The sequence below is a fragment of the Musa acuminata genome, chromosome BXJ1-9 (genome assembly GCF_036884655.1).
Source record: "Musa acuminata AAA Group cultivar baxijiao chromosome BXJ1-9, Cavendish_Baxijiao_AAA, whole genome shotgun sequence".
Lineage (NCBI taxonomy): Eukaryota > Viridiplantae > Streptophyta > Magnoliopsida > Zingiberales > Musaceae > Musa > Musa acuminata.
In genome coordinates this window covers 45256089-45397378 of record NC_088335.1, presented here as the reverse complement: position 1 = coordinate 45397378, position 141290 = coordinate 45256089, and the positions used below count along the sequence as shown (strand labels likewise).

General features: G+C 36.9%; 14 protein-coding genes, 1 long non-coding RNA gene and 1 pseudogene across 32 annotated transcripts; 5 read left to right on the top strand and 11 right to left on the bottom strand.

The window, feature by feature from the left end:
* Positions 1-20: 20 nt before the first annotated feature.
* Positions 21-15539, bottom strand: LOC135585933 (phosphatidate cytidylyltransferase 1-like). Of its 8 annotated transcripts, none has more exons than XM_065084039.1 (15): positions 12398-12522; positions 12135-12207; positions 11547-11777; positions 9134-9237; positions 8445-8698; positions 8147-8298; positions 6994-7135; positions 5256-5412; positions 2840-2887; positions 2658-2744; positions 1844-1972; positions 1714-1770; positions 765-848; positions 591-689; positions 21-379 (listed from the first exon to the last, which is right to left on the bottom strand). In XM_065084039.1, the coding sequence occupies exons 4-14, from the start codon at positions 9206-9208 to the stop codon at positions 600-602; spliced, it is 1275 nt and encodes a 424-aa protein (XP_064940111.1). In that variant the 5' UTR covers positions 9209-9237; positions 11547-11777; positions 12135-12207; positions 12398-12522; the 3' UTR covers positions 21-379; positions 591-599. The 8 variants fall into 8 exon arrangements, with proteins under 8 accessions (XP_064940111.1, XP_064940112.1, XP_064940117.1 ...); XM_065084040.1 differs by having other exon boundaries at positions 21-370; XM_065084038.1 differs by lacking the exon at positions 21-379 and having other exon boundaries at positions 447-689.
* On the bottom strand, positions 13259-13666 carry LOC135593775 (small ribosomal subunit protein eS28-like; annotated as a pseudogene).
* Positions 13259-23575, bottom strand: LOC135585261 (probable serine/threonine-protein kinase WNK1). Of its 6 annotated transcripts, none has more exons than XR_010479815.1 (9): positions 23212-23575; positions 22986-23096; positions 22718-22896; positions 22402-22622; positions 22126-22283; positions 21601-22036; positions 20406-21508; positions 15405-19240; positions 13259-13667 (listed from the first exon to the last, which is right to left on the bottom strand). XR_010479815.1 is itself a non-coding variant. In XM_009420533.3 (7 exons), the coding sequence occupies exons 2-7, from the start codon at positions 23004-23006 to the stop codon at positions 21054-21056; spliced, it is 1470 nt and encodes a 489-aa protein (XP_009418808.2). In that variant the 5' UTR covers positions 23007-23096; positions 23212-23575; the 3' UTR covers positions 20293-21053. The 6 variants fall into 6 exon arrangements, 2 of the variants coding, with proteins under 2 accessions (XP_009418808.2, XP_064940109.1); XR_010479814.1 differs by having other exon boundaries at positions 22718-22945; positions 23059-23096; XR_010479812.1 differs by lacking the exons at positions 22986-23096; positions 23212-23575 and having other exon boundaries at positions 15405-15456; positions 15559-19240; positions 22718-22955.
* Positions 23576-40834: 17259 nt separating this feature from the next.
* Positions 40835-43171, top strand: LOC135593772 (mavicyanin-like). The gene is made up of 2 exons (XM_065084036.1): positions 40835-41052; positions 42165-43171. Exons 1-2 carry the CDS (start codon positions 40884-40886, stop codon positions 42596-42598), a joined length of 603 nt encoding a protein of 200 aa, XP_064940108.1. The 5' UTR covers positions 40835-40883; the 3' UTR covers positions 42599-43171.
* A 12-nt stretch (positions 43172-43183) lies between these two features.
* On the bottom strand, positions 43184-48812 carry LOC135593771 (uncharacterized). Of its 3 annotated transcripts, XM_065084034.1 has the most exons (5): positions 48126-48812; positions 45453-45524; positions 44817-44909; positions 44662-44751; positions 43184-43720 (listed from the first exon to the last, which is right to left on the bottom strand). In XM_065084034.1, the coding sequence occupies exons 1-3, from the start codon at positions 48774-48776 to the stop codon at positions 44871-44873; spliced, it is 762 nt and encodes a 253-aa protein (XP_064940106.1). In that variant the 5' UTR covers positions 48777-48812; the 3' UTR covers positions 43184-43720; positions 44662-44751; positions 44817-44870. The 3 variants fall into 3 exon arrangements, with proteins under 3 accessions (XP_064940106.1, XP_064940105.1, XP_064940107.1); XM_065084033.1 differs by having other exon boundaries at positions 43184-44751; XM_065084035.1 differs by lacking the exons at positions 43184-43720; positions 44662-44751; positions 44817-44909 and adding an exon at positions 45118-45351 and having other exon boundaries at positions 48126-48811.
* A 1627-nt stretch (positions 48813-50439) lies between these two features.
* Positions 50440-52086, top strand: LOC135593770 (protein TEEBE-like). Its single transcript, XM_065084032.1, has 4 exons — positions 50440-50491; positions 50622-50708; positions 50781-51278; positions 51455-52086. The coding sequence occupies exons 1-4, from the start codon at positions 50455-50457 to the stop codon at positions 51976-51978; spliced, it is 1146 nt and encodes a 381-aa protein (XP_064940104.1). The 5' UTR covers positions 50440-50454; the 3' UTR covers positions 51979-52086.
* Positions 52087-52806: 720 nt separating this feature from the next.
* LOC103998919 (probable isoaspartyl peptidase/L-asparaginase 2) lies at positions 52807-54113 on the bottom strand. Its single transcript, XM_009420529.3, has 3 exons — positions 53655-54113; positions 53488-53574; positions 52807-53411 (listed from the first exon to the last, which is right to left on the bottom strand). The coding sequence occupies exons 1-3, from the start codon at positions 54078-54080 to the stop codon at positions 52896-52898; spliced, it is 1029 nt and encodes a 342-aa protein (XP_009418804.3). The 5' UTR covers positions 54081-54113; the 3' UTR covers positions 52807-52895.
* A 1820-nt stretch (positions 54114-55933) lies between these two features.
* On the top strand, positions 55934-60622 carry LOC103998918 (uncharacterized). Its single transcript, XR_672756.3, has 3 exons — positions 55934-56219; positions 57181-57397; positions 58331-60622. It is a non-coding gene; the product is annotated as an uncharacterized LOC103998918 (long non-coding RNA).
* Positions 60623-61291: 669 nt separating this feature from the next.
* Positions 61292-62578, bottom strand: LOC135593769 (protein IRX15-LIKE-like). Its single transcript, XM_065084031.1, has one exon. It carries the CDS (start codon positions 62461-62463, stop codon positions 61477-61479), a length of 987 nt encoding a protein of 328 aa, XP_064940103.1. The 5' UTR covers positions 62464-62578; the 3' UTR covers positions 61292-61476.
* An 8969-nt stretch (positions 62579-71547) lies between these two features.
* On the bottom strand, positions 71548-76516 carry LOC135593767 (probable inactive receptor kinase At5g67200). The gene is made up of 2 exons (XM_065084030.1): positions 74905-76516; positions 71548-72422 (listed from the first exon to the last, which is right to left on the bottom strand). Exons 1-2 carry the CDS (start codon positions 76439-76441, stop codon positions 71872-71874), a joined length of 2088 nt encoding a protein of 695 aa, XP_064940102.1. The 5' UTR covers positions 76442-76516; the 3' UTR covers positions 71548-71871.
* A 1391-nt stretch (positions 76517-77907) lies between these two features.
* LOC135585251 (filament-like plant protein 7) lies at positions 77908-90773 on the bottom strand. Of its 2 annotated transcripts, XM_065084029.1 has the most exons (7): positions 90334-90728; positions 90014-90087; positions 86556-86624; positions 84168-84300; positions 81619-84058; positions 81478-81535; positions 77908-78842 (listed from the first exon to the last, which is right to left on the bottom strand). In XM_065084029.1, the coding sequence occupies exons 3-7, from the start codon at positions 86607-86609 to the stop codon at positions 78246-78248; spliced, it is 3282 nt and encodes a 1093-aa protein (XP_064940101.1). In that variant the 5' UTR covers positions 86610-86624; positions 90014-90087; positions 90334-90728; the 3' UTR covers positions 77908-78245. The 2 variants fall into 2 exon arrangements, with proteins under 2 accessions (XP_064940101.1, XP_064940100.1); XM_065084028.1 differs by lacking the exon at positions 90014-90087 and having other exon boundaries at positions 90334-90773.
* Positions 90774-94445: 3672 nt separating this feature from the next.
* On the top strand, positions 94446-101453 carry LOC103998913 (caffeoyl-CoA O-methyltransferase 5). The gene is made up of 6 exons (XM_065084027.1): positions 94446-94735; positions 99877-100367; positions 100439-100518; positions 100603-100747; positions 100818-100949; positions 101027-101453. The coding sequence occupies exons 2-6, from the start codon at positions 100287-100289 to the stop codon at positions 101318-101320; spliced, it is 732 nt and encodes a 243-aa protein (XP_064940099.1). The 5' UTR covers positions 94446-94735; positions 99877-100286; the 3' UTR covers positions 101321-101453.
* A 7090-nt stretch (positions 101454-108543) lies between these two features.
* Positions 108544-124884, top strand: LOC135593765 (protein MICRORCHIDIA 6-like). Of its 3 annotated transcripts, none has more exons than XM_065084025.1 (21): positions 108544-108800; positions 113772-113853; positions 113988-114119; positions 114202-114276; positions 114373-114407; positions 114666-114744; positions 114880-114969; positions 115055-115130; positions 116185-116263; positions 116397-116531; positions 117655-117753; positions 118049-118150; positions 118229-118375; positions 119077-119169; positions 119390-119441; positions 119610-119721; positions 122022-122281; positions 122360-122493; positions 123042-123118; positions 123258-123300; positions 124553-124884. In XM_065084025.1, the coding sequence occupies exons 2-21, from the start codon at positions 113772-113774 to the stop codon at positions 124592-124594; spliced, it is 1944 nt and encodes a 647-aa protein (XP_064940097.1). In that variant the 5' UTR covers positions 108544-108800; the 3' UTR covers positions 124595-124884. The 3 variants fall into 3 exon arrangements, with proteins under 3 accessions (XP_064940097.1, XP_064940096.1, XP_064940095.1); XM_065084024.1 differs by lacking the exon at positions 124553-124884 and adding an exon at positions 123453-123740 and having other exon boundaries at positions 108545-108790; XM_065084023.1 differs by lacking the exon at positions 124553-124884 and adding an exon at positions 123453-123740 and having other exon boundaries at positions 108545-108800.
* Positions 124885-125242: 358 nt separating this feature from the next.
* LOC135593766 (CDT1-like protein a, chloroplastic) lies at positions 125243-128153 on the bottom strand. Its single transcript, XM_065084026.1, has 6 exons — positions 127721-128153; positions 127515-127634; positions 127191-127425; positions 126301-126942; positions 125502-125703; positions 125243-125403 (listed from the first exon to the last, which is right to left on the bottom strand). Exons 1-6 carry the CDS (start codon positions 128002-128004, stop codon positions 125309-125311), a joined length of 1578 nt encoding a protein of 525 aa, XP_064940098.1. The 5' UTR covers positions 128005-128153; the 3' UTR covers positions 125243-125308.
* Positions 128154-130544: 2391 nt separating this feature from the next.
* Positions 130545-133946, bottom strand: LOC103999014 (CDT1-like protein a, chloroplastic). The gene is made up of 8 exons (XM_009420641.3): positions 133612-133946; positions 133410-133529; positions 133102-133336; positions 132598-132764; positions 132123-132489; positions 131352-131553; positions 131164-131254; positions 130545-130602 (listed from the first exon to the last, which is right to left on the bottom strand). The coding sequence occupies exons 1-8, from the start codon at positions 133944-133946 to the stop codon at positions 130545-130547; spliced, it is 1575 nt and encodes a 524-aa protein (XP_009418916.3).
* Positions 133947-139536: 5590 nt separating this feature from the next.
* Positions 139537-140534, bottom strand: LOC135594380 (seed lectin-like). Its single transcript, XM_065084763.1, has one exon. It carries the CDS (start codon positions 140470-140472, stop codon positions 139687-139689), a length of 786 nt encoding a protein of 261 aa, XP_064940835.1. The 5' UTR covers positions 140473-140534; the 3' UTR covers positions 139537-139686.
* Positions 140535-141290: the final 756 nt, after the last annotated feature.

Here is a 141290-nt window from a genome sequence, read left to right as displayed (position 1 = left end):
TCATCAGCAAAAAGTGCTCATCCTCCAGAAAATGACGTTTTAGCATTCAATCCTCATTGTTTTCTAATCATTTCAGTGCATTACCAAAATATACTTCAATGTATGAGATTCTAGATCAATGATTCTCAGTACATCTAATCCTCAACTTTATATAGATGCATGACACCAGCTTACTCCAACCTGGACAAACACATGCAAGAAGATATAGTATGTTTCCGTGGTGCTGGACCTGATCCAGTTGCAGTCATGCTGCAAGCTAATATGGTGCAAAAACTATTTACAAGCAGTTTCAAAGATCAACAGTTTCACGAGTTCCATCCATTCAATGGTGTATCATAAGATGGTGCCAAATATATAATGATTCTGGAGTCTGGCCATCCTAGGTTATCAATTTCAAATAGAATAGTGTTAGTAACATGGAAAGAGAGTGAATAACTTGCAAAGGATGCATGAGAAGCTCAAGACTATATCAAGCTTTTGAGCAGAAGATTGTTAAGATGTAATTTAAAAAGGGCTATGCACGATTCTAAGACAACCTTAAGAAGCAGCAATAGGCAACATAATGTACATAAAACATAGGCAATAATTACACGAAGAAACTAGGCTTGCAACAGTTGCCTGGCTTGAAAGATATTCCCAAGTTGCTCATATAGAAACTGTTGCTCCTCAAAGGTAAGGTTCCTTAATATCTGCATGATGTTCAAAACATTTGGAATAGCATACCAAGGTGTGAGCAAAGGAAGGAATTCATGGAAACACCATACCTGCTCCAAAATCATCTCAACTGACAAACTTTGAGGCATGACAAATGATTGATGGTATATGTATGCAAAAACGGCCATGACCATCTGCAACAAAAGGAAACATAAGAACTTTTTCGTATTATGGCAACCTGGAGTAGTTATAATTACGGGCACCAACTCAGTGTCACAATTCAAGAAAAATTGATGATTCAAGTCACAGGTTGGCACTTCTGCCTACATGAGCATATTAAGTATAGCATGTTCCTTATTAACATTTGAAGAAAGAACTGAAACTCTATTTCTTAGAATCTTATTATTCTCAGCTCCTGAATTTGCCAAGTAACTTAATATTTGATGTCAAATTCTTAAAGCAGTGAAATATATCTTGAGTCAAGAGCATATAAGAGTTCTGCGATGAATAAAAGCCACTAATACTATCTTGAATAAACAATAGAAAACCAAACAAAATAAAATTCAAATGAACCATATCATGCATATTTTTTAAGCACAAAAACTTAATACTTACACATGAGAGTATTGCAAGACAAGAAGGTTAACACCATACTTAATATTTAACTTCAATGTAAATCAAACAGCTTAAATGAGCAAAAACCAGCTTTGCGTGTCCAAACCACTTCATGTTTGGGTCATTGATTGATGGGTTACGTATGGGGCTGGATTATGCTTTGTCATATAAAAACTAGAAGCTTGCATCGTATGACTGGTAAACTTAGCTCAAACTTAATAAAACATATATTTCAAAACTGATGCAACACATAAACGACAGTTGCATCGAATATGACCATCTAATTTGATTGGTTAATATAGTATTTACTTAGGCTGGATTTGAGAAATGCAACATGTGATGTTTGTGTTTAATAGGAATGTAATTTCTCTAGGCACTCCAGGCAGGAGGTTATACTAGCTGGGGTAAGTAGTTGAAGTTTAATGTCAAGGACCAGCAACTTACTTGGCAATCCATTCTGTCAGTAATTCCACCATGTCCAGGAATGCTGTCACCGAAGTCCTAGAAATTGAAAAAAATAAATATTACCAAGAAGTCTTCTGGGTCCTCAAAACGTAAATGTCTAATATATCACCTTAAGTTTGAAGGCACGTTTAAAACCACTTGCAAAGAATCCTCCAAATGGTGCTATGATTGATGCAAACAGACCAAGAGCTAAAGCATGCCACTGCACAGGCAAAATTGCTACTTCTTTCCAAGGAAACTGCAGAAAAGGAAAAGTCAGATATAAATTGAAACAACTCAACAACGAGAAAAATATTACTTCCATGAACAAATCAAATGAAGAAAGACACCGACAAAACAAGTAAATCAACAAGATCAAAATTTAGAAACTATTTCATGTTTCAATTAGATATGACCATTGCATTGATAGTTCTCCAAGATACTAATCAGGAATCTCAAAGATGATTAAAGACACATGTAATTTCTAAAGGTCATCATGACAACTGGTTTGGTCAATTACTCTTTACCACACAATCAACCACATAAATTAGTTTGGATTGAACAAATAAACAAATAAATCAATCATGTACTGGCAAGGGTTATTATAAGAGATGCAACTGGGTATGATTGGTATACGATAATAAATGACCTTATTCTCTGTTATATTCGGAAATTAAATAACTATTTATGTCTAAATCTCTTGATTGTTGAATAAACTATAGCAATTTACAAAGAAAACCAAAGAAGATTGATTTTTTAAGGCCAAGATGATTTTTTTTTCTTTTGCTAAGAAGGCCAAGAATTTGCATGGGCCAACAACAAAAGGGAGCAGAAAAGATAAATAAGGAGCCATAAAATAATTATTTTTCTGCAAAAAAATGAGTGAAATTAAATGCACTAGTTCAAAGATAAAAGCATATCCCAGCAGTTTTGAGTGTTTTTACCCACTGATGCATGCATCTAGGTACTGAAAAATATTCTGGTTTAAACAACGTGCCAGGATCACAATGCAGCCATCCAGTTGATAAGTCCTACAAATAGTCCATTTGGTCAGTAAAGTGGAAAAGCATCATATAGCTCATAATCAAGCTGATAATTGCTTGGATAATTGTATTGGGTTAGTTACCTTTCTAGGACATGTAAGCCATTGGAACTGGCCCATTATATTTGCTAACTGCAAAATAACATTAAGAAAATTAAATGACCAAAAATCAACAGTAGCTTGCTGCAAAAGCTATCCCTGTTGGTTCAGCCTCCATATACACATACGTTGACAACTCACATTCAAATATTACAAATTTAAATAACAAACAACGAAAAATTGTAAGGACAAATACCAACAAGAGAAGACTTGAATCAATGGTCACAATTAGACCCTTGTTAAAAGCTCATACAAATTGTGTTGATCAGACCGGAAAAACATATAACTGATTAGTGTCATCTGAAATATTTTTAAAATGTTACTATTTTGATATTACAAGTCCTAAATATCAATTTTTCTTTGAAAAAAAGGTGTATTTACAAGCATGGTTTCAATGCCGATCATACATATCAATCGGTATTTATCGACCTGAATAAGGGCCGACAAACGGACCATATAACTCTACAGTGGCTAGTACACAATCTGTCAAGGTGCCAAAACTGGTATCAGACTTGGGTTTTAAACCAAATTACATTGCCTCACTAGGCTTCAGGTTCCTAAAAAAGTAATTAGTTGTCCTAAATAATACATATAAACTAAAAACATTCTATGTTTTACTTGAATCCTTGAGTGAAAGTTGTAAATGAGCTTTGAATAACAACAGTGAAAATTTATTACCAGTAGTTTCATATTTTTCTTGATCAATTGATGAAATTTACTTAACCATAGATAGTAAGATTCGTTTCATCATCGACAATCTAATGTTGGAGATAGGAAAAAAAAAAGAAGAGATTTTTCAATAGGACCACTAATAATTCCTCGGAAACATATAATTTGGTATCATAAAATCATAATGCAGTGTGGTAACATATTACTGTTCATGTTCTATAAAAAGCTTTTAGAAAGGCATGGCCAATGCACAAGACTTCCACCAAATGCGAGTTCTAAGAGGGTCAATGTATGTAGTCTTATCTCTGAATATAAAGAGGTTTCCATGACTCAGACCCTGATCTCCCAAGTTGCAAGGAAGCAACTTTATTGTTATACTAAGTCTCAGCCTCTATCACAAAACTTGTCTTCTACCATGCTGAATAAATCATTGCCAAACACAAAGGAATTTCTGAATATGCACTGAAAATGTAACCAACCAGAAAATTAGTTTTTTTCATGGCAAACACTTGATAGAATGTAGTATAGATAAGGTACGTTATGATCATCCTTTGTAGCTAACACATTCAAAGAAAACGAGACTCCAAAAATTTATTTATTCGACTTTAAACAACTGATTATTACAATTGGAAAACAAGGCTTCAATCAAGAAAGAATGGTCCCATGATATCATCCTGATTGAATCTTACCAAATCTTGGTCTTTCTGAAAAAGAAAAAAACTGTATAATTGTTTTAGTTGCAACACATGACATGTTGAAAGTGTGACGTTCCCAACTTCTCAATAGATGAATAAAATGCCCAACATTTGCATCATTCTATGTAAATACTGTTCATGATAAATACAAACAAAGACAGCTGGTCTGTTTATGTGTGCATTGTTACTAACATATCTTCTCTGGCAACAAACCACTAGTTGGAACAAGATCCTATATGCCAGCCATTAAATATACATAGCAAGAGATTCAATGGCTTGATCTCTTACATTACTGAGCTACTTAATAGGTTCAAACATCTAAAAATTCTATTTTTTCTATCACAATATTCCTTCTAAAGTGAGAAAGGTTTAGAGGCCTTTCATGTATATTTATGTGCCAGAAAATATAGTTTCAATTCCAACACCAGACAAGTTTAACTTGGGTTGAAAATATGTTCTTCGCTTATTCATTTGTTATGCCATGTTAGTAGTAGGCAAAATTTTAATGGTTTGAACTTTGAAGTAATTATTTTTTAGTATAATAAGAGACTTAAGAAGAGTGGATGAGTCTTTAATGAAGATGCTTTGCAACAATGAAATCCATCTCATTTTGCTCAAAGCCTATCTATCAACATGAGCATCTTCCCTCTTCTCTTATCTTTTCCTTTCTTTCCATTAGAATATCCTCCCTTATTCTTCAAATTTCTTCTTGCAGGTCCCTCTTGCTATTATCTCTTCTCATCTGTTTTTATTCTTTCATTTATAATTCAGACATCAGTACATCATAAATATATATCACCAAAATGAACATAAGAGAGAGAAAGAAAAAGAAATACATTTAAGAATGTTACTAACAAAGTTCATGACATGAAACCCCATTGTCTGCATATATACATATATGGGTCTCGCATTTCCAACAGTAGCCTAGATGCATTATCTGCCTTATATGAACTAAAAAAACTGCTTATGTAATAAAAAGAAAATAAACAGACTAAAAAGTATAATGCATAGTCAACAAACAAGTTGATGATGCTCACCATGAAGGCAGAGATCAATGTCGTGATTGATGCCCCAATAAAACCCTCCCAAGTTTTCTTTGGAGATAGTTTGATCAATGGTGTTCTCCCAAAAAAGAACCCAAAAAAATATGCAGCAATGTCATTGATAATAATAAGTGATGCTGGTAAGAGAAACCTGTAAAGGGGCAATATTCATCCTTCATAGTTTTACTACAAACATAAAACTTTGAATCACAAGAAATCTGAAAAGCATGCTAGAAATAATAAACGAGGTATTCTAAGCTAAAATTCAAAACATACAATTGAGAACACTACAATTACTCTGTTCCTGGAGCAGTTAAAAAGATACCATTCAAATATATAGATCATATAGTCCACATTGTTCTTTCATATGAATGTATCATGGAGATGAAAAAAGTCCAAAGAAATTGAAACTGAAAATTTTTTGATATTTTCTATCTTGCACTAGAATTCTCTTTTCAGATAAGTGATGCTATACTCATATAAGTGATTTTAATACACTCATTCTATAATCTTAGGACATGATTGTTGTTATAGTTATTCTTTTCTGTACACATAACAGGTGTGTCATATAGCAGCACTTCTCAATACTTCAAATAAGTAACAATGAAGAAATGTGTTTGAATAAGAAAGCAGATATTATCAGGATACTGTATCTTGGAGATACCTGATGGTTCTCTCAGGAGGAATTGATGTTTTTTATGTCATTATTATTAAGCATCAAATTATTGTTAATAGAGTGAAATTGATACATCTTTTATTATCTGCTATCTCCAGAGCACTATGTTCCAAAGATTAACTTCTAGTAAGTACTAGAAGCCTGCACATGTATAGCACATGAGACACTGTCATTACCCAGGATGAGAAGATAATCATTAATCAATCATTTGAATATTCCTAAAGGAGAAGAAAAAATTTATCATTGATGCCTGGGTTGCATAACAGCCCTAGTTGCATGCAAGGCGAACAATGTTACAGAAGCATAGTTCCCATGGTATAACTAAATATTTTTATTGCTGTTTCTAAGGTGCATTTATCCTATATTTTAGAAAAGAATGTCTTTCTAAAGCACTCCCATGCTGATTAATGGCTGGCATAATAGATGCCATTGGCATATATAGGCGCATCTTCATAGTTAGGAAAGAGAACTGATGGAAGTGAAAGGAAAAAGGAAGAGAATATATAAAACAATCTTAAAAGGAACCACAACATCTCCAACAATGGACAAAGAGAAGAAAAGAGGGGAGGGGGAAGTTTTTAACCTTCAGAAATTTGGCAAATTGAGATGCAGGGAGATTTTTAACCTTTTTTTTTTAAATATATAGAGAGAGTTTGAAGGGGCATTGAACAAGGGCCCTTGTTTCAGGGTGCCGATGCTCATCCAGTACAAAGACCATTGGGGTGTAGATGCTAATAAATCTGAAAAAAGACTCTTTTTTCTGTGAAGATTTGATGTACCAAATGATCAAGTGTATTGAGTCATATTAGCATTCTATTCAGTATCCATGGAGTAACAAAATAAACAATAAGTACAATCATCTAAGCTTTTTAAACAATACAGCCAAAAACTTTGATAATGCCAAAAACTTTGATAACGATGTCATACTATTTCAGAGAGAGAGAGAGAGAGAGAGAGAGAGATGCCATGCCTTTGAAAGTAAATTACTCTAGAAGACATTGACAATAGTCAACTTCTCATAAATGGAAAATTGGAATAAGATCAATAGAAGTTTACCAAAATATACCCTCGAATATGTTTGCGACGGTGAAAGCAGATTGCACAAATACCATTAGAAGAATCATGTGTGTCCACGCATATTGGCTGAACTGATACTTATACATCTTCTTCTTAAGTGTAAGAATAAACCACACAAAACCTATGCCACATGAAATGATATTGATCATTCCTCTAATAGTAATTTTGAGTCACAAAACACTCCCATTATAAGAAATAAATTGCATGATAGCATTAATAGGTGATGCTTCTAATTAAGAGAGGCCAGTTGTAGACCAATGAGGTACTAACTGGGTGTACTACATGATTTAAGTTTCATGCAAAATTCCATGCAAAATTGGAAAAAAGAAGAATTTGATGCAAAATCACTGGTTCAAGAATAGAGGAGGAATCCTATCTATGGGAGTTAAAACAGTTTCTCCAACTGAGACCAGAAACAAAATGATAACAAGTTACACTTTCTCATATGGTTTCCAATTACAAAACAAAATTAACCATATCAAACTAGTTATTGTAGGATATAAAATTATTTACATAATTTCAGCAAAAGACCAACTATCAACTCATTGGCAACAGAGATGCTTTGTCTTCTATCGTCCACTCTCAAATTTAAAAAAAGGAACAATTCATTGGAGTAATCTTGAAAGGGTAATAAAATTTAACAAACACTTTCAGTTTCAAATTTTACGTTTTCAGCCTTTTTTACGATCTAGAATTGGCTTCAAAGTCAAAGTCTCATATTGAACTTATTCTTGAAAGATCTGGAATTATCTTTAGAATATATGCATTGGAAAGAAAAGATAAAAATTCTACATCCCTCTCTTCTTGCACATCTTGTTTTTATTTTCACTACAAATGGAATGGATTGTGTTCCTTATCACTCTATTGCTTATGAATTTGTTTACTACTTTTGTAATCATTGTCCACTTGTCCATAAAATAAGATGTCAAATTCTACTGAGGAATAGGAAAAATCTTAGGTCACCATTAGTATGTTTGGGTATGTACTAAATCAAAAGGAAAAAGATAGAAAGACAGCACATAATATTATTAACACAATAAAGCACATAATAAGCAGATGCCATAATAATGTTATTACATGAAAATGCCTTGTTAATATGACAAACATTGTGAAAACTAAAAGAAAATATAACCTGCAATATACAGGAAATAGCAAATAAACATCTGATATTTAATAAGGCCGCTAACAAGCTGATACAACAATTTATCTGAAGTCACAGTGTTGACAAGCTGCCGGCTAAGAAAGCGCCCGTAAGTAAACAACACTGCAGTGAAGAAAAAATGCCTGCAAAGTGAAAAATAAAAAATCATACCACATTAGTGCCAACCTCAAAGTCTCCATTTACCAATGAAGAAAAGTTACAAAAAATTAACAGAAGCTATTCAAACCAATGGAACTGCAAAAATAGCAAAACGAGACCCAAGATATACCAATTTAACAGCCTAAACCCTGGAAGCTGTCTTTCTTCATTGGCTCTTCTGAGTAGATTAAAAAGCTCCTTGGCCATAAAAATTTGGATGACGACGATCAACGCCCATATATAGAGATGGCCCATATAGATTATAAAAGTGAAGCCCCCTATCATCCACACTGATGAATAAGTACGAATAAGCATTGATTTGTATTTATTGCGGTCATTAACAAGCAATTTTGATCCATTTGCTTTATTTGCATCTGCAGAAACCTGAAAAGAAAGATTTACATTCTCTAAATGTTTCATAAAAACTATAATGATATAACATCATACTATGCATCCAGTAAACAAAGAAAATTTGATTAATTGACAAAGACAAAAACAACAGATTGCACCCAACAACAATTTGCTGTGTATCTCTTTACGGAAAATGGTAGTCTCATAGCAATATGCATATCATTCCATCCGACACCTGATTTGCATTAAGTTCACAGCAACCCCACAAATGAAATATAGGAAGACATAAAACAAATTAAATTAAATGCATCAATCATATCAATCCATCAAAACAATGATTGTGATGTACGCTACCAGACATTTCAAAAAATGAAAACCTAAGCTTCTTAACTTGTGTACATCTGAAAACCAAAGAATATTAGTGAATCCACATTTGTTAAACAGAACATCAACAATGCAGCAACCCACCTCACTAGGGCGTTTACGATGTCGAATTCGTCCCAAATAATTTGGAGTGTCACTGGAGCCACTGTCTTTATGCATGGCAACTTGATTCTTCGTAATCCACCAGGCTAACCAAAAATGACAATATAGAAGTTACTAGGAAATTAAAAGGTATGTATCTAAAAGGTATATATCCTAAAGCGATAATTTAGAGAGAATATACCTGAGATAGATCATAATGAAGTTTGTTTTTAAGCACACTTTAATGCAAAAGACACATAAAAGTAACAACAGGAATATAAAGAAATAAAACAGTATACTCCAATGCATACTTTTAGATAATTCTCATAAATTACTTTCATTATAACAGGCTTAAGAATTAAAAGAATCTCTCTTTAGTGAAAACAAAGAGAGGATGCATCATTTAAACTGATTACACAAGTACAGTCTGAAGCACTTATTTTATACATAGTTATATTCCAACATGTAATGAAGTAACAGCTAATGATAACTGAACCATGCGGGCTGATACCTACACTTCTTAAGAAGATATTAAGCCATATGACAAGTCCTAACACAACCACAGGTTTGCGAACAAGAAAAGCATGGGATACCATGCCAAATTGGATCCTGTACAGCCTTTCTCTGCTTACGCATTGACCCTCCTTGATCCAGCACAGGAACCTTGTGTAGTGAGCTGTTGTTTCTTTACACACAATACGCAATCCTTGAAACCAGAAAAAATGGAATGAATTCTTACACATGCAAAGGCACATGTCTAGTGTTGATAGCTTACCAGCATCAAAACCCTCTATTGGAAATGCGAGACACATTAAGCATCTCAACATGCCATAGACAACCTACTGAACCATTCATCGTAAACATTGCATGACATCTATCCAAAAATATATTTGAAGGCAAATGTATTTTATATGCTTGTTGCATGTGCACTAAGTTTATACATGACCTATAAAATTTGGTCACTCTGACACATCTACAAAAGCAGCCACATAAAACACTATTTAAATTTAAACCATATATAATCAATGGCAAAGACATTTAGCACATGTACTCCATGACTTACCACTACTTTTTACACCGTCACTATCTTGTCATCCCCCTCAATTAATGGTCATCAAAAAACTCCCAATTTCTAAAGAAATCTCATCCTAGACAAGTGTTAAAATCAAATAGAAAGACACTCATGTTAATGGTTCATATCACTGAAGATGCAATTCTATCAGAAATCTCCTAGATTATGATTGATGCCTTTTAATTATTCTGTCAACTTTCCTTAACTAATTGTCACTCCAAAACTACAATAATTAAATAGCGTCACCTGGGGGTCAGGTAAATTCAGCATTACAATATTGTTTCTAAGGACATCATACTAATCCCGTACTAGTTGATAGGTAGCAATGTAGTTTTGCAACATCTAATTCGAGTAACCACCGAATGCAAACAATCCAGAGAGAATGGATCTTGATAGGTAGATTCTTCAGAATCTTCTTCATCTCCTATCAGCTCAAAAATCATTGGTGTAAATGTCTGTTAACAACTATGACTCCTCTTAAGTCACAACGACTAGTGAGAAGCCAACCATGCAGTAGATTGAAAAGAAAGGCAAAATTTCTTGAGATTGACACTGCCCAAAAGTGCTGATATACGTCCTAGAATGTGTATAAGAAACTTAAGTGTAGTCAAACATGCTAAACGCCAAAAGGCACCACGGTCCCAAAATGTTCAAAACGCTAGGCACTCGCTCGAGCGAAGCAAGACACTCATGAATATTATAATTTAAAAATTATATATCATGATTAATAAAAACAAAGTAAAACTAAAATAATATATCAAACTTGCATTCATTTAAAATACCAAACCACATTGTTCACTACAGCAGGCAGCTGTTGTTCTCAACTGATCCAGCGCACAATGATGTGCAACTTTCCATGCACTAAGTTGTATGTTATGCATGTACAGTACCTCCTAATGTTGTTCGTACAACATCAGGTGTCCAATGAATTCATACAAACTAAGGCACAGACCGACTTTATGTGGGAATGCTGAAATGCTGTTTCCACTAAAAGCTTTCCAACCAATCAACAAAACGTAACAAACACTCATTGCATGCATACTAGATTCTTGTAAAACCAAATTCCAAACCGCTTACAATTGATCGGGTAGAAAACATAACCTCTAGATATTTCATAGAAAAAAAATCCAAAACTCAAGCATAAAAACATCCAAAGAAACAATTCCAAATACTCAAAATTCGACACATCAAAATTAAGGGAAAACGAGGTTCGTAGGACGGTAGAAGGGCAGCGGTGAACGAAGAAGAGGGGAAGAGGGGGAAAGAGGGGAAGAGTGGGGGAGACGGGGGACTGCGGTGAACGGGGCAGAGGTAGGAGGGAGGAGGAGAAAGAGAGAGATATACCTGGAGGGAGGGGAAGAAGCCGCCGCCGCTGCCGCCGTCGTTCGCCGGTGGGAGGAACTCCGCCGCCGCGAGGAACGCAGTGGGGGAAAGGACTTCGACGTTAGGGCACAGGCGGGTGGTGGTTTCTGCGACAGATACCTGGTTCAATCGAACCAGATGAGTGTTTTGCTTCGACTCACGCTCGAGCTGGCCTAAGTTTAACCAGGCGGGCGCCCGGCCCTCCCAGGGTACCTTCAAGTGACAGAGGCTCGATCTTTAGTTCCGTCTCAGAATAGCTTGATGTTTCGACCAACAAACATCATCAACCCTAGAGTTCTGCTTCCGCAGCAAATTCTAGTAGTGTCGATTTCGAAGAACAAACCATCGTTGTTCTCCTTTTTTTTCCATCTTAAGCATCTATGACCCTTCAAAACAACTCACGGCTACACCCTGTAAGTAACTATAGATCAAAAAGGCGAGCCAGGACACAAAGCACCGAAGCAAAAGGCATCCAGATACCCACCACAGACGACCCTGCGATAGAAAGTTCCCAGCAAGGAAGGGCAAAGACAGCCCGAAAGAGGGAGGAAAAAGCGGCTCCAATCTTACCTTTCCCTGAAGAACTCGCTCTCCGCCGCTGCTCAACAAGAACAACCCTGGTAGCGGAAAAGAGAAATCACACCTATCACAAAGGACAAACAAGATTGGTCTTTGGGTGAATCAATTACTAGCTAAATCAAACCCGCCGCCAACCCTTTCCCAGCAATTCCGGAGCTGTGGGGGAAGGGAAGTCAAACCAACGATGAACAAAAAGATGATTGCCATCTCCGCAAAAGAAATTGGAGTAATAGCACCAAAGATTCGACTTTTACCTCGGGGAAAGCAGGGATGACCGTCTCGGGAGCGGAAGTCGAGCTCTCCTATCTCTTTGGGCTTCCTCCAAATGGATTTGGGGAGCGACGGCCACTGAATGGCAGATTTAACACAGGTGTGATGTGATGGCAGGAGGAACGGTGCCCGTGATATTTAGACGGGTATTTTTGCATAACCACCCTCATGTAAGTAGTTAATTACGTAAAACGAATAATTGCATTACTACTTTTATAACTTAGGTCTATTAAAAAGTTGGAATCATAAAAACACCCCTATAGTATGTGCTATAGTTTATTTCGAAGGGTACTGATGTGATTGCGAACACAAGAATAAGGAATATATATAATATATAAAGGGGAATTTCGAAATTCTATAATTGTGGTGGGTTTATATGCATTAAAGGAATAAGGGTTAGACAATACATATATTTATAATCCATTTGTTTCTCGGAATATATAAAGTGGGAAATTATATGGTGTATAATTTACATCAATATTGTTTTCTGGAAAAAGTGTCGGAATGACAGGATTACCCCTAAACATTGTCGTTGCAAGGCATTGGGAGTGGTAGTGGTGTTAACCATGATAATATAAGGGCATATCCTATGTAATTATATTTTTAGAGGGCTTATATGCATAAAACGAAAAAAAAATTATACTTCTTCATGTGTATATTGTTGATTTCTATATTTAGTTATTCAGTGAATTTTAATAGAACAGAGATTAAATTTGTTTAATGAACCTTTTAATTATTTACTCATCAATGTTAATAGATCAGACTAAAGATCAAATGGAGAGTAAAAATGATGAAATAATAGTTGTTCTAATTCTAGTAACAAAAAAAGAATTAGATGCGAGGGATCAGACACAAGTACCACATTTTCAACTTAATAAGCACCAAACAAAATGATTCCAAGAGTTCAATAAAAGTGATAGTTGTGGCATTTGGTCAAGCTAGCAATGGTATCGCACACCACACCAAAGTGCCATAATAGGGCAAATAACTAATCTACCACAAAACTGCATCATGTTCATGTGCACATCCATGCAGGATTCACCGAGGGAATACGATCAGCGCAATCTCCTCGCTTCCCTTTCGGACTCGAGGAGAGTGAGGATATCACCTTCCCTTACTGGACCTTTCACGTTCCTCATGATGAGACGATTTTGATCATCCAAGAACTTGACCCTGACCTAAGTCACTTGACCTCTGGATCCGGTACGACCCATCACCTTGACGACGACTGCAAGCTTAGCTTGAGTATCCATGCTGCAGAAAGACAAGTTACACAATCTGATCAGATAAGGTATTGGTGGATCCTGCTATTTTTTTATGAAACAAAAGCAACATAACTATGGAAAAGAGACGAAACATAGTAAGCATAGCATGTCCAACGAATTAAATGTTGCAGGTCTTGGTTGAAGAATCACATGGTTCAGGTTTGTAACGTTGATTTAGCACAGAATAGCAGTAGAAGTCATCAAGCATGACCTTGTAAAACAAATAAAGCCTTTAAAAGACAGCATGTATGGTTTCCTCGACAAAAGCTTACAATGAAAACAGCACATGATATCCTGAAACTAATCCATCAATTACAAGTAAAATAAACACAAATATATCAAAAGGGAAAATGAAAATCTATTGAATTCTACCAACAAACCTTAAGATGGTTGGTTCTTAGGATGTACTAATCCTCATATACATTGTCAATAACCAGTTCCTTGTGTCAAATAAGAGGATGAAATTGTACTGAAACGCTCAAACATTGATACACAAGTCTCGACTAAGACTATGATTGAGGTACAAAATATATTGCATGGAGTTTGAAAGTTACATAACAATGCCTCAAAGAGGAACAGAAGGGGAAAAAAACAATACCTAAATTAGTTCAAAAAGTTGAAATTAAAATTAAAATGTCTAAGCAGACATTCCAAAGCATCCTACTATTTTGATTTTGAATATGTACACAAGCTGTATCCTAATAGTAAGAATTTCAATCTTTTCAAAACCATTAGAATACATTTGAACAATCAAGTTCTAAAAATCCATTAATCGTAGGGGCGGCGCAGGTGCAAGAAACTAATTTTTTAGGACAAATTAGCTTGTCAGCAGTATAAATGGCAAAGGCAACACCGTGATGTTAGTGGTGTAGACAGCAGAAGGCTTCCTTCAGAAGATGTTTAAAAACCACAACTTAAAATAACTAAATCTTCCAAAACATTATGAATAATTCTGATAGGTTCTAGGGATTTTGTCACTCATATAAATACATACAGCCATTATGGTATATAATCTTTACGTCTACAAACATATAAACAGCACATACATATGAACATAAAAATAAATGCCAGTATGGATCTCAACATCATATGACAAGGGCTTAAGCAGCAAAAGAAAAAAAAATAACACCAAGAAAAACTCTTTGCTTCTGGCAAAGCCTGAAACTGACATCAAAATAAACTAGATTAACTATTTCAACATCTCTCTTTACTTCGATCAATTGCTGTAGTGTAATAATGACCGGGCAAACTTTGTTAAAAGGGGTCACAGGAACCAACTCATGCCTAGGGAAAAATTAGCAAATTAAATATATTGTTCTTGTTCAGTATTATGTATAACAAGGCATGGTTTGTTGAAGAAAATTAAGACAAATGATTCATGTTGCTTTAGCACATACATCAGTAACATGAAAAATTAAGTCTCTTCTAGCCCAATACGCTACTACTCCAATCAACACTTGAGCTAGAATATATCTAATACAAGAAGAAGTCCGAAAAGGAACAATAGCACCTATGCAAAATGATAGATATGTAAATGCGTCACAGAAAGATCAAGAAGCGCTGAGCTTCAAACCCAAAAAACATTAAAAAAAAAAGTGAACTTTTACAATGATACATATCAATCCCCAAGTCCCTTGAGGAATTTATCGTAAACAGAGTAGCCTAGGGAACAAGTTGAGAGAAATAACAAGAGGACACATCGAAGAAACAAATTCTTCTTCCTAACCTCTCAAGGACCGCCTCCGGAAGAAGCCTAAACCGTCAGCTGAGAGCGCGAACTATGGAGACCGAAGCAAGACTTACTCGTAGTCAGATAACGAAAAGATCGAGTTTGGAGATGACAAACGAGGATCGACAAGGGTGAGCAGGCACGCACGTACCTCGGATGCAGCGTTGGCAGAACCCTAATTCCCGGCTCTCCTTACAGACGGTGATACGACACATTAGCATCCTTGGATTCACAGAATTTACGGTAATACCATCGTCACTCCCCTGCGGGTTGGCGTTATTGACTCGGATCCACATCCCAGATCCGATTGGATCCGACCCGCTCCTGGTCTCTTAACCCACCAATTCTTCCCACTCATTCTTAAACATAGGGAATAATTCATAATTCATTTTCAACAACTTGGAAAAGGTGTAATTAAACATAATTCATTTTAATTTGAGCATTGATTCCTAAACACTCAAGCTTATCATTACCAATTCTCTCAAGATGATTTGGATGAATAGAAATGCCAACCTCAATCTTAGAACCTTTAATTCAGAGTTCTATCCTAAAAATATGTGTCATATTTGAGTATGACATTGAAGATAAGATTACCCTTATAGCCCTTTATCCTTAGCTCCATCGTCTCTCTTTCAATCGTGGCTCTTATCTCCTCGTCGTCACCATTGCCCCTGAATTATGAACGTTAAGTGATAAGAATAAAATTATCTAATCACATCATCACTTAACTAGTCACCCGAGTCCCATCACAAAGTATGTCATCTCTGCAAGGCATATTACCCCTTGGACCCTTAGTCTAGTTTTGACCGAGAGGCCTACCCCCTTCATATGTTCATTGGTTGCCTCACATAACATTCATAGCTCACTTCTAAAAGTATCTCACCTTAGCGACTCTTCTCTTGTCGTCTCCTTCGACGTTCTCAATAACTAGAAGTTCTTTGGTTTTAATTTCTCCCCCTTCCACTGTATGAAAAAATTAAGTAACTATGTTAAAAGAGAGTTCTAGTATCACCACTCAACTTTTACATTAGGGGAACAAAGAAAGAGGGAGGAGGGCTTCTTGTTGTTAGATCGAGGAATGACGGGAGTGAAAAAGAAGATTTCGACAACCAAGAAGGCAAGGAAGTAGGGAGGGGCTTTCTTTGCCTTTGCTTGATGAAGGATGACGGAGGCGATAATGAGGACCACAAGGGTAATCTTATTTTAAAAAAATTAAAAAAATACTTTGTCAAAATAAAGCAGGGGTGCTATGTGAAAAACAAAATAAAAACTTGATTATTTTAGGAAATTTGCTAAAACACAAATCATATCATTATAAACACCATGGAAATGATACAAACCCACCATTTACTATCGTCATACATGCATTATCCTCTTCCCCTCCATCCATTACACACACAAGATCCACCCATGGCAACAGAGGAATGAAGAATGAAGCTACAATACAGAGGATTCGAAGAACATGTCGCTCAGCAGAAAAGATAGCCGAAGGTGAGGGTGAACAAAGCAGCAGCAGCAGCAGCAGTGGCCGAGAACGACGAGGTTGCTGTGCCGGAGGTGGGGCTGGGGGCGGGAGCCTCGGCCGCGGCGGCCTTCTCCACTAAGGAAGAGGCCATCACGACTGCGATCATGGCGACGGCAAAGAGCCTGAGCTTGAGAGCTGCCTCCATTGCTGCTACTAACGGAAGGAGGGAAAAGTAGAGAAGGAGATGGTGGGAATGCAGTTATGGTTGTGGAAGAAGGAGAGCTTTTTATAAGGGAAGGCTGTGTATAGTTTTGGACTGCACAGGCTGGCTTCCTTCTTCTACCATGGATTCACAAGCTGTAGGGTTTTCTTTTCTTTGCTTGAGGAGAAGGGGCTGTCCACAAGTTGGTGCAATACTTTTAGCTGGCATGACAGTTGCATGACCCATATTTTGAGCTGTCTCTCATCTGTATGGAGCAACCACCATTGTTAGATAGATTGATTGATTGATTGATTGATTTCTTTCTTGTTTGCAGCTACTACATGTTCTTTAAAGTACCGTAGAAGCATAACTGCCAAACTAGCGGCAATCCCATTGAGGTCCTCCCTGCAGGAGCTCCTCAAGAATCCAGAGATTTGACAGACTGACTGTAATATTCTGCTGAATCCTTGGCTATTAGAAAAGACCCAAGAACAGAGCACATGAGATACCTTTTGACGGAGCTGGTTCTCTGCACATCATCCCTCTTTGTCCTGTCATGGGAATGGTGGTCTTTAGAATACCGCTACTAGGAAAAAAATATATATGGTTGATCGTATTTACCAATCCGACATGATCCGAATCTATAGGTATAAACTTATCTAAGGTACTTCCAAGATATGTGAGGTGTGGAGGTTAAGAGGACTAATCCCTGTCTCTATCTAAGGTGTGAAGGTTGAAAAGACCAACCCTTACCTTCGTACGTAGAGGTCCCGAAGAGATGGGGAGGTCATAAAACTTCTCGTCCAACCAATGTGTGTCCTTAGTAGAGAGAAAAGTTTCAAATCATCTTTCACCCATTTGCCCGCGTGGATAAGATTTCAAAACATGTCTAAGGCAAATAGTTCATGTCCCCTCTCGTGTTGCGCACGTGGACAAGAGGTCAAAAGGGGATCATTGGAGGTGATTAGAGGTTATCTCCCCCATAAAATATTCTATAAAATATTCTATCACTTTGTGATTAGGTATAATAACTCGTCTTCAACATGATGAGCAGAGGCTTACTTCTTTTGACGACTCAACTCATACATTTCAGGTTATTAACTTGGGTAATACAGGGACCGAGTTGAAAATTCTCTCATAAACTCAGTTTTCATCCCGAAAGCACCTCGAAAGCTTGAAGTTTCTATCTTAAAGACACCTTGGACAATCCTATACATACTAGTTTGAACCATCCTCCTTTGTGATGTCATATCTAATTGTCCTTTCCTATTAGAGAATGATCGAATGAAATAACTGACATATTAATTTTGTTGAAATTATACACTAATTCAAAATGTTTAAGCTCACCTTATTACTAGTATATTTATCAAGTCCTTATTAGCCCTATAATGCCTCTCAGATCAACAGATTTTAGAACTCCTTAATTTATTTCAAACCAAGAATTCTACTCAATTAAGGGTTGTCATGATCCTCCTTGATCAACGAAGACAAGTCTAGGTATCCAAAATATGTCTTGGACCAAAGATCTTACTATATATATATATATATATATATATATGTCTGTCTGTCTGACTCCAGTGTGCTGTTTACCAGCCATTCTGGAAAAGATTTGATCTGGTTTCTGAGCTGCCATGATGTTGAGGACTTGCTATATACTAACATTTGATTCTTGGTTTCTATACCATATGCAGACAGTTTGATAATTTCTTGCTAAAGCCAGTAATAGTTAGGTGTATGTTTTACTCAGTTTCATAGACTGCATTTTTTGCTGTAAGAAGCTTTTGTTTTGGATCTTCAGCATATAAATCTTTTTTGTCCCATGAAATCTGGCAGCTCACATATTATATCATTTCATTCATGTTGCTTTTGCTCATCTGATCTCACAGAGTTTTATGTGAGGTACCTCATGAATAAAAAGATAGCCTGCAATCAAATCTTTTGAAAGAATTAGACTTGAGGGGAAAGCTGGTAGGATTGATGCTATTAGAAAAGAGAATACTGCTAGAAAGAAAAACAATCTTCTTCTACATTAACTGATACCTGACCAAGTCATAAATTGGAAGGAGGAAAAGTGCAAGTAAACCATGTAGGCAACTCAAAACTTCAACCCAATAGATTTTTCCTTCCTGAAATCTTCACTCCAACTCATGATCTCATCATCTCTGACTGGACAGAGAAGACAGACAGTTAGTATGAAGCCTGAGGTTTAAATCTTCAATCAAATTTGTGCATGGACTAATTTTTACTCATCTTTTTGTCAGTAAAAGTTATTTAAAAAAGAAGCAGAACATACTGATTTAGATCCTGATGTGCTTGCCATATTTCTGATGAGTCCTTTGTCATGATTAAAAGGCGATGTATCTAAAGAATATTAATTTGATAACCCATTAACCAGCTTGTGAATAAATGAGCTTCATCATATGAACAAAACCCAGGTCTACTATCAAACAGACACCTTTGGCCAACTCCACTGGTGTCAGTTTTGGCACTTTCATGGAAGTAGATCCCAAAGAGGTGTATGTGCCTGTACATATCATGGTATGTGATCTATAAACAAGATGGACTTGCTTTTGATCAAGCAAAGGAAGTGCTCTTGATTCCTCCTCATCACAAAGATTCTTTCTACCTTGCTATCCACCACAATCTGAGTCGATGCTTTTGACCATATCATAAAGCTGACTTCTAAAAGTTTTTTTGTCATTTTCTCACATTCAACTGCGGACCTTTTTAACTATCAGTTTCCATCCATTTCCTGATCTCTCTACAGTATTACTTTGTTTATGGCTATCTTTATCACCTTTGATTCTTGAGAGCATGTGATGGAAGCCACTGTAGGCCTATTAGCAGCAACTGCAAGGCTGGCTCTGACTTTTCAACCTCTTCAGTGGACACTCATTGTCTGGCTTGTGCCATTCAATGAAGATCAACACCAGCCTCGATATTTCAAAGAAAGAGGCTTAAAGAACACAGACAGCAACTGAAGGAACTAGCAAACAGTTAAAGTACAGGTTTTGATATTTGATTCATTCATTTAATGATTTAGATAGTCAATTACAACCTTTCAGCAAAAATTTTGAAGTTCCAATGACCTACTAGGCTAATTACAGTTATCTTACAGCAGCAGATTCACAGTGAACATGCTGAAGCTGTTAAAGGAACTTAGTAAAGGCTTGCTAAACCCGAAAATGGAAATTAACATAGTGACATGATTAAGCTCATTAAGCAAGTGAAATGTTTCTCATGCTCTTGGGAAAATCTTATAACGTAAAACAAGTTAGTGTTTATTTTAGTACAACAGACCTCATCTATCCGAGTAGGAAAATCAACTTACATGAAACAGCGAAAGAATATGCGAACAACGATACATTTCAGTGCATCTCACTATTGCTGTACAAGAAAGCAGGTGGAGAGATGATATTCAGACTGCCAGTGTATTTGTAAAAAGGCTTCTCCGATGTTAATTATCAACAGGAAGGACTTGGTTCTAGTAAGAGCACGTGGCGCAATGGCTCCAGCATAGAAGTTCCTTCTTGTGAACATTATCTCAGGGGCCACCTGCAGTGTTCAGTTTCTCCGCTGCTACCCAGAATTTACATCAGCAGGAGCCATCTTAAGCATAGAGGCACAGTTTGTATCACTTTGATGTATATGGAAGGAGTTATGATTGCCTGAAAGGGAGGACTCCACTATTCTTTCTATATTGGTAGAGTCTGGGGTTGGATGCAGCATTCTTTTGGATACTGTCATCTGTTGGTTGATCTGTTCTTGTAGCTCAATCTAGCACCTTGCCTTGTCATGACTGATCTCATTTTAATAGCCATTGATTAATTTTTTGGGTGTAGTGAACTGGTAACTCCCCTCTGGTAATTCAAGAGACTGTTACTGGTGAGATTCCGAGATTGACTTAACTAGAGATTTCTCACACACTTCTTTTGCAGTCATCAAATTGTAGAACCTCTTCATCCCCCTACAATAGGTTCTAATCATTTACATTCATTGTTGGAGTGATTAAGCCTTGGCCTGTCGATAGCATAGGTGGTCTCCCAGTCATACGAAGCTCGGATCCCTCAACCGGGTACATTAGCTCTTCACATTGACCAGGCATTTCAGCACCCTCAAGTTGGCAACAGTGAACTGATTTCATGTTACTGCAGCATGGATTTCTCAGTGAGAGAGAGTCTAGAAGTGAACCACATGATAAAACATTGGAGGCACAATTCTGGCAGAAAGTAGCTGCAGGAACCCCTGGAGTTCCTTCTAATCTTGGACCTGGCTTCCTCTCCAGTACCAGTGAAGCTACCTCTCTATCAATCATATCTGCTATTCTAGTCACATCATAATCCAGGATAGCCAACTCTGCTACCATCTCCATGGCAACGCTCAATGAAGTATCAGCTTCAATGTCAAAGAGGAAATATATGTTTCGTACATGGCCTGCAAAAACAATACTTAGGTGTCCGTTATCTCTTTTTTGGATCAAAGAATTAATACAAGAAAATTACATTTTGAACTAAAATCACTTGTACCATCTTTGTCTGAAATCCTTAGCCTCAGGAAGATGTTCCCATCTTCCCTTCTGCTTCCCTTGATAGTAATGTCCATAATAGCAGGATGCTCATCTTCGTGACTATTGAGTAGGTCCATTCCAAGCGCTTCCATTTTTGTCACATCGTAGTCCCAGCCATTCTGCAACTCTGTTTCAGGGTGCAAACTCTTTGAAAACTCATTGGTGATAAAGGAAACATTACTTTGGATGAGACCAAGGGAGGGTTGCCCCAAAATACAGTCGATACTGCTGATGTTTCCTTCGTCATAGCTCGAACCAAGATCATCAACTTGTAGAAAAGGATCCTTAAGCAGCTCCCTAGCGGAAAGCCTTTCAGATGCTGTGGCAAGGCATTTTTCAACAAATTGCCTGACCTCAGGATCCTTAACTCTGTACAAAGCTTTGGGTTTGATCCCCTAGCGGTAAAATGAAAGCTATCTTTACTGACATAATAATCAAAACAAGATGCTAAATTGCAATAGAATTGAAAGTTTACAGTTCTTACAGAGATAACTTTCTTGTATATCTGCACCGGGTGGGTGCATTCATTGTATGGGTATTCAAAGGTGACCATTTCCAAGACACACATCCCAAATGAGTAGATGTCCACTAATTCATTGTATTCCTCCTCATACACCTCTGGAGCCATGAATTCTGGTGTGCCTGCAAAATATTTCAAAGACAACATGAAATTGATACTACTAACGACATAAAGGAAGAATTGTGTCTGAGGAATCGATAGAAATCCTTATAGTTGATTCCTAATGTCTATGGCTCATACCAACACAATGGACAGCATGTGATTTCCAGAGCATAGCAGCATGGCCAAGGTCACCGATCTTGACCTCGCCTTGGTTCCCATTAATGAAGATGTTGTCACACTTGAGGTCCCTGTGGATGATAGGGGGTTCATGACTGTGGAGGTAGAGAAGGCCATTAAGAACCTGCCTACACCAATGCTTCACTGCCCTAATATTGACCCTTCTATGCTGTTGCCTATACCTATCCACACATTATCACATGATCAAAAGAAAATCTATGGTCGACAAAATTGCATGATTTCTTGGATCAAACATCTTCCTAACAAATCCACTTACTGCCTAAGAGTGCCAGAGGTGAACAGCTCAGTGACAAAATTGATGTTCCTCTCAGAGGTGTCAACCCAATAGGTATAAAACTTCATAATGTTCTTGTGCTTCAAAGTCTTGAGAAGATGGATTTCACAATAAAGTCTGTCCAGGTTCTCAGGGCTCTGCAGGAAATCATGGAGCTTCACCTGGTTCCAGGCAACCTCAATCCCTTCATACTCATCAAAAGCCCTATAACTGGCATAAAATTACATCAAAAAAAGAAAACAAAACAAACCCAAGATGAGCAGAACTCCATGGATCAGAAGGAATCAGAGCTTGGGTGGTGCAACAGGTGAGAGTGAACATACACAGTCTTTGAAGCACCCTTGCCAAGGATATCATTGAACTGCAGAAACACAAACAAAAAGATGGAACACATTGGCCAACATGGAAACTCCAAAAGCATTGACCTTGAAAGTGAAAGGAATGAATACAATTGAAGGGTTTGTGAGTGCAGGTACCCTGCCATATCTCCCTGTAGGATCAACCTCCACAAATTCTGAGTAATCTGGGTCTTGGACTTGAACACCCATCATTCTGTTTGCCCTCCTGCAGAAGGACTTTGAATGTAAGAAGTGTGGCCAGACACAGATGGCAGCAATTTGGTGTCTGCCACCTACAAGGAGATTGGAGAGGAGAAGTGGAGAAGGCAGGCCAAGTGGTTGAAAGAAGAGAAGACAAGACAAAGATTGGAACAAGGAAATCCAACTCCTGGTTAAATAAAGTATGGGCTGCAAGTAGTGGTAGGGGGTTTCTTAGGCAAATAGGCTTGGGAAGTTTCACCCACCAAGAACATAGATTTTTTTGGTAACTGAACAAGGCTGTTTCATAATTGTTTCTCAGGAGAAATGCCATCCCACTGGATCAGGGCAGATTTATAGCACAAAATTCATTATATATATATATTTATATTTATATTTATTTATTTATTTATTATGGGTGATTGTCCAAGAAATTTCTTTTTTGGGTTTTTTTTTGGGATGGTATTCCTTTTCAAAAATTTTAAGTAGTGATCCTCTATTTTTAATCTTCCAAAAATTTCCCTTTAAAAAAAACTATCATTTTTTTCGCCAATTGTTTACGATGTTTTGTGGGTTGATTTTTATCCACAAAACACAGTACATTGTTTTTAAAATACTATACAGTGTTTTTAAAATAAAAATATTGTACAATATTTTTAAAATAAAATACTAAATAATTTGGGTGAAAAAATATAAGATATTTTTTAGGATATTTTTAAGATTTTTGAAATCGAATATCACTGTCTTAGAATTTTGAGAAGAGGTATCATTCAAGAAAAACTCAAAAAGATAATTTTTTTCTCATATAATCACCATATATATATATATATATATATGTAATTTTAATTTGATTTTATTTCTAATTTTGATTTCTGACAATTGAATATTAAGTATATATTTTATTTTGAAGCCCAAAGAAAAATTATATTAATTAGTCATTCAAAATATATCAGCAGATCTGTGATATGCCCCATCCCAAGAAAACTAAAAACAAAAAGTCAAAAAGATCTACCAAACCTATCAGCTTTGTCAGCTAATTAGTTGGTTTGTCTATTGACATGCTCTATCTGTATCATGTTTAATGTCTTAAATAGGCTCAAAATGTCAATTAGAATAAAGATTAAGGAATAACAATAGTTTCATTAGATAAAATTAGACACACAGATTGCATCCCATAATATTGAGTATAGAATTATTAAGTCATATAATGATTCTTTAATTTATCAATTCAATTAAAACTTATTTTTTAATTGCAATGAGCACATTGGATCACTTTTATTCCTGCCATTTATGTCAAATTGGTAAATTTTATTCTTAAAAATTTACGGATGAAAATTAATGATCAACTAAACTTTATGGAATTGATTACCATGAATGAAAGTTTATATATGACATTGAAGTTAAAGTTTATGGAATTGCAAGAAATTATTTTTTCTATCAAAAAGTTGTATTCTCTCCACATACCAATTCTTTTTTATCAAATTAAGGAGAAAAATACCAAAGTTTTCTAATGGTTCATTGCATTATTAGCTTTACATCTTCACTTCTGTAATTACAAGAATATTCACTTTCTATAGTAGATAGTGCTATGATAATTTCTGAATTGTTATGAAAATTTAGGTACATATCAGGCTCATAATATATTAATGACTCAAGGGGTTCCTTGTGAATCAAATTAACTTGGCTTGACCATGAGGTTTACTTCTGTCATTATGATGATCCAACTATGTTCTATTCTTGAGATTTTTTTTTCCTGAGGGAATGGGACTATGAATAAATATGTTTGAATCCCTCAACAAAGAAACTTGTTTGGTGACCTGAAGCTCAGCCTGTAATACCATGATGATTCAACAATGTTGAATTCTTGAGATATGTTCTTTTTTCTGAAGATAGTGCCATGAATATGTGATCATTGTTCTGGAAATTTAGGTACATATCAAGCTCACAAAGCAAGAAAAATATTGAGTTGAAGGAGTATATAGATGGAAATACAAACTTCTGACCACTGTGGAAGGAAAAAATGAATAAAAAAGAAGTCAAGTCCACTGGAGGGCTCATAACTCATTATTTATTGGTATTATATGGAAATAAACAAGGATCATTGAATTCTTTTCCACATGTAAGTTGACATACAGTCTATGAATTCAAAAGTTTAGATGTAATTGTTGAGATAAATGTGTGTGCATTGGATTATTCATGCCACTGATGAAGGTTTCCATGTTCAATTTGACACTGCTAAGATTTTGGTCTGGAAGTCAGGGAAGTGCTTGGATTTATTAGATTATAGTGTTTCTCATGGAAGGTCATATATGACTGCATGGAGAATACAGAAAGCCGAGATGAGATGTAGGAGATGAGAGAAGGGATTGAGGTGAACTTTAGACCTTCCTTGAACTGTTGGATTACTGGATCATGGGAAGAAATTTAGTGGATATGAAATAGAGAGAGTTACAGATTGAATTCTGTGTAATTCAAAATGTTTACTGTTGAGTTTGCAAGGTCTGGGAATGGCTTTATGCATGCATATACTACAATCTTGGAAGTTGGATCAATACAATATGGGTTTGATGTCATTTGTCATGATGTTATCTATAGGACAATTGATTCATGTAATTGATAGGCTTGAATCAATAACCAAAATTCTTAGATTGAAGTTAATAGTAGTTACTAATCTGTTCTTACAAATCAACTTAATTGCTCTCCCACTTAAGGTTAGCATTAAATCCTAATCTAGTGCAGCCTCTAGGACTTTGATTCCTATTATGTCAATTATTATCAATTGACTTGTGTGAATATCTACATCTACAATATCCATTTTTATTCATATCTCCTGGAAAGGGATTGTGTGAAGAGTGAGTTGAATTTACTTTTCCTTGTTTCTCCTGGAAAATATGACATGAGAGGACAATATTTTTGTTAGAGATCCTTCATTTTGGATTTGCCTTTTTTTCCCTCATATCTTTGGAAAAGCTAATAGGATGTCCATGGTGGAAAATGTGGTAAAAATATATATTGTTGGAAATATATGTTTATATTCTTTGACCTAAAGTCTCTCTGCAAATAAATTTTTTTATAAAAATTAGTAAATACACACACACACACACACACACACACACACACACACACACACACACACACACACACATATATATATATATATATATCCAAATTCAGTATTTTCTATTTTATATCAAAATTAAATATTATATATATAGATCACTAGCCAATCCAATAGGTTTAAAATATACTAATTATGATGATAAGAATTGTAAGATATTTTATGTTTCAAACATTTCAAATTCAAACTAGTAATTGACATCCATGGTTTGAATTGGTCAACTTGAGTTTTTATAAACAGGACAATTTAATATTTGGATGGATTTGTATGCAACTGGCACTGATAGATGCATGGAGACCTCTAAAAAATAATAGATGAAGTTGTAGGTCATACCACCTTCATAGAAATCAATCAAAACATGACATTTGATCCTCCTATGCTTAATACTGGTACCCTTTCTCTATCTGTCATCGGTGGCAATTGATCTAAAGTTGATCCAACTGCATTATTTGCCTTTCCACAATGCATTATTGGCATTAATTAGTCCCAAAAAATTGGACTGATCAACTTCTTCTCACCATCCTCAAGTCTTCTGGTTGACATCTGATTGCTGAAACTCTTGATCACACAGACTAGTCATGGAAGATTGGATGAAATCTTATTGTGAAGATGAAGATGAAACAGATGAACAATAGAACACTGAAGTGTAGTGCAAAGTGCAGAAATTGCCTTTGATTCTGCTGGTTGATCATCTAACAGAGTATCTTTACAATTTTCTGGTTTTGTTTTCCGAAATATTTCTTCTACATGTTTTTGATTTTTGAAGGAAGTTAAAGTTGGACAAGTCAACCAATTTTGATCCATGGAGGATATGGTGGTGATATAGCTTTGAGCCAAATGTTGTAAAGAGTGCATTTGAGCAGATCATTAAGCAGTATAGCATGATTAGAATTGACTGGTTGATTAGTTTTGGGAGGAAAAAGGACACAATTTTACATGATCTAATTTTACTTTAGAAGTGATAGGACTTCTTTTGTGCTTTATATCTTCGAAGCAACTGGTAATGGTTTTCGACACAACTGTTATTATTTTTTTCGGTAATAATTTAGCCCAACTGATGCTAATGCTGCTAACTCCTTCCTTGTAAATCATAACAAAGATAAAGATTTTATTTTTCACATATTTCCTACAATTTTTTTTCCATGAAATTATACATGGAGAAAACAGATAAAAATGTGCAAAATAGTGACATTATGCATCTAAGATTTATGGTTGTTTCTCAGAATAATATAGAATTGGTAAATACAAGAATGATAAGCAGATTCTATTTAGAGAATCTTAGTCATAATTTATTCAAGGATTTCAATAATCCGAAGAAAAATGCTACTGTGATCAAGACAACCAAAAATGGAAACAATAGTCAAATTAAATGAGAGATCATTAAGCTATGTTGTAAATCATGATTTGGTGGTGGCAGACAATGATTTTTGTGAAGTATGAATAAGCTAGAAGAAATCACAAGATTCATGCTTGGAACACATCATGAAGGAATTTGATGGAGTGAGTGACTTGATAGAACATAAAAGAAAAATGAAAAGAGAAAAGTAGTTTCATGAAGGCAGGTTTCAAAGCAGAAACAAAGCAATTGGAGAAGTGTAAAAAACTGGCTCCACCCTTCAAAAGGAAGAAGAGAGCAAAAGCTTTTGCCCCTCCATTTGCAAGCAAGAGGAATACTGTCCTTTTCTCTTCTTCCTCTGTCCATGTCACTTCCCTGTTGGCACAGGAATCATTCACTCATTCTAGAGCTCATGCAGGAAGAAACACCGTGAAAGTGCCCAACTTGACTTCATACACAATCCACATTAGAAGCATTGACAGAAACACCATGAAAGTGAATTCCCTGCTACACCAAACTAACCACAGTAGACATAGCACTCCTCAGATAAAAGGAGAAACAAGCCATCTACTACACCCTGTTGTTGTTGTTTCTTTTCTTCTGTGTATGTACAGAACATACCATCTATGTTTTCTTTCTCTCTCTCTCTCTCTCTCTCTCTCTCTTTTCTTTCTCACGAATCAAGAAAAAAAAACAAGAATTAGAGTCTCTCATGGGGGTATATGACAGTGTCTTCATATATATACACACACATACACATCAAAACCTCAATCTTCTCTGGTGTTTTTTCATGGATCAATGGGAAGCACCTCACTGCTTCAGTCTCAATGAGGGTGAGTGTGACTCCACCAGGATCGACCAAAGGATCTGAACATCCTCGCATTGGCATGACTTCACATCCTCATACAGGATGTATATCCCTCTCTCTGCCATGAAAAGAAAGCACACAATGAACACAAAAGGATTCTGAGAAGAACACATGAAATGGTCCAATTCTTGCTCATTTTTCTTGGATTTTCTCCACAAAGAACACAAACTTAGTGCATGGAGGAGATTACATGGAGTAGAGGATCATAACATACTCTTTTTGTTAGCAGAATGCCGGCGAAACCAGAGCCTCTTGAGAGGGGAGAAGAGGGAATGAAGCCACCCCATAGGAAGGAGGTGGTAGCTGCACTACTGTTCCATTTTTGGCAGGGTGAATTGGTGTGTGAGTTGGGAGATGAGTTGAAGAAGGAGGATGGAGAGTCAAGTAATAGCCTGGTTTGCTTTTAGGCAGGGGTGAAGTCTCTTTCACAGTGTCTCCTGCACCAAAAGAATTCATGACCACAACGCAATCATGAATCACATATTGTCTTGGTACCATGTCGCTGTCCACCTCCCACTCTTCTCTCTCAAGCTCTCCTTGTCTCACTTCACCAGGAAAGCTATCTCTTGCTTGCTAGACCATGAATCAGCCGAGACCATGTACATGCCTCTGCAATTAGTCTTTAAGATCAAGACAGATGAATAGTCTTCCAACACTAGAGAAGATGGTATCAGCTAATTAGGCCTTTTAGGCATCCCATTATTTTCTTCTTTAAGGCTAACATTGGTGCAGCTGGTCCATCACTCTTAAATTGTCATGACAAGCCAGGGGTCTCTTGCAGGAGAACCCTTTTGAACCTAAAATTCGGATGATATGCGACTGCTATATCGAATAAATCAGAGGGAAAAAAAGAGAAAAAATTACTATTAAAATATGCCATAAGAAGATGTGATTACCAATAGACTACACCTAGAACATTTAATTAAAATGCAATTAAATAGTAGAACATGGTACAAGGATTTGGCACAAACACCTTGTTTTTGCAACTGAATTATCTCTCTGTAAACGTTGATAATTTTTGCCTGACTTTGTCACATTAGCATCATGTTTCAAAACTTGGATTCTTCTTATTTTTTTATCTTTCATGGAGAAGTAATTTTCAGAATCCTCAAAATCCACTCCTGATATGAATGCTGTACCAACCAAGATGGTGAGTGGAATCTTTTCTTATAGACATCTGCACTGAGACTTTGCTTGATTTCTATCAGATCATATCTGAAGGGACACAAGGCAGAGGACTGCAATTCTCTAAATTATATACACCAACATGTGATTGCAGCAATCTTCTTTGGAGATTCAAATCTTGTTTATATCACTTCTTTGGAAATAAAAAAAATATAGTTCACACATGGAAAATGACAATAAAAATTCAAAGAAAAAATAATTGCTGAAAACAAAGAGTGAATTGACAGTGAAGGGACTAGATAAAGGGATTTACTGAGCTTACTTTTGACATGATTTTGCTGCAAGGAAATAAAAAAAAGTAATGCACTTGCAAGCAGGAGAAGATAGTGAAAATACTCAGTAGGAATCAAATGCAATGACCTCATGGTGGTATAAAATAATTGGGCTAAACTTGAGCTGATAGAGGATTCTACTTCAAGATACAATGTCTTCTTTCATTAAACAGATACTTGGAGATGCTGACATCTCCAAGATGATCAGCCTCAACAACAGTGTCTTGTAAAATTAGCCTCAACAGTGTGTCTTGTCACAAGATCATCAAGGTTAATGTTGAGCAAGGTTGAGAACTTCTACAAATATGCCAAGGGATACTATCATGCAACATATGAAGAATGAACCTCAAGATAATGCTAATTGTAACTTGTTATTTGCTATAATGGTAGTCATATAATGGAAATGACTGCCGAGATTTGGCATTTAGTATTTAAATTTAATGCTGATCTTAATTGGTATATTATATAGCTAAATTTCGAGTCATAAATTTATAGATTAGACATCAGGTCTATAAAAATCAAAACCAAACTAGATGTACATCTTATTGTTGGAACTTATTTATCAATTTTCAGCTGTAACTTGAACAATTTAAGTATCATTATCTTAATTGGATAATTGATTTGTCACTTTTATTTTACATAAACCACTAATCATGATACTTAATCTAAATTTATTAACAACCTAGATTTGTCAAAAAAAAGCTATGCCGTTTGAAGGGGAAGAGATTTGGGTTCAAAATTGATGATCACATTTTCTTAAAGTGTCCTCAACCAAGAGAGTCACTAGTCAAAGGAGGAAGTTAACCCCTAGATTTATTAGTCCATTTGAGAGAAGGTTGGACTTGTGACATATAGATTGATATTGCCCCTAGCTTTAGCTGGTAATCATGATGTATTCCATATATCTATGCTTTGAAGATATATTAAGGATTCATCTCATGTCATATCTTATCGGTCTCTGTAGCTAAAAGATGATGCTATCTTCATAGAGTAACATAATTAATTCAGATCTTGAAAAGAAAAGAATATATTTTAAGAAATAAAATTATACTATTGATAAAGATATGTTAGCAATACCATTCATCCAGACCAAAAGATAATTTTAGAAAGAGTAGAAGATGTGAGAGAGCAACATCCTTATTTGTCTCTTGAGGCAAGTTAAATTTAGGGACTAAATTTCTTTTAGGAGAGAAAATATATAATTAAATCTCTCAATTTAATGTATGATTATTTGATTTTATTTTCTGAAAATAAAATTTAGAAATAAATATTTAATTTTCTAAGTTGGGTGACATTATTTTTGTTAATAAATTAAAATTTTAAAAAATATTACCTTACTTGGAGGGCTCACCTCCTCCTATTTAAGGGGAGATATTACTTTACTTCATTATATTGAATCTTAGATTTTGATGATGAAGTTATGATCTAATCAACGTTCGAGTAATATAGGACTAACTTCGATCATGGAAACACAAATCGATTAAAGTAGGAGAATCAAACATTGTGACGGAGAGCATTATGTCAAAAGATTAGATGTCAAGCTGGAGAATTGGTCGATATACCGGAAGATAGACTTTGTGCCATAAGTTTGGGCATTAGGCTAGAAGGATTGTATATTGCGCCAAAAAGATCGCATATTGCGGGAGGTCAATATGCCGGAAGAGAGGATGATGTGCCGAAGGATCGAAAGAAGTGTCGGATGAACTAATGACATGCCGAACAACATGACATTCTTGCTTGTAATCGTATGTGTCTAGATCAAAATAGCTTAGGTCTTAATTGAGTTAATTTCAGGTGTAACCATGCTAACTCAATTAGGGGTCCATTGGGCCTGAATTGAGACTGAGTTGGGCACATTGAGAGGTACATTCAGTCACCCAAAGTTAGGTCAGGTGGTAGCATCGCTAAACCAGGCGGTGGAACCACCTATGAGCTGAAACGTACAAAGTGTACATTTATCGGAAGACCCAGCGATGGTACTACTAGTGTCAAGCGATGGTACCGCCCAGACTGGTGGTGGTACTGCCTAGACTAGTGGTGGTACTTCCAGTACACTATCTCCCATGTGTCAGGTAATGGTATTGCCCAAACTGGGCATTGGTACCACTAGTGGTCAATCAGTCTGGTAAGTAGTGGTACAGCCTAATACCCTGAAAACCTAAGAATTTAAATTTTGGCTCTATTTTTTGAAGTAATTTAGGATCCATAAATACTCTAATTATTTTTGCTTAGGTAAGCAAGAAAAAGAGTGGAAAAGGGAAAAGAATTCTTGTGAAAAATAAGTTGTAATCTCTCTTGAAGTATAGAGTCTCTTCCTCCTAGAGTTAGAAGTCTTCTAAGGAAGGAGTGAGATTTTAGTATAAAAGAGAGAGATATAAAGGTTCTCTCGTGAGCATGTGAAAAGGAGAAAGAGTTGTAAAGATGGTAGTTGGTCTTTGCCCATTAAAAAAGATTATTAGTAAACATCGGTGGCCTTGACGGAAGAGGAATAAGGACTGGACATAGGTCACGATGACTAAACTACTATAAAATCGATTTGCATTTACTTTATGCTTTTCATTCATATTACAAACTGATTAACTTGCTTACTACTCTTATGAACGTTTTTAAGTTAAATGCATTTTCGATACAAGTTTGATCGAACGAGTTTTTAAATCGTCGTAGCTTTATGAAAGCACTAATTTACCCTTCCCCCCCCCCCCTCTTAGTGTTGTTTCAGTCCTAATACATTCCTCTCTAAGCTAAGTCTAATAACAGGAGGAACAAGGAATTGCATTATATTGAGAAGAGGTAAGTTCTTATGCCTTTCTAGAAACATAAATATTTTCTTCTATTTTTTTCAAGTGTTTAAAATTGTATATATTTAGGCTTGAATTAAAACATATTGTAATTATTCATGTATAATTTTCTAAAATTTTTATCTTGTATACATGATGCTAGTTATAATACTTGATTTATGTCAGACTTATATAATAGTTGATTAAAAATATTATTTCCTTCTAATGTAATTTTATCTTTTTAATCTACTACTATTTATTTTATTGTAATGACTTAATATTAATTATTAGATATTTTGATTATAATTTTATTAAGTTATAATTTGGAATTAATTGAATTATTTAGAATTTAGGCTAAAATCAACCTATAGACTAGGCCCAACTAGTAGGCTTGGCCTAATTGATGGACTAGGCCTAACCTGTAGGCTAGGTCATAGCTTACATGCTAACTTGGTCCAACCTAACAAGGATAGTCATGTCTAGTGTACATGATCAATCTATGAGGTTATGGGCTAGCCTAACCTGATATGGTATATGTACAATCATGTGCAGTGCACATGACCAGCACATAGGCTGGCCTAACCCAGCCCAGTGTTATGTAGCCTAACCCATTGTCATTTCTTTGTTTGATTTGGAGTCAAACATTGATCGAATCAAATCAGATTTGATAAGCTTAGATCAATTCAGGATGATTTTAAATTAATTTAACTTATTTAAGTCTTTTTTAACCTAAATTGAACCTAATCTAATTCAAATTATACAAGTTCAAGATGGTTTTAGATCGATTAAATGATGATTAGAGATCAATTCAATTAAGTTCTCGTTAAATCAAACTCAATTGGACCAATCGAGCTCAATTGTACCAATTGAGCTAGAGTTCACATCAATTGAGGGCTAATTGATATTATTTAATATTGATGATATTTAAAAGATAAATTAAGATATTTTAATATTTATTTAATTCTAATATAGATATGACCAGTATGTGATGATTTTATTTCCCTACCCAAGGTATGCAGGGTGATTCCCTTTCGGGGATTAGTAAGTCAGTCAAGCGTGATGGCTTGATGATTTCTTTATATGCTATTAGGAGAAATATGTCTCTACTATGATAGGAGAGAGGCATAACTATATTCGTTATTGTGAGTACAATCTGAGTTTGTCTCTATCTACTATTGAGTGAACATAAACTCATCTTGTAGGATAAGACCTCTCATCTTTTGTTCGAGGAGTGCTCTTTCGAGTATTTAATATATACCAATGCAATGATTAATTTTTATATATATAAATGTTTTATAATTGACTTGTAAGTGTTAATACTCAATGTTGTTGAAATTTCTTCATTTTATTTTTAATTTTCAAAGCAGCCTCATAGTAGCCCCAGATTAGATTCTAGTGGAAAGCATATCTTTCTCTACCACTAGGTAGAGCCAATTAGATTTTATTTTAGAGGTGACATTATTATGTTTCTCAATAATTGCTCTTTTATTGATAAATTAATAAATTATATTAAATATTTATAATTTATGTTTATTAATAAAGTAATTTTTTTGTGTTATTGATGTACCCATGTCTTGTAATCTTGTAAAAAATATTCAAGATATAATATCTTTTTTATTAATTTAGTGCATGCTTTAGGGCTTGTAGATGTTTGAGTCTCCGGATTGATTTTGACTAATGATTGTCTTTTTAACCTATTATATAAGTGATAGAGCCAATTCAAGAAAGTAGTGATCCTACTACTCGGTGTGCTCATGGTTCTAATGTTATTGGCCTATGCATACAAAGAGGTATTTGTGCAAACTCTAACTCGGAAGTTTCATATATTTATAAAGCAAACTTAGTGCTCGCATACACCTATCATTAATTATGTGCTGACTTCTCCGACACCGTAGAATACACCTTATGCTTTACTACCTATCAATATGTCAGATAATGTATACGGAGTCCTTGATGCTATTAGAGGCTATTTTGAGCATCGATAGGAGTGGGATTGAGCACAATGAGGTGGAAATAACTCTTTGAATCACTTTAAGAATTTGAGACTATCTATTTTTTAATGCAAACCAAATCTAATCTTTACTAAACATTGGATATATTAAATAGAAAAAAATATATGAAATTATTAAATGTAGAGATAATCATAATGTTCTTTTAGTTCTTTCATTTAAGAATAGAAGGTATACACTTGGTGGACCTAAAACAAGGAGGATGTTGCAGGCGGGAGGCAATACGATGATTGAGAATAATCTAAAAATACATTATATGAGTAGTTCTTCCTTGATTCAATTAGCTTCATAAAACAACGTGAGTTCCTTAGCATCTACTAAGAAAACAGGACTATGATGGAGTATCATCATTAATTCACTGAGGTGGCTGTTTACATATTATCTTCAATGAACATAAAAAAGCTTATCACTTTGATAAAAGACTTCATCTATCTATTGAAAAATCTATTGTTATATTTATTTTATCAATATATGCTGAAGTACTCAATCAAGCTCCAGCACTAGAAAAATTGGATAGTGAATTGCAATAGACATAGGATCGAAAGTGACCTTTTTAATGTTGCACCATTTTTTACAAGGCATCATGTTCTAGATTTTAAAAGAGGGCAAGAGTAAACAGTTCATGCATTAATAACTAAGAGCTTTAAGTAATCAAATTGTGATAAAATATTATTTTTTAAGGAAGACCGATGATATTTACATCTCATGCCCTATGTGACAGCGTATATATATATTTTGTCAACAATCAGGGCACATGTCAAAGGATTGCCCACGGATGCAATATCAACGTCGAGCTCCACAACGAACATCTAGACAGCAACAACTAGGACCTAGAGGGGAAAGTTAGGTAAGGGTTTATACACTCACCCATCGGGATGCTGAAGTCTCAGGATCAATCATTTAAAGTATAATTATATTCTATGGTACACATACTATTGTCTTTATATATTATTTTATTTCACATTGTTTTACTACGAGACTATATAAAATTTCTAAGATAATGAGTAATACATTAATAGTAGCAACACCAATTAAAAACTCTTTAATAACTAATTAGATATTTATATGTTGTTACTATTAAATGTTATGATTTGTTAGTATATCTTATTCTACTAGAGTTTTAGGACTTTGATGCTAACTTAGGTATGGATTGACTTTCAACATACTATGCAAGTACCATTTATTTCCAAAAGACTATTACTTTCTCACCCCTAGATTAACCACTATTTTAGTTCATTAGGATTTAAAAAAAGCTTTCTCGTATTATTTCATGTCAGGATATTTGGCTTTTATTTCTAGAGAAGAATCTAAGAAGCCAATATTAAAAGATATCCATATTATACGAGATTTTTTAAATATTTTCCTTGAAGAGCTACCTGACTATCACCTAATAGGTAGATTAAATTTATAATTGATCTTCTATCTAACAATGTACTTATTTTAAAATCTTTTTATAGTTACCAAATTGAGTTGGATGAGTTAAAAGAAACAGATTCAAGAGTTTTTGAATAAGGACTTCATTCGTCATAGTGTATCACATTGTAGCGCCTTTGTCCAATTTATGAAGAAGAAAGATCGATTCCTGTGGCTATGCATAAGTAACTCTACCAAGTGATTATAAAGAATAAATATTTATTTTTTTAGATAGATGACCTATTTGATTAACTTCAAGGTACTCAAATATACTCAAGATTTTAGGTTTTTGTATTAACAATTGAAGATAAGAGAAGAAGATGTACAAAAAATTACTTTTAGAATAAAATATAATCATTATAAATTCTTAATAATATCTTTTGGACTTACGTATGCATTAACTATCATCATGGATCTCATGGATAGAGTATTCCATCTTTTTCTTAATAAATTTATAATTGTATTCATTGATTACATTTTGATCTACTTTAAAAGTAGGGCAAAATATTAACACCATCTCACGATAGTTTTGAAAGTCATGAGACAAGAGAAACAGTATATCAAATTAAGCAAATATAATCTTTGGCTCAATAAAGTTATGTTTCTTGGCTATACAATTTTTGATGTTGGTAAATCTATTAACTCCTAAAAGATTAAAGTTATAATGAATTGGAAGCGACGTTAAGATTAAAAGCTTTTTGAGTTTGATTAGATATTATAGAATATTTGTAAATAACTTTTCATAGTAGCACGCCTAATTAGATTGACAATAGAAGAATGTAAAGTTCAATTCAGACAACAAGTGTCGACAAAGTTTTCAAAAACTATAAAAAAAAAAAAAAAATCTGGTGCTCCTATTTTGGCGGTTCCTTCTATAAGAGAAGATTTTGTGATGTACATTAATGCACCAATTTAAAAACTTTATTATATTTTAATACAAAAATAAGACTATAGTTGCTTATGCATCTAGATAATTAAAGCCTTATGAAAATAACTATCATACTAGCTAGCAGCTATCATTTTTGTACTAAAAATTTGGATGTATTATTTCTATGAACGAACTCTTAAAATCTTCACAGATCATGAGAGTCTCAAGTATATCTTTACTCAAAAGGAATTAAATGAGTCAAAGAATATAATTAGGATTTTTAAAATATTATAATTTTAATATTAACTATTATCCTGGGAAGGTTGATGCAGTTGTTAATGCAAAAGTTTTTAAGTCTTATAGCCATAAAAATATTCAATGGATATCTTATGAAAGATTTGATAAAATGAAGCTTGAGTTATTATCTAAGATAAATAAATATTTTTTTTTTACTTTCTTAAACACAATCATTTTTTATAGAAAGTAGAAAGGATTAAAGAAAGTTAAAAAAAGATATATATCTAGTTAAGGAGATAGCTCAAAGATCCAGACTAGAATTCCTTAAAGTCGAGGATGGTCTATTTAAATTCATAATCGACTTTGTATTCCCGAAAGTCATTAAGTAAAGATACAACTATTAGAGGAGGCTCACAGATCAAGATTTAATATCTATCGTAAAACTACTAAGATATATTAGGATTTGTATCAATGGATTTTATGATAGGACTACCCAAAGCTACAAAAGATATAAAGAAATTTGGATAGTAGTGGACAAACTCACTAAATCTGCTAATTTTTTCTCTGTTAATAGGAAGTATTCATTGGATAAACTGATAGACTTATACATTAAGAAAATTATTTGATATATTAGACATTAGTTAGTTATTTATAATAAAGATCGAACGTTCCCTTTAAGTTTTGAAAAAATCTGTAAAAATTCCAGGGCACATAATTAAAGTTTAGTATATCTTTTCATCCCCAAATGGATAGTCAATCTAAGAGGACTTGTCACGATAATGAGTAACCACTAGGTTACACCTCACTTGTACCATGCTAGTGTTTAATCTAGACTATGCTGAATCTTAATGAGGACGTTAACCCTTTAAATAGGGGAGTTTGTAATACCTCGAATAGTCTTCTATCGAAAATGGGTATGACTAAGATTGACTTATAAGAGTCCGATTATTGTATTAATATCAACCTCAATTTAAGCATTTTGGCTAGTGGTTTAGACTAAATAAAGTTGACAAGCCAATTATCCCATCGGGTTGTGTCATAACATTTGGTATCGTCGATCTAGCATTGTGACATGATAAAGAGGCTCATCGAGTTAAGATATTTGGTATTCTCAGGGTTATGCCCCACATGTATTATGTTAGAGTTTGAAGGTTTATATAATTAACTTATAAAAATTTGATAGGTATATAATTATCAACTTAAGTATTCTGATTAAGCAAACTATGTTGACATTACGTATTAGATCTGAATCAGAACATTAAGCATCATATCACGTTACTTGACTGAAACCACTGTATTGATGTTCATATATGTTAGCCTTGATTGCTTCTGATTTCAAATAACTAGGAAGTGAGCCAAAGCTAATGAGAAAGCATCTAAATTAGAAATGATGACTAGTTGAATTCTTATTGTTTTTGCATAAAGGAAGAACTTGTGGTTATCTTCTATCAGTTTACATCTCAGACCAACTCATAGTACATAGTTTGGTGTCCATTTGTAGAAGAGTTAGCATTCTTGATGCTTCTTTTCATTGTGTATCTTTGTTTCCATGCAACTACTGATTCATCACATGATATCAGGCAACAGTACAGGCATAATTTTCATGTAGACCAGTAGCAGTTTCTGTCTCCTTTCACTTCTTGCTGTACTCTATGCTGGAAGTGCTTTATAGTTTTGAGTACACTTCAAGATGTTGCAGGAGACTACTGGGAGGACTGAAGAATCAAAGATTAGATTACAACAGATTTTATGCTTCTTGTCAAAATTTCCTCATTATTTGACAACCTGAATCATACATGAAAATTTTCCTATGTTTTAATCTTACCATTATACACTGAATCAAAATTATTATGTTCTTTTAAGAAAATAAGGCACTGAGTTGATGAGAAATCAATATAGAAGATATAAGCATGAAATAATCCAAAAAAACCATAAAGGGACATCTAATAAAAATATATTCCAAGAAAGATCAAATCAAAAGAGATCAGAGAACTAAATGTAGTCCAAACTTTAGCTGGATCCATCTATGTTTCTTCAACCTCATTACCCTGTTCATATATAGATAAAGCAGGGATCTCCATATATTTATGAACAGTTCTAGGAAGGTTTTCCATCAAGCATTTATGAATGGTAAAACATATATTATTGAAAGTTTCATTGTGATGGAAATAATCTTTAAACTAAAATGTATTTGTAATCTTATCCTTGGTAATGGCAGTGTCTGTGTCTCATATAATGAAAATGTGACTATTATGCTAAAAATCCAGGAATTGGGATTTGCCTTTAATCAGATGAACCTAACAGTGAAAGCCAAAACTGGACCAAATGGCCAGTAATTAGCATCAAATAAAGGATAAAAGCAGGTCCAGACTGAATCCAAGTGCCAAAATGACACACCCAGAAGAATTAAAGCATTAACATGTGGTTGGGGTCTCTAATATGCTGTCAGAAACATTTGCTGGGTGTGACTTGTAAACAGTCTGCACCACTGGACTCTTACTAGAAACAGAAGCACATATTAAATTAGGAAAAAGACTTTCTTGGAAGGATAATTCCATGCCACTGCTGTCATTACTCAAAGGATTGTTGTTTATTCAGACCACTTTCCATCTTTGATTGATAGGTTTTGAACTGAATTCAGGAAGAAACTGGAAGATGACCAGTTCTGACTTCTGTGGTCTTCCTCACTCCTCTCCTACTCAAATCTACATCCTTAAACTAAGTTGACTCACTGCTTTTTTTGTGGCAGGAAGGCCACTGAGAAGAAGAAAAACACCTCAATGGTAGTCAAACAAAGCTGAACCCTTTTGTTTTCCACAACAACAATAAGTCAAAAAAGGGTAGATTGTTTCTCAAACTATATTTTGATTTGAAATCCTTCCATTCAGATCAAAATTTCCAAGTCTAGCAGGAGAAGAGAACTACATTCTGTAAATAATAAATTGTAACACTAAATACATACCATCATATATAAGAATTTCTATCCATATTTGCAATGTTTGAAAATGGCACATCTGCTCTAAATATAAAAAGTTCTTCAAGAGAATTTAGCTCAACTACTAATAATTGTGGATAATCAATGTTATTTTAAATTTAAAAATAAATATTAAAATATCTAGAAAATCTTTAATTTTCTTAAAGAATATATATATATATATATATATATATATATATATATATATATATATATATATATATATATATATATATTCTGTGTTGATATATTTTCAAGATTTGAAGGGATATATGTATGGTAAACTAAAATTTAGAGGAATAAATATGAAAAGTTTGGTGGTCATTAATGGCACAAAAGATTTGGCCATCTCTGCATTTATTGCTTTACATAATTACATTTATGATATTTTACATAATTATATTTATAAATAGGAAGACCACATGGAATGCCAAAAAGGGTCTTTGCATATGAAGCTTTATATAACGACGAGCCACCACTAATTACCAAAGGAGTAACCGAGGAGAGAAGCCATCTCTGTGTCTTGTTCTCTTCCCTCACCAAAGAGAGAAGGGGATGGCAACGGCAATGGCGTTGGTGGTGGTGTTCCTGCTCGCTGCCAGCGTGGGGTTGTCGGAAGGTGCGGTGTACAAGGTGGGAGATTCTGCAGGATGGACCCTCTTGGGGAACCCAAACTACACCGCCTGGGCCTTGTCCAAGAACTTCCAAGTGGGAGACACCATTGGTGAGTCTTATTCGTCTTCCTTCCCCCTAAAGAAGATCGTGTGACAGGTCGCAAGACTTCTCCTTTTTCTTACTTTATTCCTCTGTTTTCCAAACCAAGATTTCCCTATTTTGTTCTTTTTTGTGAGCTTTGTTGACTTTGGTGTAGTTTTGATTTGGCGTTTTCTTGGAAAAGTTGGAACTTTCAACTATGGAAGACTTCCTTCGTGGGACAAACTTTTCTCTTTTCCTTCTCTCCTTCTTCTATATATATTTTTTTTATTTTTCTGTTCAGTTTTGGTGCAGCTTATAACTGAAGTTTGAGTTTGACAATGTTTGTGTTTGTTGTTTTCTCAGTCTTAGAAGTATTAACACATCATAATAGAAATCGTTTTCTCAGTACTAACTCATCAACATTCCTTATAGTCATATACTGTATTTCTATAATTAATCAGAAAAAATATATAATTTTTAGAGACAAAAAAAATAAATTTCTTTAAAATAGCAATATGACTCTGTTCCTCTGATCACCCTTCTCTTGGTTCTTTCTTCCTTCATTGTATGACAGTTTTCTGAACTTTTTTGTTATTCTTATTTCTTTTACCTGATTTTTTTCCTTGTATGTTTTTTGTTTCTTGGGTTCCCAATCTTTGGTGTAGTTTAGCTTTTTCAAAATATTTGAAAGAATTATTCCTGATCTTTTATAAGGACTAGTAAGGAATAGAGTCAAATGAAGAATGTGAAGTAGTCATAGATAATTTAAGTGCAGATAGATCACAAGCTCTGAGATAAAGACTGTAGAATGTGTAGTGCACCAGTTAATGGTCTTCCCTTATTTTCTCTGTGAATTGAATATTGCCAACTATAACATATTCTTTCTGTTTTCATTTGTTCTTTACATGGATATCTTGAATTGAACTTGGCATCTTCTTCTACATATAGAAAGAGTTCTTCCTGATCACAAAAGATGATTGAATGCAGATAAAATTCTCTGAGGTTTTCCCATGCAGACTAAAGTGATTGATGTGTTGATTGTTGGACAAGGAAGGATTACACTGTTTCCACTTCATGCTTAACTGGTTTTAGATCTTCCATTACCTCTCAGTAACTCAATCTTCTCATGTGTGTTGGCAGTGTTCGAGTACAATAAGGAGTATCATAATGTGGTTGAGGTGAAAAAACATGACTACGATTGCTGCAGTGAAAAATCTCCTATTGCCACCTATGCCACCGGCAATGACTCCATCACCCTCAAGACCAAAGGTCACCACTACTTCCTCTGTGGCATCCCTGGGCACTGCACTGCTGGCCAGAAGGTGGACATCAAAGTCTCCTCCTGTGCTGCCCCTGCCACCTCCCCCGCTCCCTCGCCTCCTTCCATCTCTCCTGCTACTCCCCCCTCTTCCGGTGGTGGTGGTGCTGGTGGTGGTGCTGGTGGAGGTGTCTCCACCCCGGGAGCTGCCCCTGGAGCTAGTACTGGTACAAGAGCTGTTCCTGGGGGCATTGCTCTTCTTCTTGCTGTGTTTTCATGCGCGGCTATATATGGTGGCCTTGTTTGGCATTATTAGTTGAGTTATCAGAAGAAATAAGATACGATTGTTTCGACAATAAACGATATGCATGGCATCTGATTAGTAGGAATGAGAACATATCGAGAGTCGCTCTGTTATTTTGCATATCAACCCAAGATTTCAATTGTTGGTGATGGTCAATTAGAATTATGAATCAGTAATGAAGATGACCATGAAGAACAGTCTTGGTAATTAGACTTTTTATTTCTGATTTGCATGGTATCTCAAATTGGTGGTGGATAGTCAGAATTTTGTTGAATATATGTCATCTATTTATTATCTGGTCCCTGCAATATTTTCATGAAAATCTACATCTTTTTGGTTCTTGCCTAGTTGAGCAAGTAGAAATGTATCTACATTTCATGTTTTCTTCTCTGCAATTCATCTTGGGCATGCTTGTTCATACTGTGATATATGCTACTGATTCCTAAATCTTTGTCAGTCATGATGTGCTGAGAATGACTTGTGCAAATTGAGCCAATTGGTGAATCTGAACTTTCTCATGCTGGTTGGATGCTAAGACAAGTTGATTGTTGCTAAGAAGTTGCTACTTTGGTTTCTGCATCCATAAACAAGTGCACAAGAACACAAGTTACTGATTGATCTTTTACATAATTTCTTATCATTTATTCACCAATAAAAACTAACAAGAAATGAGGATGAATTCTCGAAGAAAATTATGCAACTCATACAAGAAACTGGTGGACAAGTGCAGATAACTGTGCTGGTGATGCAGAAGCCAGCCATCTACAAACTGCATTATTGTGTCTCATCCAACCTTCACATTCTCTGGTGGTACAGAGAGCTTTGCAGAAGAGCCTTGTAGTGCCATGCCAAATCTGGTTTTGACCCACCTCCCAGATCAAATCATTTCTAGACATTTCCACTGCCCCATTCAAGTATCATTTTTGGCATTTTTGTGTGATGCAAGCATCAAGAAGGATCTTGAAGAGGAGATAGATGCTCAGCATGCTCTTGTTTCCACTGTCTGCTTTCTCTTTTCCTTTTGTCATTGCACAATTGCATTTGGACCAGCTCCACTTTGAACTCACAAACTTGCAGAGCCAGTGCTCGACATGTGAATCTTTCCAGTAGAAGGGCAAAAGCAGCTTTCTTTTCCTATGCATTCTCATGTGTTTCACTTTTGTTTAGCTGATAGAATCAGAGTTGCATAGAACAGATACCATGATAATTCTTATGCTATAACTACACATACTCTATGGTCAATTGACTAGTTGTTATGTGAAACATTTTACAGTATTAAAGCTTCTGAAGAATGATAAATTAACCACAGCTAAACAAAAAATAGGAAATATATAATGCTAAGATAAATGTGATAAGTTCTAACATGATCCTGCAAATACTAATATTAAAGTAAATATAAGTAAATATGACATGCAGAGCCATAGTATTAGCAGGAGCTATGATTCTCTATCAATTGGCATGATCCAGTATTCCCTTCGTTTATAGCATCACCATCTTTCCTTCCATCTCAACCTCATAACCACCATCCATAAATGTAAGATGAGATGTGACTGAATCCTAATAACTTCATGTTGATTGGAGAATTGAAGGAATGATGTAGAGAAGTTGACTTCAGTGAGTATGCTAACTCATTTAGTTAAGTTGACTTCAGTGATTTTAGTTGTTGGGAGTGAAGTACATGAATAATGCTTTTCCATAGTGTCAGTATAGCAATATCAATCTGGTGATTGATATTCATGTGATTGTACCATGTGCCAGTGGCTTCAGTTTGGTGGAACATATTATGCATATCAATCCTTGACTGAGAGAATGTTGTAATATACATAATCCAACTAAAGTTCCAGCTATTATTGCAAGGCAAACAAGCAATCTCCCATTTCATATCAAAACAAGAAGAAGGATATTCACACATTAAGAACAGATGCATATCAAATACAGGAACAAACTGAAGCTACAGAATCTTCATTACCAAATCTTTAATATGTTGGGGCATGAAGCAAAGTGAGAATGGTGTGTGTCATTTTCAAGCATACCAGGAGGGAGAGGAGGCAAAGAGAAAATGGAGAAGAGGTTACCTGGAAAGACCTAGCTCAACCCCCATGGCCACTACCTGGCAAAGGAAGTCGTTGAATTTGAGATACTTGTAGAAGGATATCTAGTGCAACCTGCAATTGTCAAAATATATAAGCTTCATGTAGTGATCATCGATGAACTTGAGAGTTCAGCTTACCTGTGAGAGCAGCTTCTGAACACAGGCCTCGAGCAGCAACATCCTCCTCCTGCCTCAGTCCAACATGATGACCGAAATCATGGCCTCGGAGCACTGCCATTCAAAACAAGTGATTTCACAGACAAGAATGAAGAGACATAGGATCAACTTTCTCAGTCCTTGTTTTGGCCAGCATACACTGAGGTAGGTGATACTCTGTTTTAGTGAACTGAGTCCATCCTTGCCATGGAATCAACTACCAAAGAGGGCAACCTCCAGAAAATAGTATCAAAGTCACAATCGGCAAAAGACAAAGACACACTCAGCTAGGAATTCTGAGTTCAACATTAGATAATCACCAGTCACAAGAGCCAAATGCACCATTTATTTACAACACTTTTCTTTGTATGTTTTCTGGACAAATATTCATATCTCACATACATGTTTTGTTTTACTTCATATACATTATGATGCATGCAGAAAATCTTTACATGACAAGGAAACAAATTCTTCTGAACCATCCACCTGAATCCTCCACTTCAAGTATCAGAGATCACTGAACAACCGAATAATTGAAAGGATGTAACATCAGAAGCCTATGGTAGGTGAAGACATGAAAACAATAAGATAACTTGATCATACTTGACAAGAACTTACCTCAGAGTAGCAGTCTTGACGAATGACTTCCTGGTTTTCTAGATTGACATTCAATGCACACGAAACATTTCCCTGAGAAAATGTAGAGATAAGTGGGTAATTGATGCTCAGATTAGACAAAAAGTACTAAAGAATGAATAGACAAGAAAACAATTAAATCTTACTTTAACGAAGAAAAGAAACTATGTGAAGATTGTTGTTCATTACTATTTGGCATGACTCTAGCTAACTTACTATGTATCCTTACATAATTTGACTGGCTGAGAATATTTGTTAGCAAGGAAGACGAAGGCCAGAATATACCTAATGAATATTTACAAAAAAAAAAAAACAACCTAAAGCTTGACAACTCTGGGAATATCTTACTAAATATCACTGCAAAACAGCAAAATATCATATTTATCCCTTTTAACTTCAAAATATCATGTATATCCCTGTAGGGATGAAACAACTCTAAATACCTTCATCCCTCAGCCACCATTACTGGAGCTCAGCCAATAACAGGTAAATGATATGGGTTAGGTAACCCAATTTGCAAAATGCCCCCATTGTATCCGCAACTTATCAAACTCAGGCCAGACCAATCTCTCCAAAAGTTGATCTAAACTGACTTTTTTCTCTCACGCCGAATTGCTATCAAACTTGATCCCTCAACCTCCACCTCTCTCAACCTAATGAATACATACATGCAGGGATATGTGTGATGCCTTTTTTTAATTTTCTTCCTTTTAGAATAACTGGATACTTGCATTATTCGAAAAGAAAGGGGTCATTTTGGAACACAATATCCTTGATGGTCAAGTTAGGTGTCATGTTTCGGCATGCCGTTTCCCTCCTCCTTTACCCTTGTGTTTTTCCTTTCCCTCTCTTACATCACTATTCCATGTGCCCTACCATGAATTTTCATATCACTTGGTTGCATTTGCATATTTCTGTATTTGCACTCAATTATATATCATTTTAATAATTAAATTCAAAGCTCATAAGCAGCTGCAGAAAACATCTCTCTTATGCAGTAACCCCACCATCTGCATGGGAAGGCCACCTTTTTATCTTGTTTCTCATGAGGACATTTATCTTTGGATATTTTATACAATAATAGATTGGACATAACAACCTGAAACTATTAGCTTGGATATTTTATGCCTATTAGCTTGAACTGCCGGATTTTAAACTTCTGACATCACATGAAGAAATCTTTCCTTTATCTACTTAAAAAGAAAGCACCAACATGCAAATATTTTCAAGACTTCCTGATTGCAATGAATACTTTAAGTCAGATGCTACAGTTATTACATATATCAAGAAATCATAAGCAAGTTGCTTGGCAAGCCTCTACTGCATTCATGCAGTTTCTAAGGATGCTTCATATATGAGAATTAATCAGCCTAGAAATACTAGTAAAGGATGAACATTATATTTCATCCTTTTATGAGCTGTCATGTACAAAATCTTAGCCATCAACCACTAAATTTTTGGGTAAAGGCTAAGGCTAAAATTTCCTAGAACTAGATGTAAAAATACTAAAAAAAATCACATATACACAATGTTTTCAAGGTTTTTGTAATAAGACGCCTGAAAATTTTCTATTATACTGTACCAAGGCCATCAGTAGAACTATTGGTGTGAGGTCTGCTGGGAGAACAATTACCATAAACCGGAGTAGTTTGCAGTAATCGAGTTGTCTCTAGGTATCCATCTTTTGTATTTGTATTCCAGATTTAGTTTCTTCTTCTTGTGTTCTGTACTTGATAGTTTAACTATAGCATGAACTCTAAATCTAAACATCTAATTTGATCAAAATCATACTTTGTACTTAGTATCCAGCAATAATCCCTTCCAACTACACCCTAACCGGTGTTTTTAGTCCTGATGCTATGAAATAACATGCAGTTCTCATTGAGCCACTAATCTGGTCCTTGAGACCCCAATTCCTGCATCTAGGACAACAGAGAAACCTGCTGTTTCCAAGTTCTGCGCAGGGCAACAATTCCTTTCATCTTTTCCATGACCACCTCTAAGTGACAGATCATCCCTGCTGCCTAAATATTATAATAGCACATGTTATCCACGACTGCTTCGAGTTCACCTTTTAATAATTCTAATCCTAGACTATCTTTTAGTCCTCACATGACCTTTATGGTTGAGAAGGAGCAAAATAACATATTCAATCACATCGCAACACTGGAGAGGCTTCTCGACATGATTTGTATGAGCAAACAATGTTAAGTCAATCATCCATTTTAATCAGTAATAATAGGTTCGCACACTCTATTAAAATAAACGTTCCAAATCTATATCTTAGAAGTCTTAACACAAGGCAATAGTGACATGAAGTATGCAATGTTTTTTGAGAAGTATCTACAGATTACCAGTATAAATCACACAACAGTCAGGGAAATGCTTCTTGAAGCATTTAATTAGATACAATTCTTTTTTTTGGGATTAAGAAAGCTACAACTTTTTTTCAGATTACTATATGTATCCATCAAGATAATAAAAATCCTCATTAGATCAAATTCCTATCCTACAAACCTACAACAAAAATCAGATGTCAAAGGATCATTTTGGCACATCAAATTCATCGATGGGAGAAGATAAAACAAAAGATGCAACCAAGTCAAGGAGCAGCTGAGACATTAATGAACAATAGGAAGCGTTCGTAAATTATACCTGAACGGGGACGTCGAAGAAGAACAGCCGCATCCGACCCTGCACCTCGGTGACGGTGTCCAAAGGCAGTGATCCCCTAAAGAGATCCTCGATCAGATAGATGGCATCATTCAACACGAGGATCCCGTCGAGATCGAGCTTGGTGTGGACGTGCGAGACTCCCCGCGCCCTAACGTGGCCGCCGTCAGCCGTGACGGAGCCGAGCGGCCTCCCGCGGTACCCGATCGAGACCACGATGGAGCGGTAGTCGAGAGAGAAAAAGTCCGGGTTACGGACCATGAGGTCGACGCTAAGGACGACATCAATGGTGGCGAAGGGGGGCGGGGTGACGCGGAGGTCGTCGAACCGGAGGCGGGCGACGGTTAGCTGGGGGTCGGAGGGCCAGAGGAAGAAGGCGGCGGAACATAGGATGACGAGGAGGAAGGCCGATGAGAGGAGGGCGGAGGATGAAAGGAGGGAGCCGCAACAGTGGCAGCGTCCGCGGCGGCGGTGGCGGCGGGGGTAGAAGGGGAGAAGCACGTAGGCCGGGGGTTCCGGGAAGTAGGGTTCCTGGAGGGCAGCTTCTGCGGCTGGGACGCCGTAACACGGCTCCGTCGGCGGCGGATAATGAGGCGGAAGGAGCGGAGCCGCGGGATCTCCCGTTTTCTCCATGCCGAGGAGAAGCAATTGCGGTTGCTCTGCCTCCGCTCCTACTCTTATTATTTGTTCGGATATTTACTTTCAACTACACATCATACCAGCCATGTCATTGGAATTCATTTCTGACCCCGCTAGGTGGGACCACATAATTTGTCAATATCACTACGTGAACTGAGGGTAATTTATCGAGCAACATATAATCAGGTGTGAGAAGTTATTGCCTTAGAGAATGGGTTTTCAAGACCAAACGTGGCCCAATTGGATTCTTTTACTTGGGAGGTACGCGTGATAAGAACAGTGTTGACATCGAATTCAGGTCACCGGATCCACGTAAGAGTAAAAATATGGGTCGGGTCGAAATGGGATTATACGGGCACGAAGGCCTAGCCTAAGCAGATCCGCCAATACCAAATGGATCGGATCGGATCGGATCTGCTCTCTCTCTTTTATTCCTTTAAGCAAATATAATAATAATTTTGACAATATCTAAAACCATAAGATTGTTAAGTGGATCGTAGGAGACATTCTCATTACCACGATCGATCTTTTGATCGTTATGGACGGCAGAGATCATGTTCAATTATATTGCATCAAAAGTAGTGCAGATCAATATTGATTCTATTACCGGTATATCAATGTAAATACCACTGTAATAGCCATGACTAAAGCGACAAAAGGTTCTTTGATCAACGACCGTGCACGAAGCTTGATGACGCCAATAGGATGCCTACATGAATCTCAAGGACTGCATTGACCGCAGTCAAGTCGGTGGCCTGCCACCGCCACCACGTGCGCCTGTTCCTGCTTGCCGAGGCACTGGCGGCGACTCCACGCCCAGCTGCTCTGCAGCATCGCCATCGTCGGCGGCGAGGGAGGCGGACTTAAACTACTCCCTCTCCGCTGTTCTCGTCTTCCGCAGGAAGCTGATTTCTTTTTCGTTGGGTTTTCTTAGTCCCATCCGATCCAATCTGACGTGCTGAAAGAGGAATCCCTCGATGCCCTTCACAACCTTATCCGCTGGGTTCAGTACACGGTAAGGAATAGAGTCAGATAGTACATAGAAGATTACAGCTTGATTTCTCTTTCTCCGAGAGAGAGAGTAGTCTGTAGAAGAGCTTGTTAGCGTAGAGATTCAGATGATTTGATGTTTCATGTGCATTGCATGGAATCTGCTTGTTTCAGATCACTTATAGCAACCTGCAGCTTCCTAAAAGCCCCGATACTTCCAAGATAGTGCCCAAAGTACCAACTTCAATACCTGATCAAGTATCCATAATCTTGTCTTCCTTTCCAAGATTGTGAGGTGAGACTGGAGAGCAGAATTGTCGCACAGAACATGTTTCCACCATTTGTTTGTTCATGTTCTTTGCTGCTAATCTTGGAGTTAAATAAGCCAAGTCATGTACATCCCAATGTCCATAGCAGCTGTACGGGTCTCTGTCGTCTGACTCTGACAGAGCCTTATTTTCTTGTGAGCTTTTGATGTAACCGATGTGTGTGAGCCACTTGCAACCACATGAATTGTATCCAACTATATATATATATATATTTCTGCCATCCTTTTAAGAAGGCAGGTCTCGATGAACTCTGCAGCAATTCGACAGGCTTCTGCCATCGCCAACGTGATTTCTGCAACCCTCTGCTTCCTTTTTACTGCAACAGAGTAGGGTGAATCAATGACGCAGTTGACATGTACCTCCGGATCAAGCATACAACGCAAAGGAAAGGTATGGGCTCGGATGACAAGGCATGAGGGAGTAGTCGTGTAGGTGAGCTTTAGCTTTGTGCTTGAGGGATATCTGAACGCAGGCTTCTGAGATAAATATAGCTCTCACGGTACCTGTAGCACTGTCTCAGCTTTACTGAGGAGGAAAATGGGTTCCCTGCAGCTTCTCCTGCTTCTCTCCTTCTGCATCGGTGTTCTCGGGTCTCTAGAACTTGATGGTAATGACCTTAGCAACATCTCCTTCTTTAAGTTTGTAGCTATTCAAAATTGTCTCCGATGATCTGTTGCAGGGTTCCTTGCCAACGGCAACTTCGAGATCAGCCCAAGGCAGGACAAGCTCAACAAGACGGTCATCCAGGGAAAGCACTCCCTCCCACACTGGACCATCCACGGCCTGGTGGAGTACGTTTCCGGCGGGCCGCAGCCCGGTGGCATGTTCTTCGCGGTGCCTCACGGCGTCCACGCCGTGCGGCTCGGCAACGACGCCTCCATCTCCCAGAACATCACCGTTAAGCCGGGATCCCTCTACGCGCTCACCTTCAGCGCCACCAGAACGTGTGCGCAGGACGAGGTGCTGAGGGTCTCTGTGCCGCCGCTCTCAGGCGACCTCCCCATTCAGACTCTTTACAGCAGCACCGGTGGTGACACCTACGCCTGGGGATTCAGGCCCGGTAACAAGACGGTGCAGGTGATCTTCCACAACACGGGGGTTCAGGAAGATCCGGCGTGCGGGCCGCTCTTGGACGCTGTGGCCATCAAGGAGCTCTTTCCTCCCATGCCGACACATGGTAAGGTTAGCCATTAATGTATGTGAGATCAGTGGATTTGCATGCAAAAATGGCGGATCTAATGAAGGAGGAGAACCCTTCATGCTGCTGTTTTTGTTCAACTGTCGTTCACCTGAGATTGTGATATGTATCCAACAATCCCAATCACCTCTTGCTGCACTGTTCTTCAACTGCAGACAACTTAGTCAAGAATGGTGGCTTTGAAGAGGGCCCTCATGTGTTCAAGAATTCCACGACCGGCGTCCTCCTCCCCCCCAAGCAGGAAGACAGCACATCTCCCCTCCCTGGCTGGATCATCGAATCCCTTAAGGCCGTCAGGTTTATCGACGCCGCACATTACGCCATCCCGTCCGGCCAGTTCGCCATCGAGCTTGTGGCCGGAAGAGAAAGCGCGATCGCCCAAGTTATCAGGACCGCCAGTAACACCACCTACAACCTGAGCTTCGTGGTAGGCGATGCCAAGAACGGTTGCCATGGATCGATGCTGGTGGAAGCCTTTGCCGGCAATGGGACAGCGAAGGTGTCATTCCAGTCGCAGGGAAAGGGTGGATTCAAAGCTGCAAGCTTGAACTTTACGGCAACCGGGAGCAGGACACGGATCACGTTTTACAGTTCATACTACCACACTAGTGTTAGTAATCCGGGTTCCCTTTGCGGGCCTCTGTTGGATCAAGTTAGAGTTTACCCTCTCAAAGCTTGAATCTTTAGATGTCGCTGCTTCGTTTGGAGTGTTCTGTAGTGAAATCTGTAACATCCGAGGAAGAATCTGAAGTTTTTCTAGTAATCTAAAGCATAGATCTTGTCTCCAGGGCACTTTTGCTGATGCTGATGGTGAAGTGTTATTTTTCGTTCGTAGCGTTCTTTACTGTTTGTTATTAGCCCCCTTTATCTTTGACGAAAACCATCGCCCCTTTCTCGTTGCCTTCGTCTCCCGACGGTCGAGGCAGTGGTCTCTCAGGACTAAACTCGACGGTCGAAGTAGGAGCGCGGCAAATGACGGAGGCCCTCTCAAGAGATCGTCCGTCAGCAACAAAAGAGGGATGGAGGGGAGGACACAATGATGGTAGCGACAAAGGTGGGCGCTCGTATATGATGTCTTCTCCCACCTCCTTGAGGAGTGCAAAGTGTACGACAATGGCCCCATCTCCAACAAGATTGTTGTGGTGGCCGTGGTGCAGCAGCTCGCTCATCTTCATGGAGCCCCAGTTGCCCTCCAGCTCTGTGGATGAGCACAGCCTAGATTCGTATCCTTCGTCATTGAGCACAGTCTTCCATCGCTGAGCACAACCCTCCATTGCTAAGCATAACGAAGATATGGATCCTCCGCACAATCGATATCCGAATCTTCATCATTAAGTACAATCGAGATTCTACCCTCATGTCGCTAAGCACAGTTGAGATCCTGCCCTCATTGGATTCTCCATTGTTGAGCAGTTCGAAATCCTATATAAAAGAGGTCTCATATATCTCATTACTACAAGCTTAACTTATTCCTCTTCCATTTCTATAAACAACAACTATTTGAAGCTCATAGAAAGCCACAGTATATATAGAATGAAGATTTATACAATACATTCGCTATAAATTCATAGGCCACGAATAGAAGGAGTATGACGCCTACCATATGGCCACATCCATAAACCCATCCTCCGTTGCACATCCTCTAAACATACCCACGGTATTGAATCCATAGGCCACCTCACCATTCCTCGACACGGCGATGAGCCCGGCCTTGCCCTCGTCCAGCCTCTCTTTGAGAGCGTAGTCCACCGCCTCCTGGAGGCCGAGCCCCTTGTACTCCATCAGCGCTGCCACATCTCTCGCTAGGGTGCTTCGGATGATGGCCTCGCCCTCGCCGGTGCACGACACGGCGCAGGCTCCGCAGGCGTAGGTGCCGGAGCCGATCAAGGGCGAGTCCCCGATGCGGCCACTCATCTTGTTCATGAGCCCTCCGGTGGACGTCGCGGCGGCGCACCACCCACAGCTGTCGACCGCCACGCATCCGACGGTCTCCGGCGCGTAGATGCTGATCGGGAGGCCGTTCATCTGCAGGCCGCCATCTGTCGTTGCGCCCACCAGGCCAGCGCTGGCGCTGCAGGTGTCCGCGCTCGGGACTGGAACTCTGTAATCGTACTGCTCCGAAACAGCTACATGAGTGCACATGATATATGAACGGGGATTGCAATCAAACAGCATCTACTTCACATACCACGATACTGTTTGCTTCCTTTGCCAGCTTCAGCATACGCACATTCTCATCAGTGATGAAGTAGCTATTGTCCACCACTTCAACCCCCTGCAACGGGACTAGCATTGCATCAGGAGCGGAAGAGAGAGAGAGAGAGAGAGAGAGAGAGAGAGAGAGAGAGAGAGGACCTGTTCGCGGGCGAAATCCTCGGCGCCGTGGAAAGCGAGGTAGGAGTGGGGAGACCTGTCCATGACGAGGCGAGCGAGGGAGACGGGGTTCTTGACGGTGGTGAGGCCGGAGACGGAACCGCAGCGCCGTCCCCGGCCGTCCATGATGCTGGCCTCCATCTCCACGGTGCCCTCCTGAGTCAGAGCGGACCCGCGACCGGAGTTAAACACCGGGTCGGTCTCCAGCTCCCGGACCACCATCTCCACCACGTCCACGGCGGGGAGGCCGGCTCGGAGGCCGGCGGCGCCCACACCAAGGCAGCGTCTCAGCACCCGCCGCGCCTCCTCCTGCCGTTCCTCCGGCAATTTGGGGTCCACACCAGCTCCCCCATGCACGGCAATCGCCCAGCCCCCCATCTCTGCCTCTCCCTCTCGCCTCTTCCACATCCCCTTAGTATCTGCTTCGATGTACGTGAGTTGTATTTTGCGTGCCACGACTCCCAGGGCTCTAAATGGAGTGCGCGGACGCGAGAGGATTCCAGAGGTGGAGTTGAGAGAGGGCGGTGGAGTCCGAGTCAAACCGCCGATCCGTGGGGAAAAGATCACGCGAGTGCGGGTCCCACGACACTTCATGGGAAGGCAATCCGAGTCACGTCTTCGCCCGTGTCTTTCCATCGAAATCCAACATTGTCGCACCAAAAATCCCCATTATTTTCTTTTTCTTTGAAATATGTGTTAAAAAATATATTTACTCGTGTATGCAATTGAACCAAATTTACATATATTAAACAATAATAATGATTATATACCATTATTCTTCGAGTATTATTCCACACGAAATATATGTTTGGTGAGCTCGCTTGTGATCACAGCATTGACCAGTTGGATGATGATGATCATCATCCATGTCAAAATCTACGTCTTCTGGGAGACAAAAATTGCTGCTGAAACAAAATACTTCTTTGAATCGGAGGTGGCAGATGAGGCAAGACTTAGTCCAACTCTATCTGCTGCTTAAACTTTGCATCAGCACCGATCTGGCAACTGATAGCCAAACTAATGGTGGACAGAAAGGCAGGTGGTCAAGTCCAAGTGGCCTTTGTTAGTCTCAAAGAGAAATATAGTTCAAACACATCATGCAACCAATGCATGCTTGTTAATATATTGTATATTATGGAGGCCAACTAATTTAGCATGTGGATATACAATACATGCATGAAAAGCATTCTCAAAATTGAGGACTTGAAGCAACCAAGTAAATCATGTCAAAGAGTTACTAAGTATTTTGATTGTAAGATAAACATCTAATGCCAATCACAAGTGATAAGCTATATTTTGGCTGTAGGCAATGTCACGATCGATGTCACGCCACGCTACAGCCAAGTCAGCAAGATGAGTATCCCTGTGTGTCGAGTCAGAATTCGTACCAAAGGTGTTGCTCGGTACGTTCCGTCTCGGAAGCTCGGGACAGTATCGTTTGACGTTGTTTCACGTGTCCCGGGATGGCGACTGCACTAAAGTATCGTCTCATCCCTCGAGGATCGATCGTCACGTCAAACCCGCGTACGATCGATCCTCGTACAGTAGTATAAAAGTTTTCGATCGGCATTTGGCCAAAGGAGGAGAGAGAGGTAAAAACAATTCAACTTACAACTGACTTGCTCATCAAAGGGGCCAAAGTCGGGAATTACCCGACGAAGGCCATTCTTGTAGGAAAACGGACACCCTCGAGCCACAAGCATTCCGACCTGGGAGTTTCCATCCAGTGTACGAAGGTGAGCCGCTAACCAACTTGGAGACTGAGAGACGCTGCTCAATATCACGGTGCTGACACTCATCGCAAAGGCCCGACCGACCTCGACAACCAGCTCAACCGACCTAAGACACCCGATATCGACCCGTGAACCAAACCATACTGACTCATCAGCCATGATACATATGTTCACCAACAACAAGAATGTTAAGTTTATAAAACAATTCAGGTTTTGTTTTCACTTTCAATGTAGGAATAAATGGACATCAACTTCATTGTTGTTTTATTGCCATTAAGATCAGTCATATGATTGCCAATTAGCTAAGAGTTCTATAGTTAATATTTTATGGAAAGAGTATAAGCTGAGTAATTTGTATGAATTTTTGTGATAGAGAATATTTATTTTGATGTAATACATATTTATACCAAAATCATATTATTTGCCTGAATTAATCTTGAGATTTTTCTGGATGCAAGACCTGTTCACGGGCCGGGCTAAATGTCCGAGATGGAAGCCCGGCTCGAAATAGCCCAGACTCCACCCGACCCGTTCCAGGTGCAGGCGAGGCCCCTGCGGAGCATCGACCTTGCCCGGGCCCCAGACTCCGTCTTCTTTCCGGCATCGGAAAGTTCGGCATCGTGCCCACAATCTCGTCCAGAGCCTCGCCTCCCTGTTCTTCGCCTGCGCCACACTTCTCCGCCCCGTCATCCTGTCCAAGGGCCCGTCGGCTCAAGTGGTAGCAATACGCCTGTCGGAAACATCGGGAAAAGCCCATCTTCGCCGTAATCGTTGGATCACATCTCGAAAACTTTGCGTTCGGTTATATTTCTTGGTATTCTTTGACCATATTGTCGGTGAAATAAATTTAATGTTATTTGCCTCTTATGGAGCTCGATCCATTGAGACACACGATTCATGACTCTTTGATGGAGAATCAACAAGATAATATTTAGCACATTCGATAAACATGATAAATTTCTATAGCAAACTTCTGGAGGTCGAGCCTGTTTTGCATTTTACATATTTGCCTTAATTCCTGGTTCTGACTTCCGTGTCAAGAATGAAATCAGTATCTAATGTTTGTGGTATGAAGTGACTAGGAACTAAATTTCTAAATTGCAGATATTTTGCATCATTGTCTGCTGGATTTAGGTTTTACTATGTCAAACATAATTGTGGTATTCCTTAACTTTTTCAAGCTGGCTATGTATCCTCACACACTCCCCCCCTCTTTTTCTCTTTTTTAATTTCAAGGCTATTATAATATCATGTGTTAATCTTTCTACTTCATTATAAAAACTGTGGAGACCAGTTTGCTTTGTGCTGTACAGTCTCATCATCATTTTCTAATTTATTGCCCCATTTTATACAGTTGTCTCAAAGAATCGTACAAATTGTCAGCATTCCACATTGAGATCTTAGTACAGAAACAAGTTGAGAGTTGATCCTAGCAAGGAGCATAGCTTCAGGAGTTAAGAAATAGCTGAGCTTCATTGTTCACTAGTTGATAGCTGTTAAGTTATCGGCAAGCTGAACTGTTCCATGGATATCTTTTGTCAATCTTCCTCACAATTCTAAACATTTATTATACACGTAAAAAATTCCTTTATCTAACATATACATCTTAGAGTCATGGTGAAATAAATAGTTGCAGTGTATTTATGCTCAAAAATATATGAATGATGTAACAATGCAAATATATCATGTGATAATCCGGTGGTGACCTGTGGATGGTTTATCCTTTATATAGATCTTGAGAAGTGGCATTTTCTGATTCAGCCGTTTTTGTGCAGGTGAAGGATGTAATGAAGGAGCTTTCTTTGTGCAAGGAGGGAGACATGATCATACATTAGCTGACAGAGTTGGCTAGCAAAGAATAACTATGTCTGCTTGTTGTTGATGAGAGTTCCCATTTACTTGGGATCTCTACAGATACAATATCTCTGGCACATAATCAATGCCAGTGAGTGCAGCTATCTTCACCCTCACAGTTTGTGAGATGTGCAACAGGTATCCAATTGTTCTTTCTGAGTAGAATTTGTTGGAATAAGTTCTCAATGCAATTTACTGCTAGAGGGGTCTATATTCTCAAATGCCTTTTTTGCACACTTAAAATACTTTTAGGATTTCTTTCACTTTCTGTTTGTAGAAGTGGTTGATCACTGCCTTTTCTTCAGTCCATTCCAATAAGCGACCGATAACACATAATGTGGTCTTCAGATTCTTTCTTTCTTTTTTTCTTTTCAGAATTGTCACTTCTTTTAGTTGCAGACTCTTAGAAAAAATGTTACAATGCTGTTGTTTTTATGTCACATTGTTCTTTTTTAATTTCAATATGCAATAGAAAACTGGATTCTAGATATATTTGCATAGAGGTGAATGGTTTATATAGATTGGTTTATATAAACTGGTTTATGGTGTTTTAGTTCTAGTTTTATGGATTCTTGGAGCCAAGAATTAATTGGTTCTTTAGGTCCATGACTACAATAGGTTCAAGCCTTTGTATCCTAGATTACTATATGGATCGGGCTCATGGGAGTAAGTCTATCTTGACTCAGCAGTCCAAGGCCTTACAACCAAAATCCACCCTTCCCCTCGCCAGCAGGCGAATAACTGATGGTTTAATTTACACTGGTCAGTTGGCTTGGGCTGATAGGTCTAGGTCAGGATTGATAGGCCCAGTCCTGCTGATTGTCTAGTTATGCATTATAAACCAGTGTCAAGTGGTTTTGTCCATATATTAGCAGTACTTACCTCAAAATTAGATCAACTTAAGGCCATATAATCTCTAAGAAATTAGGTCAGAAGTTAGTTATTATCTCTAGATGCCTATACAGAAACTACAATTTGAAGTCTACATGTTTTTTTGCTCTGTACTGGAAAGTGCCAACTATTTTGATTTGAGCTTTTGTCAAACAAGTTATGACACTGGATGTGATGCAGATGGAATTACCCCTGTCAGCAGTGCAATTCTTACCTGTCATCAATGACCACAACATTTTGTTGATATCATCACCTTGCATGGAGTGGTTTCAGCAGGTTTGTGAACTTAACCTTAACCTTAACCTTAGCAGGTTTGTCATCAATGACCCTAAACCTTTTGTTCTTTAACATCCATTAATATCTTCTATGGTGTTGATGTATCTCAGCTTGCCCAGCAGTAGCAAAGGGGTGTATGGACAATATTTACTTCTTTTTTTTTTTCTTTTCTTTCAAAGCAATTTGTTTCACTATCTTTGCTGATGTAATATGGATCTACAAAGGCATTTATTACACTGTAATTTGCACATGCCATGCATGTAAAAATGAATGACTTTTGTGTTTACAAAAGAATAGAGCACATCAAAGAGGTTATGTAATATAAATACATGATAACTGCCTAACTTTTGATTATCTGTGAATATTTAAATATACTGGGCAGAAGGAAAATGGCATAGCATTTTAAAATCCATTAATTGTTTACTATCCACACAGTATATTTAAATGTACTGTGTGGATCATTCTCATTTCTTTTCTGTTTCTTTCTTTTTTAATATATATCTATTTCAAAGTAGGAACTAATTAATAAGAGAAAGAATACCCTCACCATGTAAAATCTTTTTCGGTTCAGGAGGATAGCATATATGAAACGTGGGAAATACATGAGCTAAACTGTTGTATAGAGTGTATACTGGAATCAAGATTCAGCCTAGGCTTTAATCTCTATGTTGGTATCTATATTGGCTTTTTGTTTATAGGACATATATGCATTAGCACATGCATCATGCCATAACACAAAGGACTTTAGATTTGTCGTGTCGAAATGAGTAGGAACAAGATTTGGTCAAATTCTAGTGGTCCACCTAGGATCTGAATCCAATAATCTTTTGGATTCAAACTGATGATATATGACCAATATTTGGATCAAATCATAGTTGGTTATCAGACTCATCCCTTTTGTAAATCTAGATCCACAACAAATCAAATAAATATTAATGTATCTTAAGTGAAAACATGCTGAAAAATTGGTTTGGATTTTGGAATATTATTTCCCATTGTCATCCCTAGAAATGAGGATCAAACTGTTGAGGATGCAAATAAAAGTCAGCTTCAGAGAGCCTACAGGTGGGAGTATAGGAGATAGCTTGGGGGTTGGGGCACTTAGTCATATAAGTTGGACCAACTCCATCCAGTGACTTGGGTTCAAAGGTCTTTTCCATCTTCAGGAAAGGACAGCCACTTGAGGTGATTGCACCAAGAATAAAGAAGAAAATGAAAGGAAGAAATAATTAAAGTCAATCTGTGGTTGCACTTTATATTTTATTATTCATTATAGTGGAAGGTAGGCCAGCTTGCTCAAGTTATTGGTGGAAGCTTAGATCAACAATTGGGAACGCTTTATAAATTTTTTATGCAATTGCCTCTGCCCAGATTTAAGGGAGTGCACATTGACGTTAAGATTCCAGTAAGAAAGGAAATTTCTGGCCCATATTCATAACTTGAATCCTTAAATATTTCATTGTTATTTAGCCACAATATTTTTTACATTTGCTCATGCTTTTTTAAGTTTATGCTTGTTCTTACTTGCTATGTGTAAAGGTCTTGTTCTTAGACTAACCATCCCTTTCTTTATTTTGCAAGTTTACCCTTTGCACAGTAGCTAGGGTTGTTAGTTTCCAGTAATAATATGAACTTTACTCTAAATGAGGGTTGCAACACAAACTTCAAATATTTAGGGGCAGATAATGAAAGAAAAACCATCTCAAGTTTTAGAAGTGTGGATTCCCTTATCTGTAACTGTGTTTCTTTTTAAAATTTTAAATCAAATTGATACTTCATTATATATTATCTTCTTTGGTCTTTGTTCTTTTCTGTATTTGGAGTAAGAAATTATTTCCTTCCCAACAAATGTGAGGTTCTTGGGGTAATTTAGGAACTAATGAATGGAGATTCCTGCATGAATAGGTTTTTAAGACTGATAAACTTCCAATACAAATTCAGGTTTAAAATGAAATAAGAACTTTCCTTAACCAAAAAGCAATGTTTGCCAGATTGCTGAACTAAACTGCTACGAAAAAAAAGATCATTGAGGTGAAATAAAACACAATATTATCATATGACTTCTGAGAGCACAAAGAAGGCACACACCACTATGTTTTTAATAAATATTGTCAGGATATCATTCCGACACAATCATTCACTTCAAAAATCTTGAGCAGCATCACATATTTGTATACATCACATTTTTTGGTGTTTTGCAAGGCATGTGGCAGGTATGATTTCTGCATCAAAGGTTTAAGGTGCTGTCAGATTCTGGTAAGAGACATTGACAACTTACCTACTTGGATTCAGCCCCTGCCCTCTTTAAATCAAACAAGCAATGGGCAAAAGTTCTGATTCTGAGTTTGATGTGAATATAAAATTTTAGCAGATCATGGAAAGCATACCATATCTACTGACATTGTAAATGCTTGAAGGAACAGATCAGGTGTCACATTAATGAACTGTTAGAGCCACAGGTACCCAGAATTCTGAGCAAGTTCTTCAGAGAGGGAACTGGAGACATCATCTGAAACTGTCATCACCCATCATAACGTGTGTTCCTTTATATTAATGCCTATCATTACAAAAATGTAAGCATTCTTTCTTATATAACATTGAAACAATGTCAATACCAAATCAAAGTATTTGGTTTGCATCCGCATACAATTTATGTTGTCTCAAAGTTGTTTTTGGTCTTGTTTACAGCTGTAATCAAAAAGGAAAAGCGAAGAGAAGTTTATGGAGAGATCACCTATCAGCCAATTGCCACGTGGTGGGCCCCACGTCCGCACGTGGTCAAATGAGATCTATAAGCTTCTCTCAAGCAGCAACTGGTCAAAATAAAGATTCTAGCAGAAACGACCAAGTCAACGTCGATCTCGATCAGAGAATTCATGCTCTCATATTATCATATCATGCGATGATGTAACCTAATAAACATTACCGGCTACGAAACTACAGAGAAGGGTGACGGAAACGACGACTGTAATATGTTGTGATGTGTGTTATGTTTCTTGTTCTTATCGTGATAGTTGACCTGATCATGGCGGTGAAGGGGAGAAGTCAAACTACGACGTGGCTATTGCGTCGCCGGCCGTGGAGGTCCGGTTGGAGCAGAACTCGTCGGCGGGGCCGGCGCGGATGAGGAAGTGGGCGAGGTGGTGGGTGGCGGCGACGAGGTTCTCCGGGCAGAGGAACTCCGCGCTGCACACCCTCTCCGCCTCCCGGTCGTGGTCGTGGACGAGCACGTCGGCGTGGCCCCGGCCGCGAGACCTGGCCATGACGGCGGCCGTGAAGATGGCCGACATCCGGCCCGGCGTCGCCGGCGTGTGCCCCTTGGGCCCGTCCACCAGGATGACGTCCCAGGCCACGTCGTAAAGCTGGTTGGGGAGGTCGTTGATGGCGAGGCGGCAGTCAGAGAAGAGCAGGTTCTGCACCGGCCGGCACTCCCCGCGGCGCTGCCGACGCGCGGCGGCCAGGAGGTCTGGCATCTCCCGAACCTTGGTGGTGTAAGCCACGTCGTAGGCTTCCAGCCCCGGGTTGCGCCCCTCGACGCGGGCGACGTAGTACTCGTTCTCGTCCAGGAAGACGGTCCGCCCGCCGTGGTTGAGCGCACGCCACAGCGGCGTCTCGTGCCCGATCCCGAACACGAGCAGGTTACACGGCGCCCGCCGTCGTAGCACGCCCGCGACCGCCCGGAGGTCCTCCTCCCTCATCTTCCCCGTGGAGTTGGAGGACACGGCGTAGTTGACGAGGGCATCGAACACAGGAGCCGGCAGCGGCGATGGCTTCCCGTAAGAGGCCGACCCAGCGGACGCAACAGCAGCGGTGGAGGAGGAGGAAGCCGAGGGGAGGTCACTTGGATCTCTCGCGGTGGTGGTGCTGAGAAGGGTGAGGAGCGAGGCGAAGGTGAAGAAGGAAAGGAGAGCGATGAGCCAAATACGATGGTGGTGGAAGACCGAGATGGAGATGGATGTGTTGACCCCATTGCCACCTTGCTTGTGGTTGGATGATGGCTGCAGAAGGATTAATCTGGTGCTGTTGACTCCTTTCATCTTGAAGTGCAGTGAAAGAAGAGAAGTTTGTTCAACTTAATACTGCCATAAGTCCTTTCTGATCGAGAGAATTGGGAGAAGAGGGATAGCAGGAGGAGGAGGAAGAAGAAGAAGAGGAAGAGGAGAGTGGAGAATGAGTCTAATATATTCAGCCCAACTTTGTTCTGTTCATTCCCCATTTATTATTATCATAAATGGAGAGAGATGAGGAGTTGCTGCTGTTGTTGGAATGTGGAGTGCGACCAGCTATTTTGATTGTGTTGGCTTGAGATATTAGTCTCATTCTTTATATCTAAAACATTGATCTGACAAAACTTTTATGTCCAAAATATTGGTTTGATGATTTGAGGATATTAGTAAAATCATTGATTATTGATAGTAAAATTGTAAGATCAAATCCTGGATCTTTCTAAGCAAAGTTGTTCTTGGTTGATAAGATTTGTGTGTTTCAAGGAGTCTCCATCCAGATTATAGATGCATATAGTTTCACAGAACAACACCCTTCTGGAGCTGCCAAAAATAAATAATTGATTGACTAATAAAAAAAAGAGATTTATGGGGTTCTAAAGAATCTTTACAACTAGCAGACTTGCTCACAAGTAACATAATGATGCCATTTAAATGTAACACAGATGGTTTTGCTTGAACAATTTCTTAGCAGTCCAATTGGGAGAGCCATCAATCATGTGCAAAGGTGAATATGGATTATTTTATTACTAGATGATGTGATTATGTGTTCTTCTTTTACAAGCATGCACAGATGCAACAGTGGTTGGTTCATTTCATTGTTTCTTTTTTATCTGAATAGGCAGACAACTATCTCCTCAAATCTTCCTTCCTATCTTGCCTTTGATTTCCTTGCTAAAATTTATGCCCAATAATCCCTACAAATCAATTGGTTGTCATATTAATATATTATATATATATTCTCTAACATTTTGGAGCAATCATGGTATTGCAAGAATCACTTATTCAACATGTCCAGCATAACCAGTAGGGATCACAAGTTCTTATTTCAACTACATGTGTTACAAAAAAACAGAATTGACTTAATATGGTCAGTATAAAAGTTTTTATGTTCAATTACATAAATTGAGATGGTTGCAGTCTATCATAATTTAATTATCATTCGATATATAATCATCATGTAATATTTGAATGGAGACGACAAAGATCACCCTCCACGTATCTACCCACGTGGCTAAGAATACAAAATAGATGATTCTGGGCTACCCTTCCTTTTATCATTTACCTAGACAAGAGACCAAAAAGAGGAAGAGCGGTTAGATATTATCTTTCTACATAATATTTCATTTATACCCCTTTATAACACTAGGTATAAAAACTCATCTTCAATACAAGAAAAAAAGGGTTATCTTTTTTGACCACTCATGTCTACACTAATATATATCAGATTACTTGCTTGAGCGTCGAAGAGACTAGGTGAAAAACTTTTATTGACCTCAGTTTCGTGCAAGTGGCACCTCAGTAGTTCAACATTTATACCTCAGATGTACCTCAGATAACCCTGCATATATAGATCCGAACTATGTCGGACTAACCAAGACGTCAATGATTTCTTTCCTCAACATTTTTAGTGCTAGAAAGAGGGTTCGGTGTCGCAGGAACGCCCACTTGTCAACCCTCTCAATGAATACTCAACGATAAGAATTTATCCTCGACCCATAGCATTTTCACCTAAGGAGAGAAATAGTCATCCTTTCCACACATGAACATACCTACATCAGTGTAAACATCGATGCAATACTAGCATATATTGAATGACCCAAGTCTCTTACCCCCAAGGATAACTTTGAGCCACGTGCTTATCTCTATTGAAGTATTCTTGAATCTCACCAAATAAGTATAGACACTAATAGACATAATACATGTTATTACTTCACTTTTGCCCTAGTTAATATAATAGGCGATGCCACCAGCTAGTCATTCACTTGCTTAACTACCATCAACATCAGCACCCATCGAGGTTCCCCCACTCGATGTGGTGTCGACATCCCAAGAGTACTTGAGACTTATCAAATCATCAGTCGAGGGAGCACTTCGGTCCTCAACCATAGAATTCAGTAGACCACACCATTACTCTACCTTAGTTGAATCCAAGACCTAGCTGACGGATTCGATAGAGAATTTCTTGTATATCCAACTATAATAGATGGATCGATGTTTGGAAGAGAAACGAGGGAAGTTCTAATAATCCAACGGAGAAGAGGTAGTCAACTCTACCTTAGGTCAGTCGCTATTCAATAAGAAAATCTACGAAGAACTATTTTCAGTAAACTTTTGCCTCCCATCATTGGAGGCATTCAATGGGAATGCTGACTTGATGGAGCATATTACAGTTTTTCATACCTAAATGTCATATGACACTTTGGATACCTAAATGTCATATATCATACATTCCAAACCATATTAAGAGGCCTATCATAAAAATAATATGCTTACCTAAAGCCACTTTTCATTAGTCCTTTTGTTCAACCAGTGAAGGAGTTCGAATTTCACTTCCTCGGAAATGTGTGCTCAAGGCCATCAATAGCAACACTTCTCTAACTTAGCAAGGGGAGAAAGAAATGCTTACATACTTCGTTACTTGGTTCACTAATGAAATTTGAGGCGTGATAGATGTCCATCAATTACTTATAATATAGACCATTATAATGGAGCTGAGACCCTCTCACCTATTTTGGTCATTGATTGAGAGACCACTAGTGATGGTATTAGAGGTATTTTAAAGGGTCAATCAATACATTACTGTTAAAGGCAATAGTCTTGGGTAAGCTTGAGGAATCACACAAGAGGTTGAAGTATGAGCAACCATAATCCATCTTGACCCCAAGGTCACCATAGTGAAGGAGAACTGAAGGACCTGAATTACCTCGACCAAGGTCCGAGCTAATCCCCATGAATATAACTAGAAATGAAGTTTTTCTATAGATAAAAGAGAAGCGGCTCTTAAAAACCCTAACCCAATAAAAACTTTGTTGGTTAAAAGAGATAGATCCAAAACTATTGGTTTCATTGAGATTATAGTCATGACACAAAGAATTGTTGTAACTTGAAAGAGTAGATTGAAGAACTCATATGTCAAGGACACCTCAGGCAGTTTGTCCGAAAACACCAGGAGCCATCATGTTAATCTCAAGGGCTAGTGGAGAGATAAATTAATATCATCATTGGTGGACCCATCTCGAGAGAAGACAACTCCTCTAGTCATAAAGATTATTCTTGAGCTACCATTGAAAAACACCCGAGAATGAAGGACAACCTAGATATAATCTTCAAGGAGAAAGAGATGAAGTATCTTAACTCGAACCATGATAATGCTTTGATAGTTTAAGTATGATCAATGCTTAAGTAAAGAGAGTCATGATTGATACAAATAACTCTATCAATATTCTTTATTTTGATTCTTTCTAAAAACTCAGGTTTTTGATTAACGACCTTACCCATATAATTTCACTGATGGGGTTCGCTAGTGGCTCTATCTCTCATCTCGAGACCATGGACCTACACATCATATTCGGGGATGAGCTTTGCTCTAAAATAATACTGGATAAATTCATGATGGTGGATATTTTCTCAGCATATAATGCAATCATAGGTAGACCCATACTAAACATACAAAGGGTGATGGTGTTGACCTAACACATGATGATGAAGTTCCCAATAAGAATCGATATCGGAGAGCTAAGAAGCAACCCAAGAGAGTCATGCTAGTGCTACTTGACAACAATCTCCATATTGAAAAAGGCTTGATCTGAGATGCTATTTATGGACCCTCAAGACTTTGCTAAGTCTATCCCACATCTTGAATCGATGGAGTCACTAATTGAAGCACCCCTATATAAGGCCTAACTCTATCGAGTTATCAAGGTTGGGACGACACTTCTCAAAGAGAGATGAGTGCAACTCATCAACTTTTTTTCTGAAGAACGCTAAAGTGTTTTCTTAATCACCAAAAGACATACCGGGAATTGACCTCAATATAACTCAATCTCACCTGAACATTTCTCTCGAGGTATGACCAATGAAGCAAAGGCATCGTAAGTTTGATCTTGACCATCAACAGGCAATTGGTGATGAGATAGATAAGTGAGTAAGATTTATTATTGAGGTGCAGTAACCCCAATGGCTCACTAATATTTTATTCGTTAAAATGTCTAATGAAAATTAGAGGATATGTATTGACTATACCGATCTCAATAGGTGCGACCGAAGGATAACTATCTCCTTCCTCGAATTGATTAGTTGGTTGATGCTATCTTGGTTATGAGCGTCTCACCTTATGGATGCAATCTCAAGTATAACCAAATCAAAATGGTACCAAAGGATCGAGAACACACTTCCTTTATTACTAACTGAGGCATATATTGCTACTGAGTTATGTCATTCAGGTTAAAAAAAATATTGGGACGATATACCAAATGATGGTGAATGAAAAATTCAAACATTAAATCGGGAGAAATATTCAAGCATATGTAGATGATATGATAGTAAAGAGCAGGACGATTAATTCACATTTGGAAGATTTAGTCGAGACATTTTAAGTTATAAAAAAGTTTAACATTTGTCTCAATTCAACCAAATGTGCTTTCAAAATCAACTCGGGAAATATCCTCGAATTATTATGCACCAGAGAAAAATACATGTAAACCTCGAATGTTTGAGTTATATTAGAGATATGCCCACCTTGCTTTTAGAAATTAAAGAATCCAAAGGGCTTCCTATGAACCAAAGAGTGTCATGAGACTTTTGAAATGTTGAAGGACTACCTCATCTAATTGTCATAACTCATCTCTACCTTAGGTGAAATTATAAGTCTCTACCTCACTACCATTGACCTAGCTATAACTCGACATTAGTATGGGATGACTCAAGAATTTAGAAGCTATCTACTATATCGGTTGCATTCTAAGTGGATTCGAGGAATGATACCCCACTATCGAGAGACTTGCATTTGCACTAGTATTGGCGGTAAGGAAGCTCTGTCCCTATTTTCAAATGCATGATGTATAGATGATCGCCAAATAACCACTCATGTAGGTTCTTTCTTGGTTTGATATCTTGGATCAACTATTGAGATGATCAGCAGAGTTGGATGAGTTTGACATTCAATATGTTCTGAGAACTATCATAAAAGCTAAAGCGTTGGTGGACTTTATTTCAGAACTAACTCTTTCTTCACCCGAGGTCAACAAGCACACCACACTCGTATGGACGCTATTTGTGGATAGCTTTGCCACCTCGAATGGAGGCAATGGATTTATCCTAAAAGGCCCAAACAAACAAGTGTATGAGCAAGCTCTCCAGTTTATATTCAAAATCTTCAACAATGAAGTCGAGTATGAGGCACATCTCTTAGGGCTTCGGCTTGCCCGAGAGCTTCAAAGTCTAGGGCCTGATGGTGTTCAACGACTCACAGCTGGTTACGAACCAAGTGAAAGAGAATAATGAAGCTCAAGATGCAACCATGATAAAGTATCTTATCAAGGTATAGAAATTAACCCATAGTTTTTTCAGCTTAATTGTTATGGGTCCCCCCACGAAGAGAATGCTCAGGCTAATGTACTTGCTAGATTGGCATTGACCTAGACCCCAAAGGATGGCTAGTTGTTGATCGAGACATTACCAACCTAAACCATTGAGAAGCATGACATTGCTACAGTTTGGGGAGAGTTAAGCTGGATGGACGAGATCCTGCACTATAAAAATACAAAACGCTCCCAACAGAACCCGCATCAACCTAAAGAGTCAAGAATTATCAAGCATGTTATTACATAATTAATTATCCCTCCAGATCTGTAGGAGAGGATGAAGGAGGTCAAGCGTTCTCCTCTTTAGCGATGATCCACACAGTATAACTGCGATAATGCTCCTTGAATCGCTGTCAAATTCTTTACACTTGCTATCTGAGAAGGGGAGAGGAGAATATGAGGTGGCAACCAAGAAACTTCTAGCCTATGAGTGTTTGATTCTCTCTTATTTATAGAGGCCCCATATCAACTTAACCATAATAAATCATACCATATTGGGTATTGGATCTTTATCCAATTATCTAAGCCTCTTAGATTAGTGGGTCTTTGCCTAATAATATCTTATTAGCTCTTATTGGATATCATCCAAGGTATTCAATAATTCAGGGGCTTATTGGATATCCAATAAGATAGGGGCTCCAGCGAATATCTCATATCCGAATCTCTGCTCGTTGCAATACTTACCATATATGTGTGATCCTCTAGGCCCAATATCGAGCTGGTCGTAAGTCATACCTATCAGAACTCTTTCTAGCTCAGTGAATTATTATCTCCATAATAATTCACTCGACTCATCGACTATAGACATATTAGGCCACTACGCCACAGTCCCTAGATGATACAAGAGAATCCAATAATTTGGACCTATTTATCCTTAGTTACCGTGTACCTATAGTCTCTCAACCATCTAATATCCCAAAGACCATATACCAAGCATGGTGCTGTCAGACCCATACGGTTTCTCCTCGAGTCTCACTCTAATCGAATTTTCTTGGATAACTCTTTCTCTTTCCATCCGAATGACCTTGGCCAAGGATTTGTTTGAGCAAGAACACACAGGATATTCCTATTATGATATCGAGAGTGGATGATCTTCTATCGACACTTAACAGCTCTCGTAAGGTTGGCTGTCACGCCCAATAATCGACTATACTAGATTTGAAACTTCTAAACTTATAAGTCTAGTATCAAAGAGTAGAGTACTCATATAAGACATCCTTGGTGTCTCAAGTCTAAGGACCAGATACATTATTAGGACTACATAATTGTTGTCTGACAATAAAGCATCATCAACCATTCAATATTCTGTGAGCGGATCAATTACTGAATTCATTCTCCAATAAGCACCTGCATTGCATTCTTAGTATCCCCACATGAGCAACTATGAGATTAGTTACATCCATTATATGAATGGGTATACTGAACGCTAGTCTGTTTGATTATCTCGATATCTTTCTCGAGTAACCTATGACCGAGATTATTTAGGATCTGTGTTTAAAGGTGAATTAGTTTCATTATCGTGATCTCATCCCGATCCGATTCCCATTGTATAGAACCATGGACATCACAATATGTGTATATATATATATATAATAAGTAATATAAAGTGATAAAATATCAAATAATATAATAAACAAAAAGAGTATATGTCATGTCACACGTGTCATCACTCACATGATTGGTTTACAAAACACCTATGACTAGCACAGACAAGACTAATGTGCATCTCGGGATGACTCTGAATTTCCTTCATTAAACGATCCGCACTTCAAAAGAACCATGGGTCAATCACCACGATCCAGTAAAACCTTAGGAGTCCACTTATCACCCCAATTTCACGCTCAAATGCACACACACGATCCGTTTGGGCTTCTGGATGATTACGTGCTTTCGAGACAAAACCAAACCATGTTGACTCTCTGGTTAATGACACCAAGGCCACAGTAACCAAGATATCAATGACTTTTTCTCTTAATAGATCAGATCTTATTTACATATGTCCCAATTCTAGATTTACTATTTTTGTTATTAATGTGTTAGAGTTGTCCAAACTGAAACTGAACCATCATTACATCAATTGAAGAATTTCCAATCTTGGTATACTTTTTCTAGTTCATGCTAAAAAATCAAAAATGCAAATTTTTATCCATGTATCTGGCACTCTGATTTCCCCCAACTTCCCCACTCTTCTAGTTAGGTACAACCACAGTCTTCCATTTCAGCATCAAAATTGGTATATACAAAATTTCTCATAGTGAATTTGTTCTTCAATACTTCTATGGATCCAGATTTCAGGTTAGGACATCAAGGTTGCAGCACTTGCAGCATTGACTCATGAGACAGAGCCTTAAAGAATGTTTTATCTAGTGGTTTGATAGAGTTGGATCATGACACAAGCTAACTGTTCATCATCTTGTGAGGTTCCTGACTCATGTAAGGCAAAGAATGTCTTCACATAGACAAAAGGCTGTCAGTGTCATGAATGGCAAATGGTGGAGGACAATATACCTCGCTCGAGACCTGAAACTTTATTCTTATGCAAACACAGTAGACCACTCATTGTGGGGACGAATGGGCCTGCAGTAATCAATCTTGTCACATACCAAACACTAAAAACTGAGAACAGAGTTTAGCAACATAACCATTCAGTGTTCGAAAAGATACCTCCATGGAATGAGACAGGTGAGTTTAACAGTTGCATGAAGACAATTTGGAGTTGTCTGTCAATCATCCAGGATGTCTCCATCATGATCATGATTGATAACAACTCAATGTGTTATGCATGGCCATGGATAAAAGTCTTCATATCATCCAATCATCCAGGAAGACAATTAACATGAAGATTGTTAGTTAGATAGTTCATATGAGGACATATTCCAAGTAATTTCCATGAAGATTGGTAGTTAGATAGTTCATATGAGGACATTTTTCGAGCAAAAGCACTTAAAAATCAGCAGCAAAGTCAAATGTCAAGTATACCTGTGATTCTTTTCAAGAGAACAGTGGAATCAGGTCATAATCAGATCAGTCGGAGGTCCTAACGATAGAAGGATCTCATGATCATGACGTGGGAACTGCAATGGAAACAATCACCAGCTTAGTCTTCTCCTGTGAATGAAACTGAAGGTTGAATGATCTGGCAAAACAGCATGCACAACATGTCAAACTTAGTTCAGTCACTGCCTGTTGGGACAACACAATCAAGAATGCTGAGAGTAACAGAAAAAGAAAAATACTGATAGCAGACTTCTTACCTCAATAATTATGTACTTTCTGAGTATATTGAATCATGTTCTTGTACCTCATTACCCGGAAAAATCCATTAGGTCAAAATCTTGATCCAAGCTCTAATTCCACTTTCAGCTGAAACTTCAAGCTGCATAGAGAATTACAACAAAAAAAGGGTAGATTTGCAATTACACAACTAATACATCTTATATTGACAATCATGTGACAATCCATTCCCTAAAAAATTTTAAAGATTGCAAATGACAAACCAATTACCGGTACAAGGCTCAGACCAATTCATCTCTAACATAATGTGGAACCTCAGTTCAATCTTTATTAGGTTGAAATAGTAGTTTGTATTCATATTAAAAATTAGATTGTAATCCCATGATTTATGGGTCACTTCACTCAGGCTGTCTCCCCACAGAGACCAACAACCAGATTCAAAACTGTTTACCTCCAACATGGAAGCAGAGTCCTAAGCAAATAATGATCAACCTCTAGCATATCTTCGTAAAATGAGGGCTGAAGTTCCTTTCAACGGCACAAATAGCTGGTAGTTTCCAACTTTTGGTGGTAATGAAGATCCTGAATTAAGGTCCCCAGGTGACAGGGAGCTAAACCAGACCTAAGATATGAACACTGAATCATCATCATTGTCTATTGTGTCAGCTTCCTTCACTTCCTGAATCATCTTCAGAATCTGCCATGTGGTTGGCCTACTTTCTGGTGGACGGATGCAGGCAACTGCAATATCAATGATCATTGTAAGGCTTTCGTTGTTGGCTCCATCTTCCCTTGATGATCGAACCCAAACTGGGAGTTCGGATGCCATAAGAACTGGATGCTGTGATGGAGGCTTCCCTGTGAGGAGCTCCAATAGCAACACGCCAAAAGCATAGATGTCAGAACTTGGGGTCGGCTGTTGGTAAGGATTCTGTGTCTCAGGTGATCTGCATCCTATATCATGCTGATTCTCCAATGGTTCCAGAAGAAATGCGAGACAGTTGTCGGTCAGGCAAGCCTCAAAATCAGAGCCAAGAAGAACATTGGAAGACTTTATGTTGCCATGGGCTAATCGAGAAGTTTGATGTATGTATGCAAGGCCCTGCACCACGTCATCTGCTATCTTCAAACACGAGGTCCAGTGAAGTGGCTTAGTCCGTATGGATCTTGAACCTGGAATGAGTGCCACAGTACACAGATTACTGAAATGAATGTCCAATCCAAACTAATATATTTTTGAAATGACTGATTAACATGAGGATTTTGACCTTGGCCAAATTGTGGGAAAAGATACATGTAGCCAACACAAATAGTTGGCAACAAGGCCTTGTGTTGTTACTTAACTCTTCAATGGTTCTTAATTTGTGTTGAACAAAACTCTATGCTTTGTCACAATTAAATCCAATAGATATACTGGCTCAATAACTGGGATAAACAAACTTGCTGCACTCAAGTAAAGTTAGATTTGCCACTCAAAGCTTAATCGTTTATCTTCCAATCACACACTGGGACAACATAGTAGTTAAGAAAGGGTATAAGGCATGAAATTTGCAACCTTTCTTCATAACATAACATTGTTGAAATTTCTGTTAAATCACATGGCACCTAATACAAGGTATCCTCTCTTCATAATGAAACATAAGGCACCAAACACCTAATGCTCTTTAAGTCACTGTATGTTCTTTAAGGTGTTTAGAAGCCTGCAACTCAGCCACAGTTGATGTAATGCAGCTTGTGTTTGGTAGCTTGCATATGCAAATGAAGTCGAACAAGTTATCTTGTGTTTGCAAATGTGCATTATCGATAAATAGAGGTTACTGATTGTTCCACAGTTCAAATCTGAGCTGTTGGAACTGAAATAAATTCTCTGGGGGATTATGAAATCTAACGATCTCACATGAGTCACATTGAGACTGTAATATTTGAGGCACTATAGGTTCTCCCATCTGCCAGGATAATGATGGCGAGACAATCTGGTCCTGAACTTCTCCAGCAAGCAATGGAGGTTGCACTAAATAGAGAATGTCTTTGAGAAGCCCAGACTCAGATAGAAGTCCTAGACTCATACATGAAGGTGGTCTCTCAGGTTCCAGGTTGGTGACAGTGTGCTCCTGTGAGGTTCACCTACTCACAGATACCATGCTCTGTTGGCCCATTCAAGATCCTTGAGCAGCTAGGACAGCATATAGATTGGTGTTGCCTCCATCACTAGCTACCAGGCTTCATAATTTCCATATGTGGATGAACAATATGTTCACATCCACTCACACCAAGTTTACTGCTGAGCTTTAGGAGAACATGTCACCTAAGGAGAGGCTCATATTCTCTCCAATTATCATTTTACCACCGAGATGGATGACAATCTCTCAAATTACAACTCTTTCTCATTTGACAAATGTCAAGAACACCTTAGAAAACTGTCCCCACTCTTAGGTTCATTGTCATGTCAAAGTTTACCATTTATGATCTTTTCCCTACCATGAGACAACAACCACAGCTTGTGATTGCTCCCTGCAAAATCCTTTTTCTAGTAGAATTACATGTTCACTAAGAAGAAAGGATTTACTATCTGTATATCTACATCACATAGAAAAAGCATAAGATCTCTCTAATGATAATTGTAATTATAATGGTAATGGTTACTTCAATGTTATTGGTAATGGAAATGATAATGGTAATAGTAATACAATTGGTAATGATCATAATATTAATGGTAATAATATTGGTATCGATATTGGTAATGATAGTGATAGGAAATCATGCAAGAAGTCAATACATGCTTGATACCTCTAGTTAGGTCCTAATTTATCATTAATCACTTATAAATTAAGATTGACCTACATTTTTGTGTTAATTACATGACAACCTGATAAAGAAAAGTAAAGGGCAGTTAAATAACTTCAATTGAAGACAAATTCCAACAGATTTCGAGTTCAATTTCCTGTTTTATCCAAATCAAGAGGTTGATTTTCACTAATCACCCATTAGAGATTAAACAAGTTTAACGAGAGAATAAGGATGGGAGCAAGTAAAAGAAGGGGGAGGGATACAAGCTCAAAACAACAAGTGTGAATCAAATTTACACCATATTGGTATTAATCGGTAACAATTGAATTTCGATCATATCATGTACATGAGATGTATTGACCACTATGCCTCATATTTTCTACGTATCGATCGAAACTAGCTCGCAAGTACATACCATGGCATATCATCTATTTCGTGCATTTTTGGACGATGCGACAGCCCATGATGATAATGCTAATAATAATAGGTATTCAAGAATTGTTTGTTCCATAAAGACCACATCTCACATTTTTGGCCTGTCCTATTCTTATAGTTTGTTATTTTCACCTAGTGGAGGATTTAAACTTTTTTCTCCGTAAGTACATGCAAAGGATGTTAAACAATTCAAATCTTGTATTCACTATGTTGGGTTAGTATTTTATTGTTGATAATTTCAATTGTACCTTTGGTATCAAAGCCTTTTTTTCTCTCACACCTTGTTCCATAAATATTATGGAGTCCAGAAATCTATTCAATCTTTCCATATCTAAATACGCATCTAAGATTTCTCTCAATGCAACGACAAGAAAAATGAATGACAAAGAATTGAACTGTGGAATAGCAGAATAAGAAGGTGAAGGGATCATACCATGTATAAGGGAGTGAAGGCTACCATTCGGATGGTAATCATACACAAGCAGCCTCTGTTCGTTTGCTCGGAAATAGGCCCGTAAAGGCACCAAATTATGGTGCCGCAGCCTCCCCACTGTGTCCATGTGCTGCTCGAACCCCTCTTGCGCCACTGCCCCCAGCTTCGTCTTATCCAGCCTCTTCACGGTGACAGCCAATCTACTACCCAGCACAGCCTTGTACGTCGGCCCGAGGCTCCCTCTCCCCAGCATTTCGGCCGAAGCTCTCATCAGCTGCTCCAAGTTGTAGACCGGCTCCTCGTCGGCGCAGAACACCAAGCATCCGTTCTTCCCCAGCCTCTTCACCCTCTCCTCCGATATCGCCATTGCCAGGTCGGCCGCCGCCTCCAGCTCGTTGCTTGTGCTCTCGGTGTCCTCGTTGTGGCTCCCGATGTTAATCTCGGAGATGTTGTGGACGCTGTTCGCCACCGCGTTCTTCTCCGGCGTGTGCGTCTTCCTCTGCTGCTTCTTTCTCTTCTTCCTTATCAGGACCAGTGAAGCAGCAAAGATCCCAATTAGTGCAATTGCGCCTATCAAGGACCCAATTGCCGCCACATCCTTCTTGTGGGAGACCCGTGACCGTGAAGGCGAGACGGGAAGCAGCGTTCCCCTATTTGGTCCTGCTGGGACGGTGGGCCAGGGGCCAGTCGGCGAGCTGCCTCCCCAGGGGAAGAAGGTGGACGAGGAGCATTCCCTCCGGACGAGCGCACCGCAGAGACCGGGGTTGTCGGCGAAGACCGAGGAATCGAAGGACGCGAGCACGACGGTGGCGGGGACCGCACCGGAGAGGTCGTTGTCGGAGACGTTGAAGTTCTTGAGGGACGACTGGTTGAAGGCGGGGAGCGAGCCGTTGAACCGGTTGGCCTCGAGGCGGAGGGTGACGAGGCCGTCGAGCGCGGCGAGCCCCGGGGAAAGGGGGCCGGCGAAGCGGTTGTGGGAGAGGTCGAGCGCCAGTATGCCGCGGAGGGAGAGGAGGGAAGCGGGGAAGGGGCCGGTGAAGAGGTTGCGGCCGAGGTAGAGACTGCGGAGGCCGAGGAGGACGGAGAGGTCAGCAGGAAGGGGGCCGGCGAGGGAATTATTCTCGAGGCGGAGGACGCGCAGCTGGTCGAGGCGGCCGAGGGTGCCGTTGGCAATGACGCCGTCGAGGCCGTAGGAGGAGAGGAGAAGGCGGTCGACGCGGCCGTCTGGGGAGCAGGAGACGCCCGGCCAGCGGCAGTGGTCGGAAGCGCGCGAGAAGGGGAGGCGGCCGCCGGGGTCGACCGCGGCCTTCAACGCGAGGAGCGCCCGCTCGTCGCCGTCGATCTCGGAAGACGAGGCGCCATCAACGGAAGAAGAGAGTAACAGTAGTAGTAGTGGTAGTAGTAATAGTCGTAAAGCGTGACGATTGAGCTGCTGCTGCTGCTGCTGCTGCTGCCGCGGCATTGAGTTAAGGAGAGACTGGGAAATGATTGCCGGAGAATCCTGCAGGGCGTTTGTGGGGATTGGGAATGATTGCATTCTTTTGGTGGCTCTGAGTCTCTCGTACTGTTTTCTTCGAGAAGAGAAACATATTTTTCTACGGAGAGGAGAAGAAGGGGACAAATGGAGAGAGACCGGCGGAGAGATCATGTAGACACGTGCTGAGGAGAGAGAGAGAGGACGCAGTGGTCGACTCCATGCAGCGACTTAAGCGACGAGGAAACGAAAAATTGTGATGATACATTCAAAAAAAAGCGCGTGGGCCCGACTGCTTCGTGGCACGAATTCTTTGAGTCACGAACGGAGGAATTGACTCGGGGCGCGCAGGTTCGGCAGTAGGTGTCGGGAGTACTTCACGGCGCGACTTGGGTTGAGGATGGATCGAGACGCAAACAAAAGGGTACGAAAATAATAATAATAATAGTGACTAATGAATCCAGAAAGCGCGTGGGCACACGACTGAAGTTACGAGATCCAAACGGGTGAAGGGCAGTGAAAAGGTGCACGATTCGTCTCACGATTCGAGTTATGAATAGAGTAATATTAAGAAAAACAAAAAGAATCCAACGAACGCGTCACGGCCACACCTCCTGACACGACCTTAATTACGCAAACGAGGAGAGTTCCTTCACGCCACTAATTTTGACCACGATTTCAAACGGTACAATGATTAAAACAAACATTACCTTATAACGACTCATGACGCATTACCTGACGGATTTAATAGACGCAATGTGAGCTCAGCTCACCTAAACATTTGACCCAAGAAAATTTGATCTCTATCAGTTTTGGAGAATATAATTTTATTGAAATGTATCTTTCATTCATCTTATTAGGTCACAAAGTTTTGGTATATATCTTTTAGTATTTAGTTGATATACTATTTTTATTATTTTAGATTGGTGGCTCTCTCAATACAAAATAATTTCGACGTGTTAAGCATCGATAAAACGAAAACGAAATTCGAATTCAAGATCTTATGATAATCTATAAAAATCTTTAATATATATAAGATTTTGATTTTACCCTTGCATGCATCTATAAATTCTTTGGAGTATATAATCTTCTTAAAATATATTTTCATTCATCGCCATAAAGTTTCAATATGTATCTTTCAATATTTATCAAAATTATCAAACATAGGTACAACTCCATTTTGTTGATATATTATTTTTCTATTTTAGATTGGTAGATATTTTAATATAAAATAATTTTAGTTAAAATAGTGATTGGTGGATATCTCAATACAAAACGATTTCAATATGTTATCTATTAATAGACGAAGATAAAATAAAAACTCAAGACCATACGATAATCTATAATCTAATCGGTACCTTCGATACAACTCAATATTATTTGTTCTCGTGTACCTTTGAAGATGCTCATGTGACTCTAATTTCATGGCTAAGAGAGCTGCACATCTATCATGTTAGCCTTTCAAGAACAACTTCCCTACAAATTATATAACTCATTTCACTGAAGACAAATTCTTACACAATGAACCATATCAGAAACATAAACATCTCTTTTTTGCAGATTAAGAGTGTTAATGGTAACAGATGCTGTTTATTATATACAAGCAGCTGAGAGTGTTTATAATTTCACTCAACCTGATGTCATTTTCGATAATCACATTTGTCAATGTAATCTAGATTACATCCAAAGGAAGGAACAAGTGGAAATTACACAATCGAAACTTAAACCACACCAAAACTATACTTCAAGCATAGAATCTATGTTCTTGTTCTCGACCAGAATCTGCACTTACAAGCCAAAACTCACCAAAGGTATGTCAAACACTTGAATCTGTGTTATATGTGAAAGTTTCAATGATGATACTATGTTAAGCACCCAATGGAAGTGCAAACTTCTTGAAGCTGCTTCTTTTCCTTCGCAGCAAAAGCTTTCGCAGAAAACTGAGTCCTCCTTGTCTCTTAGGTACAACCATGAGCATGCCTACATCAGGCCCACCTTTTTGCTTGCTAGAATCGGTCAAACCAGAAAGCTCACCAAGTGACTTTTCCGGCGACGGCTGAGTGATACATTTTATCGGACTTTCGTTCATCTTGTTGAGTGACAAATTAGCATTTGGGTTATCAGAAGCTGCTGCTGGTGGGTGGTTTATGTGGATCTTGTGTTCATATAGCAAATCTGCATTTGGGTTCTTGGAAGCCGAAAATGGTGGATTTGGTGCTTCGGTGCATACGATTTGCTTCTTGTTCGGAGAGTTACCCTCCTCATTTTTTGAATAACCCTCTGATTTCATATTATCGAGTGATTTGGGCCAATGGTTTGATTTCGAAGCAGCAGGACTACATATCACCTTGTCAAATAGAGATGCATCTTTCGGTGATGCCAATGCTTTCAATTGCTTCCCTAGGTTTAAGATGGTTTCTTGGCAAGCGGCAAGTTTTTCTGAAGCTGCAACTATATCACATTCCTGCAAGATCATAGAGATATAATTTTTAGTTCTTGCTAGCAAAAAAATTTCATAATCATGATATGTTATTGGTGCAACTAAAGCAATAAAGTTAAAAGTTAGGTGCCACTAGTTGAGAATCAAATTCACATGACTTCAAATCACAACTTTGATTCAAGAGTGTGTAAAATCAGCATTAGTTTTACCTTCTCACAAATCTTCGCTATAACTGTCATAAGTAACCCTGTGACAGTTATAATCAATTATAACCACACTAATCTAAGCCAGTACGTACAGATCGATAGACCCAGGGTGAGATAGGCTAGGATTTGGCTGATCCTTCGCAATTTTGACTGATGTGAGGTGATCCTTAGAACAAATCCCCTTTGAGCATTTTTCAAGGCAACCATAGGGCTGATCCAGTTAACACATCATCAGTTCCTCTGTATTGACCACAAAACAAAGTCGTCAAGGACTGACATTAGATGGATTGTTACGGTACTGATACCTCCTCGTACCAACACTTGGTCAAGATAGGTCAGCACTTACCAAACGACCTAATATCAAAATCAGGCAGCTATTCTTGATTTTTTCTGCTTTTGCCTTAATTTTGTATCTTTATATATAATTTAAGAACTATTATGATTTATATATCACATAACATCATACTAATCTTAATACAAATTTCCAGTAATAAGAGCTATCAAATATTGAACTCATATAACTATCATAAAATTTATACTGCACAGTACACACCAATATGACATGCCTAATCAAATAACAAAACAAATGTTATGGTGCATTAGGAGGTGTGTTATGTGGTTGCAGGAGGTCAACATGATAATTTTGCAAAATCTAGTATTGAAATTGCCCTGAAGGCATATATAATATTGATAATATGTGTGCCACACTAGTGGATTGGAATAGCAATAGTCTTCTAACTAATTTCTACAATTAGTAGGTGGGATTGCCCCTAGCAATAGGATCTAAATCATCTTTCACAAATTGGGAATCAAATGAGTCAACCTCAGCCTCCTCTGTTTCTATACCAAGTTAGGTGTTGTAACTGCAAACACATATTATAATACATGTAGACCAAATTCTCCTAACATTTGTACATGCTGATGATACAAAGTTTTATGTGAATCAAGGAACTGGACCATATATTTTTAACGGCTGGATGATACGATCTACAAGAAGACTCACCTAATAATTTTCTTTAAATTAGATACTGATCTTCCATAATGTAGCCACCATTAAACTATAAAGTTGTGACAAGAATATGCATCAATAATATGTTTATTTCAACAATACTAAATTAATATAACCTGAAGAGGTTATATTTAGTATTTTCTTTGCTACCAGAGTCCATGTTGTGTGGATTGAAAATAACAATGTTCCTAGAACCGTTGGAAATAGATGCCACATAAAGCTAAGTTCGTACATCCATAAGTGACTTAAAAATGTGGAAAACCATAGCATCATAAAGCATTTTAACTTACTATGGCAGCAGCTGAACTTTTAATATTTGATTTATCAAATTGATGATAGTGCTAAAGTAGAAAACTACAACAAACTAAACTAAAATTTCTTGGTAGGTCCGACGAAGATACGTGTGTTTATCTTGATGAGTTTAGTCTGGATCCGCCAAGTTCTTTGCGGCTCCAACCAAGACCAAGAATCTAACAAGATCGGCTAGCCAAATCTGCCAAGATTCGCAAGATGAATCTACCAAGATCCTTGATCTTGGCAGTTTCAGCCAAAATGTTCACAGATAGTGTAGACCTTAACAAATTCCCAAGTAGACCTATGCTAGAAATGGGAAGATCTGATTTAAACAATAAAAGTAAGGCTTCAAAACAAATTTATGCAGACATGTAGTTAAATAAGCATGAACCTAACCATGAAATCATGAGAAAAACATAAAGACATGTAAATTAAACAAGAACGGTGATTTAAAAGTAAGATAAGAAATAATACTATAGATTTAGCCTCAATTTTGAGTTTACCCTAGATTGGAGAAATAGCTAATCTTCCATAAGATCCTAGCTTAATTTGGATGAGAATTAAGTCTCCAAGATTGATTTGACAAAGCAGGAGAATGAGAGGCTGAAAGAGAGTGAGAAAAGAATGAGAGGAGAAAGGAGGTCCCAGGTGGGAAAAGAGGTGGGATGGGCTGGAAATTAGACCATAGGCATACCACCTGGTTCGGTGGATGTACCATTCCAAAACCACATGGTATGCCTGGTTCAATCAACTTCCTGAGCAGTACGGCCAGTATAAACTGGTACCACCTCATAAATTGAGTTCTGCACCCTGTTTTGGTTTCAACTGGTAAAAATCCAGTTGGTTTTGAAGACCTACATTCATAACCCCAGACCAAGTAATTATTACCCATTTCTCATTAACAGTGTACCCGTAACTGCAAAATAAGATCAATTTACATTAATAAATTATATAACTGCAGATAACATGCAAATTTGTAAATTTGAGCTTCGTCTCAATCAGCATAAAATAACATATTGACTCAGTTAAATGAATAAAACTATGGACAATGCCTTCCAAATATTCTCACTTCTGCTTTCAGGAATACTGTAAATGAAGCAGTAAGATTAAGATAGTCTTTTAACTCAGAAAGTGATTTAACAGAGCTTACTGCTTGGATTTTCTTTTCTTCTGGGCGCATATCTTTGGAAGTTTCTTTCGATGAAGCACTGTGTCAAACAAGATTAAAGATCTCAGATGGCATCTGCAGAATTTTGAATAAAAGAGAGCACACAAAATAAATTGTTCACACCTTTCTAACTGAAGCTGTAGTTCAAGACAGGTTGCCTCTAATTCTTCACAGCAATTACTTTTTTGTTCCAGCTCAACTTCAAGGGCTAAGAACTTCTGACGAACCTCATTCAACTCAGCCTTTGCAACTGTTAGTTGTGTTTCTAGGTCTTCATTAGTCAAATTTTGGCTTATAATCTGGTCTTCAATCTTTACCTTGGATTCCTTAAGTCTTGCTAGTTCTGCTTGTAAATTGGAAATGCTTTCTTCTGATTGGTGGATCTGAGCTATCAATTCTTCATTCTTAGCACTAGATGTTTTAAGCATTACCTCCAAATCATTCTTTATAGACTCCATACCCATGATCTCATGTTTCAGTCGTTCATTTTCGTCTCTCAGTTTGGATTCAATATCTTCCATTCTGGATAAGATGTACAGAGCATTTGTTGAGGATGATGGTATATTTCTCTCTTCGGAAATAGAGGATTCTTCATGTGTATCTAACTTATCTATAGCCTTGGTTGTGTATGTTAGAGCTTTTAGTTCATTGTCACTGTATGATTCATCTGCATTCATGTGCTTCCTGACAGTCTCTTTCATGTCTGAAACATCTTGAAGGGAAAAACAGTGGTTTATAATCCAGTCCAGAGTTGAAGTTACTTCAGCGGTGAGCTGTTGAAGATCAACCTTCCCATGCAATAGATCATTACATACAGCAACAAAATTCTCTAAAATAGTAGTGAGTTCAGAACCTTCCCAAAGAAATGCACGAGCAATGTATCTATTTGCTAAAGAAGCACCTTCATTGTCTATAGATAATCCATGTCGACCATTTTTACTTTTAATATTTCTCTGAATGATTCCCTCAACCAATTCAATAAGCTTGAGGACAGGTTTCTCCAAGACTGACTGACAAAGTTGGATACTGCTTTTAAGGTGTGTACTGATTGCTCCATCAAATGTATCTGCTGAAGTGTTTTTAGGTTGCTGAGGTAATTTGTCATTGCAGTGTAGGGTATTTGAATATTTTGGCTCAATAGAACCATCCCCATCACCCAGAGCAGCTCTAACATCATCAAGAATGGCATTTAAACTTTTTTGCATAATATGGTGCTTTTTTAAAATGACCCTTAAAATATCCTGTAGCCAAATAGGATAGTTTTCTAGTGACAACTCCTTAACTTGAGTTTCATTGTTTGTTTCACCAAAGTGAGAGAGATCCTTGATTGCAACAAGCTCCTTATCTGTTTCTTCTGATAGATCAGGTTCTGTACAAGATTCTTTAGTGGCCACACATTCATTGTTATCTCTCAACGTACTGAATGAACTTTCAAAATGTTTATCCACAGTAATTACTGCTAGTTTCTCCATCTCAACAAAATCATCCATCAAACTTAATTCTGATATTCCAACACTTTTGCATGATGGTGCAGTGAGTTTTCCACATTTGAAATGCTCCAGCTCAGAAATTAAAGCAGAAGCCCATGATTCAGCACAACTAACATTATCTTCATTGCCACCATTCTCCGAAATTGATGAAAGTGGAAGGTCATGAGACACTGGGCTGCTCTTTGCTAGCTCAAAGCATGCTTGTCCTTTTGATAATTCCTCGAGTTGTGTCTCAACCTGTGATAGTTTGGATGCCGTACGAGCAAACATGATACGTGATGCCTGAAGTTCATTGTTTTTCTTAGTCAATGATTCTTTGAGAATCTTGTTCTCGTCTTGAATTGCACGTAATCTCACAACAAGAGATGTCATATCTTTGCTTGATGTATCATAAAAGTTCTCTAACCCAATTTCTGTCCTTTTCTTTCTTGTTTCAATGGCATATTCACTCAGAATTTCAACCTCATTTCTCATTTTAGCTAAAGCTGCTGGCCCTGGTAGTCGCTTCCGGACCATGACACGCAATTTTTGGCATTCTGTTTCCAGCTTAGCAATCTTTTTAATGCTCTCTAGGTGTTGCCTATGAGCAGCATCAGCTGATCTCCGATTGAATTCTCTCTCCTCATTTCGAATCTCAATCTCCTTCTGAAGAATGCAGACCTCATACTTCAGAGATGCATTGAATTTCTCTGATGAATCAAGTCTGGTTATTACTTCCGTTAATTTTGATTCTGACTTGGATATAGACTCGCTCAATTCTTTAAGCAACTGTTCTTTGACCTCTATAATTCTATTCAGGTTGCCATTTTCAATAACTAATTCAGTGAGCCTCTTATTTGTCTCAATCAACCTCTGTTCTAACATGCCTATCTTCTCCTGTTCTCTTGATATTTTGAAGGCAGCATTGTTAATGAAGAGCTGCTGGTCTTGCTTAACAACACGTAGTTGTTGCATGCATTCTTTTAATGCCACATCTGTTTCAATTACTCTTTCTTCCGCACTTTTTTTCTGAAATAAAGCATCGTCCAATTGTTGCTTTAAATAAAGTGCCTGAGCTTCTGCTTTTTCCCATCCTAACAAGTAGAGCATGGTGAACTTGTAAGGCAAAAAGGAACATGTATAAATCTTTCATTTTATGTGAATTTAGTGTCCTATGCAAAACTTCAGAAAAAAATGTTAAACCTGCAATTGCTTCCTCAGTTACTTTTGCTTGCTTCGCCAAAAGATCATCTTTAGCATTGGACTCAGTGAGAACAGATGATAGTTGTTCATTTAAGTCTTCTAAGGATCTCTCTAACTCAAGGGCCTTCTCTTTCTGAATACAATCATCAACAAATATAGAATGACTCCAATCATAAGAAAGGAACGACATTTTTTCATTGGAGACAAAATAGTTTGATATTTCTTGGGATCAGACAATAATATGTATTTTTAAGTGTCTACTATCTAATAGTGACTGAAAAGAGACATGAGAATTACTCTAGTGAATAAGTGCATTTAACCAGATAACCATCAGGACAGCTATGAACTTAAGCTTGATCTATCAATCCAAACTCCTACTTCCTCTCAGTTCCATATTCTTGAATCTCCTGAAATCTTCAGTAAATTAATTCCAGTCAATTGATACTAAATTGTAACCATTATGGATTAACTCTTTTAATCTTTAATAGAAGTTCATCAAATTGCTGGAACCTAATTAGGCTTCAATATATTTCAAAACTAGAATATATTTTTTAAAATATTTTATTGTATTTCAGATAATCTAATTGCAGTTTCCTTGTCAATCTTTCCTAAATCAAGTTGCTTTTGTTCTAAATTGGAGGTAATTAATAATTAATATTTGACTTTACTTAAGTAATTTGGACTCTAACTCCTATTAATAAACATATTATATATATAATGTATATATATATATATATAATCAGGGTTTGCCTTTTAAGTATTGGACCCGTTTCGGCAATCTACTAGAATGGTACGTACTTGTACCGATGTACCAACAACACACAGTATACTAGTGCATACTGGTGTTTCGACAAGGAAGAAAAATAGGGTAAAGAGGAAGAGGTGGTGGAGGAATAGAAGAAGGAAGAAGAAGAAAGAAGAGGAGGAGAAGTACAGTGATAGCATACCTGGAAATCAAGGACAGCAGCGACAGCGTCCAAGTGGAAGCGACAGCATCACAGCAGTGAAGAGGCAACACTGTTATAGCATCGCAGTGGCAAAGAGGCAACAACGAGGGTTGCGACATCGTACGTTAGAAAAGGACTGACAAACTTGCTTCTTTTTCTTTTTTTCTTTTTTAACATTGAAATGGATTGGGGCCGATCAATTTTTAATTTTTTACTATTTTAATCAGACTGCTTGAAACGGGGGTGGTCTGCATATCAATCCACACCCAAACCCGTACACACTGCCCATGTCATACCGTTTCAAGCGGTACAACAATTATATATATATATATATATATATATATATATATATATATATATAGTTAGTTAGTTAGTTAGTTAGACTTCACTGAATTTTTTAATTTGGTAATATCTATATCAATGCCATTGTCTTGATAGAATAGGATATGTTTTGATTTATCAATAACATAGAAGTATTTAACAAATCATATTTCTCTGCATACATCTGACAATATTTAGATCAAGGTCATACTTTTACACTTTCCATATAAAACACATCCAAACCAAAATTCAAAATCTTGGTCCAATAGCGATTTCAACACTTTGTTGGACCAGTACAGGTTTGGCATATTTGGTGATCGACTGACTTATACTGCCCAAAATCAATAAAGAAAAAAAATGAAAAAATGAATACCAGTTAGCACCAAGCTAATATGGTCCAATACCATTCCTTGGTTGGACCTATAAATATTGGTTGGTACATGTCAATACAACTGTTCTATAAACTATAGAAAATTGCGTGTCTAAACATTGCAGATCATATTGAACAGAGTTGATTTATCATATATCTATGATCGATTTCAAGGTGATCTGATTAGGACTTTATAAAATGAAGCTAGAATCCTAGCAGAGGACTCGAGCAACAAAACTAACACCAAGGAGATATGAATTATGTTATCACATTAACAATGAGATATGGGCTATAATATCACATTAATAATGTACAATTATATATATACAAGAAGGAACTTCCTGCTGATGAAACAATAGTTTAGACTAAACAACATTCCATAAAAATTCAAAGATCAAAAAGTGCTGAGTATATATTTTGAAATCCTTAGAATGTCAAAGTGTGAGGTCCTGAAACTAGTTGTATAGTATGAAATGACAGTGTAGAACTACTCCATGTATGTTTTCATGAAGCGGTCCTGAAATTTGTAGTTCAGTTGCCACCACCTTTTACTAAATGCCAATATTATAAAGCATTCAGAAAGCATTATAAAAATACAAGGAAATTATAAGTTCAGTTCACTGAAACTATATATTGATTTCGAACAAAAGATACCCAATTATTTCTTATTACTGGCCATTCTCATATTAAAAGAGGGAAGAAGGATAACAAGCAATGACCAATCAAGCAGAAGATGTGACTATTGCTTGCCTCAATGTTCTTCTCTGTAGATCTCTTCTTCCAAATCCATGTCTTGTTATCCATGATTCTGAAAAGCTCCTATAAAGCACGTAAAGATAGCAGTCAAAAAATTGAGGTTAAAAAGTTTTTTCAATTAATAGTAAAATTAAGGCATCCTATCCTATTCAACTATTCAGCATTTATATGACAAAAAAATTATCAAGTGGATGGACTGTTAATTTCCTTTAACAAACGAGAGTTGAGATGGTACGATAGACGATTAGTACTAGCACAAGTGCAAAAGGAGATGGAAAGTGAAAAAGGAGCAGATTCTAAACAACATCAGTGATGATTGCCCATATACATTCTTAATTACCTTGTACCATCTCATGATTTATATTATTCATCATGTAAGTTTTCTAGGTATTGTAAAGTTATTTAAAATTATAAAGTTGTACCCGGTGAAAGTTTGACAAATCAACATAGGTTGATGGTATTAGATAATTACTATAGAAAATGAAAGAAGAAAAAGAGAGTAAAAAATTTACTAGGACTAGATGGTGAAATTTTAAAGACGATAATGTAAACACTTTTAAGAATAAGATGGAAAGAGATGTAACTTAGAATTTAGATAAGGATAATATTAATATTCTAAACGACAAAGGCTAATAAGATTAGGAGTTTAACTAAGAAGATTCTTGGTGAAACTAAAGGTAGAGATGTAACTTTGTGGTGGTGCAAGGAAGTTCAAAAAATAATTTTTACTAAGAGATCGTATTTTAAAGATTAATAAAATTATAAAAATAAGAAAAATTTATAAGATATAAAGAATCTAAAAAAGAGGCTAAAAAAGCAGTTAGAATGGTAAGATATAAAACTTATGATAATTTTTATAATAAATTAGGTACTAAAGATAGTGAAAAAGATATATATCGAATTGCGAAAGCTTCAGAAAAAAAGTATAAGGATTTAAATAACATTAAATACATTAAAGATGAAGACCAAAGAATATTTGTTAATGATAACGAGACTAAGGAAAGATAAAAAATTATTTTTATAAATTATTTAATGAATATTCCACATCGGACTTATATTTAATGATAAATAATAATGATAGATTTAATAATCATAGATTTATTCATAAAATTAAAGTTAATGAAGTAAAAGACACATTAAAGAAGATAAAATTAGTTAAAAGTATGAGGCCCGATGGTATCCCTATTGAGGTTTGAAAAAATTTAGGAGACAAGAAAGTAGCCTAGTTAACTAGTCTATTTAACAAATTCATGAGATTTGGAAGGATATCTAATGAATAAAGAAAGAGTTTTTTAGTGTCAATTTATAAAAATAAGAGAGACATACAAAATTGTTCAAATTATAGAAGAATTAAAATCATAGGTCATACTATAGAACTTTAGAAAAGAGTTATCGAAAGTATGATAAAGCTTGAAACAAATATATTTGAAAATCAATTTGGTTTTATTCTTGGATGATTAACCATAGAAACTATTTATTTATTAAGATAACTAATAAAAAAGTATAGAGAAAAAAATATTTGCATCTTATTTTTATTGACTTAGAGAAAGTCTATAATAGGGTTCCTAGATATTTATTATGGTAGGTTTTAGAAAAGAAAACTGTATCCACTAATTATATTGATATTATTAAAGATAGGCATGATAATGTAGCTACTAGTGTTAGAATTATAAAGAACGTGTTTAGTGAGTTTTCGATTAGCATAGGATTACATCAAGGATCCGTATTAGGTCTCTACCTTTTATGTTATTTGCTGATGATATTGTGTTAGTTGATGAGAGCCTAAATAGAATTAATTATAAACTTAAACTATAGAGGTAAACCTTAGAAACTAAATGTTTTAAATTAAGTATGATTAAAATTGAATATATAAAATATAATTTCAGTAATTTTAAAAATAAACATGAGAATATAGTTAAATTAGATTGACGAGAAATCCACTTAGGTAAAAGTTTTAGGGTTCTCGGATCAATTATTCGACAAGATAGAAATATTGATAAAAATATTATTATAGAGTAAAAACATAATGCTAAAAATAGTGATGGGTGTTAGGAGTCCTGTATGATGATCGGATATTTTTAAAATTAAATAAAAAAATTTATAAGACAATTGTAAGAGACTAATAATGCTTTATGGATCTGAGTATTGGGTAGTGAAAAAAAACATATACAAACGTTTATATTGCCGAGATTAGAATGTTGAGATGGATGTATGGAGTTACTAAGAAAGATAGAAAAAGAAATACTTTTATTCGTAAATAATTAAGTATCGCTTCGACAGAAGATAAGATAAGAGAAAATTATTTAGGATGGTATATACATGTGTTTAGGAGACCTCCAGATGCAGTAGTCAGAAGGGGTAAAATGATTAATGTTAGTGGTACAAGAAGTGATAGAGGAAGGCCTAAAATGATTTTAATAGAAATTATAAATAATGATTTAAGTACTCTAAACTTAACTAAACATATGACTTTCTACCGATCTCAATGATGGTAAAAGATTCATGTAGTTGACTCCAAATAGTTGAAACTTATGACCCTATTATTATTGTTGTATCATGTAAGTTTTCTAATGACTAAGAGAGTTCATTCCAAATCGTGAAGAAAATCTTCAATTGCAAAATATTCATGCCCTTTAAGAAAGTTTTGTCAACTTCCATGCCCATTTTGAACTATTTAATGGTCTAAGATATCTTCAATTGGCACATTTTAACTTTTCCTTTTATATATCAAATATATACACAACTATATGTTTTGCATTCTGCACATAAATACATTCAAACATACATGTAAATATAAACAGAATGAATGATAAGCATTGCAGCCCAAAGAACTGAAAAGACAAATTTTTAGCTGTCATATAATCGAGAATCTTCATATATGTTACCAGAGGAACACACAGTATGGAACAGAATTGACAAGCTTGTCTTCAAACACCCATATCCAATTCTCTAGCCTGTAGTGTCCATAAGTTAAGACTCACTAAAATATTTCAAGTAAATAACACGACAATTGCATCTTTCTTATAAGGAACATAAAATTTATGTTCAGTTGGCTCCAGATATATGTTGCGTATTCCTCTCACTGGCGGCTGAAATGATCATTGGTAAGTCAATATACATCAGAGAATGCACAAGGAGACACTAATATCAAAGTAGATCCGCACACCTTGACAGTTTCCTTCCTCACACACTCAAACTCATTCTCCTCTGTTTTTACCAAATTCTACTACACCTTTAGATCCACCATTTTAATAACAAAAGCCCAACCTAGGAATCGGCCTTCTGGGTATCAAACCACTAAATCGAGCTTAGCTCCAAATGAATCACAATAAGTCTAGCTCCCAAAAACGAGGATATATTGGAATACAAATTTGTGCAAGATTCTTTTAGTGTTCCGAAAGGAGACACTAAACCACTAAATCATCACCATGAGGTTTCAATCAAAGTAGTACCTGAAGTAATAGTGATAAAATTGCAGTCTAGCAATCCAAGAACTCTAGCACTAAAAATTCAGAAGCAAATTAATCTGTGCAAAGAAACTAGAAGTAATCAGTTCCAACTTTTGCAAGAAGAAAAAGGAACAAAGAAGGCAACATGGCAAAACAAAGTGGCTAATGCACCTTTCAAGTGCATCCCATTGCTAAGGAAGTTCAAGACAAGCCAGAAAACAAGGAAAGAAAACAGAATCTCCAAAACAATCGCCAGTAAGAGGAAACAAAAAGGAAACCCCGAACATGTGCAAGCTAAAATTCCAAGAGAGTTGCAGACTGACCTGACTTCACCACCGAAGCATCATTCTCAGCATGGGAGCCAAGAGTTAAGGACACGAACCACAAGAAAACATGTACAGTGAAGGGTAGAAGGAAAGGAAGGAGAGAGAAAGAGGCGATGGTATTTGGCAACGCGACCGGCTCAGTTGTTCTTTTTATCTCTGTTTTATTCTTTTCTGCTCTTATTCTTTTCGTTTCCTGTTTCCTCTTGATAGGCGTGCTCGTCTGCAGGTTGGTGGGACAAAGCACACCGATTTGTGGGGGACAGAGAGAGAAGAAGAAGAGGAGAGTACAAACGAGGGGAGAGAAAGGTGGGGATAAAGAAAAAGAGCACGTCGAAAGCTGACTCCACCACTGGATTATGCCTTTGGGTTACAGTGGAACGGAAACAGAGGACGAAGTAAGAGCAAAGAGTAAGAACACGGGAGGGGCGGGTGGAGAGCGAGGAAAGTGTCGGCGGCTACGTAGATCTGTCGGTTCGTGGATCCCGTGTCTTGTCCGAGGTTCTAAGCACGAAGCGGCGCCTTCCCATCGCCTTTTTTTGTAGGCCCCATATATTTGTTCCGAGGCGGCGAGTGGTTTGTGGAGTAATATCAGGTTTCTTGATTTCCACAACGCAGATGATCCCGCACGCAACAAGCAATACTCACCCGACTCCAGCCACGGCGTACCGGTCTAGACAACCACCCTCGCGATTGGCCGCGTCCGGGGCCCCACAACTGGGACATAAATGTGGGTAGACAAAGTATTTCACTGCAATAAAAATAGAAAATTTTCATATGAAAATAAATAAAATATAAATAAGCAAAAGAAAAAAGATTAAGGTTGCTAGTCAACAGTAATCACAAAATAATCATAAGAAATGTACATATTAATATTAAGCCAAAATATTGGTACAGTGTCACATAACTCTACGTTGGATTTTGTAGTATGATAGGGACTAATATCGATGACTCATGGTAGGTGTAACATTGTTATCATGTGAGTGACGGTGATGTCCTAACATAGTTGGAGATATACTTTAATTGAAGCCAACCCCTAATAATCTTCTACTCTACCTAAAACTAAAGAGTGGTTGAAGAAAGAAGTGAGTTAGAATAGCCGAAAGGACTGTGTACTTAGGTCATCGTCCAACTTAATGGTTTGGACTTTGTTATGATGTCCATAGGTGATTAATTCGCTTTAATTCATCATTTATGATCAAGAAAGATCAATGTTAGATATGGTTGTGCAATGAAAATAACTTGACAACAAACTCGAACTCAATTTGAGTCGATCCGCGATATACAATATCGATAAAGGAAAAATAGAATAATTATGAATTTAATATTTAATCATATAGTAGCATAATATGAATTCAATCATTAATAAGACTAAATTATTATGATAAGAATTTTTTTTATCAGAACACTAATGGTTGATATGTGGTAGTAATAGTGAAAGGCTACCAACAATTATTCCACTGTGATGCTGTAGCCATTAGTGGAGGAAAGGCTCATCATAAGGTGGCACATTAGATGACTGACAATTTACATTCTTTTTCCTCTCTTTGTGCAACCATGTTTGACTATATATGTACCAGAAAATGACTTAACCTGCAAGAGACTCTTCACCTTGTACAATTGACTCCAAGATTGGAACTTGAGATTCCAAGCATTAATTGCTGCAGCAATAGCTTTGGCAAACTATGGAAACGAACAAGAAACAGATGCCAAGCACTCCTGTTCATGATCTCTTTATGCTTGCTTTCTAGTGTTTCTTCTCATCCTCTCCATTGACTTCATCTTTTATGGTCCCTCTGTCTCTCTCTCTCTCTTAATGGATGGATCCTGCAGGGGTGGGTGGGTGCTGTGTTATTGTCTGCTGATGGATTAAATATGGATGGATTCTGGAGATGTATTCTACTGGTCCAACTTTGTCATTAGCTGGAATCAGCAACACAAGACAAACACCTTTTTCTCAGAGAAAAAAGAGGATACACATGTCAAATACACAGGCTTAATGATTGATGTTGTTCCCCATTCCTAACTTGAAATAGATTATTCATTGTTGGAATGTTCAGTGCAACCTGCAGGAGAGTAAATTTTTGAATGAGTGTGATGATTGCTTGGTCCCTGCCATGTCTCTTTTTCCTATTTCATATACTCCATCTCCCTCTGCATAAAAGAGAAGTTTAGATTTTAGTGTTTGATTGTTCAGTGCAAGCTGCAAAGTGATTGAATTTGGCATAATTATTACCTGGTCCCTCTTACATCATTCCTTTTATTCTTCTAAACAAGAGAGAAGTTTCCTTTAGATTCTTATTTTAAATAAATATATACTACTTGTAGAGCAACACAAAACAATCACATTTTCCTCATAAAAACAGCAACATATGCCAAAAACAGAGGCTTAACTATTTAACTTGAAATCTACTATTTATTTGATTGTTTAGTGAAACTGCAAAGTGAGCAAAAATATCAGATGTAATCCTCCAATACCACTCCTTTTTATATAATATCGGATGTAATTCTATTATTCTTAAATAAAATTCCTGTGGTTAGAAAGTTTCTGATGTAATTCCTGATAATTTAGTCGGATTTCTTTACATATGCAATGGTATTAACTATTAAGCATGATTCACTTTCTTATCTTATATCATCGTCTTATGTAAAAGAATTATCTGTGTTTTACTTTACGGATGTACTAACTTGATCTAAATAAATTTTTTATGATTAGAAAGTTTCTTGATGTAATTTTGGATGACTTACATAAAAGAAAAAAGTTGGTTGATGGAGTTCCTTGATCTACTGTTCATCCTCCTCTACATAAAAGAGAAAATTCTCTTAGATTGTTATTCACAATAAACAAACACATTTTCCTCATAAAAAGGCAAATATGCCAAATACATGCGCTTAATGATTGGTTGTGTTCCCCATTCCTAACGTGAAATATATTTTTAATTGTTTGATTGTTGAGTGCAAACTGCAAAGTGAGTAATGTTTGGTCCCTCTCATATCATTCCTTTTTATTCAGTATACTCTTCTCCCTCTGAACAAAACAGTAGTTTATTTTAGATTGTTCTTCACAAAAATTTATAATACTTTTAAAGCAAAAGAAGACAAACACATTTGCCTCAAAAGAAAGCAACATATGTCAGGCACACATGCTTAATGATTGATAGTGTTTGCCCACTCCTGATTTGAAATCTATTTTTCAGTGTTTGATTGTTCAGTGCAAACTGCAAAGTGAGTCAATTTGGTATGAGTATATTGATTGGTTGGTCCCTCTGATATCATTCCTTTCAGTTCAATTGTCTCCCTCCACATCAGATATATTTATATTAGATTGTTATTCACAATTAAATTTATTTTAGGTTTAACATAATTATCTTCTAATCAGGTGTTGTATAATCTTCCATTTAAACTAATATTTCTTAGAAGGCAAACATGTTATGGTTTAATTTTAAATTCAAATGATTGCATATTGTACAAATTAAAATGATTAAAAGTATACATGGACCAAATCATGATGAAATTTTCAGAATACTTACATTTAATATCATTTAAAGTATCATCAATGATTTGGGTTCTTGTATTAATTGGTTTTCAGCATATGAGTGGTTTTACATCATTTCTTGCTGTGCATGGTTAATAGACATACAACATATATTTTTGTTTGGTTGCATACAAATATTAAATTATCTGAATGATCCTTAAACTTTATTTCTCAAACTATATATTTTTTAGCAATCAAAACCTTCCATTATTTATTATTGAGGTTAGCAAGAAGAAAAAAGTGTAGTCATAATTTACTTTAGTATTTTGCTGATTTAATTTCAAAATTATATGTGAAATAAAAATAATTAGTTCAAACTGATTGTAAAAACTATTGATTTTTCTATGTTAATTTTGATATTTTTATTTTTTTATTGATTTTGATTGTTGATTGATATGTCAAGTGCATTCTAATTTTAATTTAATCAATTTTTTTTATTTGGGGGTTTTTTCCTCTCAATTTTGATATTTTATAGTTTTTATTTATTTTGATTGTTGATTGATATGTAAAGTGCATTTTTATTTTAATTTAATTATTTTTTTTCTTAAAGGCGTTTACTCCTTTGACTCACTTGGCTCGTCTTCTTGATCGCTCTGTTCCAGCTTCCAGTCTTTCCCCTTCCTCCGATCCTTCGTTCTACCTCCCCAGTCCCTATCGGATCCTACCCTTGCTTTGAATCGAAGCGAAGAAAAGTAGCGGATGGGCTACGGTTGCTGAGGAATTAGGTTTTTGGCAACAAGAAATGGGGTCTACTCGTGGAAGTCGATCGTCCACCAAGATGCGGGATTCTGCCGCCATGGCTGCGGCCATGGATGCCCGATTCAACTCTCTGGAGCTCAGGGTATCCTTCGGCGATGTCTTCAGCGGGTAAGTGCCGAATCCATTTAATGGTTTTGTTCTAACGTACGTCAAAAACCTTTTCCTTCTTGATATTGATTGTTGTGCTGGTTCTGTTGATTTGGAAAACATTGGTTTCTTCGGTATTATTGGTTTCTTGATTCTTGATTTCTTGATGCTGATTTATATTGTTCTGTTATTGCTCTTTCTTTTTGATAGTTGGGGAAGTATTAATGAATGGCTTGTGAATGAAAGATGCATTACATTTGGCAAAATGCAAAGACAACACGATCTTGGGCTTGCTGATGCATCCAAACAGTAGCATTCAAGATAGCTCGAGACATATTGGTCTTTTGTGCTACTGACGTGACATGCATCCAAGTCATACGGAGAGGATGGCTATTGATGATTGTCAATGATGGATCGAAAGTTGAAATCCATTGGAAGTTAGAAGGGAAAAACATGGTTCAAATGGACCTTATGGACAAAGGAAATTTGGTAGCTTTGATGAGTGATTGAGATAATTTGTGGATCTAATGGCATAACTACAATGTTCATTTGTTGATGGAAGGTAAGGTCCTTGGATGACTTGTAATTGTAGACGCAATTACATAAAGTCACCTTCTGAGTTGTGCCAGCAGTAAACTATTCAATATCTTAAATGAAAGTTGATTGTGTGGGAAGTAAGTTTTTGGACAAAACATACTAACCCTGCAGAATGAGAATGTCTGGAAGATAAAGAATTAAAATGAAACTGAAGATGAAGAAATAAAATATTGGTCACTCATGCCAGGTATTGGTTGCGCTGGTGTATCTTGTGGTGCTGATCAACTCTGGGTGCATATAACCCTCATTAAATTTTTTTTTTTCTTAAAATAATAATTAAAATATGTTTATAAGATCTGTTGTGGATCATATATCAAACATACATATGTAAAAATAAAAGTTTTAAAATTACATGAAGTTAGCACATTTTACATGATACAGGATATATGTATTACCCATACATCACAATTATATAAAGTACCATGTTGGTTCGGGTGGTGGATTTAGGTTCACAATGTCAAGTGTGTGGGGAGCAATATTATAATTCTGAAAAATATTATATGAATGATATTGTTTCCACGATTTTTAATATTGATAAAACTAGAAACTGCCACCGCCGAGGGGGAGATGGTTATTCTAGGTATGCAAACCAAAAGAATGATGATGCAACAAGTATCACCAAGGTCGTTAAGGATGCAAACCAAATTTCCAATTTTCGGTATGCTGTCATCAATTGCAGTAAACTTGCATATCCTTTGTTAATCCATCTTCAAATTTCATTACACCATATTCAAGGCAAGTTCGAGAGTAATGCTAGCTGGGATAGTGGTATAGATGAATTACAGGGCCCCAGGACTATTTTCAACTGTGAAAAACCAAGTAGCCTAGTATCACAGGCACTGGTTCTATACTCATACCAAGGTCAAGGATAGATGAGTCTAAAGGAGGAACTGCTCGAACCACTGTAAGATAACATATTTATTTGACAGCAGAAAAATATTTATTTCATCCTAATACAACAAATAAGGTAGAAAATAGAGAAAATAAGTGATATCTGCTTCAGAAGATGCATCTGATGGATTAGCACTGAAATTTTCAGTTCAGAAGGGAATAGTAGACAAGATGATGTAAGTTTACTTTGGTATTGTGATGCGGAGGATTATCAGGATATTCTGAACCTAAAGATAGATCTTTATTTCCATGGTCCAATCTCAAAATCAGGAAGGTATTCAATGTCTAACATTAAATCTATATTTTAAGGATCAGCTATCAGTAGGCAAATCAGGTACCATAGTAGTACACTCTGTGAAAGAAATTTTGGACTACACAGCATTTGATTATAATATTAAGGTAAAATGACTATCAGATCTTGGGATTAAAGATCTTTTATATTCTTCTGATGTGGGTAATTGAGATATTATGTTATTTCAACCTCTCCTACATGGTAGCCACTCAGCAGGTACACTTCATCTGAGGATGTGTCTATAAGTGGCTCAATAGTTCTCCATAGAAAAAATGATGAACCTGGTTCTCCTCGTTTATGAAAGTCTAAGTTGGGAATTCAAGCAAAGACATCAAGCATCTCCACCGATAATAATGCTATGAACCTTGCAGAGGTTTCCTTATATTAGAACAAATACATGCATATAGAAGACTTGGATACTCTATTTCTGACCCTTTACTTCATGCATATGATGGCACACCATAGGCAGAAGCTACATTACAAGGGGGGCTGAGAAAAGGAAGTTATTGGTAAAGACATTTACTGAACAAAAAAAAAGAAGGATTCTATTTAAAATGAAATGATTGAAAGGACAAACATCTTAGAATCATCTAGGTACATGAACTTTCAGATTTTCAATGATTAGGAATGTTATGTTTAGTTCTTGGTTGTAATTATTTCTTATAAGACTAGCAGCAGCAGCAGCTTTTTCCCTGCATTATCATTGTTGACAATTGCTTCCCTATAGGAGGTGCTGTTTACGAGCTAGACGTATTCATTTAGATTATATGCTCTAACTATGTCATAAGAATCTGCTACTTTTGCGATTATTCTTCTGTATTGTTAATTATGATTCTTTTGTCATTAGTTGTACAAAAGCTTGATAATCATAATGAAGATCGCTACAGCAACTAGATATATTTGACAAAGAAACTCGTTAGAACCATGTAGTCCCGGTTAGATTTGTGGGAGCTTCTTAGGTTGGTTAATTGGAATTAACTTGGAGAGCTTTTTAGATATCTATCATTCCATAGATCCTACTAGATTTGTTCCCTTCTAGTTCATGACATGAGAATATAGCATCCTTGTTAATTTGGATCTACATATATGGTGATATCCTACAAATTAAGTCACCATAAGAAAAAAAAATGGTTGCTGAAATGTGTGTGTGTGTGTGTGTGTGTGTATATATATATATATCTAGAGGGTTGAGACCTAAAATTTTTTACCTTCAAATCAGTTGTGGGCCTTTAAATTAAAGATCAACTCTGTTGAACATGAGCTACATTGTTCACAGAGACTAATGAAAAATCATAATTTTGAAAGCATCCTTATACATTATGTAAAAGTAAATATATGCAGTTTTGGCAGCATAAAATATATTTTTAGTGGATCAATAATATAGAAATTATATGGATTTTCTATGAGTGAATGCTCTTAGAATTGTTCATTTTGTGTTAGTTTAATGGACACAAGATTTTCAAATCATGTGAACCTTGTTTTTATAGATGTTTTAAATGTTGTAAGATCATGTTTAGCAGAGGTGACATTCAATTTGCAAACTCCATGATTGATTCTAATGTGAAAGGATTGAGGTCTCAAACTTCCACGAGGGATTCTTGCTCAAATCTTTCTTTTATGTACATGTACGCAATTGATCAAATCAAGATCCAAATAAATGCAATATTTAACTAGGGTGCTAATTTTCCCATGTCAGCATCTTTGAAGCATGACATTGTAACAGAAGTTTCTTTGACTGAACGAAAAACTCAAAGCTTTGGCTAAGCTACAATTTGACTCAATGATAAGTCACATAGTAATAAATAACCATCTGCTTTTAGATTGTATTAATGTGTAATGGAATAAATTTTACTCTGATTCAAATTCCTGCAAAGAAAAAATTTCAACATACTTATGGCTAGTTTTAGTAGTCAGCAATATTAAAATCGGAATTGTGTAGGTCAGATGCAGGTCAAACACTACATGCATGACATAGTCTAAAGGTGAGAACTAAAGGTGAGAGAGCTAGCACCCTTCTTCATATAGAAGGGCATGCCATTATACCATTCTTTGGTCTTCATATGTAAACAAAAAATAACCTTGAGAGGTTGCACAACTTAAGCTCACAACTATTATCATCAAAAGAAAACAAGTATGTGGTGCCAGATGATTCAAAATTATGCATCCTATCACTCACATATCATGCAAAGAGTGTCATTCATGATCAGATAGAATGAGAAAAGTACCTGCATTCCAATGGTTTTACTGTTTTGAGTTGAGTTTTTGAGATTGTTCTTCCAGTTGCCACTCCAAATGGATTCCCACCAAACAGTCTAAGGTTAGAAGCCTGGACCAATAGATGGAACATGTGAGTAGGTATACATGAATGTAGCGTACTAAATGAGCTCAAGGTTGGATGGATGGAGAAAAGGAAGAAGAGAAAAGAACAGCTTGAGGTGAAACATTGTAACTACTAATCTCTTTCATTTGTAACATCTCAATCGTCCATTAATGACTTACCTTCCTGTCAACAGCATGGACTCCATCCATCATTCAACTACTAGTTCGTTCCATGGTGTGCGTGCGTATGCGTTTGTGATCCATATTTTTAGTTAAATTAAGAGTCTTTAGAATTAATTTTATCGTCCCTCATGAAGTCTTGTTATGCCTTCCTTCATCTGTCTCTTCTTGCATTGTCAACTCATTAATCTTTAGCTAATCACAATGTTTATAAGTTTGACTAGCACCTATTTGATCTAAACTTAACATCAGTCAAATTGAATTTCTAATCTCTAGGAACATAACCAATCCAAAACCTTGACACAGACATTAAAAAAATATTTGTTAGAAAATGGTTGGTTCAGTGTTTTTGTTATGTTTTTCTTCCTACATCCATTTTTGTAGGTTTCTTCTTTTCTTTTTATAATATTATCATTTTCTTTTATTTTGGTATATTTCCTTTGTCTATCCTGTTTTGTTCTTTCGACTATAGAAGTTTAAATAAATATTCCTTTACAATATGATTAATGCTTGAAATATAGACTTCATACTAACTTATTTAAAAATATATATAATCTCTTAATTTTTTTTAATCTCTCTTTTCATTTAAGAACTGAAGCTAGTAGATGAGGCCTTCTGTGATTTGTATTTTTAATATAATCATATATAATAAGTCACATCAATTATCTCTTATTTTTCTCTAACAACTTGACCATATTTTTTTGACAAATGTGTACCACATATATCTGATTCCACAATTTATTGCACATAAGTTGAATTGGACAAAAGCATCACTACTTTAGTGGTGATATCATAGTCTTTGATTTTTGTTGAGATATCTGATTGATTAGTGTATTATAGATATCTCTTTAAAATGCAATGGATATATATTTTTTAATATCAGGATCTTGGATAACATTAGAGAGACAAATATAAGAGGAGATTCAGAGCTGTCCATGTAACTCTACCAATGGGAGTAGAGAGAGATGGTGTGACAAGAAGTAGCTGTTCAGCTGTCTGAAATGAGAGAGGGTTTGTTACAAGAACTAGCTGTCCAATTAATTGTCTGTAGAAATGTGAGAGAGGGTTTTGGTGTGCTGCAATTAATGGGAGGATGAACAAGATATGTGACAATGGGGCAACCAAAGCAGCACCCACACCCAACTGCAAGTCTCACCGGCTTCGGTCGGCCCTTACTATTTATATGCCCACAGTTTCTCCACCACCCAGACCAGCAAAAACCTTGGAAGCTGATCACATAGTTCTCCTACAACAAACATCAACACAGAGGAAGACACACATACAACAACAACAATGGCTTCTCAGAATGGCCAACAAAGACCGCATCAGGAGGTCGGTCACAAAAGCCTCCTCCAAAGCGACGCCCTCTATCAAGTACTACTACTCTCTCACTTCCTCCTTGCTCTCTCGTCCACCTTTTCTGATCCTCATACTACTTCTTGCAGTACATACTGGACACCAGCGTTCTCCCCCGAGAGCCCGAATGCATGAAAGAACTCCGCCAGATCACCGCCAACCATCCCATGTACTACATATCATGTCCTCATGCTAATTGAGTTGCGTGCAGTGGAAACAGTGCTGTTGTTTTAATCTTGCATGATCCATGCAGGTACATCATGTCGATCTCGGTCGACGATGGGCAGTTCCTGAACATGCTGCTCAAGCTCACCAGAGCGAAGAAGACGATGGAGATCGGCGTCTACACTGGCTACTCCCTCCTCGCCACTGCCCTCGCCCTTCCCGACGACGGCAAGGCACGTATACCCGTCACCTCAGTCTTCAGCCTTTGTTTCTGTTCTCGTTGGTGACATGCTCATGGATCAGATTCTGGCCATGGACATTAACCGAAAGTACTACGAGGTTGGCCCGCCGACGATACAGAAGGCCGGCGTCGCCCACAAGATAGACTTCCGCGAAGGCCCCGCCCTCCCCGTCCTCGATCAGCTGCTGCAAGACGTGAGGGGGTTGATCTATCACTCATGGATGCGACCATTTCCTTCCTCTCCATCACTCGTTCGTTCCTCTGGCTGCAGGAGACGAATCACGGGTCGTTCGACTTCGTCTTCGTGGACGCCGACAAGGAGAACTACGTCAACTACCACCGGCGGCTGCTGGATCTGGTGAAGGTGGGCGGCCTCACCGCGTACGACAACACGCTGTGGGGCGGCGCGGTGGCGGCCCCGCCGGACGCGCCCCTGCCCGGGTACCTCCGCCACTACCTGGACTTCGTGCTGCAGCTCAACCAGGAGCTCGCCGCCGACCCGCGCATCGAGATCTGTCAGCTTCCGGTGGGCGACGGCGTCACCCTCTGCCGGAGGATCAGATGATTTCTGAAATGACATGTCTGTCCTCCGTTCATCTCCAATAAAATATATGCCGCATGAGGCGACTACATTTGTCTTATTCACGTGCTACCCAAAATAATTATTATAGCCAACCAAATAAAGTGAGTGTTATTTACCTTCTTTTTCCTTTTTTTTAATTTAATGTTATTTACTGCTTTAAATTTGCTCATCAATAGCTGTTCGTGATATAAATTATTAATTGAAGAGAATAAAGGTTGTTTATGGATGGCTTCTTGATTCTTTGCCATCGGATTAACTCTATCAAAGAAATCCACTTATATATCCTCTCATAATATTTTAATATGTAATAAAATATATTTTTTTATTCTCTCCGAATAAACCTCCAATTTTTATCGGGTAAAATAGATAATATCCGAATCCGACCGGACTCGATTTTGTTCAAAAGTAAAAGAGAGAAAATCCGGGTAAATAGGAAGCTTTATCGGGTATTCTTTGGCCAAGATCCGAATCCGATCCAATCCAATATCATATCCATCCAATTCTAGCCGTTCTTTTTTCTTCTAATAAATGAAAACATCTCGGCGCAGTCGACCTCCCATCAATTCCTCGCCACCACTGCCGCCGCCTTCTCCTCCTGCACTCGGTTTCGCTGTATTGCGGCGATCCATGGCCTCCACGTCTTGGTCCCTTTCCGCCGCCTCTTTGGCCCATCGTCCCTCGCCGTGGCCGTCACGAGCGCCGCAGAAGATGGCGGCAGCGGTTGGTAGCCTCGGCAGCGTCAGCCTCGGCCGATGCGGCTGTCTCCTTTTGCCCCCGTCTTCGATTCTCCGGAGGAACCGCCGAAGAGGGAACTGTGCCGTTTGCATGGCTCCCGAGGAAGAGAAGATGACCCGCCGCTCCCCTCTCGATTTTCCCATCGTATGCATTTCAACCTGCTATCTCTTGATATTTCTATTTCCAAAGAAATTTTATCTCTTTGGCTTTGATTAGAAGAATTTAGTTCTCAATTTGATAACCAAATTTAACACTTATGTATTTTTTCGATAAAACCAAGTTCAGATTTGGTTTCGATAAAAACCATATTCAACATATTTTTCTAAGATTTGATTAGATATTTGTTGTCTTCCAAATTTGTAGTCGTTTATCTGCAGATGGAGTACCAAAATTGAGCAATTATCTGTAATTTTTGCCATGAAAGGGAATTTATTTCTTAGTAAAGTATTTGGAGTCGAGTGGATTGATTATTCATGATGGGAACAGGGATCTTTTATGGAAGTGCAAGGTTAGAAAGAAGGGTGTGCTTTGTATGGCATCCATAATAGGGGGTTTATTTGTTAGATTTAGGTTAAAGGATTTTGATTAGATGTAGGTTGAAGGATATCTTGTGGCTAAAATTTGGGGCTAATTACATTTTCCCCCTGTACTTAGGTTCTTTTAGCATCGCGGTCAATGTAACTTTTCACGGTCAATGTGACTTTAAAAAGTTACATTGGGTACCTATACTTTTCGAAGTTGCTATAATTGACTCTATTTTTAGCAACTCCGTCTGTTTCTTTGACAGAATCCACTGCATGTGACATCACGTGCAAAATTTATGCCAAAGTGAAAGGTAAAATAGTCGGTCCCCGCCTCGCACCATCGCCATCAACCCCGTTGCTTGCCGCCACATGCATCCCTAGCTTGTCAGCCCTCGCCCTGCACCATTGTAAGCTCCCCACCCCTTCTTGTCGGACCATTCATCCAATGGCGACGGGCATGCTCCAATAGTTCCAGCGCTCCGTAGGTGGAAGCGACCCATTGGCCTGCATCTGAACCATGGTTGGTGTCTCCACTGTAGAAGCCTTTAAAAGCCTTCCCTGATACTTCGGCACCAGTGTCTCCGCCGCAACGGCCCAATCGCAATGGGTGTGTTGATCCTCTGTGTTGACGGTCCCGTGGGTCTCTTCTTCGGGGGCTGACTGTTTAGTTGCAGAATTAAAACTTTTGACACTACTAAGACCTCCTATTGCCTTTCTTTTGCTATGAGCTTCTTTGGACTTCGTAATGATGATTTTCATCTTGGATGGTGTTGAATATATCTAATTATGTTAACATTAATTAGTGTCATATACTATCATATCTTCTTTGTTGGGACCGTTAGAACCCAAAATATTTAATGCACTTACCATATCTCTTCACTTTTTGTCTTCTAGTTTATCCAAATCAGGGAGACCTGCTGTATCTTCTCTATTGTAGTTGTTTCAGACCTCTTTTTTATAGTTTTGTATGGATAATATCAATTTGCTAGTTAAGTGTGAATTTCCAATAATTTGAGTGTTTTCAATACACTGATCCATGAAAATACATAGTAGATGGCTTATATTAATACTTATATCATCCCCATGGGATGAAGTTAAATCTGCAAATCTTATTTTTATTCAAATTGGTTTAACAAGGGTGATTATTCTCTCCATTGTCAAAGAAACATGGGCTAAGATTATCGATGACTTAATTGATCTGAGGCAGGAACTTTGTGTTCCGTTAGCCTTTTGGGGTTACCTGCTATTTCCATGATATTCATTGAAACTCCGATAGTTTAACTGCAAGATGAGAAGATTGAGCAAAGTTTCACAAGTTATCAATCAGATATGACCTCTTCAGAATTGGTGAAGATTTCCTGAAGCAGAATTAGAAGATATAGAGGTTTTCAGTGAAACAGAAAAGACCAGTTTCCATTAAGATTCTACACAATGTTGATCTCACTTGGATCTCATATGGCCTTGGACTAAAGTTGCTATAGACTTGAGGAGTCCTGAACAAGTTGGAAAATTGTTAGTTTAACCTAAGGATCTAGGAATATTCGTTAGCTTTTGAGGAATGTAAGGGTTAAGAATTCTTGGGCACATTTATTACATTGTATTATTGAGATTTTACAAAATAAAAATTATGCTATTGTTATGCTCAATAACATATTTGTTATGCATTATTGTATGATTAATGAGCCTCAAGTTTGAGATTATGTGTGAGCGTTTTGTATGCTATTTAATGTAATGAAATTTTTTTCTATTTAAAGAAAACATAGCTGTCATGCACACACTTTTAAAGAAAATATAGTTCTAACAAAGAATAAAGAAATGTGGTAGTGCTTTTATGGATAGAACATGGAATTATCTAGATGGCTTTATTATAATAATACCAGCATGGGACCTCTTTCAAGTGACACTGCAGAATATTCTTTTCATATAAAACTGCTTGTTTCTTTTTGTCCAAGTAGCAAGTGAATTAAGATGAGAGTTCTCTTGATGTACAGGTGGATACTCTCTCTCTCTCTCTCTCTCTCTCTCTCTCTTCTCTCTTTTCTAAGAAAAATAAGCAAGCTTGTCTTGTTTGTATTACTTCTAGATGCTTTGGTGCATTTAAATCAGATTATCAGAGGATAAAGATAGAGGAATCATTTCCAATATATGTATATACACGTCTATATTTTCAACAAACCTTGATAAGATCTACAAGGTTTGGATGTTGCTGCCTTCTTGATTTATTTGAAGCATTTAACAGATATATGCTGGTAAATTTTCTAGTATCCTTTTCAAGTATATTTCTTCTTCTTGGTATTGATGGATTAGTTCCTACATAAGGATGTGTATTTAAGTTTTCATGATTTGATGCTGATGAACTGATTCACAAATCAAACGAGTTGATTGATGAGAATTTTATTGAAGCTTGTTGATGTTGACATATGTTGGTTAATTATACTTATTCTATATTTTCACCTTTGGTACCGTCAGTCACATATATGTTCACATGTAGGAATGGGAAAGGCCAAAACCTGGCAGAAGACCTGATATCTTCCCACAATTTAGCCCAATGAAAACTCCATTGCCAACTCCACTGCCAGAAGACCCTCCTGAAGAGGACGAAGAAGAGGAGGAAGAAAAGAACGAGGAGGAAGAAGAAGATCCAGATCAACAACCAGATGAGAATTCCAGGATGCAACATGGAGGATGGTTTTGAGCAATAACATCTTGCAAAGAGAAGTTTTTGATTTGTTGATCCAGCGAGGAACACTGTAGCTACAGCATGTATGAAGTTTCATGTGACACTTTCCAGTTATCCACAAACGATGGCTATAAGAGTGCAAACATTTCTTAGTTTTTTTGTGTCTGTTATTATAATATATGTGACTCTCTTGTTATTTTGCTCTGATAATGCCGAAATTTGGCTTAGGTTTAGCGAAGATTGAATTTATTTTTGTCATAAACATTGCCTTCATTTAGGCACCATGTTGCACGTTGCATCCCTTCCTCTCAAGAATGTTGACAGTGGAAAGATATTCATGTGCCTTGTTAGTTAATATATAATAACGGAGTTATTATGGAAAGAAAAGAATGTCGGGGGACTTTCATTATGTTACACTAGGGGTTTTATTCACTAACTTAAGCGTCGAAGGGATCAGATTAAATATTTTCCCCCGACATCAATCTTAGTGCAGGTGGTATCTCGGGAGCTCAGGACTTCTAACTTGGAGTCACCTCAGTAACACCCCTCATAGCCACATCGAGGCCACCTCGGAGTGACACTCCTATGCCCTTAGGTATGAGTCATGTTAGTTTGACTTAAACATTGACAATGGTTTCCCTTAACATTTTTGATATTAAAAGGAGGGCCTGAATGGAGAGTTAACTCATGGAATGGTGGGCGCGATGGTCACCATCAACTCAATGCAAAACGAGGAGCAGAGCAACTTAAGTGTAACTTGGCGAAGTACCTAAGCCGCATGAAGAGAGCCAGCATAGAAGATGAAACATGGAGCAGAGGTACAAAGCTTTCTTTGGACAGAGATCAAGGACATGAACCCTTGTAAAGAAAAGAGCGGGATCATGTTATTCCATGGGTCCTTCATTATGATGGAGCGAACTTATCTTGGATGGTACCAAAGACAAAGGGAACTTCGTGGCACATGCACATTATCTCGGAGAAGCATTTGATGGAGAAACTAAGGAAACTCAACTTGCGGAGGCAAAGTTGGGTTTAGAAGGCCTTGGCACGGGGCAAGAGGACGCGAAGACGGATACTCTTAAAGAATATGTCATAGTGCTACCATTCAAGTTACCATAAAGGAAGTGATGCACAGCGTAGATTATGTTGGTATGGGCAGAGGCCTAGGATCCAGACAATGGTGCATTATTTTCAACGAAGTCGGTGGACTTCGAGAGCTACTAGACGACGGATTGTCCTAGAGCGATGTTTCGTCTAAGTGTGACCCGAGAGTTGGTGGACGAAGGTCGATTGCCAAAAGAGCGAACATAATCGAAGGTGAAAGAGGCCCTGCGATGTGTTGGTAAAGGCCACACATGGAGAGATCACAATCCGAGTTCATCCCACAAGGATCAGAATGCAATGAAGATATCACCAGAAGACGACATGATGCAACGTATCGTGAGGGACTATATCATACAGAGGTATGATCAAGAGTTACCGAGAGCTCTACTTTGGTGAAAAACACGACGACAAGAAGAGCTATGGATTCAAGGAGTGAAAGCCATGGTACTGCAGAGGTAGGTCTTCCGTGCGTGTATCGAATTTTACATCGGGTGAAAGCTTTGATCATCAGCATATGGGGATTGTGTACCATCGAGAAAAAAGTTCGAATGCAAATACCAGTGAGTCCCATGGGAGAGATTTGATCATACAGAGATATAATCAAAGCAGCTGGAGAGTTGGACTACTCCAGAGCTCACATTCGCTTAAGGGAGCCCGACAAGTCAGAGGACAAGGCTGAGTAAGCAAATGTTACTACTAAGGAAGCAGAACATAATCGGTGCAAACCCTACAACATGATGACAGAGGCTATACATGAGAGTTACAATCTGTCTTTCCATCAACTAAGGGGAACTACTTGAAAAACACAGAGGTGTTGAAGTAAGGAGTCAAAAGGAGCGAAAAAACGACGACAAATCCAGAAGGACTTAGCTACCCAAAACAAAGCATCGGTTAGAATAAAGGTGAACTCGGAGGAGTGCCACAGAGACATATCTACCGATCGTAAAGATAGAGATGCAGATATGAGACGACGGATAGTAGGGTCATAGGCATGGCAACACCATAGTACTGTAAAGGCAAGACTTCCGTGAAGTCATCGATCCCTTGCTCTTATAGAGGGAGAGCGCTTGGTCGTAAAAGAGGTCGAGAAGGTGAAGCATGCAAAGGCAAACTCCAAGTACTAAGATAGGGTTGAAGGGCAAAGGCTAAGAAACTTTGTAAGACCGATGTCAACGAGCTTATCATCAAGATAGCAACTTTGGGTCATGCAAGAGTACACGATCAAAGAACAAAGCAGGTAGTATACGATGATGTACCTTTGCTACTTAGTGGAGTAAGCAGTAAGATTAATGGAGAGACTTACTCCAAGTTAGGGTGAAAACTTCCTGCATTCCAGAAGTTCGATGGTATTGAGAAGGTGAATCACAATAGCTAACTCAACGCAAGGAGTGTAAACAAGTGCTTCACAAATGTGAGCAAAGAGCAGACGAAGGCCAATAACCAGCTCGATGCATGGAGTATAACTCTCGAGAAGACGGGCGAGCAGAAGAGCTGATGAATTCATCATGTATGCTTCCATGTTAACATGTTTATTTAATTATTATAATATTTTGATGTATATTATTATGAATTTAATAAGTTTTATGAAAAAATTCTAAAATATTATTTTAGATCTATAAAATATGTTTGAACCAATTAAAGATCCAACATTTATAACATCCAATTTAGTTTTATTGAGAGATTTTGATGGATATATTATCATTAATTTTAATTATAATTTATATTTAATAGAATTAATGTATTAATTATTTTATCAAATCATATCATCACAATTGGTATCAAAATCAATCTAATAATTAAGTATAATAACAGATTCAAGTAATAATTAGTATTAAAACTACTTTGGTATAGGGTACGACGAGATTCGAATAGAATGAAGAAGACGATTAGATTGGTTGAGAAAATTCTATAACATGTTTAAATTTCTAATCATATTCTTTTCCTAATGAGATAACACTTGGTGCTAATATTGACCATAAGATACTTATGATGCATGGAACCAACACCAACATCGGCATGTCACCATCAATTTCGATTTAGCAAGCAATTAGTTTCATCATATTGGTGACCAAATAATGAGTTATGTTGTCCTAATACGTTAATGTAGATATAAAGCTCCTTCCCATGAGATTATATTGAAGTATACATGTGAATGTATATATCAAATTCTTCCCATGAGATTATATTCAAAGGAAGTCATGAGTTCCAATCTAATATGTATCATAAATCCGTTCTTTATTTGGGTTTGTATCATGTTTCTGTTTGCTAGTAAGAGATGTTTCATAAATTCCGAGATTCTTATCTGTCTCCGAATGCGCGAGGCTGCCGAGAAGCGGGGCGGGGAGCAGAGCTGCGGCGTTGTTTCTCCAGGGAGCGGTCGATTCCCGGCTCTTCCGACGAGGAAGAAACGTAAGCCCTTGTGCGTAACCTCTCCTCTTTCCTTCCCCAATTTATAGACGGGAACGAGAAAAATAAAAGCGAGAAAAAAATGGGATAAATTTCCGTTCCGTTTAAACCTTCGTATCCAAACACGGGAACGGAACAGAAAGATGAATCTTCCATGGTATGTCCGGCACTTTTGGCAGCCGTACACGTGGACGCAAGATTTTACACTTGGTAGGAAATCTTTTTCTGTTATGATATGATAAATTCTGTTTTGATTTTATTTATTGAGTTGGAAAGACAGTTTTATTCCAACTAATAAAGGATTTCCTTCTTTGATGGGGTTTTTGCCCTATATAAAGGATTCTTGGGTTCCTCTTGGGTCAATCAATCTTTCTCTTCTTATCCTTATCCCTTTCTTCCTTGTATGATCAAGAAGTCACAATTGCAAACTTGAAAAAGAGATCAGTAAGGGCAATGCATCACTTGTTTTGTTATTTTGTTGTGTTTATCTGTTGATATGTGTCTTAGAGAAGTGTACTACTTGATTGTAATCCATGAGTAGAACTTTCTGAACTGCATCAGTGACAGGGAAAATGACCTTGGCAATGAGGCTGCCTTTTGTGACTTACATGAGTCATGAAGATAGGTAACTTTTTGTTTGGCAAGATTGCAAACATTAACCCTCTTCAGATACCATGTTGATAGGAATTATTTCTTATGGTGTTTGATAAGGGAGAGAGTACCAAGGAGTTGTTAAAGAAGTTGATGTACCTAGGTTAATTAGTAGTGCAAACTTGTTCTTCACCAAGGCTAATAACTAATTATGTATGAATGCAAATATTTCTTGTTTTGTATTTTTGATAATCTCATATATCTTTCTTTTAATATTCTTATAATAGTTATACTAAAGTTTTTTAATATTTTTTAATAAAGGATAAATGGTGAAGATGAGTTTCGAGCCTAAGATCTTGTAATAATCTGTTAAAGTCTTTACCAGTTAGGCTATCCCAACATTTTAAATTTTTTTAATATGTTGTTTTTTATTATCCAACATGTTGATCCATAAAACATAATTGCCTTTATAATTATCTTATATTATCTTTTACATAACGGGTATATAAAAAAACTCATAATGGCCCTCTCCATTTTAATTATTTTATTTAATTTAAAGAATAAATCTCTCATTCTTATTGAATAAGAATTCTAAAAAAATTTAAAACTTTTACTTTTTTGACACTTCTTGTTTGTCCAACAAGGAAAAGATCTAGAGGAGAGAATTAGAGGATATAAAGGAAGAAGAAGAGGATATAGAGGAGGAATAGGAGGAGAGCCATTAGGCAGATAGGTAACCTGAGTAGCGGGTAGGTCGATGGTAGCATGACAGTCGGTTAATAGAGATTTGGGGCGGTTTAGCATCCTTAACCAAAACCTTGAAATAAATTCAAACCGTTTGAAATTGGCTAGCCCATGTTATGGTTTTCTATCAGATCGATATTTACCATCCAATAATAATAATAATAATAATAATAATAATAATAATAATAATAATGTGAAAATGGACCTCAAGTTGATAATTGGTGTAGTCCTATGATCACATGAAATTTGCTAGAGACATTTCTTAAGGGTAGGTTTTTATTTAATCATAAGGCTAAACCTTTGTGATCTATGGAATAAGGTTTTGGGGCATAATTGTCTCTTTGCTTACAAAGGTTAGATAACATTCATTGACTCTCCCTACTTAGAGTAATGGTAGTCTTGTGCACTAGTTTAGATAGCAAATTGTATCGATCATTTGTAATCGTCCCTGATTGTACCAATACATACTAAGTGGTATCAGTGTACTGACATGTGGTACATGGGTATATATTGAAGAAATGAAGAGGAAGAAGAAAAAAGGAGAAGAGGAAAATGAAGGAGGAAAAAGAAAGAGGAGACAGTGGAAGAAGAGAAGGAAGAATAAAAAAAAGGAGAAAAAATGAGGAAGAGAAAGGGAGAAGAGGAAACAATGGATGAAGAGGAGAAGAGGAGGAAGCATACTCGAATCAAGTGTACGATAGGCAATAGTAGGTGGCTTGGGCTCTATGTGTAGGACGAAGAAGGCTCATGTTCTAGCCGTTGTTTAGTAGGTTTTTTTCTTTATTAAATATGTCAGATCTGACCACTCGAAATGGCGGCGGACCACATAGTCAGTCATGCCTGACTTGGTATATATCGCTCATTTCATATCGGCTTGAGCAAAATCACAAGTTGCACAAGGCACATTTACATTCATTAAACTTGTGATTCTCTATTATATATATCTTTGAATCAATATAAATATAAATTCATTTTCAATTGACTATAATAAATCTCTATGAAACTCTATTATATACTTTTTTAAAAATACCATGGTACTTTTTCTAAATTTTTGTTAATTCTCTCAAAAAAAAATAATTTCCATGGTTGATCTTCTAGGCTAAAATACTTGTTTGGCATTTCATTCTTCCTTCAGTTACACTCTCCAAGTTTCATAATGTGGCTTGTTGGTTTAATATCTCTGTGCTGTTACAGATCAATTGCCACACTTTACAGGCAGGTGGCTTGAGTGGCACACTGTCAATAATTGAATTCCAATTGAGATAAAATTGTTAGGAAGAACTAGTGAAGGGACACTGGTTCATTTCCTGGACTATTGAATTCAAAGAGATGAGAATGCTCATTATGTCTTAGATGCATTAATCAATTCCATTTAGTGAGATCTTTCAGTCACTTTTATGACCAATATAGGCATAACACATAGCATCTATATCACAGTTCTGAAACACATGTGCAAAATCAATTCATGTCAATCTATTTTGGTAATGGCCATGCTGTGACAAGCTAACAGATGATTATTAGCTTGAGGTGCAAAATCTTGCTTTCATATATGTAATTCTTTTATTTTCTTATGTATATATGCATGATATCATGGTCTTTGTACATTGGTGGCATGGATTTTTCTCATATGTTTTGGCATGATGTTGTGTGGCATGATGTAACATGCTAAAAATTAGGCAGGCCATGGTACAAAATTGCAAACAACACAACATGGGTACTGTATAAGGTTCACAAAAAATTAGACTAGTCAAGGTTCATAATTGCAAAAAATTAGATTAGTCAAGGTTTGCAATTTTGTGTATTGATATTGTACTGGTAAGGACTTGTATTGATACAAAACTTGGCACATGGGAACATACCGAGTTTTGAAAAAATACTTGAAGAGTGAAAAAAAAAAAATTGCATGTTATAGGGTTGGAACCACCCAGTATCGGTTTAGAGCCTATACTGGGCGTATCACCTGATTTACCTTGGTTCGCATACTAGGAATATGTTGGATGGGCAAATACCATCCATACTGAAATATACCAGGTGACAAGGATCATCGTTTTGAGTATTAGACCCATTTCCGTGATCTATTAGACTAGTATATACCAAGTAGTACTGGTGTACAAACACACTACATCGGTATGTACTAGTGTTTCAGTGAGGAAGAAAAAGAGGGAGAAGAGGAAGGAGCGGTTCAGGAACAGAGGAAGGAGGAAGAGGAAGTGGTGAAGGAGGAAGAAGAAGGAAGAAGAGGAGGAGAAGCAATGGTAGCATACCTAGGAAGCAGTGAAGTAGCAGAAGCAACGTTGAATGCAAGCACAGGACTCATGAACACAAGCCCTAATTTTTATTTAGAATTTTTTTCTATCGAGTTGGATGGGTCCCATTATATTTTTTATATTTTTTATTGTTTTTATTCAACTAGACCTGGTCGCCTGAAATGAGGGTGGTCTGTGTATTGGCCTATGCCTGGATCGGTACATACCCGCCCATGTTATACCATTTTGGATGGTTCAACAGTCCTTGCTGGCATTGCAAGCCTTGTTCGTAACCTACCCAATGGTGTGCTATCATAAACACTAGCATTCATACACTTAGTTTTATTATTTTGTGAAGTTTCATTGAAGTTGCTTCTATTCTGTTTACAACATAAAATGATATCATGATGGTTAGACAAGATGAATAATTAATTGCGGGGAGACATAGACAAAGACATAATATTTTTGAAGACTGTATAAGAATATATATTCTTTTAGGTTTATTGGTGATATTGTCTCATCAAAGCTCAATGGCAGGAATAGGTACATGTGAGAGACCTCCACAAATGGTTTTGATCGCACAATTCATATAACCTAAAATGATATGGAATGGGTGTCTATTCATTAATGTAAATTGAAGTGGACAATGAAGTTGATGAAATTACATTCTCTCTTGTTCAGATTTATAGTTCTGATATACTTGTAATGCCTATCACCAAAAGTATTAATTTCCAAACTGTTTAGTGGAGTATTAGTATCTTTAAAGTTTAACAAATGATTTGAGTTTCATTTCTTTGAATTTACATGTTCCTTGCATGATGCAATGAAAGGATGAGCTGTTGATGAATATTACCATGAGATGATTAGTGAAGTCAAGAAATTTACATTTTTGTTTGTCGGTTTGTACCAGCAGATATGGATCAGCATAGGTCATTTTAGTCAAGCAGAGAGGCAAAACCTATAATTACATAGAGATTCATTTAGGATCGTTTTTTTCTTGTGGGATTACCTGGATGATCAAGGATTGACTAAAGAATGAAGCTTTCTACTTGTAAGGCTAAGGCTGCATATATTGACCCTTTCTAGACCTTGCATTGGCAGGTCTTGTGCTTTGGTTTTGCTCTTTTTATTATTTTGATCACCAGCAAAACACAGAATAGAATCTTTACATATAATATGATTTTCGGATTTTTATTGCTTTTTCTGTAAATCTGGTTCATCATTACAAGGTCAATAAAGTAACTATTTGTTATTTAGAATAATACCTTACCCTTGTTCAGAAATATCTATCTATTCTGTAGATATTGAGCATCTAGTTGGACAATCTAAGGTATGCACTTTATATGATGCAGTACTTGTCATAATTAATAATAGTCTAATACTATAGTGCTGTCCTATTTCAGATGAGTATTCTGGATGCGTGTGGTAATGAAGAAATCAAAATACAGGTGAAGGACTGGAAGCCAAATATATTGTCAAATATTGGTAAAGAGAAAGCATATTCTGCAAGTGTAAATATGATCAATTAGTGTCTCCAAATTCTGTCATAAGTGAAGGATTTGAAGAAAACAGAAATTTGCAAATATCAAATAGATTCTTGACTCATTCGGGTATATCAGGACAAGGGATGTTTTCTGCTGATCGATTTAGCCCTGCATGTCATTCGAGTGGTTCTTGTGCTCCACTGGGCATGCAATTCTGGAGTGCTGGGGATTATGAAGTTCAACAATTTGTTGGACCAGCATCTCATAGTATGTGATTTTCTAGTCTAGCTATTGTAGTTTCTTCCAAAATTTATTAGATACTTATGAGCTGTCATTTTTGCATTTACAGATAATCAAAATCGTCTGTGTGTTCATCCCAAATTTCTCCATTCCAATGCTACTTCACATAAGTGGGTCTTTGGAGGTATACATACGCAACATGTTATTTCTTGTGGTTGATTATATTTCTTAGAAAATAAATTTACTGATTACCTTTTCTTTTTTAATGTTTGATATCCAGCTATTGCAGAACTTCTTGATAATGTGGTTGATGAGGTAGAATCTATATATATTTTCTTTAATACATGGCTTTATTTTCTTATTAAATTTAATATGGTTGTTTGGGATGTTCTTTTTTTTATATGATTGAAATTTTAATTGGACATTGTGGATAATTGGTTTCTAAGAAAGTACATTCTAGGTTTTTATTTGCATTAAATTCTGTCTTCTTGAGATTATCAGGTGAATTAATTATGTTGACAAACTATGTATGCTGACAAATAAAATTTTCTCTATATTGCTTTCACGATGCAGATATGCAATGGGGCTACTTTTGTCAAACTGGACAAAATTATTAATCAACGAAGTGGCAGCCCTGCTTTGCTGATTCAAGGTAATTTGTTCTTAGTTGTTATTAAAATAAAGTCTAATATTTTCTTGGAGCTGCTTTCCTTCCTCTTTTGGAGGTAAAGGAGGTGTCCTACATAATTGAATTGTTCCTTATTTTTTATTTGTGATTTGTGTCAAGATGATGGAGGTGGAATGGATCCAGAATCCTTGAGACGCTGCATGAGTTTTGGATTTTCTGATAAACAATCATGTTCAACCATCGGACAATGTATAGTTCTACTAATTGGTTGTTTTCAATTTTGTCATTATATATATTTCAACTATTTATAAAAATTGTTCAACATGTATGTCAGATGGAAATGGTTTCAAGACTAGCACAATGAGACTTGGAGCAGATGTGATTGTTTTCAGCCGCTGCATGAATAAAAGGTATCACGCCATGTAAATACCATATGTCTTATTCAGCACGGCAAGAATTTTTCTAAAGTTCTAATTTTATTATACAAAAGATCTCATGCCGTCATCATTTTGGCACCTGGTAGTGATGCTTTGGAGTTTGAATGAGATGAGGGGTTGTATTGGGTTTGTGTCACATAATATCAGGTTTTTTGTATGGAATTGTACTGCATTGTTACACATATTACATAATATAGGTTTATCTGCACTGTCAAAAAGGAGTCTGTATCAGATGAAGAGTGAAAATATTTTAGGTTTTTTGATTCGTATGGGGTTTTATGATTGCAATAAATTACAGGAGGACCTGGTCTTACTGATGCAAAGGGTTCAAAACTGAAGGAAGTCTTTGTTGCGGGAAGGGAAGTTGCATTTTATTCTTTTTTTTGGACAGCTCAACATATGCAACTTTCAAGATTTGCACTTTTCCTTAACAAGTAGCTTCCTAGATTAATTTTCTGTTACAAAAGAATTAAAGTAGTTTGAATCAAGGTCTTCAATTTCGAATAATATCGTCCGGTACCGGGAAGTATATATATATATATATATATATATATATATATATATATATATATATATATATATATAGAGGCGATGTCGTCCTGCCTGGGGAGAAGTGAGGCGATGTCACCGAAAAAGATTTTTTTTACTTTATATATATATATATATATATATATATATATATATATATATATATATATACTGAAATACCTCGCTCGGTATACAGTACTGAGCGAATCTCGAAACTCCAGCATGGTATGATATTTTAATCCTTGGTTTGAATTACAATATTTAATAAAAATAGGAGAAAATTATGCTTCTAATGCAATAAGTTATATCTTGTTTATGATCATATCTATTTTTGGCTTTGGAAATTATCTAGCAGTTGCCCTTGTTTTTATACATTTCAGGTGCTAAATGGGTATTTGTGATGGTTCTATATCATGTTTATGCCTCATAACTCATAAGTCTTACCTTCATTAAATATTGAATTTTTAAAATATTGAATTAATATTATCTCTTCTTCCAGGGTGTTAACCCAGAGTATTGGACTCCTTTCTTACACTTTTTTGAGGCAAGAAGGTTACAATGATGTTGTAGTGCCAGCAGTATGTCCAAGTTAACAATTTTCCATGGTTCTGTTTATGTTTTCTTCAAGGAGTTGATTATTAAATTTTCATGGCTTTCTTCATTTTGTTTAGAAACCATCTGTTAGTTATATGCCTATTTTGTTTCCTCTAGGTGGATTACTACTTTGATCCATCCAAGGGTGTATTTACAAATATACTTCGAAATGGTCAAAAGCAATTTTCCTCCAATTTGTCGATGCTGTTGAAATGGTCCCCTTTCCTGACAGAAACTGAGCTGCTAAAGAATGTAATTTTTAATATTTGTTCTTTCCATGTCTTGTCCTAAAGTCTCGGTGATTTGCATTTTGACATACTCTTTGAAGCACATAAAATACAGTTCATTTCCAAGACATACTTTGGAAATGAACTGTATTTAATTTTACAATATTCTACCTAGCAAAAATTATTGGGGAGTTACATAAAAATAATAACTACAAGAGCCCATAAACTTTTTCTAAACAACTTTTTACTTCTATTTTCTTAGGATTGAGGGAGAATTTCCATGGGTTATCAGCCCATGCTGCAAAATGTTGGTATTACTTTTTACTACCCTAATTATCTAAAAATATATGCAGAATGAAAGGACATCTCTTTCATCTACAAAATAGTCCAAAATTGAGATTCTTTTCTCTAATTTTTTTTCAGAAAGATATCAATGTTATTTATCACACTTATTCTTAATTTAAAAAGTTGTACATGAGATTTTCTTCTTGTACTGCTCCAATTTAGTGATGAGATTCTAAAAATATCATCTTTTATAAATATATATGAAATGAACTTTTTAACATTTAATATTTTGAACTGATAGTTCAAAATTGAACTTTCTTTGAGGACCAATTCTGCAATTTTCTCATATGATTTTTGGCTACATAGGAAGTTTGCCATGTTTGACCATGGAAATAAAGTCACAGTGACCAGAGGTACAACAACTTGATACGTGCTTATATCTGACACTTATGTACAACTGTGTTCATTCTTCAGCAAACATCCATCTCCAGTTGGAATGTGTCCTAGCAAAATGACTATTAAACTGGTTGAAATTGGCAAGACAAGTCATTGATTTTCTGTAGTAAATATGCTGATAGTGTTGCTGATGCATGCCTCCTTATTGGTTCATACTGAATACTTGCTCATGTATTATTACATTTTCTTCAGCTAAATTTAAGTCGAACTTAAAGTGATAATGCTCCTTTGTCCTGTACGGTTTTCAAGAACTTAAATTTGATCTTCATACTCTGTCAACAATGACAGCATTTTGTTTTCTTAATAGCTGTTGATTCATGCATGTATTTTGCTCATACAATTGTATGTATCTTCTCTTTCTTTTACACTAGCATATAAATTCAAACTAATTTTATTTTACTGGGCAGTTTGATGACATTGGACATAACGGCACAAAAATAATCATATACAACTTATGGTTTAATGACATGGGAAACATGGAACTTGATTTTGAATCTGATGAAAAGGTTCGCAATTCTACCTAATTTTTGAGTCAATGAAGTTATAATTTACTGCAATTTATGGTTAGGAAATTCTTAAACAGTTATATTTGAAGCCTGTGATCATTATGGATAATGTTACCAAATATCACATTTCTACCTTTTAAAAGGTCTTATTTCTATAGCTTGTGATTTTTTCCAAATTCCAAACAAACTGTCTCGAACCGTGGAAGTACATTTAAAAGCTTTTAGGTGTACAAGTACCTTTTAATGGCTCAAAACCTTTTGATCTGGTTTTACTGCTACTATTTTCTTTTTGCAGGATATAATTGTAAGTGGAGCACCAAAGCAGGTGGAAACAAACAACATTTCAGTGACACTAACACAAAACCATATAGCAACTAGACTTTGTTTTTCTCTTCGAGTAAGTTTTATGTTTATGAGTTAAATTTATCTTAGAATGCTTGTTTTGCTATTGACAGTTATGTTAGAAATATTACAGGCATACTCCTCCATTTTGTATTTGCACACACCGGAATATTTCAGAATTATTTTACGCGGGCAGGAAGTTGAGCATCATAGTATAGCCAGGGATCTCAAATTCTGCGAATGTATCAAGTATAAACCACAAGTTGGAGGAAGAATAGAGGTTTGTGCTAAAGTCAATGCATTTGCAACATTTGTAAAAGTTAGTGGTTAAACCAATGTTTTGCTATTTTGCTTATCCAATTTATCCGTATTATAGTGAAATGGAAAACTATTATCTGATTAGCTACTTTCTGACAGTTTGATCAGTACATGATTGTGCAAAAAACTAATGATGTTAGAAAAACAAAAACATTTTAGTGAGCTTTTTTAGTTGGGCGAGGGTTTTTGCATCAGTCTCAATACATCATTTATTGCATCGGCCTTGATGCATCATACTTATTGAAGAAACATTTGTGCAGAAGAACTGAAGAATCCTATTTGTACAAAGTTTAATATCTTATTTACTGATCAGGCTTCAGCTCAGTATTTGACCAGTTGTTTGCCAGATTAGTTTTCATGATACCAGTTCTCTTATCAACTGATGCAGCAAAAAATATTCTCAAGAATTAAGAAATTTTATGTTACTCAACTTTCTGGGGTGCTGATTTCTTGCGGTTTACATTTCTTTTATGTCAGAAGCAGAATCTAAAGGGTGCTCTCTCTCTATATATGTATATGTATATGTATATATTGTCAACCATAAGAATACTTTAATGTCCTTCAATAATAATCATCTTGTATCTCTAGAATCTGAAAGATTTTTTCTTGTGTAACATAGTACCTCATACATTTTAGTTATCACGTTTCTCTCTCTTAATGCAGGGTGAGGTTATCACTACCATTGGCTTCTTGAAAGAGGCTCCACTTGTCAATGTTCATGGATTTAATATCTACCACAAGAACCGTCTAATCTTGGTAAGACGTATGCTTCATTTAACCTTCAATCATAAGCTACAAGTTTACTTCAGATTTAAAACTTATGGTTTTTATCTGAGAAATAAATTCTGGTGGTAAATTGCAGTTCAGATTTGCAACTTCTTTTCAAAGCCATTTGACTTGCTTGAATATTATGTTTTATGTGACTACAATTTTTTTTCTTCTTGTAATACATATAAAATATTCTTTATTCTTTCAGCCATTTTTCCAAGTGGCATGCACATCAGGCAGTTGGGGTAGAGGAGTTGTTGGTAGGAACTCAAATATTCTCTCTCTTCTAATTTATTGATCAATATCCTGTTACCCTTTTGCAACTTGGCTTCTGCACACAAGTTGTTGGGACTTGCCACTGCCCATTAATCTTCTTTTATCCTTATTGGTACCTTGTTTAAATTCTTATAAATGTCTGGTCCTTTTAGGTGTACTTGAGGCGAACTTTATCAAACCTACACACGATAAGCAAGGTTTTGAAAAATCAAGTCTATTTACAAAACTTGAGACCCGATTGAAAGAAATGACATATGAGTACTGGTAAGATTTATTTCATAGTGTGCATATGGAATTTATACATGAAGAAAATGTACTTTTGTGCTTAAAGTATTTATAGTGATGCAAGCAACTATAGAGAGCAAGGTGTTAAATCTTAATTTTACCGGTTGGTAGGGACCAGTATTTACTCATCCCTGAGTACTAGCTTTAAAACATAAATCTTGATATTAGCACACTATCATTTACTTTTCACCTTTTTATTAATCAAAATGGTGATTTATATAAAAAATATCACAAGTTATATTCAAGAGAAAAATCATCATTCTTTTTCAACTCATTCAATTTGTCAAATCAACATTTCTTAGATATGTATGATACCAAAACATGGTTTCAAATGTTTGACATATTACATGCATAAGACCAAGTCATGAATCTAAAATTCCATGAATCAAAATGATCATCAAAGGTAATCTCATGTTATTCCAAGAAATCAATATCGTGATTTTGATAAAACTCATTTCAAATTCAAATCATCAAAATCACTTTTATGGTTCACAAAATTCATAACATAGGTAGATTCATGATTTCATTGATAATATATTTTTCCTTTTTTTTTAAAAGTATTTTATTTTAAGTGATTGATTTCATGTTAGCATGTTTTTTCATTTATGTTAAATAAAAACATGCATCAACGTTTAGGATCGAAAAATGAATTTCATCATAAAACCATCAAGATCAATAGATTCTCAAAAATGAATTGTTAGGATCAAGAAAATCCGAAAATGAAATTTAATACTTTCATGCATTCGGACATGGTTTTGCTATAGATTTTCAAATTCAATTATGAAGATAAAACATGCTCATGATTATGAAAATTTTTGTATCCAAAACACATAATTTCCAACATGTTATTAAGGCATGTAATAGTATAAAATCATCAAGATACACATGTATGGATTAATCCTAAGCATTATCACATATCATATAATTATCATCCCTAATGTTGCATACATCATTCAACATTTCAAAACATAACATGCATGAAATCTTAGCAATATACTTTTCATGATCAAATTTTTAATTTTTCAAAGATGCTAAAAGGAAAACATGATATAATTTTTGAAAAATAATTTCTTATTTCCTATTCCTACTATCTAAATTAAGCACTCATGAAAGACTTCAAGTAATTTCAAAATAATTCAAGAGAGTTGAGTTACTTACCTTGTAGTCGAAGCTCGTCAAAGCCCAATTTGCCGTTTCACCTTTGGAAGTTTTTGATTCATCCTTGGTTGCCTTCCTCTTATTTGGCCTCTTCCTCCGTTCAAGTTCATTGTTTATTTTAGATTTTTGTTTAATAAATTTATTAAGATTTAGTGTTCGAAGTTTAAGTTCATCATTGTCCTCATCACTTGAGTCATCGCTCAAGTGGTATTAATTTGTCCGGAGTTCTAAATCCTTCCTGTTCTTTGGAAGGTGATTTTGTTCATCATGTTCATCATGTGCATTGTGCACCATTTCATATGTCATCAACGAACCAATTAGTTCTTCAAGTGAAAAAATATTTAAATCTATTGTTTCTTGTATTACGGTTATTTTAGGATCCCATCTTTTTGGAAGGGATCTTAAGATCTTGCTTTCGACGATTAAAACTGCGTTCATACGTTGAAATCCGATTCCGACGTAAAAGTTGTTTCGTGCAGATAATAAATTTGAAAGCTTACGGAAACGTATTTAAAGTAAAGTAAGGAAGACAGTTTGTAGTTAAGATAGAAATCAGAATGTAAGCGCAAACTGAAATATGATGTTCGTACGATAAAATCGATTTCCATCTTAACGCCGATTCGGAAAATATTTTCATAATTTATGTGAGATAAGCATCTTATTTTTCTGGGGGCAAACGCCTAGCATGAGCAGGAGGGACCTTAGCACCTTATATCGCCTAGTGCTTTCAACAACACTAGATGGGACTTGAATTTTGCACACTGCTTCAGTCTTATTGGGCTTCTGGAATTATGTATTTAACTAAAGCCAATTGAGATCGTGTTCTTTTGCTATGTTCTCTGAAATGAATTTCTTCCGGCAATAATGGCTGCATTTGCTCTCAAGCTTTTCCTAAAAGAAAATAGAGCACTGGCATGTAAGTGATACATAAAAGGCAAAATATAGATTTCCCGAGACAAAATAGTGGCTATAAGGTGAAACAAAAGTCTTGGAGTTTGTTTATTGTGTCAAATTTTGTTTGTTGGTTTGACACAGCCACTTCATTTGATGTATTAGTTCTGCTTTACACCTTTAGAGACTGTAATATTTGCCACGTAAGGTTTCATGTTTTGCATTGACAGGGAGTATCATAGCCATTTGGTTGGTTATACAAAGAAAATTTCCCATTCAACAGCACCTCTGGCTGTTGTTCCTTTCCCACTGCCTCTTTCCTCAGGATGCAACATTAGACCCATCCCAGTAAACCCTGAATTTTTAACAGACACAAGGAGGAAGTCCTCTCATACACTGCAAGGCATTTCAGCTATGGGTACATCGCATTCCCCCAAAGAAGCCATTCCTGGACAACTTGGTACCAAGCACAACGCAAGTTTTATAGAAGGTGATTTACATGCTTCTTCTATATTAGTAACAGCAAGAGTTTTGGCTTATGTTGTTCATTTTATGATGTACAAAATAGGACTGACGAGAAAAAGAGGATATGAAGATTTTAATGCTGCAAGGGAACCTCTTAAAAGACAAGCAATGATGTGCAGTACTAGAGAAAAAGCTGGAGAGCAAAAGAAAGGAGGGCAAACCAATTACAAGCCTGAGGTTAGTAAATAAATCAGAGTTGGAAGACATCATGGACTTTATTGTTAAAATTTAGTGATATTGCTCTAAATAGTGCTTACTATAGCTTCATGTTGTTATTATTTTTCTAGAGGTTAAATAATCATTCAAATTACTAGAAGAATGACACAATACACAAGGCTTCCACCAATGTAGAGTCTAGAAAGGGTCGATATATGCAGTCTTGACGCTCATAAGGATATGGTTGTTTTCATGACCTAAATTCTATCATCTAATCACAGAGAAGCAGCCTGTTCATGACATCAAGGCCCAATCTTTTAAATTAATCTTCAAACTATAGATCATTCAAAAGTTGAATATAACAATGGTACATTTAGTAACATGAAAAAAGGTGACTTAATTTTTGACTTGAAGTACTTATTGAAGAGAATATATAAACTTGTGCATGTCTGTCTAGTAATGTAAACGTGTACTTATGTCCATCAGAGAATGAAACATAGGACAGGAACAGTGAATTTGCCTTTAATTCTGTATATGATTGTTGCTGATATATGTAAATCTTGTTGCAGTGGAGTAATTGTGAGAGGCAGTGTCATGTTCAACAGGTGAAAACCATGATGCAAGAAAACAATAAGTTACGCAAAGAGTGAGTGAAACTTGTCATTCAAGTACACCAATTAAATATGCTTCTTTGGTTTACCCTTATTGTTGATTATATGATATCCCTAATGGATCATATGAACCTTTACTTATAGTGATTTTTTTTCTGGTTTTTCTTTCTTCAGGTGCTTGGAGCAGGAAAAGATACAGGAAGGGCTGTTGCTCAAGGTAATACTTTAACAACCAGACACCCCATTTAAAGTTGCTTGTTTGAACTCAAAGTTTAACTATAATTTTTGAACATATACAAAAGTTAGTATAATCACGTAACATTGGACATATTCCATTGTCATATTTGTAATCTTGGATCTGTTTGGCAGTATCAAAATCTTGTACTTGAGCTTGAACAAGTTAAGCAGCGGTATGATACAATATCGGTCGAGCTTTGATCTATGGACAACACTAAAGTGGAGAAACCATGAATTATGGAGAGCCTCCATGAGTACTCATTTGAGTTAGCAGGAACCATGTAATAGCAAAAGTTTTGAAGTTCCGAGTATATATACATCACAGGCCTAAAAGGAAATCTTGTAAATATTAGCCCAACAAATTTTGTATTTTTGTGCATATTTAACATCAAATATGTCCTAATACAGACTTTCTCAAAACAATGTGCTCTTCAAATCGATCATCTTGTGCTTTTCTTGTAATCTTTTTTATTTCTTGGTATCTTGTAATCTTTTTATGAAGATGATCTATCAATATATGTAATTTCGCACCTAATTTTACGACATGCTATTATAAATATTACAATTTTAAAATGTATACATATGTATAATCATAAGCATAAAACAATAAATGTCAAAAATATAAGGATAGGACATTTTGTATATAGTGGTAGTAGCATACTTGTGTTTGATTAAAGGATATCTAATTCATGTCGATTTCATAAATGTCGGTAACCAAAAGTGGAGTTAGGACCTTGCATCTCATCGTCTCCAATCTTGAGGAGTGAAAAGGTGCAGAGAGTAGAGGAGAGGTTGAAGATGAGGATCCAAAGTGATGTTGGACCTCGAGTCTTATCAGATCCTAGAGATGCAGAGCAGAAAGGAGAGGAGAGGTTGAAGATGAGGATCCTTGGAGTGGAGCTACACCTTACATCTCATCCTATAAGAGAGACTTTGGAGAGTGATAGCTTAAATGCTTACGGTTAACAAAAATATTCTCTAAATTATTTTATGAAAACTTGAGAAATGTAAGAAACCACACACTCAATTTTTGTTTTTTCAGTAGAACCAATGGAGTGCCACATTGAAAAGTAATCTAAAGAGAATAAGAATTTACAATCAGAATTCACAGATCAAATGAAGGATTCCTCAAAATCAAATTACTTCATTGATTCTGATAGATCTTAATAATCAATTTTTTACATTTCTGATTCAAAAGCTTCCTCTGAATCCCATTTTCTTCTCAAATGTAGGTAACAAGAAAGATGAAAAATACTCATTCTCAATTATGCTAATACCAATTTAGAGCCGATCGGCATCCGTGGCGTGGCTTCTTGGAAACCAGTCCCGGAAGATCTCAAGGACATGATCTATCCCTTTCCAGGTGCATTTTACTACTCTGCTTCTAATAACCTTTGCCTGATCTCTTCTGCATTTGATATTTTACTTACACTGCATAACATGTAAACATTAACAATGAGTCAAGTGCTGATCATAAACATGCATCAAATAGAAGTAATGAAAAAAAAAATCAGAAAATCAATTTCACAGCATATCATCTTAGTCGATGAGTTGCCAAAGCTATTATTTCTTTTGAAATTTGTAATGATTCAATTAGAATCCAATTCATGATATCCAAGCTGATTATGAGTTTGAATCATGTGTTATCATGTTTATTTAAAATTTGTGTAGTACTTTCCTCTTTGATCGACTTGCGCTGTACACTTGGATTTAGTTTCTTCTTTTAATCTAATCCAACTTATATGTGAGATAGGTTGTTAAAAAATTATTCATTTCTAAGGGCTTAAGTTTTTGGGATTTGTGGTAATATGATCAAAATCTCTATTAGAAAGGGTTTGTGATGATCCAATCAAAATCTTTATCATAGACTTAATGCTAGGTCAATCTATAAAGTCGTAAACTCCGAACCCTAAACTCTAAAACTTAATAACAATACAGAGTATGATGCCAAAGTGGCAAACGCAAAATAACTTTGTTTCTTGTGAAGCTTACCAACAAAGTGTGTCTCCATTACAGGCAATCTTTTCAGAGATCCAATCTGGAACTAATTCTAGCAATAGTTTCAACTGTTCTTCCACTTCACCTGCAGGTCCAAAGTCCCACAATTTTAGCTCTGAAAAATCTTCAATTTTGCATAATGGAAACATCAATCAATTTCCAACCTAATGTCAGCTGGCATACCTTGATCAACTATCTTAGAGTGACTTGAGATTAACTTGTTAGTTAACTCATGCTTTGTCATGACAGATCTCTTCCATGACTGAAATGTGAGTAGGATCATGTCAAAAATATTTGGCAAGGAAGCTATCAACTTTTGCCGTCTAATAGCATCGGCAAAGCCAGCCTGCTTCTCCTGCACTGCTTTCTGCTCCTTCACATTGATCTGAAAAATACAACAATTATAACTTCACTTGCTTTGACGATGGCATTTGGAAAATATGAAGTCGTCGAAAACTGTTCACTGTGTCGAAGAGAGATTGTTAAGAGAATGGTAGCACATGAAACATACAGTCTTACCCAGCAATTTATACGGTTAAACAGCAGCTTTGATGTGAAACATTTCCTTAAAAACTACTAAAGGATTCATGATGAACATGAAATAAATAGGAAAATCAGCACAGTGCTTATGTTTCCTCTGTATTTAGCCTAAATTCATTTCAATTTTCTTGAAATGAATCTGGGAGATACCGTTCTCCCCATAGATATAGAATGGTATGAAACACTGCCTATATTTTAGGAAGAGGAACAGGTGAATTCAGACAATCTAAAACAAACAAATGAAAGAAAGACAATGATCAGTCTGAACTGATAATATGTAAGATCATACAAAAAAGGTAAAAGAAGGAACTTGTGCCAATGAGAGCAAGATCAATCTGTCAGTGCATCAACCATGAAATAGTAGTACAGAAGGCATTTCAAGAAACATCTTCAGAAGCTTTAGAGCTAAAACACCACAGCAAGAAGATGTGATAGGACTCACCGACTGCAAGAGAGTTTTTGGTAGAAAATTGAGAACATCATCACTGGCAGACAGACTTCCGTCATCATCACACTCATTTGCACTCTTTTCTGGAGTCATAAACAACTTTGTTCGGGCCGATCGCCTTACGGATTTGTTCGATGGGGTTGTCCTAAGTCTCTTTGATGTTGGAATTTCCGGTGTATCAGTCATTAACCTTAATGGAGTGCACACTAGCTTTGCAGGAGTTCCCTTCTCAACATTTGATTCCTCATGAGGATAGTTATCAGCTCTGGGTGACCCTGCAGCATCCCTTTCATCACCTCCTTCTACAATTGGTAAGGTTGTTGAAATAGGAGAACTGAGCAAAGACTTCTTAGATATGGCAGATGAATCAACAAAAGTAGAATGATCATCTTTAGGACAAGCTTCACTAGAGCACATCGGTGGAGTTTTCTCTGGATTAAGGACGGGAATTTTGCGAGAAAAATGCCTCTTAAAAGATTGTGACATGTGAGATGGCACTAAAAATTGTTTCTGGATAGGAGCACTTGATGAGGATTTGGTGCCTGATGGATCGGCATTGATGGTCACGCTCTTATGTACACTGAGCTTTGTTGGATTAAATGGATGCGGCAGCTGCTCCTCTGGAACCTCATCTCCCTGAGATAACAACACAATCAATCTATCCGCAATCTATGAATTATTGTACATCACATCTTTTTACTGCATAAAATCATAAACAATTACCAAAATTGAAGGTGAATTAATGGAATGCTGTGAAATGTACCAGGCAAAATAATCATCTTCAAAAGGGAGCACAATCATACAACATCAAATAGTCAAGATTTCTGAGCAACCTGCAAATCTATCTACACACAGGGGATGAACAGGGGATTTTTTTTGGGTACCTGGGGATGATTTTTGAAGAACTCCACAAGCCTTTCCCTGAACACTGCCCGCAAGATCGAATACCCACTTTCACTCTTCCCCTTGATGTTCTTCGCTACCGCATCAACCTGCAGAGTGACCTGAAGCTCTGGCTTCATACAGCAAGTAGTCTCATCATGCAAAAGCACCTTCTTGATCATTATAGCTTCGGGCATGATGTGCTTCAACTGTGCCAAGTGCACATAAGTGAATCTCCTGAGCACAGAAACTAATCTCATCAAACTCGCTTCATATCAAACCAAGAAGATCTGCAAAAGGGCAACCCAAGTAGATCAAACCGGCACCTATCCATCAAACTCTGAATACTGGTGCTGATGTTGGGGAATGTGGACATCGACCCCTTCAGCCGAAGCAAGCGGATGGAGCTCTCCATGCAATTGAAGAACTCACACAGTATCTCATACCTGATCACGAGAGAAACAAATATAGGCAAAATGGAACCAAAAAAGCTATCTTTTATGTCGATCATCAATAAGGAGAACTAACGTACTTTTCAGGAAGTTTGGGAATCGTTTTAGCTCTCGACGGCTTGGGAGTAGAACATGGCCCCGAGTCATCGACCGGTAGAGGGTCGAGATGGGAGCTACCTGCGGGCCTCCGAAGACCGAGGGCGACCCGCCGCACCTCCGTGAGGGAGAAGGCGACGCTCCGGTTCCTGGCCCTGCGCGGGTGCTGCTCCGGCTTCTCCGGAGTCCACAGCTGGTCCGTGGTGAGAGAGGAGCGCGGCCTCTTCCTGGTGGAAACGGAAGGCTTTGGGCGGGCTTCGGAATCCATATCGTGTGCTGGGAAGAGAGAGAGAGAGCGAGAGAGAGAGAGAGAGAGAGAGAAGGAAACGGTGGAAGGAGGAGAGGGAGTGTTACACCGTCAACATAATATAAATACAATTGCATGAAAAGAAATGAACGTTGGCGTTGAACATGACGACGTGCATGAACCTATTGACCTTTGAATCAGTGTGTGACAGACATTGAATCCATTCTTGATCATATTTGAAATAGATAAAGGTTGGTGGTATTAAGCCAAAGAAAAAATATATCGGTTGAGAAATTATCTTTCATAAAAAGATTTGTATATAAGAAAGTTATAAAAGTTTGTTTAATCATGTTGTGAATAAATATGAATGTTTGTGTTGAATACGATCCTCAATCTTTAAGACTATTATATATTATCCCTTGTAAATAGTGATCTTTAGTATTTCGATCCTTAGTTTTTAAAAAATTATATTGAAATTTGAAATATTTAATCCTGTTACTCTAACAAAATCTTTTTTTTTTTACCTTATAAAATTATCTTTTTAACTATGTAAATAGATTTTAATGTTTTGCTTTCGTAAGTATAGGAATCTTAATGTAACTTTTGAAATTGTAGTGGTCGAGATAGTAAAGGAGGCTAATACATGAGGTAATATGTAATTAGCTCGAATATTTAAATAAGTGCATGACATTATAATCCTTTTAAATAAATAGAGATTCATAACAATGAGTGACTTAAAATATATTATATTGCATGAGAATTTATCTTTGTAAATTGATTCGTTTATGATAAAATTATATGAGTTCGTTTATCTTCTTTTACGTTTTTTAATCAAACTGACAAGCTAAATCTTGACTTAAGATTTAGACCAAGAAAAGTTTTGAAGGAAGTATAAAGATCTCTTTTCTCCATTATCGAGATCTTAATAAGGATGATCGTAAGGAGGTTATGATCATCGATACCTCCAAACAAATATAAACAAACATGTAGGATTCTTAAAATTCCTACAAAGGGTTGAGATGATAAATATAATCGAATTTGAAAAATGAAACATAATCAAATAGTAAAAAGTTCCTTTAACAATTATATAAAAAGGTTCAATTATTTATAGTCTTCGTTCGGAAATAAAAAGACATCGATGAGCTTTTAGACTTCTTACAATCATATGAATATCTAGTCAACAAGAAGAAATCAGAATAAATCCTCCAAACAAGACTCTCTTTAAAAGAGGCCAAAGCCACTACATCACAAACAATGAGGAAGAAATAAAAATAATATTTAAGGTTTAAAAGATAAAGATATAACAGGAGATACAAGAGGGCAAAGTTACAACCAATATAAATGGCATATGAGTAGTGGTAAGATGTATCTTATAGACAAAATGTACTTTCGTGCTTCCATACACAAGTTTCATCTCTATCATTTAAGTTTAGGATACCATATTAATGGTGATGCAAGGAACCATGGTGACAATGGTACTGGTACTTGGATGGGACCACAACTTTGCAAATTGCTTTTCTATCACTGGGCTTCTGGAATTATGTATTTGGCTAAAGCCAATTGAGATCTTGTGGTGTTGCTATATTCTATGACATAATACAGATTTCTTGAGTTAAAACAGTAGCTATGAGGTGTAACAAAAGGCTACAAGTTTCTTTCTTTTATCAGGAAAATTTTGTTGTTGGTTTGATACATAGCAATTTGGTTTCATGTATCACTTCTGGTTTATACCTTTAGAGGACTGTCATATTTCCTCTTGGTTGGTTATAGAAAGAAAATTTCCTAGGATGCAAGATTAGACCCATCCCAATGAACCCTAAATTTCCAACAGGCACAAGTTCATGTATCATGAATTTCTAATATTAGATCCATCCCACATCCAGTGTTTTCGGTGTTGGCTTGCAGGTTCATGTATCTAGTCTTATCAAGATTGATCATCTCTCCTTTCTCTTTCATCAACAATTATTATTGTGGATCAATGGTGTTTTTATTATTCTCTTTGCCTAGCATGATCTTAGGTTCAAATGTCCACTCTAGTATGTTGTTATGATGAGCTTGCATGATGAATTCAGTAGGGATTAAATCAAGAAAGTAATTTTGGTTAGGTGACAAATCGGATTGTTATATGCCAATGAGTTTGCTTATGTCAGCCGAGCAAATTAGTTGATCAGATACTCCAGTATGCAAGACTTCCATTAATCTGATACCGAAAAACAATCCAAAAGAAAATAATTATCAGATTTTCATCCATAATCAGAATTCAGAGATCAGATGAAGGATTTTTCAAATCAACTACTTCATTGATTGGGATAATATCATTTTTTAGTTTAACAGATTAATAAATCTAAATAATCGTTACATCTTCGATTCACTGTAATAGCTTCCTCAAAAGCTCACTTTGTAAATGTATATATAAAGAATGAGACATACACAATTCCAACTAAGCCAAGAACCAGTTTAGAGCTGAGCAGCATCATCAAATAGCACAAACCACAGCTTCTCCGATACGCAGTCCTGGTAGACCTCAAGGACAGGATGTATCGGGTTCCAGGTGTATTTTCCTACTCTGCTTCTGATAACCTTTGTCGAATCTCATCTATGTTTGATACATTACTTAGACTGCAGAACACATTATTAATAATGAGTCTAGTATCTTGTCATAAATATGTATCAAATGGTAGCAACAAGGAAAAGAACAAGAAAGTCAATTTCACAGTACATAATCTTAGATGATGAGTTCAGCTATTGGTTTGATGGTTCTTTGAGGAAATAATCATCATTAGAAAGCAAAGAGCAGTTCTGAAAAAAAATGCATGCATAGAATAATCTGAATGCACTTTTTAAGTGGGGAGTTTCATAACTTGTACTTTGATTTGTGAACATATCAGTCATCTATTCCCTTTTGATACCTAAATGCATCCATGTACTATTAGTCAGGGGAGGACAAAAACAGATAGAGGTAAGCAAATGTCAATCCGAAATGAGGTAACAAAGGCCATAAGCTGGCTTGTTATATAATCCTAGATAAAAACTAGTTAATTTCTTCAAACATCTGTTTCTCCTGCCATTCTTATTAAGCCAATCTATAATGAATGCTATGGTAACCTGAAAAGTCTAAAACCTAAAGTATGATGCCAAGCTTGCAAGCACAAAATTAGAATTGTTTCTCATGAAGCTTACCAACAGAGAATGTCGCCATCGCAGGCAATCTTTTTGGAGATCCAATCTGGAAGTATTTCTAACAATAGTTTTAACTGGTCCTCCACCTCATCTGCGGATCGAAGTCCCAGAATTTTAGCTCTAAAAAAGCATTATTTTTGCACAATGGAAACATCAATTATTTTCCAGCCTAATGTCAGCTGGCATACCTTGATCGACTATTTTACAGTGAGTTGATACTAACTTATGAATTAAGTCTTGCTTTGTCATGACGGACCGCTTCCATGACTGAAATATGAGTAAGATCATGTCAAAAATAGTAGGCAAGGAAGCTATCAACTTCTTCCTTCTAATAGCAATGGCAAAGCCAGGCTCCCTCTCCTGCATTGTCTTCTGCTCTTTCTCCTTGATCTGAAAAAATACAACATTCATGACTTGCTTTGACAAAGGTGTTGTAAATATGGTCATTAAAAACTGTTAATGTTGTAGAAGGCATATAGCTAAGAAAATGAAAGCACAATGGAACATATAATCTCAAATAAATTTGCTGAAGGAAAAAGTACATAAAATTCATGACGAACACGAGCTAAATCAGAAACACTCCTCTGGATTTACTATTTTGTTAATCCTTGTTTTATGCATTCATTTTAATTTTCTTGAGATCAATAAGGGAGATGTTCTTCTCACCTCCTCTAAAATAGACAAACAAGAACAAAGACAGCATGTCAATCGAAGTAAAAGTATGAAGTAATTATCTTATAACACAATTCCTACATTTTAGGAAGAGGAACAGATGAAGTCATTTAAATGAATGATGCATAAAATCATCAAAAATAAAAAAAGGAAGCTGTGTCAATGAGAGCAAGATAGATCTAACAGTGCATCCAACCATGAAATTATGTTCCAGAAAACATTTCAAGAAACTTCTTGAAATGATTTAAAGCTAATAAACCAAAGAAAGAGGTTGTGTTTAGACTTACAGAGTGCAAGAGAGTTTCTGGTAGAAAACTGAGAATGTCATAACTGGAACACAAAATTCTATCACCACTCTCCTTTTCCCCTGCTTCTGCACTCTCTTCTGGAGTCATAAACAACTTTGTTCGGGTCGATCGCCTCGCAGACTTGTTCGACGGTGTAGAATCACAAGCAGGGGTTGTCCGACATCGCTTTGACGCTGGAATTTCCGGCGTGTCAGTCATTAACGTTAATGGAGTGAACATGAGTTTTGAAGGAGTTTCCAACTGAACTTTTGATTCCTCATGAGAACAGTAATCAGTTCTGGACAACCCTGCAGCATCCTTCTCACCACCTCCATATACGCTTGATAAGGTTGTTGATACAGGAGAACTGAGCAATGACTTATTTGATATGGGTGACTTCAGAGTGCATTTTATGGCAGATGAAGCAAAAAAAAATAGAATGATCATCATCTTTAAGACAAGCTCACTAAATCACATCAGAGTTTTATGTGGATTAAGGATATTAAAAGATTGGGACATGTGAGACGGCACCAGAAATTGTTGCTGGACAGCAGCATTTGACGAGGATTTCACTCTCGGGTATCCACTGATCTCTGTCAGATTAAATGGATGTGGCAGCCGCTCAACTGGAACCTCATCTCCCTGACATACAATTCTAGAAATCAATATGGCTCTAAAGCAATCCTCAATCTATGAATTATTGTACACCAAAATTGAAGGTGAATTAATACAGTGTTGTGTAGATAAGAGAAGATAAAACATTGTAGAGATTTAGTTACTTATCAGATTCAGAACAAATTACATCTTTTACTAAGTCCAAATTGGCTTGTGATATCTACCAAGCAAAAGAAATCATTGGAGCACAATCATACAACATCAAATGGGCAAGATTTCTGAGCAGCAACCTGCAAGTCTATGTGCTCACAAGGATTGCCTAAACAATAAGATAAGAAGGCTACTATGGCGGATTTTTCGGTACCTCAGGATGGTTTTTGAAGAACTCCACAAGCCTTTCCCTGAACACTGCCGGCAAGATCGAACGCCCACTTTCACTCTTTCCCTGCATGTTCCTTGCTACTGCATCGACTCGCAGTGTCACCTGCAGCTCTGTCTTGAGAGAGCAAGTAGCGACATCATGCAAAAGCACCTTCTTGATCATTATAGCTTCCGGCATAATGTACTTCAACCGTGCCAAATGCACGTAAGTGAACCTCCTGAGCGCAGAAACTAATCTCATCAAACTCGCTTCGTATCATATCAAGAAGATCAAGTAGATCAAACTGTCACCTGTCCATCAAACTCTGAATAGTGGTGCAGATGTTGGGGAATGTGGACATCAACCTTTTCTGCCGAAGCAAACGAATGGAGCTCTCCATGCTATCCAAGAACTCACACAGTAACTCATACCTGATCACAAGAGAAGCAAATGTAGCCAGAATGGAACCCAAAAAGCTATCTTTTTGGTGGATCACCGATAACAAGAACATACTTTTCTGGAATCTTGAGAAGCGTTTCAGCTTCGGAAGAATTGGGAGTAGAACAAGGCCCCGAGACAGGTCCCAGCTGCTCCTCGGCCGGCAAGGGATCGACATCAGACCGGCCCGTGGGACTCTGAAGCCCGAGGGCGACCTGGCTCACCTCCTTCACGGACAAGGCGAAGCCCCGGTTGCTGGCCCGCGGCGGGTGCTCCTCCAGCCTCTTGGGCGTGCGGATGAGGTCTGCGAGCTCCGCGGGCTTGTCCGACGGTTGCTGGGGCGGGGTGGGAGAGGACGACGGCCTCTTCTTGGAGGGAACGGGAAGCTTGGGTGCAGCTTCGGAATCCATACCGGTGTGGGAGAGGAAGGAAGCGGAGGGGGGACAGTTAAATAATAATAATAATAATAATAATAATAAATAATAATAATAAATAATAATAATAATAATAATAATAATAATAATAATAATAATAATAATAATAATAGAATTATGTAAGGAAACGGACCCTCAAACAATACACTAAATTTAATTCCTTTTATATGAAAATTTACCATAAAGATATATATAAAAACTAAAATGTTGTATAGATATATTGAACCATTGTCGAATGTATGTATGTATGTATGACAAACATTTAGTGTGACCTTTTATGAACTCTTGATTCCTACGAATAGATATTAAATGAGTAAAACTTGTCTTTGTCAAAAATAATATTTATAAGAAGATTATAGATTCTTTAATTTTCTTTTTGGAAGTTCCATAATTCTCTTTCTCTCTGTCTCTCTCTCTTCTCTCCAATAATTATCAGAGATAGGTAGATTGTGTCAACAAGAACTATAAAAAATAGAATATATCAAGAAAAATTAGTTTAGTCATATGAAAATTATTTTAGTCGGATGAGAGATGATAAATAAAGAACATAAAAAAGCAATCATATGAGATAAAAACAAGTCTATAGAGTTAGATGAATCGAGACGAGTCTATTTTGAAGACTAAAAGTCTCACTAACATCCTAATTCATCCTTCATATGTACATTATTTTTGATCAATTGGATCGGGACCGATATATGCTACTCAATTAGTTCGGATATGACAAGGAGCCAATTGGACATGCTATATCAGCATCGCATCTAAGGCCTTACATATTTTGTGGCCAACAATAGTTACAAAACCAATATCATATCATATAATCTTTTTAGGAAAGTTTCTATCGAACTTAAGTAAATCTAAATCCTCAAACTCACTGCTAAGGATCTCTTTTTACTTGGAACCATTGAAGGGGCTTCTCGAATACACATCGGGGGTATAATCTTTTATAAGAATAGACTTGAACAAGATACAAGTATTTTTTTTTTTTTTTTTAGAGTGGAATTCTTTCTTAATTAAATAATTTTTTTTTTATCTCTTATAGATTTGATGATATTTGAAAACAAGACTAGGTTAAATCAATTTTATATGTTGAATTGAATTGATGACCAAAATTTATCATTTTAGATTGGTATTAGAAAAGATCATATGAAAACTAAACCTAAAAGAACTCATAAGAATTTGTTGGTGAATCACAAAATTCATTACAATAATCGGCCACGATGTATAGGTTTCTAATTTCTCCTTTCTAGGAGTATTTGGGTCGATCTTAAAACTACACTACTAAGAATTTTCTTTTCTAGTTTAAACTTCGATTTTCGAAAAAGAGACTACTCCGATTTTGTATGTTAAATTAATGATCAAAATTTACCATTTTAGATTGGCATTAGAAAATATCATATGTCAATCAAACCTAAAAGAACCCATAAGAATTTATGGGTCAATCCCAACCTTCACTATAATAATTGGCTATAAAGTATGAGTCTCTAATTTCTCCTTTGTAGGAGCATCTCGGTCAATCTTGGATCCATATCATTAAAATTTTATTTTCCTAATAGAAAATCCAATTCAAATCAATATACAAACTAAAAGCCTTCTTTAGCCTCACCCACCCAATGATCTATCATTCCCCTCGAACACCCTAGAAAACTCTAGTCTAGTCATATCATGGCTACTTCCTGAAATGTCACAACCTCTTTTTTAAGAAGATAATTTGGTTAAAATAAGCGTCTCAATGTCATAAGATATGAGATTTTCTCGGGAAAACATTCTACCAAATGGATCTTCAAAATCTCCCTCCTACGTCAGTCACATTTCTATAACTATCACTAAAATAACTATTGTAATACTCCTTATAGTTAGATAAGGAGAGGATGAGGATGAACCCTTGGTCAACTGTGTCTTGAGGTTCTCACATTCTTATGTTACGTGTGTGCCTAATGCATGCTGTTAACTTAGGACAAGATCTCCCTTAAGATGAACCCAAATCTCTCTATTGCAAGTGAAGCTCTTTATCATCGTTTTAGTCAATCACTTACGTTGTTAAAGTCGATTGTACAAATACAAAAAAAAGTAGCTTTATACCTAAAAATACTATGTCCCCTTTATGCAATTCATGATGTATCTCAAGAAAAAATAATATCTGAAGCAAGGTCCGCAATACCGTACCGTACCGGAGTTTCGACCTGGGCTCGGTACCGGTACGGTACGGTATATCGAGCGGTACACCCAGGTGTACCGCTCGATATATTTAGGCGTGCCGAGCACTGTAGCACTGCTACAGTATTGCTACAGTGTTGCTATAGTGTCGAACCGGTAACATATGATCCGCATACCGGAAGTCTGTCGGACCGGTACTACAGACCATGATCTGAAGCACCCTACAAGCTCAAAGTGTTGTTTCTCTTGCATGCAACGTATTCGCTTAGAAACAAAAAAGCATCTAAAGTACTTATTATAATCAAAATATTCTTCTTACACATGCACATGATACATTCTCCATATACAAAAAAAAAAAACATCTAAAGAGTTTACCATAACTCAAAGTGTTCCTTTTGTACATAATATGTTTGTCCTAGACAAACAAACATCTAAAGCACCTAATATTGTCCAAAGGGTCTTTATTTCCGTTGTTGTAATCACCCATGACAAAGCACTTGAAGCACTCACCAAAACTAACACAACCAGGATGTACCATCTTGGTACATGATGCATTCACTTGAGACAAAAATATATATATTTAACATAAATTGAAATATCTTCTTTATATGTGATGGATTTGCTCAAAATAAGGAAAAATTTGATATGCCTGATGTAGCTCATGTCTGCATGTAATGCATTTCTTAGGACAATGAATTATTTGAAGTGCCCGACAAGCCTTACTAGATGAAGAAATCTCATATACATAGTGTGTCTGCTTTAACTATCTATTGTCATGGATAACAATGGTTAAGACCTCAAATTTAACATTAAGTTTAGATATTTTATTTTGAAATAAAATTAATTATCCGAGGGATCTTATTGGATGCACCCTTAGCATAGTCTTTTCCAATAATGGACTAAAATGAGATGTAGATTTTTTATCCTCAAGTGAAATTCGCCTCTCGATAGATAAAACTATTCTCGATAATAGTTTTGCCTATTTGGATTGTAAATCAAAATTGACGATATCAACTTCAAAGATAGAAATTATTGATTTCTTTTAATTGTTTACTTTGCATGAATAATTTTAGAAAATGTCTATGGCATTTATATGAAAAATAATAAATCATTTTTAAGAACCAATACTAATTGCTTAATTACCCTAGTGGAGATGCCAAAGAATAGATTGTTCATTCTAAGTATCAGGAATGATACAATGATATCTTTAGAGACATATGGAAACTTTGATGATTTCAATATGCTATGAGCAAAAAAGATGGTATATGATGTGTCTTATATTTCTCATGAAACCAAGTATGGGAAGTATCTACTTACCAACTATATATGATGTGTCTTATATTTATCATGAAACCAAGCATGGGAAGTATCTACTTACCAACTAACCAAGAAAAAGCTTTCTCATGAGCCAAATTTCAGATCACTGAAGCCACTTTAGTTAGTTCACACTAATATTCGAGGTCAGATTACTCCAACAATGTTTTTAACAAGCATCGTTATTTCCTCACTTGATGATTATACAAGAAAACTTGGTATATAGTTTGAAAGACAAATTAAAAGTCTTTCATAAATTCAGCAAGTAGTTATTAAAGATAACTACTATATCAATAGGATAGTGAATTCAATCGTAAAGCATTTAAATTTTTTTTATGATGAGTAGTCAATCATCTAACTATACGTTATTTATCCCAACATAATGATGTGGTAGAATGAAAGAATGAAAAATCTTGAATATAATGAGGAATATGCTTAAAATAAAGAATTTATCAAATGATCCATATGGGGAAAGGATTTGGTGATATCGATCCTTCTTCGAAGTGGATTTACGCTTTCTAGAAGGATTGATAGAGAAAAAATCTAGATTGTTTTTTGAAGAAAAGGAATACTTATGTGATAGCTTGTACTTCTTAATGTTATAACCTACTATCACCTCTCTCTTTCTTTCCTTTTCTCTTTAGGGTCAGGACCCTCTCTTTAAATTATAGTCAACTCTCTATGTTATTGTGTTTAGTGCTGTCATACCTCCCTTTTAAGGATTTGGAGGGGAAGAGTCTTAATTAAAATTAGACTCTCAATCGAAATCCAACTTATACTAACCTAAGTTGAGACTTTGAGTTTGGTGAACTTAAGCTTTCAGTTTGGGTTCAGGCTATTTGAGTTAGAATATAACATGAATGTGAGTCATAGAGTTGTCCATTGCTCGATCGAATGTGAGTCAATACGAGAGACTTTCTAACCATATCGTTCGATGTGGAGGCTATATCCTAAACGATGGTATGTAAATGAACGTGAAACATATTGTTTTTCTTCAATTGAGTATCCATAATGGCACCAAGAATTTCTCTAAAATTTACTTAAGAATCGTCCATCTCTATCGAACATGATTGAGCTTAAAGCCTGAAGTGTGTCCAAACATATCGAAAAAATAATCATGCAATTTCTTCTCTAGTGATTATTCTTGGCCTTGGCCACTCTCAGATTACCTTTGACATTGTCTCTATCAATCTAGATTTTTCTCTCACTTATGACAAAGCCAAGTTAAATAGGGTGTTGTTTTCCAAACTCGCACTTCTTCGGGTTGAGCCATAATTATTTTTTTTTTCAAAAGATTGAACATCTTATACATGTGTTTAATATGTTCTTCTCTCGATGAACTATAGATGAGAATATCATCGAAGACGATGATAAAGTTACTGATGTATGAACTTAGTACATCATTCATCAATCACATGAATGTGGCATGAGCATCGCAAGGTCGGAATGACATGACTAATCACTTGAATAACCCTTGACATATCTTGAATATTGTCTTTCATGTGTTTCTTATGGGATTTAGACTTAAGGTTAGTTTGGTGATGATGGCAGTATATTAGAGCTGGCTTAATAGGTCATCTATCCATGAGAAGGTATACTAATTTACTATGATATTATTGTTCACGGCATAGTAGTAAATGCATATGCCTATCATCTATCCTTCTTAGGTACCATCATCACTATGATCCTAAGGGGAACAACTTAGTTCGATTACACCATTCTCGACTAACTAAGCTGCTTGTCATTATACTTGTTTGTTCTAGAACAAAGCTGAGTTCCGGTTGTTCATGTTGAGATTCGATAGCAGTATATCAAAAATGAGTTGTATTTTGTACTCTACCGCTCGCTTTTCTCTAAAGAGGTTAAAATACTTGCAGTTGAATTCATATAACTTTTTATCTTCCTCTTTCTCGTATGTCATTGATAAGATTAAGGCTTGACTTCCTACCTCGATTGGTCAAATGAGCATTAGCACCAATTTTTCGTAACACACCAAAACTCCTAACGCAAGAAAAAGGATTTCCCCATGTTCAAAGCCGTGTACGTAAGTCACAGCTATTTCTTGGAATGTTATCTTCTAAGCAAAGGTATCAAGATATAAAGATTAAGTTTTCCTTACATATCTAAATATAGATCTACATATCTTGCTCACTGACAAGATGTGATCTTATAAAGCACAACTTCATCAGCAGTCGAGTAAGCCACCAAGCAGCGACAGCAATTCTGACCAGCTTCTTGTTACCTCTGTTCAGGGGGTTTGCAAGTTTGAGATGAAAGACCAAGAGAGGAGGGTGTGCGTCTCAGTCAAGCTGCCGGTGGTGGCCGAGAAGCCAACTGCTACCCTCTCCGGCAGGAAATCTCGCAGATCAACGGTGAGGGATAGGCTGGTACTGCCATTGGAGAGCCGATCTGCACCGTAGGTTACGAAGGCACTCAAATTGAAGGTGGTGGCGTCGTAGTTCACCCATGCATTCGCCCGTCTGCCATCCCTGACACGGCTGTTCCACGGCGCCGTCTTGTTTGATATGATCGAGTTGACATCGATTCCAAGATGATCTCCCTTCGGATCCCATTCGTTAGAGAAGGTATCAAACTCCACCGCCACCGTCTTGACGGTCGTATTGTCGAGGGAGCTGTTGCTGAAGAGGCCGAGGAAGCCTCCCCTCGAGTAGGTAGGAAAGGTGGAACCGTAAGGCGACAGGAAGAAAGCCAGGCCGTCGGCGTACGACGACTGGTTGACGGAATCGATGATGAAGGAGAAATTCGTGGTGAAATCAGTCAGATTTCTTGTGTCGGCATCCCACAGGAGGAGCGGCTCGTTGTACACCACTCTGCCGGTGGCATATTGCATGGGGTACCGCGTAAGATTGATCACCGTGCCATTGAAGGATGCATCGTCCTCTATATGGAATGACTGGTCGTCCTCTCTGAAACTAGTGAAGTTGAAGGAGAGCGAGCTCACCAGAGGAATCACCATCACTGCAAATGAAAGGTGGATGACAACAGAGAATAAACTCCACTTGTGCTGCGCCATGGCTGGTCGGTCACAGATGAACACTGCAAATGCTTCTGCAGTGCAAGGCTTAGCATAAGTAGACAGATGACCAGAGAGAAAAATCGCCAGAGGCTTAGCATACAATAATGCATGTTACTTCACAAGTCAAGTCAACTGCAGATGACTTGACTTGTGAAGTAACATGCATTATTGTATAAAGCTGATTGATCTTCATATACTATGATCTTTATTGTGAGTTCTGAATGAGTGAATCTAATGTATGATTTATACCTTTGAACATAAGATTAGAATTATGATTCAATAAGTAACTTTCAGGGGGGTTGGTGTGTCTCTGTCATTCAACCATCTTGCATCAAAGAAGAAGGCTGCAGTTTGAAATACATAATAAACTAGATTGAAATACATCATGTGTATTGATGTAACTCAAAACAAAATCGAAAAGTCATCAAGAAGAAGATTCATAGAAGCATCAGAGTGCAGTTCCTGGAAACTTCATAGAAGAATTCAAGAACCAATCTTGACTGAGAGATGTCCCTAAGAAAACAGGGTTGGAAAGTTCTATTGACTTATGCATGAAGATTTTGAAATTTATGTTTCTAATGCTACTCTTAGATTCAGTAACTATCAAGGCTAGCATTTACTCTAACATCATTTGAAACAATTAATATATTAACTTAATAAATTTGAATCACTTATGCAAAATATAGATATTGTATGCATATATTAAGCATACAGATATTTATTAAGCATTATTAAGCGAATTGATAATAAATTATAAATCCACAAACTGTGAAAACAAAATCTAGACGTCAAATCTTTGATCATATGTAGAAAGC

Excerpts from the sequence above, each read along its gene's own strand:
- LOC135585261 (XM_065084037.1), bottom strand. The coding sequence starts at position 23,286 with ATGATGGGTGTTCAAGTCCAAGACCCAGATTACTCAGAATTTGTGGAG. Across the intron at positions 22,284-22,401 it reads ACATGCTGTCCATTGTGTTG|GCACACCAGAATTCATGGCT; the intron begins GTATGAGCCATA and ends AATATTTTGCAG. Across the intron at positions 21,509-21,600 it reads AAGGATTTCAGACAAAGATG|GCCATGTACGAAACATATAT; the intron begins GTACAAGTGATT and ends TTGTTTTTGCAG.
- LOC135593767 (XM_065084030.1), bottom strand. The coding sequence starts at position 76,441 with ATGCAATCATTCCCAATCCCCACAAACGCCCTGCAGGATTCTCCGGCA. Across the intron at positions 72,423-74,904 it reads CCTTCACTCCCTTATACATG|GTTCAAGATCCATACGGACT; the intron begins GTATGATCCCTT and ends CACTCATTCCAG.
- LOC103999014 (XM_009420641.3), bottom strand. The coding sequence starts at position 133,946 with ATGGATTCCGAAGCTGCACCCAAGCTTCCCGTTCCCTCCAAGAAGAGG. Across the intron at positions 132,490-132,597 it reads AATCCACATAAAACTCTGAT|TTCTCCTGTATCAACAACCT; the intron begins GTGATTTAGTGA and ends GTCATTGCTCAG. Across the intron at positions 130,603-131,163 it reads GATGGCGACATTCTCTGTTG|TCTAAGTAATGTATCAAACA; the intron begins GTAAGCTTCATG and ends TGTGTTCTGCAG.
- LOC135593771 (XM_065084033.1), bottom strand. The coding sequence starts at position 48,776 with ATGGAGAAAACGGGAGATCCCGCGGCTCCGCTCCTTCCGCCTCATTAT. Across the intron at positions 45,525-48,125 it reads TCTTCGACGTCCCCGTTCAG|GGAAATGTTTCGTGTGCATT; the intron begins GTATAATTTACG and ends ACATTTTCTCAG. Across the intron at positions 44,910-45,452 it reads GTCAAGACTGCTACTCTGAG|TGCTCCGAGGCCATGATTTC; the intron begins GTAAGTTCTTGT and ends TTTGAATGGCAG.
- LOC135593769 (XM_065084031.1), bottom strand. The coding sequence starts at position 62,463 with ATGAAAGGAGTCAACAGCACCAGATTAATCCTTCTGCAGCCATCATCC.
- LOC103998919 (XM_009420529.3), bottom strand. The coding sequence starts at position 54,080 with ATGTGGAAGAGGCGAGAGGGAGAGGCAGAGATGGGGGGCTGGGCGATT. Across the intron at positions 53,575-53,654 it reads AGGATTTCGCCCGCGAACAG|GGGGTTGAAGTGGTGGACAA; the intron begins GTCCTCTCTCTC and ends GTCCCGTTGCAG. Across the intron at positions 53,412-53,487 it reads AGGAAGCAAACAGTATCGTG|TACGATTACAGAGTTCCAGT; the intron begins GTATGTGAAGTA and ends GTTTCGGAGCAG.
- LOC135593770 (XM_065084032.1), top strand. The coding sequence starts at position 50,455 with ATGTACCTCCGGATCAAGCATACAACGCAAAGGAAAG. Across the intron at positions 50,709-50,780 it reads CGGGTCTCTAGAACTTGATG|GGTTCCTTGCCAACGGCAAC; the intron begins GTAATGACCTTA and ends GATCTGTTGCAG. Across the intron at positions 51,279-51,454 it reads TCCTCCCATGCCGACACATG|ACAACTTAGTCAAGAATGGT; the intron begins GTAAGGTTAGCC and ends CTTCAACTGCAG.
- LOC135585933 (XM_065084045.1), bottom strand. The coding sequence starts at position 9,208 with ATGCATAAAGACAGTGGCTCCAGTGACACTCCAAATTATTTGGGACGA. Across the intron at positions 1,973-2,657 it reads CTAGATGCATGCATCAGTGG|TTTCCTTGGAAAGAAGTAGC; the intron begins GTAAAAACACTC and ends CCTTTTCTGCAG. Across the intron at positions 849-1,713 it reads CTGACAGAATGGATTGCCAA|ATGGTCATGGCCGTTTTTGC; the intron begins GTAAGTTGCTGG and ends CTTTTGTTGCAG.
- LOC103998913 (XM_065084027.1), top strand. The coding sequence starts at position 100,287 with ATGGCTTCTCAGAATGGCCAACAAAGACCGCATCAGGAGGTCGGTCAC. Across the intron at positions 100,519-100,602 it reads ATCACCGCCAACCATCCCAT|GTACATCATGTCGATCTCGG; the intron begins GTACTACATATC and ends TGATCCATGCAG. Across the intron at positions 100,950-101,026 it reads TCGATCAGCTGCTGCAAGAC|GAGACGAATCACGGGTCGTT; the intron begins GTGAGGGGGTTG and ends CTCTGGCTGCAG.
- LOC135593765 (XM_065084024.1), top strand. The coding sequence starts at position 113,772 with ATGAGTATTCTGGATGCGTGTGGTAATGAAGAAATCAAAATACAGGTG. Across the intron at positions 122,282-122,359 it reads CAACGCAAGTTTTATAGAAG|GACTGACGAGAAAAAGAGGA; the intron begins GTGATTTACATG and ends TGTACAAAATAG. Across the intron at positions 122,494-123,041 it reads AAACCAATTACAAGCCTGAG|TGGAGTAATTGTGAGAGGCA; the intron begins GTTAGTAAATAA and ends ATCTTGTTGCAG.
- LOC135593772 (XM_065084036.1), top strand. The coding sequence starts at position 40,884 with ATGGCAACGGCAATGGCGTTGGTGGTGGTGTTCCTGCTCGCTGCCAGC. Across the intron at positions 41,053-42,164 it reads CCAAGTGGGAGACACCATTG|TGTTCGAGTACAATAAGGAG; the intron begins GTGAGTCTTATT and ends GTGTGTTGGCAG.
- LOC135594380 (XM_065084763.1), bottom strand. The coding sequence starts at position 140,472 with ATGGCGCAGCACAAGTGGAGTTTATTCTCTGTTGTCATCCACCTTTCA.
- LOC135585251 (XM_065084028.1), bottom strand. The coding sequence starts at position 86,609 with ATGGATAACAAGACATGGATTTGGAAGAAGAGATCTACAGAGAAGAAC. Across the intron at positions 84,301-86,555 it reads CTACAGAGAAGAACATTGAG|AAAGAGAAGGCCCTTGAGTT; the intron begins GCAAGCAATAGT and ends GATTGTATTCAG. Across the intron at positions 84,059-84,167 it reads AACTGAGGAAGCAATTGCAG|GATGGGAAAAAGCAGAAGCT; the intron begins GTTTAACATTTT and ends TCTACTTGTTAG.
- LOC135593766 (XM_065084026.1), bottom strand. The coding sequence starts at position 128,004 with ATGGATTCCGAAGCCCGCCCAAAGCCTTCCGTTTCCACCAGGAAGAGG. Across the intron at positions 127,426-127,514 it reads ATTCAGAGTTTGATGGATAG|GAGATTCACTTATGTGCACT; the intron begins GTGCCGGTTTGA and ends TTCTGTGCTCAG. Across the intron at positions 125,404-125,501 it reads CTCTAAGATAGTTGATCAAG|GTGAAGTGGAAGAACAGTTG; the intron begins GTATGCCAGCTG and ends TTGGACCTGCAG.